This window comes from Lolium perenne, chromosome 4 (genome assembly GCF_019359855.2).
Source record: "Lolium perenne isolate Kyuss_39 chromosome 4, Kyuss_2.0, whole genome shotgun sequence".
NCBI classification, from domain to species: Eukaryota; Viridiplantae; Streptophyta; class Magnoliopsida; order Poales; family Poaceae; genus Lolium; species Lolium perenne.
The window spans coordinates 62117918-62262096 of record NC_067247.2 but is presented as its reverse complement, the minus strand read 5'-3'; the positions used below and the strand labels follow the sequence as shown (position 1 = coordinate 62262096).

The window sequence follows — 144179 nt, the reverse complement described above, 5'->3', positions numbered from 1 at the left end:
TCTCTCCTATGTACTTCAATACAATGATCTCATGAGCTGCTTTACATGATTGAGATTCATATGAGCTTTGTATCGCTACTAGTTGTGTGCTACTCATGTGATGTTATTAAAGTAGTCTATTCCTCCTGCATGGTGTAAAGGTGACTAGTGTGTGCACCATGTGGTTCTTGTCGTAGGCTATGATCATGATCTCTTGTAGATTGTGGAGTTAATTATCATTATGATAGTATTGATGTGATCTATTCCTCCTTCATAGTGTAATGTGGACAGTGCGTGCACTATGTTAGTTCTTGGTTTATTTTGCAATGATCTATTATGCTCTAAGGTTATTTAAATATGAACATTATTGTGGAGCTTGTTAACTCCGGCATTGAGGGTTCGTGTAATCCTACGCAATGTGTTCATCATCCAACAAAAGAGTGTATGTAGCACATATGAGAAAGAGTTATTTATTATGCGATCAATGTTGAGAGTGTCCACTAGTGAAAGTATGATCCCTAGGCCTTGTTCCTAAATATCGCTATCGCTGCTTGTTTATCGTTTTACCGCATTACTACTGCTGCAATACTACCACCATCAACTACACGCCGCAAGCTATTTTCTCGGCACCGTTGCTACCGCTCATATATATTCATACCACCTGTATTTCACTATCTCTTCGCCGAACTAGTGCACCTATTTGGTGTGTTGGGGACACAAGAGACTTCTTGCTTTGTGGTTGCAGGGTTGCATGAGAGGGATATCTTTGACCTCTTCCTCCCTGAGTTCCATAAACCTTGGGTGATCCACTTAAGGGAAAACTTGCTGCTGTTCTACAAACCTCTGCTCTTGGAGGCCCAACACTGTCTACAGGAAAAGGAGGGGGCGTAGACATCAAGCTATTTTCTGGCGCCGTTGCCGGGGAGGAAAGGTAAAAGGTACTCACACTCCGGATCTCGGCTACTAAGCTATTTTCCGGCTCCGTAAGTACTCAAAGCTATTTCCTTTAGATCCTGCAATTGCATCTTTTTGTTTCTTGTTTACACTAGTAAGGCATAATGGACAACAATGAGCTTTTTACTCTATTTCCTGATTTAAGACATGGATGGTTTGATCCGAAAATTAAAAAACCCATGGAACATATTAATATGAACACTTGGAACACCATTGTTGCTAATGATATGGAAAATTCTAAGCTTGGGGAAGCTGGTTTTGATGAGCATGATCTTTTTAGTCCCCCAAGAATTGAGGAGAAAATTTTCTTTGATGATACTTTGCCTCCTATTTATGATGATTATAATGATAGTAGTCTTTTGGTACCACCTGTTATGGAGGATAAATTTGATTATGATTACAATATGCCTCCTATATTTGATGATAGCTACTTTGTTGAATTTGCTCCCACTATTACTAATAAAATTGATAATGCTTATGTGGAGAGTAATAATTTTATGCATGAGACTCATGATAAGAATGCTTTATGTGATAGTTATATTGTTGAGTTTGCTCATGTTGCTACTGAAAGTTATTATGAGAGAGAAAAATATGGTTGTAGAAATTTTCATGTTACTAAAACACCTCTCTATGTGCTGAAATTTTTCAAGCTACACTTGTTTTATCTTTCTATGCTTGTTGCATTATGCTTCATGAATTTGTTTATTTACAAGATTCCTATGCATAGGAAGCATGTTAGGCTTAAATTTGTTTTGAACTTGCTTCTTGATGCTCTCTTTCGCTTCAACTACTATTTCTTATGAGTGCATCATTAAAACTGCTGAGCCCATCTTAATGGCTATAAAGAAAGAACTTCTTGGGAGATAACCCATGTGTTATTTTGCTACAGTACTTTGTTTTATATTTGTGTCTTGGAAGTTGTTTACTACTGTAGCAACCTCTCCTTATCTTATTTTTGTGTTTTGTTGTGCCAAGTGAAGCCTCCAATCGAAGGTTGATACTAGATTTGGATTTCTGCGCAGAAACAGATTTCTATCTGTCACGAATCTGGGCTGTTTTCTCTGTAGAAAAATCAGAAAAATATGCCAATTTACGTGCGTGTTCCTCAGATATGTACGCAACTTTCATTAGTTTTGAGTTTTCTGATCTGAGCAACGGAAGTATTTATTAAAAATTCGTCTTTACGGACTGTTCTGTTTTGATAGATTCTGCCTTTTATTTCACATTGCTTCTTTCGCTGTGTTGGGTGGATTTCTTTGTTCCATTACCTTCCAGTAGCTTTGAGCAATGTCCAGAAGTGTTAAGAATGATTGTGTCACCTCTGAACATGGGAGTTTTTGATTATGTACTAACCCCTCTAATGAAGTTTATGAGAAGTTTGGTGTGAAGGAAGTTTTCAAGGGTCAAGAGAGGAGGATGATATACTATGATTAAGAAGAGTGAAAGCTCTAAGCTTGGGGATGCCCCGGTGGTTCACCCCTGCATATTTCAAGAAGACTCAAGCATCTAAGCTTGGGGATGCCCAAGGCATCCCCTTCTTCATCGACAAATTATCAGGTTCCTTCTCTTGAAACTATATTTTTATTCGGTCACATCTTATGTGCTTTACTTGGAGCGTCTGTGTGCTTTTGTTTTTGTTTTTGTTTGAATAAATGCTTGTGTGGGAGAGAGACACGCTCCGCTGGTTCATATGAACACATGTGTTCTTAGCTTTTAGTATTCATGGCGAAGTTTCTTCTTCGTTCAATTGTTATATGGTTGGAATTGGAAAATGATACATGTAGTAATTTGCTATAATGTCTTGGATAATGTGATACTTGGCAATTGTTGTGATCATGTTTAAGCTCTTGCATCATATGCTTTGCACCTATTAATGAAGAAATACATAGAGCATGCTAAAATTTGGTTTGCATATTTGGTCTCTCTAAGGTCTAGATAATTTCTAGTATTGAGTTTGAACAACAAGGAAGACGGTGTAGAGTCTTATAATGTTTTCAATATGTCTTTTATGTGAGTTTTGCTGCACCGGTTCATCCTTGTGTTTGTTTCAAATAACCCTGCTAGCCTAAACCTTGTATCGAGAGGGATTACTTCTCATGCATCCAAAATACTTGAGCCAACCACTATGCCATTTGTGTCCACCATACCTACCTACTACATGGTATTTCTCCGCCATTCCAAAGTAAATTGCTTGAGTGCTACCTTTAAAATTCCATCATTCACCTTTGCAATATATAGCTCATTGGACAAATAGCTTAAAAACTATTGTGGTATTGAATATGTACTTATGCACTTTATCTCTTATTAAGTTGCTTGTTGTGCGATAACCATGTTCACTGGGGGACGCCATCAACTACTCTTTGTTGAATATCATGTGAGTTGCTATGCATGTTCGTCTTGTCTGAAGTAAGAGAGATCTACCACCTTATGGTTAAGCATGCATATTGTTAGAGAAGAACATTGGGCCGCTAACTAAAGCCATGATCCATGGTGGAAGTTTCAGTTTTGGACAATATCCTCAATCTCATATGAGAAAATTATTAATTGTTGTTACATGCTTATGCATAAAAGAGGAGTCCATTATCTGTTGTCTATGTTGTCCCGGTATGGATGTCTAAGTTGAGAATAATCAATAGCGAGAAATCCAATGCGAGCTTTCTCCTTAGACCTTTGTACAGGCGGCATAGAGGTACCCCTTTGTGACACTTGGTTAAAACATGTGCATTGCGATGATCCGGTAGTCCAAGCTAATTAGGACAAGGTGCGGGCACTATTAGTATACTATGCATGAGGCTTGCAACTTGTAAGATATAATTTACATGATACATATGCTTTATTACTACCGTTGACAAAATTGTTTCATGTTTTCAAAATCAAAGCTCTAGCACAAATATAGCAATCGATGCTTTTCCTCTATGGAGGACCATTCTTTTACTTTTATTGTTGAGTTAGTTCACCTATTTCTCTCCACCTCAAGAAGCAAACACTTGTGTGAACTGTGCATTGATTCCTACATATTTGCATATTGCACTTGTTATATTACTCTATGTTGACAATTATCCATGAGATATGCATGTTATAAGTTGAAAGCAACCGCTGAAACTTAATCTTCCATTGTGTTGCTTCAATACCTTTACTAAGAATTTATTGCTTTATGAGTAACTCTTATGCAAGACTTATTGATGCTTGTCTTGAAAGTACTATTCATGAAAAGTCTTTGCTATATGATTCAATTGTTTACTCATTGCATATACATTGTTTTGATCGCTGCATTCATTACATATGTTTACAATATGATCAAGTTTATGATGGCATGTCACTCCAGAAATTATCTTTGTTATCGTTTTACCTGCTCGGGACGAGTAGAACTAAGCTTGGGGATGCTGATACGTCTCCGACGTATCGATAATTTCTTATGTTCCATGCCACATTATTGATGATATCTACATGTTTTATGCACACTTTATGTCATATTCGTGCATTTTCTGGAACTAACCTATTAACAAGATGCCGAAGTGCCGCTTGTCAAGTTTCTGCTGTTTTTGGTTTCAGAAATCCTAGTAACGAAATATTCTCGGAATCGACGAAATCAACGCCCAGGTTCCTATTTGGCCCGGAAGCATCCAGAACACCCGAGAGCCGCCAGAGGGAAGCCCTGGGGGCCCCACACCACACCCTGGCGCGGCCAGAGGGGGGGCCGCGCCGCCCTATGGTGTGGTGGCCCCAGGCCCCCTCCAAGGCTGCCCTTCCGCCTATTTAAAGCCTCCGTCGCGAAAACCCTAGGACGTTTGACGAAACCAGAGAAAACCTTCCAGAGCCACCGCCACCGCGACGCCAAGATCTGGGGGACAGGAGTCTCTATTCCGGCACGCTGCCGGAACGGGGAAGTGCCCCCGGAAGGCTTCTCCATCGACACCGCTGCCATCTCCACCGCCATCTTCATCACCGCTGCTGCTCCCATGAGGAGGGAGTAGTTCTCCATCGAGGCTCGGGGCTGTACCGGTAGCTATGTGGTTAATCTCTCTCCTATGTACTTCAATACAATGATCTCATGAGCTGCTTTACATGATTGAGATTCATATGAGCTTTGTATCGCTACTAGTTGTGTGCTACTCATGTGATGTTATTAAAGTAGTCTATTCCTCCTGCATGGTGTAAAGGTGACTAGTGTGTGCACCATGTGGTTCTTGTCGTAGGCTATGATCATGATCTCTTGTAGATTGTGGAGTTAATTATCATTATGATAGTATTGATGTGATCTATTCCTCCTTCATAGTGTAATGTGGACAGTGCGTGCACTATGTTAGTTCTTGGTTTATTTTGCAATGATCTATTATGCTCTAAGGTTATTTAAATATGAACATTATTGTGGAGCTTGTTAACTCCGGCATTGAGGGTTCGTGTAATCCTACGCAATGTGTTCATCATCCAACAAAAGAGTGTATGTAGCACATATGAGAAAGAGTTATTTATTATGCGATCAATGTTGAGAGTGTCCACTAGTGAAAGTATGATCCCTAGGCCTTGTTCCTAAATACTGCTATCGCTGCTTGTTTACTGTTTTACTGCGTTACTACTGCTGCAATACTACCACCATCAACTACACGCCAGCAAGCTATTTTCTGGCACCGTTGCTACTGCTCATATATATTCATACCACCTGTATTTCACTATCTCTTCGCCGAACTAGTGCACCTATTTGGTGTGTTGGGGACACAAGAGACTTCTTGCTTTGTGGTTGCAGGGTTGCATGAGAGGGATATCTTTGACCTCTTCCTCCCTGAGTTCGATAAACCTTGGGTGATCCACTTAAGGGAAAACTTGCTGCTGTTCTACAAACCTCTACTCTTGGAGGCCCAACACTGTCTACAGGAAAAGGAGGGGGCGTAGACATCAATGTCCAAAACTGAAACTTCCACCATGGATCATGGCTTTAGTTAGCGGCCCAATGTTCTTCTCTAACAATATGCATGCTTAACCATAAGGTGGTAGATCTCTCTTACTTCAGACAAGACGAACATGCATAGCAACTCACATGATATTCAACAAAGAATAGTTGATGGCGTCCCCAGTGAACATGGTTATCGCACAACGAGCAACTTAATAAGAGATAAAGTGCATAAGTACATATTCAATACCACAATAGTTTTTAAGCTATTTGTCCCATGAGCTATATATTGCAAAGGTGAATGATGGAATTTTAAAGGTAGCACTCAAGCAATTTACTTTGGAATGGCGGAGAAATACCATGTAGTAGGTAGGTATGGTGGACACAAATGGTATAGTGGTTGGCTCAAGTATTTTGGATGCATGAGAAGTATTCCCTTTCGATACAAGGTTTAGGCTAGCAAGGTTATTTGAAACAAACACAAGGATGAACCGGTGCAGCAAAACTCACATAAAAGACACATTGTAAACATTATAAGACTCTACACCGTCTTCCTTGTTGTTCAAACTCAATACTAGAAATTATCTAGACCTTAGAGAGACTAATTATGCAAACCAAATTTTAGCATGCTCTATGTATTTTTTCATTAATAGGTGCAAAGTATATGATGCAAGAGCTTAAACATGAGCACAACAATTGCCAAGTATCACATTATCTAAGACATTATAGCAATTACTACATGTATCATTTTCCAATTCCAACCATATAACAATTTAATGAAGAAGAAACTTTGCCATGAATACTAAAAGCTAAGAACACATGTGTTCATATGCAACAGCGGAGCGTGTCTCTCTCCCACACAAGCATGATGTAATCCAATTTATTCAAACACAAACAAAAATAAAAGAATACAGACGCTCCAATGAAAGCACATAAGATGTGATGGAATAAAAATATAGTTTCAGGGGAGGAACCTGATAATTTGTCGATGAAGAAGGGGATGCCTTGGGCATCCCCAAGCTTAGACGCTTGAGTCTTCTTGAAATATGCAGGGGTGAACCACCGGGGCATCCCCAAGCTTAGACTTTTCACTCTTCTTGATCATAGTATATCATCCTCCTCTCTTGACCCTTGAAAACTTCCTTCACACCAAACTTCTCATAAACTTCACTAAAGGGGTTAGTACATAATCAAAAACTTACATGTTCAGAGGTGACACAATCATTCTTAACACTTCTGGACATTGCTCAAAGCTACTGGAAGGTAATGGAACAAAGAAATCCACCCAACACAGCGAAAGAAGCAATGCGAAATAAAAGGCAGAATCTGTCAAAACAGAACAGTCCGTAAAGACGAATTTTTAATAAATACTTCCGTTGCTCAGATCAGAAAACTCAAAACTAATTAAAGTTGCGTACATATCTGAGGAACACGCACGTAAATTGGCATATTTTTCTGATTTTTCTACAGAGAAAACAGCCCAGATTCGTGACAGATAGAAATCTGTTTCTGCGCAGAAATCCAAATCTAGTATCAACCTTCGATTAGAGGCTTCACTTGGCACAACAAAATACAAAACTAAGATAAGGAGAGGTTGCTACAGTAGTAAACAACTTCCAAGACACAAATATAAAACAAAGTACTGTAGCAAAATAACACATGGGTTATCTCCCAAGAAGTTCTTTTCTTTATAGCCATTAAGATGGGCTCAGCAGTTTTAATGATGCAGTCGCAAAAATTGTATTTGAAGCAAAAGAGAGCATCAAGAGGCAAATTCAAAACACATTTAAGTCTAACATGCTTCCTATGCAAAGGAATCTTGTAAATAAACAAGTTCATGAAGAGCAAAGTAACAAGCATAGGAAGATAAAACAAGTGTAGCTTCAAAAATTTCAGCACATAGAGAGGTGTTTTAGTAACATGAAAATTTCTACAACCATATTTTCCTCTCTCATAATAACTTTCAGTAGCAACATGAGCAAACTCAACAATATAACTATCACATAAAGCATTCTTATCATGAGTCTCATGCATAAAATTATTATTCTCCACATAGGCATAATCAATTTTATTAGTTGTAGTGGGAGCAAATTCAACAAAGTAGCTATCCTTATTATTTTCATTATCAAATATAGGAGGCATGTTGTAATCATAATCAAATTTATCCTCCATAGCAGGCGGTACTAAAAGACCAATATCATTACAATCATCATAAATAGGAGGCAAAGTATCATCAAAGTAAATTTTCTCCTCAATGCTTGGGGGACTAAAAATATCATGCTCATCAAAGCCAGCTTCCCCAAGCTTAGAATTTTCTATATCATTAGCAACAATGGTGTTCAAAGCATTCACATTAATAACATTCCCATTAGCATGCATATAAAGTTCCATGGGTTTTTTAATTTTCGCATCAAACAATCCATGTTTTAAATCAGGAAATAGAATAAGAAGCTCATTCTTGTCCATTATGCCAAACTAGTGTAATCAAGAAACAAAAAGATGCAATTGCAGGATCTAAAGGAAATAGCTTTGAGTACTTACAACGGCGAAAATAGCTTAGTAGCCGAGATCCGGAGTGTGAGTACCTTTTACCTTTCCTCCCCGGCAACGGCGCCAGAAAATAGCTTGATGTCTACGGGAGCTTCTATTCTTGTAGACAGTGTTGGGCCTCCAAGAGCAGAGGTTTGTAGAACAGCAGCAAGTTTCCCTTAAGTGGATCACCCAAGGTTTATCGATCTCAGGGAGGAAGAGGTCAAAGATATCCCTCTCAAGCAACCCTGCAACCACAAAGCAAGAAGTCTCTTGTGTCCCCAACACACCTAATACAATAGGTGCACTAGTTCGGCGAAGAGATAGTGAGGTACAAGTAATATGGATGAGTATGAGTGATAATAGCAATCTGAATGAAATATGGCAGCGAGTAAACATTCAACAAAACAGTAAACAAACGGTGATTCGATGCTTGGAAGCAAGGCCCAGGGATCCTGCTTTCACTAGTGGACACTCTCAACAATGATCACATAATAGGACTACTCTACACCCTCTTGTTGGATGATGAACATCATTGTGTAGGATTACATGAACCCTCAATGCCGGAGTTAACAAGCTCCACAATATTCAATGTTCATATTTAAATAACCTTAGAGTGCAAGATAGATCAACACAACCAAACCAAGTACTAACATAGCATGCACACCGTAACCTTCACACTATGAAAGGAGGAATAGATCGCATCAATACCATCATAGTAATAGTTAACTTCATAATCTACAAGAGATCACAATCATAGCATAAACCAAGTACTTCATGATGCACACACTGCCAACATTACATCATGGAGGAGTAAACTACTTTAATAACATCACTAGAGTAGCACATAGATAATATTCAACTTGATCACAAAGAGAGAGAGATGAACCACATAGCTACAGCGGAGCCCTCAGCCCCGGGGGTGAATTACTCCCTCCTCATCATGGAGGCAGCGATGGCGGTGAAGATGGCGGTGGAGACGGCGGTGGAGATGGCTCCGGGGGCAATTCCCCGTCCCGGCAGGGTGCCGGAACAGCGACTTATGTCCCCCGAATTGGAGTTTCGCGATGTGGCGGCGCCCCTGGAGTCTTTCTGGAGTTTCGTCAATCGGTGTCGAAGTTTTAGGTCAGGACGGCTTAAATAGGCAAAGAGTCGGAGTCGGAAGAGTCCCGAGGCGACGACACCATAGGGTGGGGTGACCACCCTCCAGGCCGCGCCGGCCTATGGTGAGGAGGCCCTGGGCCTCCCCCTGGCTTGCCCTTCTGGCTCCGTGAGTCTTCCAGCGAAATAGAATTTCTGTAATTTTTCTGGATTTTTCCGAGCACTTTGGTTTTTGGGCCTTTTCTGCAATAAACAGACATAATAAACAGAAACTGGCACTGTGGCATCTTGTTAATAGGTTAGTCCAATAAATGCCATAATATGATATAAAGTGCAAGCAAAACATGTAGGTATTGTCATAAAACAAGCATGGAACATCAGAAATAATATATACGTTGGAGACGTATCACCACCCAAATATCGGCTCCCTGATTTCTCCAAGTTTAATGGATCAGATGGTTCCAGCTCCATCGAGCATGTGAGCCGATATTTGGCACAGCTGGGCACGATCTCAGCATCAGATGAGCTGCGTGTGAGGTTTTTCGCACAGTCCCTCACAGGATCGGCTTTCGGATGGTACACATCGCTGCCACCAGACTCAATCCGGACTTGGAAGCAGTTGGAAGAGCAGTTCCACATGCAGTATCACTCAGAGGCTTCCGAGGCTGGCATTGCCGATTTAGCACAAGTACGTCAGAAGCGCGGAGAAACAGTGTCGGAGTACATCCAGCGCTTCAGGACCATGAGGAACCGATGTTATTCGGCTCGTTTGACTGAAAAGGAGGCAGTCGAGTTGGCGGTGGTGGGTCTCGCATCACCGATCAAGGATATGGCTTCCCAAGCAGACTACCCTTCACTGGCGCACATGGTTCAGAAACTGTCATTATATGAGCAGCGCCACCCAGAGCTGTACCAGGACAAATTCAAGCGTGCAGCAGATCCTGGTTGAGACAGAAGAAGATGAAGGGTCTCATGCGGAGATCAAGAGGTAGCAGTGGCTGAATGGACTCGGGGGGCAACCCCCGTATCCTGCAAATGGGTTAAGCCACCAGGTCCGCCCAGAGGGTTTGATTTTGACGTAACTAAAACTGAGCAAATTTTTGACCTCTTACTTAAGGAGAAGCAGCTGAAGTTACCCGAAGGCCTCAAAATCCCCACGGTACAGGAGCTGAATGGAAAGCCATACTGCAAATGGCATAACTCGTTCTCCGATACCACCAACGACTGCAGGGTGTGGCGTCAGCAGGTCCAAATGGCGATAGAACAAGGACGTCTAATTTTCAACCAGTACGCCATGAAAGTCGACACTCACCCCTTCCCCGCCGTTAACATGGTGGAGTGCACTTACCCTGGAGGGTGCCAGCCAGGATTCTCGTTCAACATCAACATGGTAGGACCTGGACACCACTCTGGTAAGGACGGAGACGAGGGCAGCTGCTCTCGTAGCAAGGACACAGAGGAAGCTGCTCCACGCGATCGGCTCCGTCACGATGGCAAGCGCTACATCACAGAGGGAGAAGTGAGGAACGTGAGATATCAGCGACCTCTCTCTGATCACCTCCTCAACAAGTATGTGAGTCAATATGACCAACGCCGACGACCCAACGACGATGATGAAAGAGATCGTCTGGCTAGGGACGCCAGGAGACGTCGTCGGCATGATCGCGACGAGGAGAGATATGAGCGCCACGCCAAGGAAAAGTCAAGGGAGCAAGACGACGAGGATAGGCACTGGGACTGTCCCTTCTTCAGACACTGCTGGGATTCAGGAATGAGCCGATTGCCTACAATTGGCAACTGCCCAGAATGTAGACAGAAGAGGAAGGATGCAGCTAACGTGTCCGTGTTCAAACGTCTAGGGCCTCTCCCGCCTCGGAACAAGCACGCTGAGTCCTCTCGGGTGGAAGATCTCGAGGAATTGGAAGATGACGAAGAAGAAGAAGATAAGTACCACCGACCAAGGTGGTGCCCTGATGGACTCAGCCGTTCCCAAAAGCGTAGGGTTCAGCGACTACGTGGTTTGGAGGAAGCCGAAAGGTTATACCTGCACACGTTGAGGAAGGCGCGGCCTGATCTGGCCGCTAAAATTCAGCGAACCCTGGACGAAGAAGGACGGCCACAAAGGAAAGAGTGGTGCCCCAGACAAAAGAAAGCCGATGATGAAACATCGGCTGGCACAAACATGGTGTTCATCCTTCCGACGGAGTTTAGTGCTCCAGGATTAGACGAAGCACCTGTGGCACAACTTGACTGCGGCCCACGGCCAGTTATCTTTGAGAAGCCACGAGAAAGAAGCTACAGACATCTGAAGGCCCTGTACTTGCGAGGTTATATCAATGGACAGCCTGTCAACAAGATGCTGGTGGACACCGGAGCGGCAGTCAACATTATGCCATACTCCATGCTACGTCGGTTGGGACGCTCTAGCTCGGATCTGATCAAGACCAACGTGACATTAAGCGATTTCAACGGCCAAGCGTCTGACGCACAAGGTGTTCTGAACGTGGATCTGACCGTAGGAAGGAAAACCATCCCTACGACGTTCTTTATTGTCGATAGCAAGAGCACCTATGCTGTCCTGCTAGGAAGAGATTGGATCCACGCCAACTGTTGCATTCCATCCACGATGCACCAATGCGTAATACAGTGGGATGGAGATGAAGTAGAGGTCGTCCATGCAGATGACTCAGCCGAGATTTCAACGGCTGGCATGAACGCTTGGGAGACAACAGGCCAAGAGCCACTCTCAGGCATCAATTTGGACGACTACGAGCACATCGACGTGACGAAGGACGGGGTTAGGCTGGTCTTATCCACCGGCCTGACCGTCTAGCAAGAACAAACCTATGGACAAACGTGGCAAGGCCGATCCTTGGGATCGGCCCCAAAGATCTATGAAGAAACATTGCAAAAAACCTTCATGAGCGATTCAATTAACGTGGAGGCCGATTCCAGCAATCGGCCAAAATTATCCTCACCACACATTCTGCCTGTGTTCAACGTCGATCTAATGGGCAGCGGTTTTACGTCGGCTGATGAGCTAAAAAATCAGCATTGGTTCTACCGGAGCCGACGTTCAAATATAGTGCCTTGGCTAACTACAGAGCCGATATCCGCAGTTACCTGGCAGATTCGGCTCGGGGGGCACCTAATCAGATGAACATGTGCAGATGAACATGTGTGCAGTGAAATATTGGGGGCCGATAGAAAAATCGGCCAGTAAAAAATTTTCATGGTATACAGCCGATGCACGGACATCGACTTTAGAGCTAAGAAACAAAGCCGATGCACAGCCTTCGACTCTAGTACAATTACACAAGGTCTACCAGCTGCGTGTTCAGGGCACGAATTTCGACCAAGTCGGTTTTCAGTTCAGCCTCAAGGCCAACCTCCAACCTTTTACCTGAGTTCAAGGCCCTTGGATTGAACTGTGTGTCCTCGCCACTGTTCTCACCTTAACTGAGGCTCGGGGGGCAGCTGATTTGGTAGACACTCTGTTTTTGGAAGCCGATTGGAGTGTCATCGGCTGACCCTGCATCGTAACCTTCTTCGAAAGCGATGAATTGTTGCAGAAGAAGACTACTAGAGCTGCGGAAAGGAGCCTGAAAGGGAAGCCATCGTCATCTATAGGGTCTGGTGGATTCTCAAAACAGCCGATGAACAGCCATCGGCTATAGGATTGCAAAGTATTATGGTCGGACATCAAATTACAGTCTGAATTTGAGAAGTGCTTGACTGACGGTCTAATTGGTATCTGAGTCTGGCTTCATGGGCGTCGGAGGCGAAAAGTCCGATACGTTATTATCGGTCTTGGTGCGGCAAACGGAAGACTTGAAATTGGATTAATTGAGAGACAAATTAGAAGAACAATTCTTATTGATTCAAAGGAACGGCTTTACAAGAAAGAGCCGATGGCTCTCAAAAGGGTCATCCGATGCCTAGTGCACTGCTACTACTAGTCCTACACTAGTTGGCCCCTGTTCTAGGGGTCGTCGCTGTCCTCATCGTCGCCATCGTAGCTGCCGCCGGCGCTGCTTCCAGAGAGTTCCTCGTCGCTGCTGCCCTAGCCCTCGGCCGGAGCCTCTTCTTCCTCGTCATCATCATCATCCTCGCTGTCCGCCCAAGCGCGGAAGCGCTTCGCCGGCGGATACCCAGCGGAGGAGGAGGAATCATCCTCCTCCTCTTCCTCTTCTTCCTCTGCTTCTTCTTCTTCCTCCTCCTCGTCGGAGGAGGTGGAGTTCGCCCAGGAGTGGAGGTCGTCTTCGCTCTCGCTCTTCAGTTCCCCTTCCATGAGGAACTCGAGGTCGTCTTCCCCATCGGTCAGGGGTAAGTCACCATCTGACCCGACGAGTGCTTCGGGTGGGCCATCTGGCACGGGATCAAAGTTCCACTCCTGCTTGCTCGAGGAGGAAGATTGGAGAGAGAGGCCTGAGGAGATGGAGGAAGAAGAAGACATTGCTACAGGGAAAGAGGGTTTTTTAGGTGCCGATGGCCTGAGCAGATAAAGGGGATATAGTGGAAATTCAATGCCATAGGAGTTTCCGAGGAAGTGGTGCCCAACGAAAAAAAAATTGCCAGGGCACGCAGAAGTGGAAGAGGCAAGGCATCATGATGAAGGATACTGCGACGGTTCTGCCACGACATGACCCGACGAAGAAAAAGCAGAGTGATTTTGGAATTATCAATTCCAAAACCAGGGGGGCATGTGTTATCACCAGAATTTGACCGAGTCAGAGGTGGGCCGCGATCAAGATGGGCTTGAAGAATATACATGGAAGGAATACATGAATCGGCCTTATATGCAAAGTTTGGGCTAGTTCGCCCGTGTATCTGTAATATAGTAGGATACGTGTCGGTTAGTTAGAGTTTGGCTCGTGCACGGTTGGGATTATTCCCACGTTAGAAAGTCTACGGACTATAAATATGTATCTAGGGTTTATGAAATAAACAACAATCACGTTCAGCACAAACCAATCTAGGCGCATCGCCAACTCCCTTGTCTCGAGGGTTTCTTGCGATCTAGGCAGTACACGTTTATTCGCTGTTCATGCGTTGCTCGTACTGAAGCCTTTTTGATGGCGAGCAACGTAGTTATCTTAGACGTGTTAGGGTTAGCATTGTTCTTCGTATCATATGTTGTCGTCGTGCAACCCTGAGACGTCTAGCCGCCCTTACGCCTACCTTAGGTGTAAGGGCGGCACCCCGCTTGATCATTATTTAGTAGATCCGATCCGTTATGATTGCTCCTTGTTCTTCAAGGATTAGTTTGATATCTGCATAGTTAGGCCTTACAAACGGGTTGAAGGATCCAGTGGCGCGTAGGGTGTAGTTTGCTAGCCCTAGACAGGATGTTCCGGAGATCAACTTCGTGTTGGTTTTTAGGCCTTGCCTAGGGTCGGTTTACGATCACCGTGCGTGGCCGCCAGGCTCAATCACGAGTAGGATGTTCCGATTATGTGGTGAAAACCCTAAATCGTAGTAGGTCGTTTTAGCTTTATTTTGATCAAGCAGGACCACCATATATTCGTACACCTCGTACGGATCATGGGTGGATCGGCTCTTTGAGCCGATTCACAGGACAACCTGAGAGCCGATCGAGGCTCGTATTTAATGTTTACGTGGATGCCATGCAGGAAACTAAGCGAGGCACATCCATCACCTTCCTGACCAGGTATAGGTCAGGTGGCACGCCCTTGCACCAGCATCGGACGTGCGTGCCGAGTCTTTGCGGGCCGTCGCTCGGAGGGACCAGGGCCAGCCGCAGTCCTGGGAGCCTCCCGGCTCTACTGTGTTGCCCGTCGCTGCTCGCCGGTGGGTTTCTGACCGCAACAGCTATGTATTAGGTAACTCCTACCAATCTGCTGGTCCGCGTCGTCTTTGATAGAATATGTATATCCTATATATTAGCTAATCCTAACCAACCGACATCTGTTATAACTGTATTGATATCTTGTGATCTTTATATATAAAGGCTAGGATATCACGCATTGCCGCATTGTGTATCTGATGCATGTAAATGCATACATGAACTTTGTCCTTTATTAGAATGAGTTCCCACATATTTGCAACATATATGATGAAATACCATGTTTACATTGATTATGGGGATTTACCAATGATCCCCTTTATTTGGTTTATAACTATGCAGAACAGGAATTCCCTATTTTGTGTATTTTTCACTTTCAGAGACCTATACGGAGTCAAATTGAGCTAGGATTTCATCGGTAGAAGCAACATGGGCCCTATAAGCAAAACTGGAAAGGCCTGAGGCCCAAAAGAGCCCAGGTGGCCCACCTAGACATGTTGGGTGCACCACCCCCTCTCTTTTGGCCATAGATCGTCCAAATCTCTTGATTCTTTCGCCTACCGACGTATTTTAACCTAAAAACCACTATATATATATGGCCCACAAGGGTTCTCGGGAAGAGAGCGCCACCGAAACGCAGAAACACGAAAACAGAGGTTGCAGCAGCGAAAATTGGAGGGGGAAACTCCGCCTGAACCACCGCCGAAGGGATCTCCACCTTCGCCAACGTCTTCCTCATAATCATATTGATCAAGATATATTTATCTCATGTTCTTCATAGTTCTTAGTACCATATGAGCTGAACAACTTGATTATGGTCATATTTATAATATCTATGTGGTGGATCTTTATTCTATGATATGATACTATGAGATTTTGCTATACTTTGTGTAATATGTAATTGTAGACGCATATTATATACCCCGTTCTTAAGTATTGGTTCTGACCCAACTTGTATGCAAGAACACGTGTGGGGTGATGTGTGTATTAGATGGAACAGTGACAAAAAATCATGATTTATTATGGCTTTGACTTTTCTTTTGCTATCTGGATAGAGATAAAGTGAATGCATGTGCTATGTTCATTATGTGCCAAAAGTAATGATCTTGTTTGTTCAAGGTACCATATTTGATATCTAAACATCATGTCAAAGTTCTTATAGCTATAATATGTTAGTTCTTAATACAAGATTACTTGAAGTTATTCTTATCTTCTGGAGTGTAAGAGAGATGTGTTGCATCATCTGTATGTTAGGACGTGATGCACATATGCATGCTTATCCTATACATGTTTGATGCATGTAAAATGCATACATGAACTTTGCACTTTATTGCAACATATTAAAACATATTTGCATCTTATATAATGTTATTCTCATGTTTTATGATGTTTTAGGGGATTTTCTAAACAATCCCCTATTCTCTGGTTCTAATTATCTTTAGCCGAAAATGCCTCTTTTTAGTGTTTTTGACATTACAAGACCTACGGGACTCCAAAAATGGCACGGTCAGGGGCCACGCTTCGGTATTTTTGATACTAACAAGATGGTCTGAAGAGCGACACCAGGAGGTCAACATGCTTGGAAAGAGGCCTGATGGCACACCCACCCCCTTTGGGCGCGCCACCGACACTCTTTTCCATCTCGAGCATCTATTTCGCTTCATCTTTAAGAGAACCGACATCTTATGCCCTAGTAACAACTATATATACGACCCCCGGGGGTTTCGTCGAGGCAACAATGGCTGAGATAAAAAAACACAAAAACGGAGAGTCAGCAGGCCACCACCGCCGAAGATTGAACTCCATCCCGCTCCGGTGTGGGCATCATCGGCATCTTCATCATCTTCATCACCATCTACAGCAGCACCATCTTCATCTACCCATTGTAATATCTTGGAAAACATGATGTGTGAGGCAATCTATCATTTTCCTATGATGTATTATACCTCTATGTCTTGGTTTTAGTAGTGACTTGTTCTTGGCAATTGTGAGATACTTTGTGATGGTTGCGTATAAGTATTTGTTATCTTCTATGATGATCTTTTGTACTGATATATGAGTGCACACATATGTTGGGGGATGCATAAGGTTGTCACCGTTGCATGATGATGGGAGAGGGACAGTGGGAGCTGACTGAAACCTTGTCCTAATTCTTAAATATGCATGTTGTATTAATCGTGATTAATCAAACGGGGGGTTTCACTATGAGGACCTTTAAACTTACAATGGTGGTTGGACTTTATGTCTTAATAATTCCCTTGTTTGCTCTTAACTGGCCTTGGGATCAATCACTAAGGTTGTATTTTTTTCATATCCATTGCTACACCTATCTATGGCTCCTCTCTAGAAGAAACAATAAAAATACTATCTTTCTGCTTCACTAATTATGAAAACCACACAAATGAATTAGTGATACGTCTCCGACGTATCGATAATTTCTTATGTTCCATGCCACATTATTGATGATATCTACATGTTTTATGCATAATTTATGTCATATTTATGCATTTTCCGGCACTAACCTATTAACGAGATGCCGAAGAGCCAGTTGCTGTTTTCTGCTGTTTTTGGTTTCAGAAATCCTAGTAAGGAAATATTCTCGGAATTGGACGAAATCAACGCCCAGGGGCTTATTTTCACACGAAGCTTCCAGAAGACCGAAGGGAAGACGAAGTGGGGCCACGGGGCGCCGCCACACTAGGGCGGCGTGGCCCAAGGGGGGCCCGCGCGGCCCTAGCATGTGGGGCCCCCGTGATGCCCCCTGACCTATCTCCTCCGCCTACTTAAAGCCTTCGTCGCGAAACCCCCAGTACCGAGAGCCACGATACGGAAAACCTTCCAGAGACGCCGCCGCCGCCAATCCCATCTCGGGGGATTCAGGAGATCGCCTCCGGCACCCTGCCGGAGAGGGGAATCATCTCCCGGAGGACTCTTCACCGCCATGGTCGCCTCCAGAGTGATGAGTGAGTAGTTCACCCCTGGACTATGGGTCCATAGCAGTAGCTAGATGGTTATCTTCTCCTCATTATGCTTCATTGTCGGGTCTTGTGAGCTGCCTAACATGATCAAGATCATCTATCTGTAATGCTATATGTTGTGTTTGTTGGGATCCGATGGATAGAGAATACTATGTTATGTTGATTATCAATCTATTACCTATGTGTTGTTTATGATCTTGCATGCTCTCCGTTATTAGTAGAGGCTCTAGCCAAGTTTTTTCTCTTAACTCCAAGAGGGAGTATTTATGCTCGATAGTGGGTTCATGCCTCCATTAAATCTGGGACAGTGACAGAAAGTTCTAAGGTTGTGTATGTGCTGTTGCCACTAGGGATAAAACATCGATGCTATGTCCGAGGATGTAGTTAATGATTACATTATGCACCATACTTAATGCAATTGTCTGTTGTTTGCAACTTAATACTGGAAGGGGTTCGGATGATAACCTGAAGGTGGACTTTTTAGGCATAGATGCATGCTGGATAGCGGTCTATGTACTTTGTCGTAATGCCCAATTAAATCTCACTATACTCATCATATCATGTATGTGCATTGTCATGCCCTCTCTATTTGTCAATTGCCCAACTGTAATTTGTTCACCCAACATGCTATTTATCTTATGGGAGAGACACATCTAGTGAACTGTGGACCCCGGTCCATTCTTTACATCGAATACAATCTACTGCAATACTTGTTCTACTGTTCTCTGCAAACAATCCTCATCCACACTATACATCTAATCCTTTGTTACAGCAAGCCGGTGAGATTGACAACCTCACTGTTTCGTTGGGGCAAAGTACTTTGGTTGTGTTGTGCAGGTTCCACGTTGGCGCCGGAATCCCTGGTGTTGCGCCGCACTACATCTCGCCGCCATCAACCTTCAACGTGGTTCTTGGCTCCTACTGGTTCGATAAACCTTGGTTTCTTACTGAGGGAAAACTTGCCGATGTACGCATCACACCTTCCTCTTGGGGTTCCCAACGGTCGCGTGCTGTACGCGTATCAAGACTGTTTTCTGGCGCCGTTGCCGGGGAGATCAAGACACGCTGCAAGGGAGTCTCCACATCCCAATCTCTTTACTTTGTTTTTGTCTTGCTTTATTTTATTTACTACTTTGTTTGCTGCACTAAATCAAAATACAAAAAAATTAGTTGTTAGTTTTACTTTACTTGCTATCTTGTTTGCTATATTAAAAACACAAAAAAATAGTTACTTGCATTTACTTTATTTACTATTGCTAAAATGGGTACTCCTGAAAATACTAAGTTGTGTGACTTCACAACCACAAATAATAATGATTTCTTATGCACACCTATTGCTCCACCTGCTAGTATAGCAGAATTCTTTGAAATTAAACCTGCTTTACTGAATCTTGTTATGCGAGAGCAATTTTCTGGTGTTAGTTCTGATGATGCTGCTGCCCATCTTAATAATTTTGTTGAATTATGTGAAATGCAAAAGTATAAGGATGTAGATGGTGATATTATAAAATTAAAATTGTTTCCTTTCTCATTAAGAAGAAGAGCTAAATATTGGTTGCTATCTCTGCCTAAGAATAGTATTGATTCATGGACTAAATGCAAGGATGCTTTTATTGGTAGATATTATCCCCCTGCTAAAATTATATCTTTGAGGAGTAGCATAATGAATTTTAAACAATTGGATAATGAGCATGTTGCACAAGCTTGGGAAAGAATGAAATCTTTGGTTAAAAATTGCACAACCCATGGACTGACTACTTGGATGATCATCCAAACCTTTTATGCAGGACTGAATTTTTCTTCGCGTAACCTACTGGATTCAGCTGCTGGAGGTACCTTTATGTCCATCACTCTTGGTGAAGCAACAAAGCTTCTTGATAATATAATGATTAATTACTCTGAATGGCACACGGAAAGAGCTCCACAAGGTAAGAAGGTAAATTCTGTCGAAGAAACCTCTTCCTTGAGTGATAAGATTGATGCTATTATGTCTATGCTTGTGAATGATAGGACTGATGTTGATCCTAATAATGTTCCGTTAGCTTCATTGGTTGCCCAAGAAGAACATGTTGATGTAAACTTCATTAAAAATAATAATTTCAACAACAATGCTTATCGGAACAATTCTAGTAACAACTATAGGCCATATCCTTATAATAATGGCAACGGCTATGGTAATTCTTATGGGAATTCTTACAACAATAATAGGAACACATCCCCTGGACTTGAAGCTATGCTTAAAGAATTTATTAGTACACAAACTGCTTTTAACAAATCTGTTGAAGAAAAGCTTGGGAAAATTGATATACTTGCTTCTAAAGTCGATAGTCTTGCTGCTGATGTTGATCTTTTGAAATCGAAAGTTATGCCTAATGAAAATCACAATAATAAGATTGTTACTACAGCAAATGCCATCCAAGTTAGAATTAATGAGAATATAAGATTGATGGCCGAATTGCGTGCTAGGTGGGAAAGAGAAGAAAATGAAAAAGAAGATAATATAGCTAAAGTTTGGACTATTACCACCACTAGTAATGCTAATGCTTCACATGTTGCTGAACCTCCTACTATTAATGGTAAAAGAATTGGTGTTGGCAATGCTTCCACTTCTAATGCAAAGCGCGAAAAACTGCCTGAAACTGTTAAAACTGCTGAAATTGCCTGTGATAAAACTGCTGAAATTTTTTCCAACATTGGGGATGATGATCCCATTGCTTTAGATTATAATGGTTTGGATTTTGATGATTGCCACATCTCTGAAGTTATAAAGTTCTTACAAAAACTTGCTAAGAGTCCTAATGCTAGTGCTATAAATTTGGCTTTCACGAAACATATTACAAATGCTCTCATAAAAGCCAGAGAAGAGAAACTAGAACACGAAACTTCTATTCCTAGGAAGCTAGAGGATGGTTGGGAGCCCATCATTAAGATGAAGGTCAATGACTTTGATTGTAATGCTTTATGTGATCTTGGTGCAAGTATTTCCGTTATGCCTAAGAAAATCTATAATATGCTTGACTTGCCACCATTGAAAAATTGTTATTTGGATGTTAATCTTGCTGATAATTCTACAAAGAAACCTTTGGGGAGAGTTGATAATGTTCGCATTACCGTTAACAATAATCTTGTCCCCGTTGATTTTGTTGTCTTGGATATTGAATGCAATGCATCTTGTCCCATTATATTGGGAAGACCTTTTCTTCGAACTGTTGGTGCTATCATTGATATGAAGGAAGGTAATATTAAATATCAATTTCCTCTCAAGAAAGGTAAGGAACACTTCGCTAGAAAGAGAATGAAGTTACCTTTTGATTCTATTATTAGAACAAATTATGATGTCGACACTCCGTCTCTTGATAATACTTGATATACACTTTCTGCGCCTAGCTGAAAGGCGTTAAAGAAAAGCGCTTATGGGAGACAACCCATGTTTTTACTACAGTACTTTTATTTTATATTTGAGTCTTGAAAGTTGTTAATACTGTAGCAACCTCTCCTTATCTTAGTTTTGTGCATTGTTGTGCCAAGTAAAGTCGTTGATAGTAAGGTTCATACTAGATTTGGATTACTGCGCAGAAACAGATTTCTTTGCTGTCACGAATCTGGGCCAAATTCTCTGTAGGTAACTCAGAAAATTATGCCAATTTACGTGAGTGATCCTCAGATATGTACGCAACTTTCATTCAATTTGAGCATTTTCATTTGAGCAAGTCTGGTGCCTCAATAAAATTCGTCTTTACGAACTGTTCTGTTTTGACAGATTCTGCCTTTTATTTCGCATTGCCTGTTTTGCTATGCTTGATGGATTTTTCGATTCCATTAACTTTCAGTAGCTTTGTGGAATGTCCAGAAGTGTTAAGAATGTTTGTGTCACCTCTGAACATGTAAGTTTTGATTGTACACTAACCCTCTAATGAGTTGTTTTGAGTTTGGTGTGGAGGAAGTTTTCAAGGATCAAGAGAGGGAGATGATACAATATGATCAAGGAGAGTGAAAGCTCTAAGCTTGGGGATGCCCCAGTGGTTCACCCCTGCATATATCAAGAAGACTCAAGCATCTAAGCTTGGGGATGCCCAAGGCATCCCCTTCTTCATCGACAACATTATCAGGTTCCTCTAGTGAAACTGTATTTTTATTCCATCACATCTTATGCACTTTGCTTGGAGCGTCGGTTTGTTTTTGTTTTTGTTTTGTTTGAATAAAATGGATCCTATCATTCTTTGTGTGGGAGAGAGACATGCTCCGCTGTTGCATATGGACAAATATGTCCTTAGGCTTTACTCATAATACTCATGGCGAAAGTTTCTTCTTCGTTAAAATTGTTATATGGTTGGAATTAGGAAATGCTACATGTAGTAATTGCTATAATGTCTCGAATAATGTGAGACTTGGCAATTGTTGTGCTCATGTTTAAACTCTTGCATCATATACTTTGCACCCATTAATGAAGAAATACATAGAGCTTGCTAAAATTTGGTTTGCATAATTGGTCTCTCTAAGGTCTAGATAATTTCTAGTATTGAGTTTGAACAACAAGGAAGACGGTGTGGAGTTTTATAATGTTTACAATATGTCTTTTATGTGAGTTTTGCTGCACCGCTTCATCCTTGTGTTTGTTTCAAATAACCTTGCTAGCCTAAACCTTGTATCGAGAGGGAATACTTCTCATGCATCCAAAATCCTTGAGCCAACCACTATGCCATTTGTGTCCACCATACCTACCTACTACATGGTATTTCTCCGCCATTCCAAAGCAAATTGCTTGAGTGCTACCTTTAAAATTTCTATCCTCTACCTTTGCAATATATAGCTCATGGGACAAATAGCCTAAAAACTATTGTGGTATTGAATATGTACTTATGCACTTTATCTCTTATTAAGTTGCTTGTTGTGCGATAACCATGTTCCTGGGGACGCCATCAACTACTCTTTGTTGAATATCATGTGAGTTGCTATGCATGTTCGTCTTGTCTGAAGTAAGAGAGATCTACCACCTTATGGTTAGAATGGTTAGAGCATGCATAATGTTAGAGAAGAACATTGGGCCGCTAACTAAAGCCATGACCCATGGTGGAAGTTTCAGTTTTGGACAAATATCCTCAATCTCACATGAGAAAATTAATTGTTGTTGAATGCTTATGCATAAAAGAGGAGTCCATTATCTGTTGTCTATGTTGTCCCGGTATGGATGTCTAAGTTGAGAATAATCAATAGCGAGAAATCCGATGCAAGCTTTCTCCTTAGACCTTTGTACAGGCGGCATAGAGGTACCCCTTTGTGACACTTGGTTAAACCATATGTATTGCAATGATAATCCAGGTAATCCGAGCTAATTAGGACAAGGTGCGGGCACTATTAGTATACTATGCATGAGGCTTGCAACTTGTAAGATATAATTTACATAACACATATGCTTTATTACTACCATTGACAAAATTGTTTCTTGTTTTCAAAATCAAAGCTCTAGCACAAATATAGCAATCAATGCTTCCCTCTGCGAAGGGCCTTTCTTTTACTTTTATGTTGAGTCAGTTCACCTATTTCTCTCCACCTCAAGAAGCAAACACTTGTGTGAACTGTGCATTGATTCCTACATACTTGCATATTGCACTTGTTATATTACTTTACATTGACAATATCTATGAGATATACATGTTACAAGTTGAAAGCAACCGCTGAAACTTAATCTTCTTTTGTGTTGCTTCAATACCTTTACTTTGAATTATTGCTTTATGAGTTAACTCTTATGCAAGACTTATTGATGCTTGTCTTGAAAGTACTATTCATGAAAAGTCTTTGCTTTATGATTCAGTTGTTTACTCATGTCATTTACCATTGTTTTGATCACTGCATTCATTACATATGCTTACAATAGTATGATCAAGGTTATGATGGCATGTCACTCCAGAAATTATCTTTGTTATCGTTTACCTGCTCGGGACGAGCAGAAACTAAGCTTGGGGATGCTGATATGTCTCCGACGTATCGATAATTTCTTATGTTCCATGCCACATTATTGATGATATCTACATGTTTTATGCATACTTTATGTCATATTTATGCATTTTCTGGCACTAACCTATTAACGAGATGCCGAAGAGCTAGTTGATGTTTTCTGCTGTTTTTGGTTTCAGAAATCCTAGTAAGGAAATATTCTCGGAATTGGACGAAATCAACGCCCAGGGGCTTATTTTCACACGAAGCTTCCAGAAGACCGAAGGGAAGACGAAGTGGGGCCACGAGGCGCCGCCACACTAGGGCGGCGCGGCCCAAGGGGGGCCCGCGCGGCCCTAGCGTGTGGGGCCCCCGTGACGCCCCCTGACCTATCTCCTCCGCCTACTTAAAGCCTTCGTCGCGAAACCCCCAGTACCGAGAGCCACGATACGAAAAACCTTCCAGAGACGCCGCCGCCGCCAATCCCATCTCGGGGGATTCAGGAGATCGCCTCCGGCACCCTGCCGGAGAGGGGAATCATCTCCCGGAGGACTCTTCACCGCCATGGTCGCCTCCGGAGTGATGAGTGAGTAGTTCACCCCTGGACTATGGGTCCATAGCAGTAGCTAGATGGTTGTCTTCTCCTCATTATGCTTCATTGTCGGGTCTTGTGAGCTGCCTAACATGATCAAGATCATCTATCTGTAATGCTATATGTTGTGTTTGTTGGGATCCGATGGATAGAGAATACTATGTTATGTTGATTATCAATATATTACCTATGTGTTGTTTATGATCTTGCATGCTCTCCGTTATTAGTAGAGGCTCTGGCCAAGTTTTTACTCTTAACTCCAAGAGGGAGTATTTATGCTCGATAGTGGGTTCATGCCTCCATTAAATCTGGGACAGTGACAGAAAGTTCTAAGGTTGTGGATGTGTTGTTGCCACTAGGGATAAAACATCGATGCTATGTCCGAGGATGTAGTTATTGATTACATTACGCACCATACTTAATGCAATTGTCTGTTGTTTGCAACTTAATACTGGAAGGGGTTCGGATGATAACCTGAAGGTGGACTTTTTAGGCATAGATGCATGCTGGATAGCGGTCTATGTACTTTGTCATAATGCCCAATTAAATCTCACTATACTCATCATATCATGTATGTGCATTTTCATGCCCTCTCTATTTGTCAATTGCCCAACTGTAATTTGTTCACCCAACATGCTATTTATCTTATGGGAGAGACACCTCTAGTGAACTGTGGACCCCGGTCCATTCTTTACATCGAATACAATCTACTGCAATACTTGTTCTACTGTTCTCTGCAAACAATCCTCATCCACACTATACATCTAATCCTTCGTTACAGCAAGCCGGTGAGATTGACAACCTCACTGTTTCGTTGGGGCAAAGTACTTTGGTTGTGTTGTGCAGGTTCCACGTTGGCGTCGGAATCCCTGGTGTTGCGCCGCACTACATCTCGCCGCCATCAACCTTCAACGTGCTTCTTGGCTCCTACTGGTTCGATAAACCTTGGTTTCTTACTGAGGGAAAACTTGCCGCTGTACGCATCACACCTTCCTCTTGGGGTTCCCAACAGTCGCGTGATGTACGCGTATCAAGACTGTTTTCTGGCGCCGTTGCCGGGGACCTGAAGAAAAGTTACACCACAGGGATCTCTAACTCCCACGTCAACTTTGCGCCAGCAATTAGCAATTTGCTAGAACACTTAGTCCCTCGAGTTACTCCACTTCACTTCTATTCATCTCATTGTATTTTACTTTACTGCACTTTACTTTTTCTTGCACTAGTTTTACTTCTTGCATTTTAATTTCAGCACTTGTAGTTTATAGTAAAAACCTCTTCACACACACATCCCATTTCTCCTAGCTTTTCATAGAAGGCCATATAAGTGGGTTATAGGGCTTTAGAGAATAGATAGTTTACCTTCAGATCCTCATGGGTTTGACACTCAAATACTTATCGTATTGTACTACGGTGATCCCTTGCACTTGGGGGTTATTAAGACACTTTTCTGGCGCCGTTGCCAGGGAGCCTAGCGTTAAGCTTCTATTCTTGCTTGCATTGATACTTTACTTTTAGTACCTTTATTTTAGAAAATGGAAAAAACCAGAAATACTCCGGTAATGAGCACATGTATGAATATCAATGACACTTTGCTTATGTACTTGAACGTTGCTGAGATTGCTAAGAAACATATAGAATCAAAAGAATGCATGGGATTAGAATTTGTCTTGGAAATTCTAAATTTTATTGCTATTGAATTGCTTGACTACTATGATGATAAAAACTGTTGCTCTGAACAAAATTTTAGACACTTTAAATTTCAATATAGATCCCACAAAGAATATGTTATTGCATCTTATCATAGTTGAAATTGTGCTCATTTAGGGATGGAACAAGTTGACCAATTTGTTACTTATGTGGAAGCATGTGAATTATACACCTTCCTATGTGAACATGAAACTTTCCCTTTATCTTCAAACTCTAAAAAATTGCTCATTCTTGTCCTTGATTATTGTATAACCAACTGACATGAAAATATATATGTTGTTGACCTTAAAAATAGGGGCATGGCTACCCAAGGGAGCACTAATATGTTACATGAAGAAGAATAGGAAAACATAAGATTGTGGATGTCCATGCAGCTCCAAGAGAACAAAGAAGAACAAAAGAAGGAGGATTACAAAAGCATAAGCTTGGGGATGACCATGCAACCGCAAGAAGATCATGAAGAAGAACAAGAGGAGGAAGAATGGAGTAGCTACCCATCTCTAACTCCCAACAATGGTAACACATAAACTCCTATGAACACCCCTTCTTATAATATTGATGATAATACTCCATGTGGAATAAGTTTTTCTAATTTATGGGAGGATCATGATGACTCAAAAGATTTAGAAGATACCATAGGATCATTAGATGATCTGTCTTTATGTGGTGATTCTATTCGCAATTATGTGGTTGAGTCTACTCTTGATGCTTATAAATTTTATGAAAAGGGAAGAGATAAGATCCCTCCGTTTATTTCTATGTTATTTCAAATGCAAGATACTGATTATTATATGCATTGGCTACCGTTAATTTAATGTTATTTATTCATATATAAAATACCAATGCATAGGAAGAGAGTGATGCTTAAAAGTTAATGGTTTCAAATCTTGTGGTGTGCTCCATATGCTTTCAAGAAAATTTAATTTGAGCACACCTTTATGTCCTTGTTAAATAGTTTTACTTCTTATTACATATTAGTGAGTTTATAAGTTTTAGTAAAAGAAAAAATAAAGTATGGAAGAGTAAATGAGAAGGATGAGCAATGAAGAAATTGGGGTCGACCTTGAGCATGCGTTGTTCATGCCAATGGAACCATTGCAAAGTCTATATCATTAAAACTATTCCTACAGTAAAACAAAATAAAAAGAGTGTTTCCTATCTTTATATATGTTAGCTTCTTTAATAAAATGGTTTCCCAATGATTCATATAGTTCCCATCTTGGTAGAAATTACCATATCATTTGTTTCGAGAACTAACAATTTTGTAGGCACTTGAGTAGCTGGAGATGAAAATATTTCTTTGTTTGAGATGAGTAACATGATATGATGAGGAAGAATTAGAGGACCAGAAATATAAACATCATAAACTTGGGGATATCCATGCATCCGCTCTTCTTTCAAATATCTTAAGGAAATTATTTCAAACTCATGATCTAGTTTTATCTTATTGATCCCTTTGAATGTTTGCGGGGACCATGTTTTTATTTATCTTTGTTTTTTTTTGGTTTTTCCTATGCATGCTTGATGTAGCATGTTATTTTATTTTATTTGTTTACTCTCTGGTTTCTAAATAAAGTACCAAGTTTTTACCCGTTTGGATGTTAAAAGTTGCAAAACAAAAGTGGGAGTAGTTCTTTTCTGCGCTGCACTTTTTAGTGCACGATTTTTATGATTTGTTTCGTAACTCCTAAAATCACGAAAAAATCACTGTAGTCACAACTTTTCATCCTCTATATGTGCAATAATCGGCAAAAGTTTCTGACATGTCTAAGTGGTCAAGAAATTTCAGTTTTGTTGCTGTCAAAGTTTTTGACAGATTCTGTCTTATTATGTTTTGCTCTATTATTTTGAGTTCCAAAATGAATTTTCTTTTGAATATAATGGTATAAAACATATTGTTCTTGTACCACTAATGTCACCCCATAGAAAAGAATGGGAAGAAACTTTGGTGTTGAAGTTTTTTCACAGGGAATGGAAAAACATCACACCAAGAGCAATCCAGGAATGGTGAAGACCATAATCTTGGAGATGCCCAAGGCAACCCGCTAGACTCATATTAAATCTCTCGGTTTGTACACTTCTAAACTTTGTATTTTGAGCAACATAGAATTCTCGCTAAAACTTGGAGCGTCCTTTATTAGTTTTGTGTCTAGTTTTGCTTTGAAATAAATATTATCATCATGACAAATGCCTTGAATGATTATGAAGGAGATACTGAAGTAAATTATCCTATATTTAAATATCTTAATGAAAATAATTTGCATGCTTATGTGACAATTGATAAAAGAAAGTATGACACCTTTGCTATATTTATGTGTGCACTTTAACCATAGCAAATACTTGTGCATAGTTTCATCAGTATTTGGGGAATTGATATTAGATGTTTACTATCTTTGTGTTCTCCTCTCTATATTTGATGGAAATGATATTTTATTAAGGAACATTACTTATACTTTATTAAGAGATAGTAGCTTCGAATAAAATTCTATGCACCCCATTATGTTTGTTATTGCGAACTTGGCACATGATCAATGAGAAGTAATTATTATATCAATAAATTAATGGGATAAAACTAATAAGTGCCTCGAGGAATAAAACATATTCTTATCTCCCTTTAAAATATGAAGGTTGATGTCTTTGTGTTAGTCCGGTCTTTTAAATGGTGAACCTCATCGTTGAAGAATATGTAAGTCAGTTGATAGTATCTTTGGTTGACCAACCTAACCTTTGAACCAATGAGCCACCATTTATAAATAAAAGAGAAATAAAATAAAATAAAAAGAGAGAGAGAAGAAAAGAAAAAAAAAAGAGAGAAAAAAGAGAAGGAGAGTTATAACCCAATGAGTTTGTTCCCAAAGGAAAATCAAAGGGGAAGCACCCCGTCCACTCATATAAGGTGAAAAGTTAAGAAGAGAACACCTGACCCATTTTCATTCCACTTTATGGTCAACTAAAGATACTAGCTACTTACTCATGTATGATTCTTCTATGAGAGTTTGAATGTTAAAATACTGGAGGGATATATCATCCTCCCATTATTTGGTTTTCAAAGCAAGCATGATGAATTTCTTGTCAAAAATTGAAGGAATCAAAGGTCTCAAAAATATTGCTCACGATTCAATCAAATGCGATCAATTAATTTTGTCCAACTAGTGTTGATGTCTACGCCCCCTCCTTTTCCTGTAGACAGTGTTGGGCCTCCAAGAGCAGAGGTTTGTAGAACAGCAGCAAGTTTTCCCTTAAGTGGATCACCCAAGGTTTATCGAACTCAGGGAGGAAGAGGTCAAAGATATCCCTCTCATGCAACCCTGCAACCACAAAGCAAGAAGTCTCTTGTGTCCCCAACACACCTAATAGGTGTACTAGTTTGGCGAAGAGATAGTGAAATACAGGTGGTATGAATATATATGAGCAGTAGCAACGGTGCCAGAAAATAGCTTGCTGGCGTGTAGTTGATGGTGGTAGTACTGCAGCAGTAGTAACGCAGTAAAACAGTAAACAAGCAGCGATAGCAGTATTTAGGAACAAGGCCTAGGGATTACACTTTCACTAGTGGACACTCTCAACATTGATCACATAACAGAATAGATAAATGCATACTCTACACTCTTGTTGGGTGATGAACACATTGCGTAGGATTACACGAACCCTCAATGCCGGAGTTAACAAGCTCCACAATTCAATGTTCATATTTAAATAACCTTAGAGTGCATGAAAGATCAATTCGACTAAACCAAGTACTAGCATAGCATGCACACTGTCACCTTCATGCTATGTAGGAGGAATAATACACATCAATACTATCATAGCAATAGTTAACTTCATAATCTACAAGAGATCATAATCATAGCATAAACCAAGTACTAACACGGATGCACACACTGTCACCATTACACCGTGCAGGAGGAATAAAACTACTTTAATAACATTACTAGAGAAGCACATAGATAAATTGTGATACAAAATACATTGCAATCATAAAGAGATATAAATAAGCACTTCACTATGCCATTCATAACAGTGAATAAGTATTCTGTGAAATATAGCCTAAGAGACCCACACGGTGCACACACTGTCACCTTTACACACGTGGGACAAGGAGTCTCCGGAGATCACATAAGTAAAATTCACTTGACTAGCATAACGACATCTAGATTACAAGCATCATCATATGAATCTCAGTCATGTAAGGCAGCTCATGAGATTATTGTATTGAAGTACATAGGAGAGAGATGAACCACATAGCTACTGGTACAGCCCCGAGCCTCGATGGAGAACTACTCCCTCCTCATGGGAGACAGCAGCGTTGATGGAGATGGCGGTGGTGTCGATGAAGGAGCCTTCCGGGGGCACTTCCCCGTTCCGGCGGCGTGCCGGAACAGAGACTCCTGTACCCAGATCTTGGCTTCGCGATGGCGGCGGCTCTGGAAGGTTTCTATGGGTTTCGTCGAACGTATCAGGGTTTTCACGACGGAGGCTTTAAATAGGCGGAAGAGGCGGCGTCAGGAGGTCGAAGGGGTGCCCACACTATAGGGGGGCGCGGGCCCCCCTGGCCACGCCGGCCTAGGGTTTGGTGGGCCTGTGCCCCCTCTCTAGCGGTTCTCGTGTGTTCTGGATGCTTCCGGGCAAAATAGGAACCTGGGCGTTGATTTCGTCCGATTCCGAGAATATTTCGTTACTAGGATTTCTGAAACCAAAAACAGCAGAAAACAGGAACTGGCACTTCGGCATCTAGTTAATAGGTTAGTTCCAGAAAATGCACGAATATGACATAAAGTGTGCATAAAACATGTAGATATCATCAATAATGTGGCATGGAACATAAGAAATTATCGATACGTCGGAGACGTATCAGCATCCCCAAGCTTAGTTTCTGCTCGTCCCGAGCAGGTAAACGATAACAAAGATAATTTCTGGAGTGACATGCCATCATAAACTTGATCATATTGTAAACATATGTAATGAATGCAGCAATCCAAGACAATGGTAATGACATGAGTAAACAACTGAATCATAAAGCAAAGACTTTTCATGAATAGTACTTTCAAGACAAGCATCAATAAGTCTTGCATAAGAGTTAACTCATAAAGCAATAATTCATAGTAGAGACATTGAAGCAACACAATGGAAGATTAAGTTTCAGCGGTTGCTTTCAACTTGTAACATGCATATCTCATGGATAATTGTCAATGCAAAGTAATATAACAAGTGCAATATGCAAATATGTAGGAATCAATGCATAGTTCACACAAGTGTTTGCTTCTTGAGGTGGAGAGAAATAGGTGAACTGACTCAACAATAAAAGTAAAAGAAAGGTCCTTCAAAGAGGAAAGCATCGATTGCTATATTTGTGCTAGAGCTTTGATTTTGAAAACAAGAAACAATTTTGTCAACGGTAGTAATAAAGCATATGTATCATGTAAATTATATCTTACAAGTTGCAAGCCTCATGCATAGTATACTAATAGTGCCCGCACCTTGTCCTAATTAGCTTGGACTACCGGATCATCGCAATGCACATGTTTTAACCAAGTGTCACAAAGGGGTACCTCTATGCCGCCTGTACAAAGGTCTAAGGAGAAAGCTCGCATTGGATTTCTCGCTATTGATTATTCTCAACTTAGACATCCATACCGGGACAACATAGACAACAGATAATGGACTCCTCTTTTATGCATAAGCATGTAACAACAATTAATAATTTTCTCATATGAGATTGAGGATATATGTCCAAAACTGAAACTTCCACCATGGATCATGGCTTTAGTTAGCGGCCCAATGTTCTTCTCTAACAATATGCATGCTTAACCATAAGGTGGTAGATCTCTCTTACTTCAGACAAGACGAACATGCATAGCAACTCACATGAAATTCAACAAAGAGTAGTTGATGGCGTCCCCAGTGAACATGGTTATCGCACAACAAGCAACTTAATAAGAGATAAAGTGCATAAGTACATATTCAATACCACAATAGTTTTTAAGCTATTTGTCCCATGAGCTATATATTGCAAAGGTAGAGGATAGAAATTTAAAGGTAGCACCTCAAGCAATTTAATTTGGAATGGCGGAGAAATACCATGTAGTAGGTAGATATGGTGGACTCGAATGGCATAGTGGTTGGATCAAGTATTTCGGATGCATGAGAAGTATTCCCTCTCGATGCAAGGCTTAGGCTAGCAAGGTTGTTTGAAACAAACACAAGGATAAACCGGTGCAGCAAAACTCACATAAAAGACATATTGTAAACATTATAAGACTCTACACCGTCTTCCTTGTTGTTCAAACTCAATACTAGAAATTATCTAGACCTTAGAGAAACCAAATATGCAAACCAAATTTTAGCATGCTCTATGTATTTTTTCATTAATGGGTGCAAAGTATATGATGCAAGAGCTTAAACATGAGCACAACAATTGCCAAGTATCACATTATCCAAGACATTTTAGCAAATTACTACATGTAGCATTTTCCAATTCCAACCATATAACAATTTAACGAAGAAGAAACTTCGCTATGAATACTATGAGTAAAGCCTAAGGACATACTTGTCCATATGCTACAGAGGAGCGTGTCTCTCTCCCACACAGGCATTTATTCAAAAAAAAACAAAAACAAAAGCACACAGACACTCCAAGTAAAGTACATAAGATGTGACCGAATAAAAATATAGTTTCAAGAGAAGGAACCTGATAATTTTGTCGATGAAGAAGGGGATGCCCAAGGCATCCCCAAGCTTAGATGCTTGAGTCTTCTTGAAATATGCAGGGGTGAACCACCGGGGCATCCCCAAGCTTAGAGCTTTCACTCTTCTTGATCATAGTATATCATTCTCCTCTCTTGACCCTTGAAAACTTCCTTCACACCAAACTTCTCATAAACTTCATTAGAGGGGTTAGTACATAATCAAAAACTCACATGTTCAGAGGTGACACAATCATTCTTAACACTTCTGGACATTGCTCAAAGCTACTGGAAGGTAATGGAACAAAGAAATCCACCCAACACAGCGAAAGAAGCAATGCTAAATAAAAGGCAGAATCTGTCAAAACAGAACAGTCCGTAAAGACGAATTTTTAATAAATACTTCCGTTACTCAGATCAGAAAACTCAAAACTAATGAAAGTTGCGTCCATATCTGAGGAACACGCACGTAAATTGGCATATTTTTCTGATTTTTCTACAGAGAAAACATCCCAGATTCGTGACAGATAGAAATCTGTTTCTGCGCAGAAATCCAAATCTAGTATCAACCTTCGATTAGAGGCTTCACTTGGCACAACAAAACACAAAACTAAGATAAGGAGAGGTTGCTACAGTAGTAAACAACTTCCAAGACACAAATATAAAACAAAATACTGTAGCAAAATAACACATGGGTTATCTTCCAAGAAGTTCTTTCTTTATAGCCATTAAGATGGGCTCAGCAGTTTTGATGATGCACTCGCGAGAAATAGTATTTGAAGCGAAAGAGAGCATCAAGAAGCAAGTTCAAAACACATTTAAGTCTAACATGCTTCCTATGCATAGGAATCTTGTAAATAAACAAGTTCATGAAGAGCAAAGTAACAAGCATAGGAAGATAAAACAAGTGTAGCTTCAAAAATTTCAGCACATAGAGAAGTATTTTAGTAACATGAAAATTTCTACAACCATATTTTCCTCTCTCATAATAACTTTCAGTAGCAACATGAGCAAACTCAACAATATAACTATCACATAAAGCATTCTTATCATGAGTCTCATGCATAAAATTATTACTCTCCACACAAGCATAATCAATTTTATTAGTTGTAGTGGGAGCAAATTCAACAAAGTAGCTATCAAATATAGGAGGCATATTGTAATCATAATCAAATTTACTCTCCATAGTAGGCGGCACCAAAAGGCTACTATCATTATAATCATCATAAATAGGAGGCAAAGTATCATCAAAGTAAATTTTCTCCTCAATGCTTGGGGGACTAAAAATATCATGCTCATCAAAGCCAGCTTCCCCAAGCTTAGAATTTTCCATATCATTAGCAACAATGGTGTTCAAAGCGTTCATACTAATATTACTACCAGCATGCAAATAAGATTCCATAGGTTTTTTAATTTTCGCAACAAACAATCCATGTTTTAAATCAGGAAATAGCATAAGAAGCTCATTCTTGTCCATTATGCCAAACTAGTGTAAACAAGAAACAAAAAGATGCAATTGCAGGATCTAAAGGAAATAGCTTCGAGTACTTACAATGCGCCGGAAAATAGCTTAGTAGCCGAGATCCAGAGTGTGAGTACCTTTTACCTTTCCTCCCCGGCAACGGCGCCAGAAAATAGCTTGATGTCTACGCCCCCTCCTTTTCCTGTAGACAGTGTTGGGCCTCCAAGAGCAGAGGTTTGTAGAACAGCAGCAAGTTTTCCCTTAAGTGGATCACCCAAGGTTTATCGAACTCAGGGAGGAAGAGGTCAAAGATATCCCTCTCATGCAACCCTGCAACCACAAAGCAAGAAGTCTCTTGTGTCCCCAACACACCTAATAGGTGTACTAGTTCGGCGAAGAGATAGTGAAATACAGGTGGTATGAATATATATGAGCAGTAGCAACGGTGCCAGAAAATAGCTTGCTGGCGTGTAGTTGATGGTGGTAGTATTGCAGTAGTAGTAACGCAAAGAAACAAGAAACAAGCAGCGATAGCAGTATTTAGGAACAAGGCCTAGGGATTACACTTTCACTAGTGGACACTCTCAACATTGATCACATAACAGAATAGATAAATGCATACTCTACACTCTTGTTGGGTGATGAACACATTGCGTAGGATTACACGAACCCTCAATGCCGGAGTTAACAAGCTCCACAATTCAATGTTCATATTTAAATAACCTTAGAGTGCATGAAAGATCAATTCGACTAAACCAAGTACTAGCATAGCATGCACACTATCACCTTCATGCTATGTAGGAGGAATAATACACATCAATACTATCATAGCAATAGTTAACTTCATAATCTACAAGAGATCATAATCATAGCATAAACCAAGTACTAACACGGATGCACACACTGTCACCATTACACCGTGCAGGAGGAATAAAACTACTTTAATAACATTACTAGAGTAGCACATAGATAAATTGTGATACAAAATACATTGCAATCATAAAGAGATATAAATAAGCACTTCACTATGCCATTCATAACAGTGAATAAGTATTCTGTGAAATATAGCCTAAGAGACCCACACGGTGCACACACTGTCACCTTTACACACGTGGGACAAGGAGTCTCCGGAGATCACATAAGTAAAATTCACTTGACTAGCATAATGACATCTAGATTACAAGCATCATCATATGAATCTCAGTCATGTAAGGCAGCTCATGAGATTATTGTATTGAAGTACATAGGAGAGAGATGAACCACATAGCTACCGGTACAGCCCCGAGCCTCGATGGAGAACTACTCCCTCCTCATGGGAGACAGCAGCGTTGATGGAGATGGCGGTGGTGTCGATGAAGGAGCCTTCCGGGGGCACTTCCCCATTCCGGCGGCGTGCCGGAATAGAGACTCCTGTCCCCCAGATCTTGGCTTCGCGATGGCGGCGGCTCTGGAAGGTTTCTGTGGGTTTCGTCGAACGTATCAGGGTTTTCACGACGGAGGCTTTAAATAGGCGGAAGAGGCGGCGTCAGGAGGTCGAAGGGGTGCCCACACTATAGGGGGGCGCGGGCCCCCCCTGGCCGCGCCGGCCTAGGGTTTGGTGGGCCTGTGCCCCCTCTCTGGCGGTTCTCGTGTGTTCTGGATGCTTCCGGGCAAAATAGGAACCTGGGCGTTGATTTCGTCCGATTCCGAGAATATTTCGTTACTAGGATTTCTGAAACCAAAAACAGCGTAAAACAGAACTGGCACTTCGGCATCTTGTTAATAGGTTAGTTCCAGAAAATGCACGAATATGACATAAAGTGTGCATAAAACATGTAGATATCATCAATAATGTGGCATGGAACATAAGAAATTATCGATACGTCGGAGACGTATCAAGTGTTGCCATATATTATCTCTTTTACACCATGTATAGATATCAACACACCAACATAGTGGATCTTCATTAGCACTTTGCGATTTCATTAATAAGCTATATTTCAGATATTTGCCATGTTAAATTTTTATGCACATGCATAGATCAAAGTTCTTGTCAAAATATTTTAGAAGTATTGCAATAAACTCCAAAGTCCATTTTAGCCTTATCACCTTTATGCTCGAGGACGAGCATAGATTAAGCTTGGGGATGTTGATGCATGTAAAATGCATACATGAACTTTCACTTTATTGCATCATATAACCACATATTTTCATCTTATATAATGTTATTCCCATGGTTTATGATGTTTTAGGGGATTTTATAAACAATCCTCTCTCCTCCGGTTCTAATTCTGTTTGGCAGAAAACACCTCTTTTTAGTGTTTTTGACATTACAGGAGCTACATGACTCCAAAAAGGGCAAGGTCAGGGGCCACGCTTCGTAATTTTTGAGACGAACAAAATGGGATGAAGAGGAACACCAGGAGATAAACATGATGGGAAAGAGGACTAGTGGCGCGCCCACCCCCTTTGGGCTTGTCACCGACACTCTTTTCCATCTCGATCATCCATTTCATCTTTTTGCGAACCTACTTATTTTGCCTAAAAACCACTATATATACGACCCCCATGGGTTTCGTCGAAGCAACGGCAGTGGAGATCAAAAACACATAAATAGAGAGTCAGCATGCCGCCACCAGTGAAGATCGAAGCGGGGAAAACGCTTCCGGAATCGCCTCCGGTGGACTCCACCCCCTCCGATGTGGGCATCATCAACATCTTTATCATCTTCATCACCATCGTCTAGAGCAGCAACATCTTCATCTACCCCTTGTAATCTCTTGGCAAACAAGATATGTGAGGCAATCTATCATTTTCCCATGATGGTTCTTGGCAATTGTGAGATACTTTGTGATGGTTTCATGTAAGTATTTGTTATCTTCTATGATGATCTTTTGTACTGATGTATTAGTGCACACATATGTCAGGGGATGCATAAGGTTGTCACCGTTGCATGATGATAGGGAGAGGGACAACGGGAGCTGACAGAAACCTTGTCCTAATTTTTAAATATGCATGTTGTATTAATCATGATTAATCAAACGGGGGGTTTCACTATGGGGACCTTTAAACTTACAGTGGTGGTTGGACTTTATGTCTTAATAATTCCCTTGTTTGCTCTTAACTGGCCTTGGGATCAATCACTAAGGGTGTATTTTGTCATTTCCATGGCTACACCTATCTATGGCTCCTCTCTAGAAGAAACAATAAAAAGACTATCTTTGTGCTTCACTAATTATGACAACCACACAAATGAAGTAGAAATTTGCTAGAACACTTACTCCCTCGAGTTACTCCACTTCACTTCCCTTCATCTCATTGCATTTTACTTTATTGCACTTTAATTTTCGTGCACTAGTTTTACTTCTTGCATTTTAATTTCAGCACTTGCAGTTCATAGTAAAAACCTCCTCACACACACACACACACACAAAGTGCTTTAGAAAATAGATAGTTTACCTTCAGCTCCTCGTGGGTTCGACACTCAAATACTTATCGAATTGTACTGCATTGATCCCCTGCACTTGGGGGTTATCAAGACACTTTTATGGAACCTTGGTATCATAGCCTCATTATTATATCTCTGAATATTTTATTTAATGACATAGTTAGCAATATAGGAACCAAAACCAGCTTGATTGACATTAATACTGGGATCTTTCGAAAATTTCTCAAGTATGGCAATCAATTCATGCAAGCTACATTTATCAAGATCCAAAAGTGGTTCACTGTCTTCACTAAGCATTTTTAACTTCTTCAATTGGCATTTAAAACAACATTTTCCTGTTTTTCTATTTCTAGTTGCTTAAAGTAAAGCATAAGTTTTTGTTGCTCAGTTGTGCACTCCCCATATGCTTTAAAAAATGAAGCCCTCATATTAAACCAATGTTTATCTTTCGGAGACAAACTTTCATACGATAGAGCAGCTTCTCCAGTCAAGGAGTGTGGGAACAACTTAGATCTTAAAACTCCAGGGTCTATGTTGGGAGTAACAATTTTAGCACAAAGTTCATCAAAAAAATTAACATGAAGTTCAGCTGCTAAGGCATTCCGTTTTATAAAATATTGACTCATAGATATTGATCATTATTTGGGAATCAATGTGGTAACTAATAACCTTTGTGGTTGTAATATGTCTGCAACCCCGTGTCGCCTCTCTTAACTTTTTATGTTGTTTAAACATACCTGATACTAATTTTTATGAGATTTTGAATTTTTATGAAAAAGAACTAACAAGAAAAAACTAAAAACAAGCTAACAAAGACTAAAAACAAGACAAATAAAATACGATCCAAAATCTAAAAGAGATACGAGAACTCACAGTGGAGTTACCTCCCAAGCTTTGGTGAGACGCAGTTGTAAGAAGATTCTTCTAGAAAATACCTCTTAAGCACCAACCACTATGATGTAACACTTTTCAGCTGGCCCGCAACTGCGCCAAAAAATACTCTTGGTGATGGTCGATGGGCTTGATGAAGTGTCTTGATTACGCCCCAGCAACAACGCCAAAAGATCGTCATATGCTGGGACTCCAAGTGCAGAGTGTTGTGTTAGTAGCATATTTCCCCACAAGGGTGACTCGAGGGTTTAAATCGAACTCTTGGGTAACTGAGAAAAGAGTATTCTCTTCTCTCTTTTTCTAGCAATCCTACAAGTAAAAAAAGTCTTGTGTCCCTAACTCCACCGTGTAATTGTCAAGCACAATGTTTAGCGTAAGTAAATAAAACACAAGTAAAAAAAAGCGAGTAAAACTAGATAGAATATAGTAACTAAATAAAAATTGTAAAGGGGTTGATTGTTTTTGGTGTTTTGGATGAATATGATAAAAGTAATATTTTTGTATTTTCGGATTAAAATAGTGCAGCAAATAGATTAAAGCAATATAAAGGTGTTTCTTATGATAAAAAGTGGACCGGGGTTCATGGGTTCACTTTACTATTCTCTATTTTAAGCTGTAGGGATAAATAGTAATTCATCAGTGAGATATGAGGATGCAAAATAATAACATGAGTAAGATACGCATTCATATGGGCATCACGTCCCAATATAGAGATGATGCAACACATATCGCTTATATTCCACAAGAAATGGAAAACTCCATGCAATCTTGTATTAAGAATTAACAGAGCATAGTCATAAGTACTTTGACATGATGTTTGAATATCAAATATGCTACCTTCACCAAACAAAATCATCACTTCTGTCACGTGACGAACATAGCACATGCATTCACTTCATCCCTAGTGAGGTAGCAAAAGAAAAGGCAAAGCCATAATAGATCATGAATTTGTTGTCTCTATTTAACCACTAAAACCATGCTACTCCATCTAATACACACATCACCCCACACACGCTCTTGCATAGATGTTGGATCAGAACAAATACTTAAAATAGGGTACATAATATGCATCTATGAATACATCTTACACATAATACGATTAGATCTTATAACATAATATCATAAAATAAGGATCCACCACATAGGTACTACAAATATGACCATAATCATGTAGGGTATCTCATATGGCACTAAGAACTATGAAGAACATGAGAGAAATATATCAAGTTACTACCACAAACCCGTAGTACAGAGGTGGACTACTCTCCCTTGATCATGGTGATGTTGATGAAGACGTTGGGGAAGGTGGAGATCCCTCCGGTGGTGATCCCGGTGGAGTTTCCCCCTCCAATCTTCTCTGTTGTAGCCTCCATTTTAGTGTTTCTATCTTCTGCGGTGCTCTCCTCCTGAGAACTCTTCAGGGCCATATATATAGTGATTTTTAGGTCAAAATACGTCGGTGGGAGAAATAATCAGGTCAATTGGACGATCGACGACCGAAAGAGTATGGGTGGCGCGCCCTACATGCTTGGGTGTGCCACCTGTGCTCTTTATGGCCTCAGGACTATCCAGGCCTCCTCCAAAGCTCCAGGGTGCTTCTCCCGATGAAAAAGTGACGCTCCAAAAATCGCAGGTCAATTTGACTCCATATAGATCTCTGAAAGTGAAAAGTACACAAAACAGGGTTTGCCGTTCTGCAGAGTTATAAACCAAATAAAGGGGACCATTGGTAAATCCCCATAAATCAATGTAAAACATGGTATTATCATCATATATGTTGCAAATATTTGGGAGTTCAATATGATAAAGGACAAAGTTCATGTATGCATTTTACATGCATCATCTAGTCCCGCTTATGGACCTGTCTCACTAGGTGACGTAACCGCTGGATTGGTGCAACAATACACCGGATTGGATTAGGCCAAGCCCTCCTATAACATCATCATCATCGCTCGTGACACCTATTGCCTCGCCTCTGGGTTCAGTTCCAAAGCCATATTCCTTGCCATGCATTATTCCAGAATCGTTGGAGCCTCTTCCTTCGGGTTCTCTGCGACCAGTAACGTTTGGCCTGCATGTATGGGTGCAAACGGATAGGATAATTTCTGCACCAAAACCGGCGCCGAATCCGTTTTAAGGTATCCATATCCGATTTCAAAGGATCCGACGGATAAGGATATCCGATTCTGAAGTGGTGCTCCGGATATGGTATAGCAAATAGCATGCAAATATGGATTATCCGAAATTTAATTAAGATAATCCAAAGGTTTAAAACCAAATAATCTGATTTTTGAGTCAAGAGCAAAGGCCAATTTTAGAAGGTTAGTAGTTATTAAATTACCAAAATCATTTGGCGAGCATGTTTATCTAAATTTCTAACAATGCTTGAGTTTTAGCGCATTATGTCTCTTTCTTCTTAACTGCACAAGACTAAAAGTTTAAATCTCTCTCAAGATTTCCAACAACTATAACTATTTATCGAGAGAGCAGATATCCGACTATTTTTGTTTCTAGTCTGAGTCCACTCCATTTCCGATTCAAATCCGCACAGCGATCTATCCGCATCCGTATCTGAAATCGATCAATATCCGCTCCGATCCGAATTCAAGAAAAATATATGGTAGAGGATATGGTATGAGCAAAATCCGATCCGAACCGTTTACACCCCTATCTGCATGGTGTGTGCTTGCCTAAACAATGCCCCGATGGCCACTATTGCCTGGTAGGCTGCATGCGTACCCCTAGGTTGTATCTGATCCAATTGTTGATCCCTGCCATTTTCATGTTGCACTTGGTATTCCTAATTGGTGTGCTGCAATGGAACATGAATTTTATGCCTTGATGAAGAACAACACTTGGTATCTTGTTGCACCTCGTGCATGTATTAATGTCATTGATTCAAATGGGTATTTAAAGTCAAGCGTCATGCTAATGTTACGGTTGAGAAATTTAAAACATGTCTTGTTGCCAAGGGATTCAAGCAACGTTATGGATTGGATTATCAGAACACCTTCAGTCCTATTGTTAAACCCACCATTTTTTGTCTTTTGATATTATTGGATGTCACTCTTGGTTGGTTTCTTTGTTAACTTGATATACTTTTTAATGCTTTTCTGAATGGGTTTTTTGAAGAAGAGTCTTTTATGGGGAAACATCCTAGTTTTGAGGATCCTGGTTGTCCTCATCACCCGTGTCACATGGTTAGGTTTATCTATGGACTTAAACAAGCGCCTCGATATTGGTATGCTCTGTTAGCTTATGTGCTTTGCCTACTTGGTTTTCTTGCCTCTACAACTGTCGAGGGTACTCTGATACGTCCCCGACGTATCGATAATTTCTTATGTTCCATGCCACATTATTGATGATATCTACATGTTTTATGCATACTTTATGTCATATTTATGCATTTTCTGGCACTAACCTATTAACGAGATGCCGAAGAGCCAGTTGCTGTTTTCTGCTGTTTTTGGTTTCAGAAATCCTAGTAAGGAAATATTCTCGGAATTGGACGAAATCAACGCCCAGGGGCCTATTTTCACACGAAGCTTCCAGAAGACCGAAGATGATACGAAGTGGGGCCACGAGCTGGCGGCACAGTAGGGCGGCGCGGCCCAGCCCTTGGCCGCGCCGGCCTAGTGTGTGGGGCCCTCGTGTGGCCCCCTGGCCTATCTCCTCCGCCTACTTAAAGCCTTCATCGCGAAACCCCCAGTACCGAGAGCCACGATACGGAAAACCTTCCAGAGATGCCGCCGCCGCCAATCCCATCTCGGGGGATTCAGGAGATCGCCTCCGGCACCCTGCCGGAGAGGGGAATCATCTCCCGGAGGACTCTTCACTGCCATGGTCGCCTCCGGAGTGATGTGTGAGTAGTTCACCCCTGGACTATGGGTCCATAGCAGTAGCTAGATGGTTGTCTTCTCCTCATTATGCTTCATTGTCGGGTCTTGTGAGCTGCCTAACATGATCAAGATCATCTATCTGTAATGCTATATGTTGTGTTTGTTGGGATCCGATGGATAGAGAATACTATGTTATGTTGATTATCAATCTATTACCTATGTGTTGTTTATGATCTTGCATGCTCTCTGTTATTAGTAGAGGCTCTGGCCAAGTTTTTACTCTTAACTCCAAGAGGGAGTATTTATGCTCGATAGTGGGTTCATGCCTCCATTAAACTGGGACAAAGGACGTAAAGTTCTAAGGTTGTGGATGTGCTGTTGCCACTAGGGATAAAACATCGATGCTATGTCCGAGGATGTAGTTATTGATTACATTACGCACCATACTTAATGCAATTGTCTGTTGTTTGCAACTTAATACTGGAAGGGGTTCGGATGATAACCTGAAGGTGGACTTTTTAGGCATAGATGCATGCTGGATAGCGGTCTATGTACTTTGTCGTAATGCCCAATTAAATCTCACTATACTCATCATATCATGTATGTGCATTGTCATGCCCTCTCTATTTGTCAATTGCCCAACTGTAATTTGTTCACCCAACATGCTATTTATCTTATGGGAGAGACACCTCTAGTGAACTGTGGACCCCGGTCCATTCTTTTAATCGAATACACCCATCGCAATACTTGTTCTACTGTTCTCTGCAAACAATCATCATCCACACTATACATCTAATCCTTTGTTACAGCAAGCCGATGAGATTGACAACCTCACTGTTTCGTTGGGGCAAAGTACTTTGGTTGTGTTGTGCAGGTTCCACGTTGGCACCGGAATCCCTGGTGTTGCGCCGCACTACATCTCGCCGCCATCAACCTTCAACGTGCTTCTTGGCTCCTACTGGTTCGATAAACCTTGGTTTCTTACTGAGGGAAAACTTGCCGCTGTACGCATCACACCTTCCTCTTGGAGTTCCCAACGGTCGCGTGCTGTACGCGTATCAAGACTGTTTTCTGGCGCCGTTGCCGGGGAGATCAAGACACGCTGCAAGGGGAGTCTCCACATCCCAATCTCTTTACTTTGTTTTTGTCTTGCTTTATTTTATTTACTACTTTGTTTGCCGCACTAAATCAAAATACAAAAAAAAATTAGTTGTTAGTTTTACTTTACTTGCTATCTTGTTTGCTATATTAAAAACACAAAAAAATTTAGTTACTTGCATTTTACTTTTGTTACCATGTCTAGTTCTGCACCTGTTACTTTTTCACCCGAGGAATTAGTCTTCACTTTTAAACAAGGGGATGAGGAGAGTTTTAAAGATGCTTTGGTCCAGAATTTTTGATTCTTATCGTAAAGCTGAACCTCAAATGACTCTAAGTTTGCTTCTTAGTAACTTTTATTTTGGTCTTATGATTCGCTATAGATATGCCTTGGATACTTTAGTGGGAGGAGATTTCCTTCATTGCAATGGGGATCAAGCTTTTAATGCCATAAAGAAGTTGGTTGCATCACATGATTCAGCTAATAACTTTGATTCAGCCCTTATTAGCATTTATAATAGATTAAACACTCTTGAGACACGTGCATCTCGCTTGAACGAAAATTATAGATATGTTCGTAACCGTCTTGATCAAGTTTTAGTGAACTCCGAACCTTCATTATGGGATCCTACTGTTAAAATTGTTATCGGTGATCAAACTCTTCATGCTAATTGTGATATTATGTCTGAATTTTGCCTTATGCCTAAGAGTATTGATGAATCTTTGGCACTTTGGGGATTCGTTGAAGGGGGAGAAGGAATAACTCTCATTGATAACTCTGTTATAACTCCTAAGGGAATAGCTGCGGGTGTGCATACAACCATTCTTGGAAGAACAATATCCATTGATTATCTTGTTATTGAATGTGTAGGAACAGGACAAATCACACTCGGAAGATCCATGCTGAAACTATTGGGAGCAGTCATAGATATGGGAGAAGGCACCCTAAAATTCACCTCTACACCGGGGGGTAGACATGTATTCCCTAAATCAAAGAGTAAGAAAAAGAACAAGAAAGGTCGGTGCAAAACCCAAGGTAATGTTGGTGCACCGTCTCTTGATAATACTTGATATACACTTTCTGCGCCTAGCTGAAAGGCTTTAAAGAAAAGCGCTTATGGGAGACAACCCATGTTTTTACTACAATACTTTTATTTTATATTTGAGTCTTGGAAGTTGTTACTACTGTAGCAACCTCTCCTTATCTTAATTTTGTGCATTTTTGTGCCAAGTAAAGTTGTTGATAGTAAGGTTCATACTAGATTTGGATTACTGCGCAGAAACAGATTTCTTTGCTGTCACGAATCTGGGCCAAATTCTCTGTAGGTAACTCAGAAAATTATGTAAATTTACGTGAATGATCCTCAGATATGTACGCAACTTTCATTCAATTTGAGCATTTTCATTTGAGCAAGTCTGGTGCCTCAATAAAATTCGTATTTACGAACTGTTCTGTTTTGACAGATTCTGCCTTTTATTTCGCATTGCCTGTTTTGCTATGCTTGATGGATTTTTCGATTCCATTAACTTTCAGTAGCTTTGTGCAATGTCCAGAAGTGTTAAGAATGTTTGTGTCACCTCTGAACATGTAAGTTTTGATTGTGCACTAACCCTCTAATGAGTTGTTTTGAGTTTGGTGTGGAGGAAGTTTTCAAGGATCAAGAGAGGGAGATGATACAATATGATCAAGGAGAGTGAAAGCTCTAAGCTTGGGGATGCCCCGGTGGTTCACCCCTGCATATATCAAGAAGACTCAAGCGTCTAAGCTTGGGGATGCCCAAGGCATCCCCTTCTTCATCGACAACCTTATCAGGTTCCTCTAGTGAAACTATATTTTTATTCTATCACATCTTATGCACTTTGCTTGGAGCGTCGGTTTGTTTTTGTTTTTGTTTGAATAAAATGGATCCTAGCATTCTTTGTGTGGGAGAGAGACACGCTCCGCTGTTGCATATGGACAAATATGTCCTTAGACTTTACTCATAATACTCATGGCGAAAGTTTCTTCTTCGTTAAAATTGTTATATGGTTGGAATCAGGAAATGATATATGTAGTAATTGCTAAAATGTCTTGGATAATGTGATACTTGGCAATTGTTGTGCTCATGTTTAAGCTCTTGCATCATATACTTTGCACCTATTAATGAATAAATACATAGAGCTTGCTAAAAATTTGGTTTGCATAATTGGTCTCTCTAAGGTCTAGATAATTTCTAGTATTGAGTTTGAACAACAAGGAAGACGGTGTAGAGTCTTATAATGTTTACAATATGTCTTTTATGTGAGTTTTGCTGCACCGCTTCATCCTTGTGTTTGTTTCAAATAACCTTGCTAGCCTAAACCTTGTATCGAGAGGGAATACTTCTCATGCATCCAAAATCCTTGAGCCAACCACTATGCCATTTGTGTCCACCATACCTACCTACTACATGGTATTTCTCCGCCATTCCAAAGTAAATTGCTTGAGTGCTACCTTTAAAATTTCTATCCTCTACCTTTGCAATATATAGCTCATGGGACAAATAGCCTAAAAACTATTGTGGTATTGAATATGTACTTATGCACTTTATCTCTTATTAAGTTGCTTGTTGTGCGATAACCATGTTCCTGGGGACGCCATCAACTACTCTTTGTTGAATATCATGTGAGTTGCTATGCATGTCCGTCTTGTCTGAAGTAAGGGAGATTTACCGCTAGAATGGTTAGAGCATGCATAATGTTAGAGAAGAACATTGGACCGCTAACTAAAGCCATGACCCATGGTGGAAGTTTCAGTTTTGGACAAATATCCTCAATCTCACATGAGAAAATTAATTGTTGTTGAATGCTTATGCATAAAAGAGGAGTCCATTATCTGTTGTCTATGTTGTCCCGGTATGGATGTCTAAGTTGAGAATAATCAATAGCGAGAAATCCGATGCGAGCTTTCTCCATAGACCTTTGTACAGGCGGCATAGAGGTACCCCTTTGTGACACTTGGTTAAAACATATGCATTGCGATGATAATCCAGGTAATCCGAGCTAATTAGGACAAGGTGCGGGCACTATTAGTATACTATGCATGAGGCTTGCAACTTGTAAGATATAATTTACATAACACATATGCTTTATTACTACCGTTGACAAAATTGTTTCTTGTTTTCAAAACCAAAGCTCTAGCACAAATATAGCAATCAATGCTTCCCTCTGCGAAGGGCCATTCTTTTACTTTTATGTTGAGTCAGTTCACCTATTTCTCTCCACCTCAAGAAGCAAACACTTGTGTGAACTGTGCATTGATTCCTACATACTTGCATATTGCATTTGTTATATTACTCTACATTGACAACTATCCATGAGATATACATGCTACAAGTTGAAAGCAACTCTTATGCAAGACTTATTGATGCTTGTCTTGAAGTACTATTCATGAAAAGTCTTTGCTTTATGATTCATTTGTTTACTCATGTCATTTACATTGTTTGGATCGCTGCATTCATTACATATGCTTACAATAGTATGATCAAGGTTATGATGGCATGTCACTCCAGAAATTATCTTTGTTATCGTTTACCTGCTCGGGACGAGCAGAAACTAAGCTTGGGGATGCTGATACGTCTCCGACGTATCGAAAACTTCTTATGTTCCATGCCACATTATTGATAATATCTACATGTTTTATGCATACTTTATGTCATATTTATGCATTTTCCAGCACTAACCTATTAACGAGATGCCGAAGAGCCAGTTGCTGTTTTCTGCTGTTTTTGGTTTCAGAAATCCTAGTAAGGAAATATTCTCGGAATTGGACAAAATCAACGCCCAGGGGCCTATTTTCACATGAAGCTTCCAGAAGACCGAAGATGATACGAAGTGGGGCCACGAGCTGGCGGCACAGTAGGGCGGCGCGGCCCAGCCCTTGGCTGCGCCGGCCTAGTGTGTGGGGCCCTCGTGTGGCCCCCTGACCTATCTCCTCCGCCTACTTAAAGCCTTCGTCGCGAAACCCCCAGTACCGAGAGCCACGATACAGAGAACCTTCCAGAGACGCCGCCGCCGCCAATCCCATCTCGGGGGATTCAGGAGATCGCCTCCGGCACCCTGCCGGAGAGGGGAATCATCTCCTGGAGGACTCTTCACCACCATGGTCGCCTCCGGAGTGATGTGTGAGTAGTTCACCCCTGGACTATGGGTCCATAGCAGTAGCTAGATGGTTGTCTTCTCCTCATTATGCTTCATTGTCGGGTCTTGTGAGCTGCCTAACATGATCAAGATCATCTATCTGTAATGCTATATGTTGTGTTTGTTGGGATCCGATGGATAGAGAATACTATGTTATGTTGATTATCAATCTATTACCTATGTGTTGTTTATGATCTTGCATGCTCTCCATTATTAGTAGAGGCTCTGGCCAAGTTTTTACTCTTAACTCCAAGAGGGAGTATTTATGCTCGATAGTGGGTTCATGCCTCCATTAAATCTGGGACAGTGACAGAAAGTTCTAAGGTTGTGGATGTGATGTTGCCACTAGGGATAAAACATCGATGCTATGTCCGAGGATGTAGTTATTGATTACATTACGCACCATACTTAATGCAATTGTCTGTTGTTTGCAACTTAATACTGGAAGGGGTTCGGATGATAACCTGAAGGTGAACTTTTTAGGCATAGATGCATGCTGGATAGCGGTCTATGTACTTTGTCGTAATGCCCAATTAAATCTCACTATACTCATCATATCATGTATGTGCATTGTCATGCCCTCTCTATTTTTCAATTGCCCAACTGTAATTTGTTCACCCAACATGCTATTTATCTTATGGGAGAGACACCTCTAGTGAACTGTGGACCCCGGTCCATTCCTTACATCGAATACAATCTACTGCAATACTTGTTCTACTGTTCTCTGCAAACAATCCTCATCCACACTATACATCTAATCCTTTGTTACAGCAAACCGGTGAGATTGACAACCTCACTGTTTCGTTGGGGCAAAGTACTTTGGTTGTGTTGTCCAGGTTCCACGTTGGCGCCGGAATCCCTGGTGTTGCGCCGCACTACATCTCGCCGCCATCAACCTTCAACGTGCTTCTTGGCTCCTACTGGTTCGATAAACCTTGGTTTCTTACTGAGGGAAAACTTGCCGCTGTACGCATCACACCTTCCTCTTGGGGTTCCCAACGGTCGCGTGCTGTACGCGTATCATACTCCTCGTTAATGCTCACCTTGAGGGGCTTAGGTTTGACGGAATCCTGCAGGCTAACACGAGAAATCAGATACGAAACAAACGAGGAGAAAGATTTACCCAGGTTCAAGGCCCTCGTCGAGGTAAAACCCTTACTTCCTGCTTGTCTGATCTTGATTATTGTGGATATCGGGTTACAATGGGGTAGCCGAAGGCTTTGACTAAGAACTCGACAAGAAGCTAGATTTGCGTATGACCTAACTCTCGACTTGCGGTTGTTATGGCTAGATTGATTGTCTGTCCATCGGCAACATGTCTCCTGGCTCTTATATTGTGAGCCAGGTCTCGAGAGGTCTGTCCGGGTACGTCTAGGTTACAATGAGTGCTACATCCAAACTTTCCTTGTTTCTTCGTCTCATTGCCTTGTTCTTCAAGAATCCTTCACGGGATCCGACATGGCGGACAATCTTGGTTGTAGATGATCTTCATGGGCCCCTGGTTGGGCCGTAGGAGGTAACGCAATATTATTTACCCGAAGGGTAATGCCCACATCAGTAGCCCCCGAGTGACTGACCGAAGCATAGCTTCGGGTAGGGACTAAAGTTGTCCTCTGTCGAACATCTATTGATCTTGAAAGCTTCATTTTTATCGGGTTCGTGACAAGCGCTCCCGATGGGAGTAGCCCCCGAGTCTAGGCACGGGTGCTTGCAACCGCGCGTAGACTCAAGTTGTACTACTCGAATGTTTTACGTATGTCGATGTTTTCTTCGAACTTTCATGGTCATCCGATAACTTCCGCATATCGAGTCTTCAATATCCTCGAGTTAGACCATGCTTGTTGATAGTACGCAAGTGATGTCGAGCAACGTGCCCAGCTTCAATCGATGTTGGTTAACTACCGAATAGAAAAACAACGCTATTCTACTCAGGCTCAAGTCCCCAGGCATGATCCTGGTTCTCGTAATTCCTTCGGGTCCACAATTTCCATCGGGTCCGCAACAAGCGCTCCCGATGGGAGTAGCCCCCGAGTCTAGGCACGGATGCTTGCAACCGCGCGTAGACTCAAGTTGCATTACTTGAATGTTGTAGCCTTCTTCGGATGCTTCCTTCAAATGTTTTTGTTCGGGTACTTGATATACCTTACGACGTCATTAGTGACATCACCGCTACGGCGGTTTGATTGATAAGATGTGACCATGAGAGGCCCACTCTACTTCTTCGCGGTCAGTTAGGAAGTGACCAGTCCTTGCGATTTGACCAATACGCCTCCTCGATTTCCGCGCGTAGTGGAGAAAATGTTCCTTAGTAAGATGAATATAATGACACGTGGTGACCTAATTCCAGATCCCATTTGTCTAACTTTTACATTATAACCGTGGGGGACGAGACCCATCCTTTTCATCCTCCCTTTCCCACAGCCTTTCTTCCCCGTTCGCCCTTCTTCCTCAAAGTCGCTACTCCGCCACCATTATTCTTAGATTCTTCCTTGATTAATCCTCTCCGACGATGGTGAAGAAGAGGAACCTCACGCTTGCCGCCGACGCCGTGACCAGCGGTGCAGCTGCCAAGGCGGCATCGGGTGCATCGAGAAAGGGCGCATCTGAAGTTTCTGCTTCAGCTTCTGCGCCGCCTGCGCTGCCCGCTCCGACGGCTTCCACCGCGGGGCCTGTGCCTGGTGATTGGCCTGCTTCCACAATAACCAGGAGCGGTGAGAAAAAAGCTCACAGCCTCGGTCTGATTTCAGCCGACGATGGAAATGTCATCCTTCCAGGTTCGGCTTCGCGCCCTAACTCTCCTGCCGGTTTTACTGTGATGTTCATGTCCTTCATGTATCGTGGGCTTTCTCTCTCATGCTCATGAATTCCTCCGGCGTCTCCTTCATGTTTACGATTCAAATTTGGCAACTGACTCCTAATTCAAGCCTTCATCTTGCCATTTTCATCACTCTATGTGAGGCCTTTCTGGGCATCGAGCCCCACTTTGGTTTATGGAATAAAATCTTCTTTGTGAAACGCTATAACTGTAGTAATGGTTCCTTCGACATTGGTGGAGTTGGGTTTGTTGTCCGCAAAGAAGTGAACTACTTCAACTTCCCAATGCGAGAATCTGTTCAAGGATGGATGTTGAAGTGGTTCTAAATCAAAGATTCACCAGTAGATGAAATGCGTCTGCCAAGATTTATCGATGTTCCTAAAGCCATGCCCAAAAGATCTTGGAAGAATATCTTGTCACCCGAAGAAAAGCCGGCAGTCGACAAGTTGTTCGATAGAGTTCTTCGAATCAAAGTGACTAATGGTCAAACCATGATGGGTACTGAGATAGCAGCCGTTTTCTTAAAACGTAGAGTCCAACCAGTCATGTCTAGAGCTCAACCGATGTGGTTATATTCGGGCCCCATGGACGAAACCAGAGTGAATGTCGCTGAATTGTCAGAGAAAGAATTATTAGATGAAGTTAGGCGCCTAACTCATTTCAGCTAGGAGGATTCAATCCCTCTTCTGTCTCCCCAAATGCCATTCGATTCCGATCATCCGCCGAGCAAGGTAACTTTTCTTACAATAACCGATGAATTTGAGATGCATCCCTTTTTTCCCTTTTCTTCTTTATCAAGACCTTTATTTTCTTCGACAGGTTTTATCAGCTCCTGAACATCTCCCGAATATATCGAGTGACAATCTCGAACACAGAGATTCTTCCATCCCTGTAGAGTCCCGTACTGAGGAAAAAACAGACTTCGAAGATGAATACAATGAACCTCCAAATCCTAAAGCTATTTCTATAGACCTTAGATCTTTTGCTGATGATGTAGGATAACGTTGCATAGAAAACAAAAATTTTCCTACCGCGAACACGCAATCCAAGCCAAGATGCAATCTAGAAGACGGTAGCAACGAGGGGGTATCGAGTCTCACCCTTGAAGAGATTCCAAAGCCTACAAGATGAGGCTCTTGTTGCTGCGGTAGACGATCACTTGCCGCTTGCAAAAGCGCGTAGAAGATCTTGATCACGATCGGTTCCGGCGCCACGAACGGGCAGCACCTCCGTACTCGGTCACACGTTCGGTTGTTGATGAAGACGACGTCCACCTCCCCGTTCCAGCGGGCAGCGGAAGTAATAGCTCCTCTTGAATCCGACAGCACGACGGCGTGGTGTCGGTGGCGGTGAAGAAGTCCGGCGGAGCTTCGCTAAGCTACGCGGGCAATATGGAGGAGAGGGGGCGGCTAGGGTTTGGGAGGGGTGGCCGGCCACTCTATGGGGGGCGGCCAGCTTGTGGTCTTGGGGTGGTCGGCCCCCTCCCTTGGCCCCTCATTATATAGGTGGATCCCCAAGTGTTGGTGTCCAAGTCTTCGAATAAGACCCGAACCAAAAACCTTCCATAAGAGGGGAAACCTAGCCCAACTAGGACTCCCACCAAAAGGTGGGATTTCCACCTCCCATATGGGGGTGGTCGGCCCCTATGGAGGAGTCCACTTGGGACTCCTCCCCATCTAGGGCTGGCCGGCCATGGAGGTGGAGTCCCATGTGGACTCCACCTTCCTTGGTGGTTTCTTCCGGACTTTTCTAGAACCTTCTAGAACCTTCCATAGAACCTTCCGCGACATTTTATTTCACATAAAATGACATCCTATATATGAATCTTATTCTCCCACCATTCCTAACTCCTCGTGATGTCCGGATCTCATCCGGGACTCCGAACAAATATTCGAACTCCATTCCATATTCAAGTACTACCATTTCAACATCCAACTTTAAGTGTGTCACCCTACGGTTCGAGAACTATGCGGACATGGTTGAGTACTCACTCCGACCAATAACCAATAGCGGGATCTGGAGATCCATAATGGCTCCCACATATTCAACGATGACTTTAGTGATCGAATGAACCATTCACATATATTACCAATTCCCTTTGTCTCGCGATATTTTACTTGTCCGAGGTTTGATCTTCGGTATCACTCTATACCTTGTTCAACCTCGTCTCCTGACAAGTACTCTTTACTCGTACCGTGGTATGTGGTCTCTTATGAACTCATTCATATGCTTGCAAGACATTAGACGACATTCCACCGAGAGGGCCCAGAGTATATCTATCCGTCATCGGGATGGACAAATCCAACTGTTGACCCATATGCCTCAACTCATACTTTCCGGATACTTAATCCCACCTTTATAGCCACCCATTTACGCAGTGGTGTTTGGTGTAATCAAAGTACCTTTCCGGTATAAGTGATTTACATGATCTCATGGTCATAAGGACTAGGTAACTATGTATCAAAAGCTTATAGCAAATAACTTAATGACGAGATCTTATGCTACGCTTAATTGGGTGTGTCCATTACATCATTCACACAATGACATAACCTTGTTATTAATAACATCCAATGTTCATGATTATGAAACTAATCATCCATTAATCAACAAGCTAGTTTAAGAGGCATACTAGGGACTTCTTGTTTGTCTACATATCACACATGTACTAATGTTTCGGTTAATACAATTCTAGCATGATATATAAACATTTATCATAAACATAAAGATATAAATAATAACCACTTTATTATTGCCTCTAGGGCATATCTCCTTCGCCTCCCACTTGCACTAGAGTCAATAATCTAGTTTACATTTGTAAAGATATAACACCTTGGCCTTCCGGTGCTTTATCATGTTTTGCTCACGGGAGAGGTTTTAGTCAACAGATCTGACATGCTCAGAACCGTATGTATTTTGTAATTCATTTGCGTCTCAACGCGTCACTCATTTCCAAATGAGTCGGCATTTAATATGTTTGGTCTTCTGGTGGAACCTTAATTCCGCGGTCTGAAATATGTCACTAACATTGTCACACACAATATAGCTTCAAAGTTCGACTCTGTTAACTACACCAAGTTCTCAAAGAACCTCTTGACTTAACATCCTTTGTCATTGTCAAAACAATGACATACTCGCCTTCTTTTGTAGAATCCGTCACAATATTTAGAACTCTTCTAAATCTAGCATAGACTACTTCTAGCTCATTGTGCTACCTTTTAAACAATACTTAGTCTAATTTGAAATTGAAATTATATTTTATATGTGACAAAACCAATATCGGTGTAACACCTTACATGATTTGTTTGTCATTTCTTCATACAAATATATATATATATCCTTAGTTCTTCTAAAGTACTCAAGGATATTCTTACCGTTGTCCAATGATCATCATATGAATCATTCGGTATATGCTCATAACACTTTATAGCACATGATATCTGATTATGTACATATTATTCGTGATCTAAAATCACTCATGTGTTTTTACTCATCGAGTGTCGTACACACTCAAGTCTTGTTAATCCTTCACATGACAAGAACATTTTCTTAATATTTCTATATTGAACTACTTCAATATCCATTCTATGTACTTTGACTTAAACTTATTATGTGTTTCAATCTATCTTCATAGATCTTGACACTAGATATGTTTCAGTCCATATCCTTTCATTGAAATTAATTTCTCAATGAAACCTTTTAATCAAGTATATAATTACATCATTTATAACCAACTATATGTCACCTACATAAAGTATTATAAATATGTCTTAGCGCTCCCACTTAATTTCTTGCAAATGCAAGCCTCTTCATCGTTTCGATGAAATCAAAAAACTCTTTGACTATTTCATCTGGTGAAGATTCTAACTCCGTGATACTTACTTCATCCAATTGAAGTTCGTATACTTATCTAGTATTCCACGGACCAGCAAAACTCTTGGTTGGATCTTGTATACACCTTTAATACACACTTCTGATAAGTAATGTATTTTGCCATCCTACTAACATATCTCATAAAAGAAATATGTAGTGATTACTAGAATAATCCACATAGACTATAAGCATTGCTACGGAAGATCTAATCTTGTTGTAGTCAACTATTTGAACTTTGTCGTAAACAACTTTTCGACAGGTCAAGCTTCTTCAAGGATATTTCATCCAAGTCCATCAATTTTATAGATCCATTTACTTTCAAAAAGTATTCATCTATCTTGGATTTCATGGCGTATAGCCATTTTAACGGAGTCAGGGCCCATCATAGCTTCTTTGTTTGTAGTTGGTTTATCATTGTTCATAATCAATCCTTTGTCCACAAATCATTTATTTGATCACAAAGTAAACCATACCTACAAGGTTCAATATGTACTTCGATTTCCATGGCTAAAACACTTTGTAGTCATGGGAGCCATGATCGCCGTGGTCGCTCCTAATCAATTTCCGATGCTGCGCTACTCTGATCATTATGCTCAGGTTCATAAACCTTATCAAATTATATTGTCCTCCCACTCAAATACTTCATTAGAAACAATTTCTCGGAAATAAGAAACATTGACAAACACTTTTGTCTTTGTCTCGTGGGAAGAATTCCCAATTAAATTCTCTGGGATAACCAACAAAGACATTCATCCGATTTTGGTTGTAAACTCTTAGACCAAAATTTAAAGAAAGGACTATTAGGGTTTATACCCATGCCATAACTTGTATGGTGTCATTTCATCGGATCATGATGATGCTCTATTCAGTGTAAAAGCGGTAGTCACTAAAGCATAATCCACAAAAATATAATGACATCAATATTTTATCTCATCATTGACCCAACAAGTATTGGATACATCTCTTGGATACTTCTTCATCACTATGATACTCCAAGAAACGTGAGTTGTAGAACAATTTCATAACTCTCTTAGATGTTCGCTAAAACTCGTAATTCAAATATTTCCACCATGATCCAATCATAGATATTTGTCTTTTCTATTACGATGATTTCCACTTCATGCTGAAATTTATTTGAATCCATTCAAATGTTTCAAACTTTTCCTTATTGAATATATCCACATATATACTCAATTCATTGTTTGAAAGTTTTCATGAAGTAGAAGAATCTCCCGCACACAACTATGCTCAGTGAACCACATACATCATTATGTATTTTTTCACTAAGTTTGTTGCCCGTTCAACTCTTGGCCTATGAATGGTATTTTAATCATTCTCTTTAGAAAAGATTTTGCAAGCGCCAAATGATTCAAAAATCAAATGACTCCAAAAATCCATTTGCATGGAGTTCCTTCATGCGTTCCTTTCTAACATGACCTAAATGGCGGTTCCACTAATAAGTGGAATTCAAATCATTTGCCGTATGGCATTTTAGCGTCAGTGTTATGTATGTGTGTTTCACCATTAAGATTTATAATAACTTATCCATCATATATGGAGTAATGTCATAATTTGAACAACTCATTGTTTTCATTTGACCAGAGCAAAATAACAATTATTAAGTTCTTTATTATAAATTCTAAGGGCTAGATAGAATGCCAACGACGGACATAATAACACTTTATTTTGTTCCAGAGGCGTGCATTTCTATCATATTCTTTGTCATCACTTAGGCCATTGTATTCTTGTATTGCGTTGTTTTGTATGACACTTCATACCAACCAATATGGTACAAATACCCAAGAATTTCATTGTGAGACCTAACTAGGAATACAACCATAACATGTATATCATTTATATACACCTGAGCTAGACATTCTAGTCTTTTCTTTCTTTCTCGCCAATAATCTTTTGTAGTTTCTCTTTTAGCTTTCCTCATTATTCGAAAAACACATCAACATCATTAACTTCTAGGTTTGTTGGTCAAATACCAATAACCTTGAGGTTCTTACTTTGAAGTTGATCATCATATGACAAGTGTTCCAGATTTCACTATTAGTAACTTTGTAATATGATGAACAGTTTCACTCATAATTTTATCCATCATATCATGACGACTTTCCGAGACCATGTCTGTACATGCTAGGCTCGTAAAGTTTTAACCTTGGTATTTGCATGTGCAAATCTAGCTTGCACCCGTTTTATGCACACGTAGAATCTATCACACCCGATCATCACGTGATGCTTCAAAACGACGAGTCTTAGTAACGGTGCATATTTAAGGATGGTCACTTCATGGATGTGCGAATATCGTTAGTGCCCCAATAGTTGGAGGATTGTGACGCCTTGCGTCTTCAACCTTCGTACATTCCCATAAAACTTATGAGTTTATGTAGTCTCACCAAACTTTATTCTATCATCTTGCAATAAGATCTTAGATATCACATATATCTCATACCTTGATTATTTCTGAAAACTAAATTTTCAGCTCCTTACTTTTCAAACAGATTTGAACTTCAAGTTTCACGGAGACAAGATAACTTTAGGTACTAATTGAAACCATAGCTCTTTGAATCAACAATGTGAGGTTTACTAAAAGTTTGCAATAGGACTTAATCAATTCTTGATTCTTTAACAATACGGTACCAATCCGTAAAGTTTCTTGTCAGATTTTAACAGGATTTCTATCTCAATTACAAGACTAGCGCATGGTAGAAAACGGATGCCAATACTACAAAATTAATTCAAAATACTACTCAGACTATGTTTATGATAATTAGTTCATGTTTTAATCTAATTACTAATGAACTCCCACTTAATACAACATCCCTCATAGTTGTTAAGTGGTACACGATCCAAATTCACTACACCAAAAACCGATCATCACGTGAGATGATGTAGCTTCAATGGTGAACATCAACATGTTGATCATATCATCCATATGACTCGTGTTCAACCTTTCGGTTTCCGTTGTCCCGAGGCCATGTCTGTACATGCTAGGCTCGTCAAGCAAACCCAAGTATTCCGCGTGTGCAACATGGCTTACACCCGTTGTATGTGAATCGTTGAATCTATCACATCCGATCATCACGAGATGCTTCGAAACGACGAACTGTTACAACGGTGCATACGAGGGAAGAACACTTTATTATCTTGATATTAATGTGAGGGATCATCTTATAATGCTACCGTCGCGATCTAAGCAAAATAAGATGCATAAAAGGATTAACATCACATGCAGTTCATATGTGATATGATATGGCCCTTTTGTCTTTGCGCCTTCGATCTTCATCTCCAAAGCACGGACATGATCTCCATCATCAACGAGCATGATCTCCATCATCGTCGGCGTAGCGTCAAGGTTCATGGCGCCGTCTTCATGGTTGTTCACCTCATGTATCAACTATTACAACTACTTTGAAATACTACTCAACATGAAAATTAAAGACAACCATAAGGCTCCTGCCGGTTGCCACAATACAATAATGATCATCTCATACATATTCATCATCATATTATGGCCATATCACATCACCAAACCCTGCAAAAACAAGTTAGACGTCTCTAATTTGGTTTGCATATTTTACGTGGTTTAGGGTTTTCGAGAGAGATCTAATCTACCTACGAACATGAACCACAACGGTGATACTAATGTTTTCAATAGAAGAGTAAGTTGAATCTTCACTATAGTAGGAGAGACAGACACCCGCAAAGCCTCTTATGCAATACAAGTTGCATGTCGAACGAGGAACAAGTCTCATGAACGCGGTCATGTAAAGTTAGTCCGAGCCGCTTCATCCCACTATGCCACAAAGATGCAAAGTACTCAAACTAAAGATAACAAGAGCATCAACGCCCACAAAACCATTGTGTTCTACTCGTGCAACCATCTATGCATAGACACGGCTCTGATACCACTGTAGGATAACGTTGCATAGAAAACAAAAATTTTCCTACCGCGAACACGCAATCCAAGCCAAGATGCAATCTAGAAGACGGTAGCAACGAGGGGGTATCGAGTCTCACCCTTGAAGAGATTCCAAAGCCTACAAGATGAGGCTCTTGTTGCTGCGGTAGACGATCACTTGCCGCTTGCAAAAGCGCGTAGAAGATCTTGATCACGATCGGTTCCGGCGCCACGAACGGGCAGCACCTCCGTACTTGGTCACACGTTCGGTTGTTGATGAAGACGACGTCCACCTCCCCGTTCCAGCGGGCAGCGGAAGTAATAGCTCCTCTTGAATCCGACAGCACGACGGCGTGGTGTCGGTGGCGGTGAAGAAGTCCGGCGGAGCTTCGCTAAGCTACGCGGGCAATATGGAGGAGAGGGGGCGGCTAGGGTTTGGGAGGGGTGGCCGGCCACTCTATGGGGGGCGGCCAGCTTGTGGTCTTGGGGTGGTCGGCCCCCTCCCTTGGCCCCTCATTATATAGGTGGATCCCCAAGTGTTGGTGTCCAAGTCTTCGAATAAGACCCGAACCAAAAACCTTCCATAAGAGGGGAAACCTAGCCCAACTAGGACTCCCACCAAAAGGTGGGATTTCCACCTCCCATATGGGGGTCGTCGGCCCCCTATGGAGGAGTCCACTTGGGACTCCTCCCCATCTAGGGCTGGCCGGCCATGGAGGTGGAGTCCCATGTGGACTCCACCTTCCTTGGTGGTTTCTTCCGGACTTTTCTAGAACCTTCTAGAACCTTCCATAGAACCTTCCGCGACATTTTATTTCACATAAAATGACATCCTATATATGAATCTTATTCTCCGGACCATTCCGGAACTCCTCGTGATGTCCGGGATCTCATCCGGGACTCCGAACAAATATTCGAACTCCATTCCATATTCAAGTACTACCATTTCAACATCCAACTTTAAGTGTGTCACCCTACGGTTCGAGAACTATGCGGACATGGTTGAGTACTCACTCCGACCAATAACCAATAGCGGGATCTGGAGATCCATAATGGCTCCCACATATTCAACGATGACTTTAGTGATCGAATGAACCATTCACATATATTACCAATTCCCTTTGTCTCGCGATATTTTACTTGTCCGAGGTTTGATCTTCGGTATCACTCTATACCTTGTTCAACCTCGTCTCCTGACAAGTACTCTTTACTCGTACCGTGGTATGTGGTCTCTTATGAACTCATTCATATGCTTGCAAGACATTAGACGACATTCCACCGAGAGGGCCCAGAGTATATCTATCCGTCATCGGGATGGACAAATCCCACTGTTGATCCATATGCCTCAACTCATACTTTCCGGATACTTAATCCCACCTTTATAGCCACCCATTTACGCAGTGGTGTTTGGTGTAATCAAAGTACCTTTCCGGTATAAGTGATTTACATGATCTCATGGTCATAAGGACTAGGTAACTATGTATCAAAAGCTTATAGCAAATAACTTAATGACGAGATCTTATGCTACGCTTAATTGGGTGTGTCCATTACATCATTCACACAATGACATAACCTTGTTATTAATAACATCCAATGTTCATGATTATGAAACTAATCATCCATTAATCAACAAGCTAGTTTAAGAGGCATACTAGGGACTTCTTGTTTGTCTACATATCACACATGTACTAATGTTTCGGTTAATACAATTCTAGCATGATATATAAACATTTATCATAAACATAAAGATATAAATAATAACCACTTTATTATTGCCTCTAGGGCATATCTCCTTCAGATGACATAAGTGATACAGCGGAGTCATCTTTGTTGATGCAGCTCCCATAGAAGGCCAACTTGCAACCTTCAAAAAGACCGTATGGTGGCTTTGCAGACGAGGATGATTTATTTGACCTATAAGTTTCTTTCATTGTTCCAAGAATTTCTTCGCAATCTAGTACTTGTTTTGATTGGTTTATATGCTTTCAGCGATGAGGGCTTCGTTGAGCCTCCTCTGAAGAAGGCTAAAGCAACCTCCAACAAGCCAGCCCCGGCATCCTCGGAAGCTTCGGCTCCAGCGACAACCCCGACAGCCCAACTTTCAACAGCTTCTTCCCTTTCTAAAGGGAAGTCGATTCCCTCGATAGTCGTCGTTGAAGCTTCTCCTCCTCTTTCAGGAAAACCTGTAAGTTTTCTCCATTTTCCTTGATGAAGTCCTGCCTCTTAGCAGCCCCCGAGTTTATGCTCGACTGACAGTAGTATACTGAGTGAATCTAAATAATTCTGCAATAGTTAATTCTCCAATAACATTTGTTGCAACTGAGATCTGATATATCATCTAGTTTTCAGTAAACTTAGAAATAGTCACACTTATTTTTTTAAGTCAGTGAGAGTTTCTTGCTTCCAAAGAAAAGATCACCTACTAGGAGAACCTAATCACGCACACGCAGGTTGCACACATCTCCAGTTCGAATATATTGTCCTTTGCAAGTCGGAAGGAAGGGATCTCGATCCAGCGCAAACCAAGCGACGCTTCCACGTAGGAACAAAATCTGTTCCGGGGAACAATAATTCCAAGAACCAATCTGACACGAGTGCTAAACTCCGAATGAATCCACCTCATCGCCATGGGGGCGTCATCCATGGCGTATGCAGAGTAAGCTGTACCACTACCGCAAGGCTAGGCCTTCTAGAAGAGGACGAACCCATCAATATATAGGCCGGCATGCATGGGTAGATGGAGTAGATCCAATCAATCTGTGAGGTGAAAGAAGACAGATCACTTCAGTCGCCACAATTAGCCATGGATAAGGCATACATTGCCATCCTCTCCTGCGCCTTCCTCTTCCTGGTCCACTACGTTCTCGGCAAGGTCAGCGATGGCAGGCGCGGCAACAAGGGCGCCGTGCAGCTGCCGCCGAGCCCCCCGGCCGTCCCGTTCCTCGGCCACCTCCACCTCTTGGAGAAGCCCATCCACGCCACGATGTGCCGCCTCGCCGCGCGCCTCGGCCCGGTCTTCTCCCTGCGCCTCGGATCCCGCCGCGCCGTCGTCGTGTCCTCGTCCGAGTGCGCCAGGGAGTGCTTCACGGAGCACGACGTGACCTTCGCCAACCGGCCCAAGTTCCCGTCTCAGCTCCTCGTGTCCTTCAACGGCACGGGGCTCATCGCGTCCAGCTATGGCTCGCACTGGCGCAACCTCCGGCGCGTCGCCACCGTGCAGCTGCTCTCCGCGCACCGCGTCGCCTGCATGTCCGGCGTCATCGCCGCCGAGATCCGCGCCATGGCGCGCCGGCTGTTCCATGCCGCCGAGGCGTCCCCCGACGGCGCCGCGCGGGTCCAGCTGAAGCGGAGGCTGTTCGAGCTCTCCCTCAGCGTGCTCATGGAGACAATCGCGCAGACCAAGGCGACCCGCTCGGAGGCCGACGCCGACACGGACATGTCCGTGGAGGCGCAGGAGTTCAAGGAGGTGGTGGACAAGCTCATCCCGCACCTCGGCGCCGCCAACATGTGGGACTACCTGCCCGTCATGCGGTGGTTCGACGTTTTCGGCGTGAGGAACAAGATCCTGCACGCTGTGAGCCGGAGGGACGCGTTCCTGCGGCGGCTGATCGATGCCGAACGCCGGAGGCTGGCCGACGGTGGCAGCGATGGCGATAAGAAGAGCATGATCGCCGTGCTGCTCACTCTGCAGAAGACGGAGCCAAAGGTCTACACCGATACCATGATCACGGCTCTCTGTGCGGTGAGTGCCTCTCTTCCGCTTTCTTATCATCTCGATCCATCTCAAAACCCAGGTTAATTTGCAGCTCTTCTTTGTCGGTTTCTTCAGTGAGGAACACACTTGAGTCAATGGTATCGTTTAAGTCATCGGCATACAGCAACGCGACCATAGTCACGCTTGAGTATTACTCTCCCAAAATCGAGAAATAGAGGCCCGCTAGTCACCTAGATAGTCTCTTGGTTGGATGAATCCGACATGTCATGTCACTAGTCACTGCACAGGCCAAGATATTTGACTGTTGTATTATCTGACAGAACATCGACGTTTTTGTCTTCAACTCCCGAATTCAATAGATTAAAACCCGTGGTCACTATCATCTTCGAATTCATGTCACGTCATCACTAACACTCGTTTTCTCAATGAATTCTCTGCAGAATTTATTTGGGGCCGGGACGGAGACAACGTCAACCACGACAGAGTGGGCGATGTCGCTCCTGCTGAACCACCCGGCGGCGCTGAAGAAGGCCCAGGCCGAGATCGACGCGTCCGTCGGGACCTCCCGCCTGGTGTCGGTCGACGACCTGCCCCGCCTCGCCTACCTGCAGTGCATCGTCAGCGAGACGCTCCGCCTCTACCCGGCGGCGCCGCTGCTGCTGCCGCACGAGTCCTCCGCCGACTGCAAGGTCGGCGGCTACAACGTGCCGGCCGACACAATGCTGATCGTGAACGCGTACGCCATCCACCGGGACCCGGCGGTGTGGGAGCACCCGCTGGTGTTCAAGCCCGAGAGGTTCGAGGACGGCAAGGCTGAGGGGCTGTTCATGATACCGTTCGGGATGGGACGGCGCAGGTGCCCCGGGGAGACGCTGGCGCTGCGGACGATCGGAATGGTCCTGGCAACGCTGGTGCAGTGCTTCGACTGGGAACCGGTGGACGACGTGAAGGTGGACATGACGGAGGGGGGAGGATTCACCATCCCAAAGGCCGTGTCGTTGGAGGCCGTGTGCAGGCCGCGCGCGGTCATGCGCGACGTGCTTCACAACCTCTAATCATCTACCTTGCATCTTGGACTTGTAACTTCGTGCTCGGTAGCATTGTATAAGGGTTGATAGCTTGTTGCGCTGTTAGTAAATATAAATAAATAAACTTCCCATATGTGAGCATAGTCACCCTAACATTTGTAAATTACTCTAGTAAAGTTTTGGCAGAAGCTACTTCTCCACCATAGTTGTTGTCAACCAACGCTTGAAGAGATTTTTTTTTTTTTTGGATGCTTGGCAATATAGGTTTCCTGTATTGGAAATGGAAGAACTATTCATTTGGTTGGCATGGGTAATACAAGGGACATGCTGGAGAGTGCACAATCAAATTTGAAGTCATGGCTTCACATGACCTATTGATTTGGTACTAGCTCGTCGTACTCGTGCCGCCTCACCCTCCGCTCTTCATCTGTTCGCGATGATGACTTCAAGCTTAGCTCATCGTAGTCATGCCCCTTTGATTTTAGGTGTCGCTTTTTCTCTTTGTGCTTGTCTTGTAAGTTGGTAACCCTACACGTGTTGCGTGGGTGTAAGTTGTCGCTCCTGGCTTGTTGAGGGTTTTGTTAATTTAAAGCTGGGCTTTTGTGAGCCTTTTGTCTAAAAAAAAACATAACCTATAGATTTGGCACTCTTTTTTCAGCATAGTTGGTTCACATAATGATAACAAAATGCTAGGAAGGGTGTGGAGTAGGCATACGGTCTGCTCCAAAGTTGTTGGGCTATTGTTTGGCACCCTGCTAGAACATGGAGCGCTGATACTATGTGAGAGGTGATGACTGCTTGTGATCATGCATAACATGACTGTGAAATCTGGGTATGTAGACCAAGATTCGGAAGGGCAGGGCGAGTTGGTTGAGCCATAGGGTCGACCGACGACGTTTCAAGACTTTATCCATGTGCAATCTGTGATCAGACAACTCATAATCAGCTCCAAAACTATTTGGTTCGCCACATGTTGAACCATGTAGGAACCAATGTAGAAATTCCTCCATGGGCCACTTGTCTTATTTTATTTAATTCTAGTTGAACTTTATATTTCATTTGTTTGGGGAACAATGTTGTTTAATTTGTAAACGAATAATATGCGCAACAATTTCATATTATTGAATTTGTAATTGTTGAATAAGGCCAAAAGGTCATGGCTAAATAGCTAAGGTTGACAACAAATACATGGCCGAGGGGTCCAAAAGGGTCATCGTCTTGTGGGCAGCTACCAGCCTAGGAAGAACACGGGCTTGACACGAGCCGGACGGCTATCCACATGGCCAAAAACAGACCAAATCAGACGTTCCATTTGGCTCTTAGCCTTTGAAGATGTGCTTATGCTCTTTAGAGGCTGTGATGCAGTTCTTCGTTTGCAGTTCCACCGATGGTTAGTTCTGTTATGGCATCTCCAGCGGAGCGATCTAAAACACTGATCCTTCGGTCTGTTTTAATCTACTAGGTCGGTTCGCGGATAGATTGCGGGTGGCTTTCCGACCTGTTAGGCCAGTGTGCATAATGACGCGGCCCATTGTGTCTGTATTGGCCATGGCTAGGCTTGGCCAGTTGCCATTGCCATTCAAGTTTGATCATCATATATTTTACCATAAAGTGAAAAGGATTGCTAAATAAATATTGTTCATAAATATAAATAGTTCACAATCATACAACCGCAAAGTTTCAAAAACAATATATTTAAATGAAACATCAAATGAGATTAGGCAGGTTGGTTTCCCATATTAGTCCACACATGCTCAATCATATCAGCTTGAAGGCGGTCATGGGTGATCCGATCCCGCAACGAATTATGCATATGAAGAAGTACTCCCAAGATCTCTTGCATTTTCAATCTTCAGCAGGTTATGTGTGTCTTCACAAAGGTGGACCAAGAATAACCATTGATCTCATAGGAAACCATAGGAGCATTGACTTCTGTAAGCCTATCAAACATTGATGAGCATTGTAGGAAGTTGATATCATTGTTAGATCCTGCCATGCCAAAGAAGAAATGCCATCATGGGACGAAATTGCCTCTAATGTTACCGTGCGCGGTGGCGGACGCACAAAAATACCTCAGGGTGGGCACACACCTCTAATTTCTATTTTTACTGCTCATGTGTGATAAACATTTGCTTAAATAACTAAATATAAAAAATTCTCTAAAATTCAGGGTGGGCCACAGCCCACCCGCCCACCCTTATGCGTACGGCCCTGACCGTGCATCCTTCCGCGTGCCCTTTGAACTGCCCTTGTCAACCAGATGGATAGTCTTCCACTGCCAATGCATGCAATTTATAATGCCTAGTATCCCAGGAAATCTCCTATTTTCGTTGATGGACAAGGGGTGGGCATTGTCTTCAGTGGTAGGCTCTCTCAGATAAATTGTGCCAAAACACCGCAATAATAGCGTTGCAAAACCTGTACATAGTCTCAATGCATATCGAGTCGCTCATGCGCAAGTACTCATCAACAAGATCACATGGTATTCCATGCGCAAGTTGCCGATTTGCTGCCAAACATTTTTGGTACGAGGACAAGCCAACCTTACCGGTATCACCGAACTTAGCCTCGAAGTAGTCATCGTATGTCCTCACGCCATCAAGAATATCTAGAAACAACTTCCTGGACATCCGACAGCAAAGACAGAATTTCTTCGCCTCATCCAACGGATCGGTTGGGTGCAAATAGTCTCACATAAGATGTGTGTCCACCATCTCGATGTCGGTCTGTGTTGGCCTTGCGCTTCACCGACGAGCCACCCTAAGCTTTGGCAGCAGATAATGGTCGTGCGCCATGCTTGCAGCGGCGAATAAGAGTTCTGTCTCACTGTCAGAGTCCTCATCTGACGATGATTCGATGACATTTTTGTAGAAAAACTCGATTGCCTTGCTACTCATCTGCACAAGTATATGCAACCCCTCAACATGGTCAATGTCTATGCCCACGCCGGTGCAACGAAAGTGAAAGAAATTTGAAGTCGCTCCCATATATACCTGAAAGTCGGTCTGACGATCAAACGAGCAGGTTGTGGGCGCACGGTCAATCGACGCGCCCAAGCGTGCGTCTGCACAAGAGTTGCTGGCGTGGCCGGTAGCGGGATGGAGGCCAGTAGGTAGCCGACTCCGACAACATGTGAGCTATGTGTCGCCCCAGAGGGCAGATGGCGGAGCTACCTGGGGTGGCGGGCGAGGGTTTGGAGCAGAGGAGTTGCTTCTATCTGTGTTATGTGCCATTGACGGGTGGGCCCAGGATAGCCAAAGGGAGGACACGGGAGGACTTCCGCGCTGACGCATCGGCGGCCCAAATTTGATGAACGGATGGGTCTTGGTCCGCGCAAGTCAGCCCATTTTGGTTGCCCCGGTGGAGTATACGTGGCCGATCCGCCTGTCCGGTGGAGCATGCGTGGCAAAACCGATTGCCTCTAATGCTCCAACGCGACATGATAAGAATTAGCTACCAGCTTTTTTGTATCACCGGAAGGAGCAGTTTTTTGGATCACAAGAACGAGCTAGTATATTGATGAACATGGAAAATGAACTGAAGCCTGCCAGTATCTTATTCGATCATGCACCAGTGCGTTGGTTTTATCTGCCGACTTCATGAGCCGAGGCTACAATGGCTTACCATGACTAGTCACAAGAATTTTGATCCTTCGAAAAGCAAAATTAACGTACAGTACATCTACAACACATGCCAGCAGAATACGGTCCTGGATGTACCGCAAGGTGAAGGTGTGCTAGCAGACTAACTTGGTACTTTCAGCTTCTGGGTCTTCTGCATCACAACCGGAAGCTTGCGAGCAACAAGACTTGGGTCTGCATATGCTGCGGAGTCGGAAGGATATCCTTCCTACATTGTACGAAAATTAGATGAAAAAACAATATATCTAAACATGCTTGACATGAAATTATTCACCGAAAAGTAGTTGGTCGACAGGTCGAGAGAGAACATACCGCAGACATGGCAGCAAATGTTGCTTCCCTCCAGCAGAGTTCACGCAGTACCACGGGTTTCGCACCCTCCTTGCTTCCAAAAGAACAATGCAAACGGGTATCCCTCAATCTCATTACTGCGCCATCAACCCTAAGCTGCCAAGTTTGGTATATGCAGGGACAATAAAAAGTCATTAGGCTCCTCTGACTTGTGTTGAAACGGAGCTTAAGAGTGCGAGGATTAATATTAAACGTTTGCATGAGATGATGTGAATGCGCATTGCAACCAAAACCACACCTGCTTGGTGGGTTCATGCTTGAATTTGAGCTTCAGAATTTGAATCCCCTTCAAAAGGGTCTTCTTTATTAGATTTCAATCAGAGCGTCAACCTTAGACCCAGTTTGTTGTGAAGAATGAACACATTGTAAATACTAACGCTAAGCTTTTGTCATTCTTTCAGGGGCAACTAGGAAAAGTAAAAATTGTAAACTAAATGTAAAGAAACTATTTGGTGATTTCCTTTTTGTGTACGATGTAACATTTCCCTTATATATTCTGTTCATATTAGAAAGACATCAGGTGTAAAATGCAAGGCAGTAGATCATACCCAAAAGCGCAAGAGCAGAAACCAACCAGACGGCATCACCCTCTGCAGACATGCAATCAAAGAATATCAAATATGTTGAACCAAAGATGATGTTACCATACAAACAGTCCAGCTAAAAATAAGGATTGTTAGAGACCACTTACCACTCGCGCTGTAAGGAATGAAATACCACTATCCGCTAACTCATCTTCATACAAGATAACCTAAAGGTGAGATGCCAAGGACTCAGGGTAAGCCAACAAACATAGAGCAATCATGGAAAAAAATCTGGTTCCATACCTCATCGTAGAAAAGAATTGGTTCTTTGGCAGAAAGGGCAACAAGGTCGATCCGGTCATCAGTGTCCTCCCAACACAGACTGCTACATTCATCTAAACCTGTTTGCATCTGGAAAAGAAACAAGCCATAAAAACCTAATGGTCAGAATGTGGAATCTAGCAGGAAGAAAAGTATACCGGCCCAAGGAGAAAAAACAGTGTCAAAACAGGTGAAACTAACATAGCAGAGATAAGGTCCATACAGTGTCTTGGTTCAGAGCTACAGCATCACTCCCACAGTACGGTGTAGTGAATGTATAGTCATAATCAAGTATCACTTGATCGGAAGGATTACTGCAAGAAAAAAGAAACTAAATGAACCTCCTCTTGGCTCTTTGCTTAATAAGCCCGCATCACATGAAATTTCAAGTTAATTGTTCTACTCCCTCTGTCAGTCTGTCCTGAATTAGATGTCTCATATTTGTTTAAATTTGCACGTGCCTGAAACGTGTGTAGATGCATGCGTATCTAAACAAATCTGCGACAAGTAATTCAGGACAGAGGGAGTACTACATTTTTCCTACAGAAATCACACTTTTGGCAGAGACTAGAGTGAACATATATACACATCAAAAAAATTAGAAATGGAAGACTGGTCGTAAAGAGTAAATTAAGCCATCTTGTCGCCATGACGCCATGTTTGTACTTGTGACCAAAGCTTGACCCTGTGAGACAAATTGGCTATACTTCCATACAGTGGTGACGCCAAACAAACCCGACACCTTTCACTAGAAACACTTCCTAGCACACTTAAGTAACAAAGTAGGGATATAGAAGAACCTTCTGAATTTCCATTTCGCTGCAGCAGGAACCTGAACAGGTGGCAATGCCTCTTGTTTCCATTGCTTGAGAGCATCAAGCGCATTGAAATGCAATCTGATGCCAGTTTGAGGGTGTTGAAGAGACACAGAACTCTCTCCAAACACCATTTCAGGTAAATGTGTTGTTTGAAGTTTATCTTCAAATCTGAAGAACATAATAGAGATAAGATTAACAAACAATCTCTCCCTATACATTAGTATAAGTTACAATTAATTCATATACAGCCATTTCTGTGCTTACAAAAAATGATACTGTGGACATACACAATATTAGTTAAGCAAGCAAAATGCACTCCTCCAAACCTAAAGATGCAGAACAAGTAATCAATTACCTAGTATTATTTGTTACTCCAGTAATTGATTGCTGGCTCATTGATGTGGAGAGAATGGAGCAAATATGATTCAGAATTTGAGAATTCTATACACATAGAAAGGCTTTGCATTCCACGAGTAACCATCAATAAAGCAAAACTAACCGTCAATAAAGCAAAACATACCTAATTTCTTTCTATACGTTATACACAAAAGAATCTACAGACTAGACAAACAGGATATCTACAATCAAATTCAATAACTGATCAAGTACCAGGTAATGTTCAGCCAATAACAAGTCAGGAACCCAAGTTTCCACAACTCTACAGTTGCCGCTAATCAGATGAAAAGGGGGCGGAAAGATTAGGGTTTACGGTTGGGGGTGGCTCGTACAGGCTCACGGAGGCGGAGTTGAGAATGGGCCCCTTGTGGGACTGAATGACCCATCCCTTCACCCGCACGCCTCCGGGGATCGACTCCGCTCCCGCCGCCTTCAGGTCGCCTGCCGTCGGGCCGTCCCACGCCGCCGCACACATGTCTGTTCCTCTGGTTCGCTGGCTGCGAGTCTCGGGGTAGGTCATTCAGAAGAACAGTCAACGCGGAACAGCTCTCTAGTACTATAAAAGTTCACCTTTGTATCCCCGCCGCTCGAAAAGAATTGAACGGATGTGATTCACTACTACTCGATCCATAAAATGCACGCGGCCTTAATCTCTCCAGACCATAAATACCCTTTAGACAAGTCTTAAGTTACACTTTTACAATTTTTGAGTGCAAATATTGTTTTGAATATTTAGATTGAGAACCTGTAAATCACAAGTATATGCTTGGCTCGATGAGTATTATTATCCCAAGGGCGAATAGATGATGCGTTACCCATGTCTTAAATAAATAAAACTGTAACTTTTTTACTCTACTTTTTTGAATATACTAGTTGGATGCCCGTGCTTCGCTACGGTTTCACTAAATTTATTTTGTTGCACTACATGCAAATACAATACAAGTGAAAATTCACGTGTATTAAAGATGTTAACATGATATTTACAAAATAATTAAGGTTTAACTTCACTTTTAAGTGCAATCTAATGAAGATGTAATTCAACACTGATTCTTGCAGGCTATGTGCTTTTCGTTGTACCGGTGACAATGATATTGATCAGTGAGATTTTTGAGATGTTTAAGATGTTCAACTAAACTATGATGGCGCAACCTCATAAAAATTATTTGAGAAAATCTGATGGCACATTGCACGTGAAAAGAAAATATTTGTGTCGCATAATTGTGCACATCAAAATAATTTTTTAAAACTATTTAGCATTTGTACTACAACCAGGTAAAGAAGATCACAAAGATGTTAGAAGAGGTAATGAAAACCAAGATCATGAATACACATGTATGCCCATCTTCGAGAGTGCAGAAGAAAGCAACTTGTCAATTTTCCACATCAAGTTCTATCATGCAAACAAGAAGTAGTTGAATCGTTGATATCCGTTCCACCAACGTTTTAATATAATACTTCATCTTTTTGCTAGAAAAAGTGATGAAATTGAAATATATCTGATATAGCATATTATGGGATCAACACCGGATGGTACATAAGATCAAATTTATGACCTCGCAAACAAGAAAAAAAAGGGAAAACATTAACATTTTGTCTAGGATAATGGCAAGCAGCTTAAGTTTTTTTTGCGTCTAAAGTAATAGCACAAGCAAGTAAATTAGCCTAAGAAAATCTTTTTTTTTCATTGTACCATAATCTTCAAAAGGAGGGAAACCATAAAATGTTTATTCAAAGTTGAGGAGCAAGAGTTATAGAGAGGTTAACCTAGGTTACGAACAACTATAATGGAGAGCTTGCATGCGCATCGACAGCTGAATGAAAAACTTGGATTACCTCTCTTTTTACCAATAGCAATTCCACCTACTTATAGACAACCAAGAGATCAATCTCTAGAAATAGCAAACCGAACAATAAAATGCTTCGAAAAGTACATACAGTGTAGCAATAACTTGCACCTCTCACAACTTATACTCACACAACAACTGAGTGCAAGGCACACCTAAATCCCTTCGCGAAAAGTGCTTTAACTATATGACTCGTCTAGCGGACGCACAGGCGCCCGCTCGTACGTTCTGGCGCACCCCCGTAAAAGGAAGGACACTGACCCGATTTCCCTCATGGACCCTAGCGAGTAGAGACCACCCCGATTTCCTTGTCTCCCTCCTGCCCCAACCTCCTCCGACTTACCAGCCCAACCATGCTCGCCGCCAGCCTCCCCCACTCTAGCATGCGCGCTCTCCGCCGTCGATTTCCCATCCAGAGCACGTGATGGCCGCCTACGAGGTTCGTCGTCTCCCGACGCACAAGCTCGACGCCACCTCCTTCTTCCCGCCCCTCCGTCGGCTTTCTCTCGCCTTGCCGCCAGCTTACCCACACGACCTTGCCTAGCCGAGAGCAGCTGTCCCGGGGGCAGCAATATCACAGGCACGTGGACGGCAAAAGGTTCCTCAGGAACCGCACCGGAGGAAGACTGGAAAACTTACCCATTCGGATGTTGTGCATTTAATCCTTCCACTTCTGTTTATGTACACAATATCTTGTTATACACACAAGAGCCATCTCTTCTTTATTCTCTGCCAATTTGTTGCCTAACACCCTAACCTCATAATGGTTTCATTTCGTAAGAGGCAATGAAAAAAATATTTAGAAATTTCAAAAAAAAAAATCACAAAAAAACATGTACATCTCCATAATATATGTGTGTTCATCAAATTTCGCGAGGAACCAATATGTTTTCTAGTCTATGCAAAAAAAAAAATTATCTTCTGAAAAGCCTTGTTTTTAGCATTGAATTTTGTCTTTCTACACACGCCACACCACAAGTCGTTTTTTCATGAAATGACTTTGTGAACGCGTAGCACGTGAAGATACACGTGCGAATCTTTTGTTTCAATCTTTTAAAAAAAATCAAAATATGCGTAACATGCATTTTAAAATAAAGGAAGCATATGCTCGCATGTGCCAAAATACCACTCTCATTACAAACTACTTCCTCTGCGGTAGCTAATATGAAAAGGAGGGAGTAACTAATCCAAACAGTCTCTGAAATGTTATTAAAAAAAACTCATTGAATGGTTACTCCATGCTGCCATACCCTTCGGTTCCGAACATGGTTCGTCGTGAAATTCCGATTGACACTCAATATTAGGACATGTAACCTGATAAATAGAAAAGGTTATCAGGACGCGAATGAAATAATCATAGGTAATCATGGAAATGATAGGGTACACCATGAAGAGTTATACCGTCCATCTAGGAAGCAAATACTATCTCCATCCCAAGGCAAAGCTTATATTTTTTTGAAAAGTCAAATTGAGTAAAGTTTGACTAAACTTTTAGAAGAATCTATCAACAAATATGATATTTTGTATTTTACATGTTAACTATTTTTGATAAAAACTTGATCAAGCTTGATATAGTATGACTTTTTGAAAAGTTATAAGCCTTAAATCTTAGGATGGAGGTAGTATCTTCATAGCATCCATTGTAGTAGCCACCACATGAAGACCATTCGCATCTGGTTCCTAATTATCACTAGAAAATAGAAGACTTACTTGACACTCTCATAACACCAGAAGTACAATAACTACAAAATAAATTCCAGATCAGTCTCGCATGGTAAATCAAGTGCCAATACTCATTTATCAAGTATTCAAGTTGGGGATGCCCCATTTCTAAAAAAAAAACAAGTATTCAAGTGCCAGAAGTTTTAAAAAAAATCCAAGAGTGAGTGTGATGTCCATCTAGAAAATAAATTAACAATACAGTTCCATTGAACCATATAGCACCAAGTTGCATCTGTTTTTAAATATCTAGCTGATCTAAGAGTTGTAAGAACAACCTATGGAACAACAAAGTAGAAAGATCACAACTGGTTGATTCATACATGACATGATTGGAGCAGGTGCATGTCTCAGCGAGCATAACAAACAGATATACCTGTACACGCGACTATGTCACATAACATTTGGTTTTCTGCCATCTTCTCCAAACGATCATTGTTTCCAGTATTTGCAAAGATTAAAAAAATACATATATTACATTGCTCATCATATTGGAGCATGAATAGTAAAATTAGAGTTGCGAACAAATTCGCCAAAAAAGGGAGTTTTAAAGAAACATGAATAATGAATTACCACAGGCAACCAAACAACTCACACGTCCTTAATTCAGTGCAGCAATAATGTACACGTAGCTAGCAAAATCTTTGCTCTGTATTTTTGTTCATGCTCTAGTTTGCTATGCATTCAATGAAAGGTGGGCCCAATTTTCTTCCTCAGCTCGTCCCTACTGTTGCTGCTAGCTTTGCAATGCTAATGCTCTATTCCTGCACAGTTTTCAGAACAAACCAGCAGGGACCAACTAAAGCAAACGGCCACAGGGAGGTCACCTCTCACCTGAAGTGACTTTGGAGAGTGGAGACGAAGATGGAGAGGAATTGGCTGGCGGAGATGCCGAGCTGTAGACCCAACCACGGAACGAGGACCCACCGCTGCACATCCGCAGGTTGCACGGAACTGACAACCGGTGGCGATGCGATGAAATGGAGGCGCCAAGAGGCAAGCGATGTTGCTCCTGGTGGGTTGCGACTTCGAGTCTTCGACCTGCTCGTTGGTTTCTCCGGCTGCATGCGGATGGATGAGGAATGTGCGGCGCGCCTTGGCACTGACCCGACGTCGCATGGACAGAAGGCGGGCGGGCGAGGCCGCAGGTCAGTGGCGCGATTCGGGCGGCCAGGTCGATCTGTGACGGTGGAAGTCAGGCGAGTAGGTGGCGCAGACGATGTCCCGGGCAGGACTGGCGGTGGCAGCCAATGGATGGAAGAGGCGGCCCCCAATGGGAAGAAAATCCTAGCTCAGTCGCGCGATGCGGAAGCGGGAAGGTAGTGCCGCTTATTTTTCTCCCCTTGGCAAACGTAAAGCGGGTTGTTACCGATATTGTTGGATCAGATAGGATATTTAATTTTAAAAATATATCTTCTTCTCTTCCGTACTTATCTAGATTGGACGTGGAGGGTATTATTGTCCATCCTGAAAATGTGACACCAGGCATTCACCAGTTTGCTCTTAATAGTAAAGATATAATAAATTATATTAATAATAATTTTATGGTTTGCTAGAAAATTATATTCATAATATAAGATAAGATCCTCTTTTTTCACTAAAATATAATTTTTTCTTGCTTTTGAAATAAAATTGTAGTAAAGTTAGCGGTCAATGATAGATTTTGAAGAGTGTGTCAATGTCCAAAACATTCTCTATTTTGTTTTGAAGGAAGTATTTGAAAACAACATGGTTATTATGATAAAATAATCAAGGTAATAAATGGGAGATTCCATGGTCCTCATATTGTTGTTTTTCCCTTTCGAAATATTGTACCCTATCAAGCTAGATGTTAAAAGCAACTTATAGGTTTTGTCCTCAAAAGGCAAATATAGTAGCGGACGAGCTAGCTAACCCGATACCGTGATGGTCATGGAAATGTTTGGCTTGGTGAGCCTCATGATTTGTTAGGCATCTATCAGCGAATCACGCCAACGTGGTTGACTACTAAAGCTTACTCCTTATCATAAAAATATTTTGAAACTTTTTGAAATGGAAATTATTTTGAATGTTGACTATATGTGTATGATTAAACACATCAATTTCCAATGTGTAATGTGATATTTTATAATATGGCAATATGAGTTTCAGTCGAGAAAGAACAAACTTACTTTATATACTCATGAACAAAGGAGCAAGTAGTTTGATTTCATAGGGCCCTCGAATGGTAATAGACCCACTAACGCCATTTGAGAATGGGGTATTTGCTATAATGCTTTTGGTTTACACCCATTTTAAATGCACTTTTAGTTTGGGCCCTATTGGTTCTTATTTATTCCCTTCCAGCCGTGTTATATTTCTCATACATCACATCACACATCTATACACTTTTGTCATATGTTCCACGAGGTGCACAAGAGCACACTATCTGACTTGAAAACAAAACTGTAATTTTGAAAGAGAAAAATTACACATCTGATAGTATTGTTTGTTTTCATCAACTCCACTTTCATTTATTGGTTTTGCGTTTTTCTTGAGCCACATATTTTCCCACCGGGACAGAAATCCCATGATAAATTTTTTGGGTATACATCATATATATGTAGTTGTCCATGGAAAAAAAAACTCATAAGGCTAGCCTGGATTTTAAAAATCAAGAATTGCATGCAAAATAGATTATGCAAAAAAGTTCGTGCGGTTTTCAATTTGAAATACCAATAGGAAAAAAACCCTAAGGAACAACATCATCTTAAATTTGTATGAAATTCCTTTTAATCAGGAGGCACTTCATTCAAGATTTATAACAATGCCAAGTTGAAAATGCATGTTGCAATGGTTTAGTTTGGCAAGGCAAAACCTGTCTTGTACAGTTGTACTATATCAACAATCCCAGACAAAAGCACAGCTAAGCATATATCTCACCCTGGCCTCAGGAACCTGTTAAAATAAACATAACACTGCATTTCGTTGTCCTGTAGACACGGCCACGCAGGAACCTGTTAAAATAAACAGTACTACAGGTATAGATTAGGCAGCAGCAAACAACAATTTGGGGGACAGACCCCCACCCCTATCCTTCTCCCTCCCTCCCGTTCTCCTAGTGCTCCACCAAATCTAGGGCCGGACGGCCCCTCCCCTCTCCTCTCCGGCGGCGGCCGGCGGCGAGCAGGGCGAGGGTCCCCTCCCTGTAAAGTAGTAGTCTAGACTAGGCTTTGTCCTGATGTTTGTGCTTGGCTTTATGCTAGTTTGGAGTGAATCGCCGGAGCTAGCAGGCCGCTTCCGGCGTTCAGTGGCCCTCCTCCTCACCGCAGTGCTCCTATGGTTGGAGCCGGAGGCGGGGAAGAGAAGAGCTGCTGACATCTCCTTCAATAAGTCTGCATCTTGTTGTGCTTCTGGCTCGGGCTGTCTGTTCCTTTCTTCTTCTTGCAACCATGGATGTGATGGAGGCGGGGAGAAGTGGGGCCATGGTCGGCGTCAGCTAGCACGGCGGGGATCTTCTGCTGCTTTTCTCTGGAGTTCATCAGTAGAGGACGCGCGACGGCATGGTCCGTCTTGCCTCTACTTCTCATGGCCGATTGGCGGCTCTCCAAGGCCACCTGCGAGTGGCTGCTCAACCTCCTGGCCGCAGGCCATCTTGGAGGCCTCTCAGCTCCAGCCGAAGATTTATCGGAGATGCTATCCCAATTGGTTCGTCCCCGGCGTTGGCATCGCTGCTCCGGCCGTGGAGTTCAAGCTGTGGTGGAGAAAGGGCCCAAGTACTCGATTGCTTTCTCTAGTTTCGTTTTGGGGTCCTTTGTGTAAAAGTGCAGGTCCTGGTTGTATTTTTCCTTCCATTTTGGATCTTTATGTAAATGTAATCCCACCGTATAATTTAAGCAGCTGGGTCCGAAACAACAATTTGGCATTCCAGGGTTCAGCTCCCCCAGACTTCGAGAGCCAAAACGGGCGGCGCACGATCAGATCAATCAGCCGCGCACGATCTCTCCCACAAACCCCCCACCCCAATCCCCATTCCACCACCCCCACCTAAATCCCCAAAGTCCTCCTAAAACCCTAGACGCGCCAGCCAACCCCCGCCGCCACCGCCGCCGCCAAAATGCAGGCCGCCGCCGCCGTCCACCGGCCCCACCTCCTCGCGGCATCCCCTCTCCGCACCCGCGCCGTCCACCGCCCCTCCACCGTCCGCATGGCGCTCCGCGCGGACGGTCCCTCCGTGGCCATCGTGGGCGCCACGGGCGCGGTGGGGGAGGAGTTCCTGCGCGTCATCACCGCGCGCGACTTCCCCTACCGCGGCCTCCGCCTGCTCGCCAGCGAGCGCTCGGCCGGCAAGCGCGTCGCCTTCGAGGGCCGCGACTACGCCGTGCAGGACCTCGCGGCGCCCGGGGCCTTCGACGGGGTCGACATCGCGCTCTTCAGCGCCGGCGGGAGCGTCAGCCGCGCCTACGCGCCTCAGGCTGTCGCCTGCGGGGCCGTCGTGGTTGATAACAGCTCCGCGTACCGGATGGACCCGGATGTGCCGCTCGTGATACCGGAGGTCAACCCCGAGGCCATGGCGGACGTCCGGCTCGGGAAGGGGGCGATTGTCGCCAACCCCAACTGCTCTACCATCATCTGCCTCATGGCCGTCACGCCGCTGCACCGCCACGCCAAGGTACCACTGCAAAACCCTTTTCTATCGATATATGCACAGAGAATGGCTCCCATTTTTCATTATTGAAACTAGAGTCATAGAGATTTAACAGGGGAAAAACTGTCAATCAAGTGCTTAAGTGCTTATCCAACCTTCCACAAAGATTTTTAGGGGAAGGATACCTGTGAATGTTTCAATCAAGTTTACAGGGATCTGACTGTTAATTGGCCTGATTTTCCGAAAACCAAACACATGCCATTCTCCTCAGACACGGTAACATCCCTGCACAGATGTTGCAACTTTCGCCACTTAAGTCCTTCTAAATATCAAGCATCCCCAACCTTGTTCAAACACTATAAACACAGTGATGAGCTGGGAGAAACTAAGATTACATAACCTAGGGCATTATATACAGAGCATCTCCAAGCCGAATATGCTCCCCCAAAACAGGTTCTAGTACCATCCTCAGTCACCTTCCTACAGTGTCTGTAGAAATATCAGTCGCACGCATTAATCCTGGCCAAAACTGACACTGCCCTGGTTTAGCCTTACTTTGCTTCGTGGCAATTCTGGATAAATATTTTGACATTAAGAGAGCCACATACCATCCTTATTTTCTTGTTTCCATGATGAGGGGCAGTAGAGAAATAGTGAGAAAATAAAATCAGAGGTTAAATTCAGTTCTGACTTCTACACACCTCTACACTATTCTACATAATCTGGCCCTCTAATCATATGTGTTGTAGTGGGTTTAAGAGTATTCTAGCTACGAGTTGCAACTAGGCTGTTTGTATTTCTTTTCCTAGCTTTAAGTAGTGTGAGTGGAGCTAAGTAGTGAAGGCTCATGCAGCCTATAAATAGAGGTCCAGCCTCTGCCTATGTAACCAGACCATGTACCATCTACCTATCAATAAAGAGAACTTTGTGTTCTTGTTTTAGATCTTGGATTAGATCTTGTGTTGAGAGTTTTGAACTAAACTCTTGACAGCTTCCGCCCCTAGAGCGATATCTAGCTTACACCCCTAGAGCGATATCTAGCGCAGCACGTTGAAGTGGTTCCTTCAACATTTCTGCTGTCCACGTTGTAGCAACACGGTAGAATTGTTCCTCCACAACATTGTGCTGCTTTATTCCAGAATCCATTTACAAAGCAAACTAGCATGATTAATCAGTTAATCTGAGATAGTCTCACCCAGCTACCATTGGTCCTTAAGTTGACAGATCACATGCCACCTGACCAAGTGGGTATTTCCTACCCCTTGGTTCGCCTGTCATAGCAGCATAGTCCCATATAAATCTGTACGTTTCACTACTCCTCTTGGAATGGTAAACACTTTAGGACAATAATAGATATATCTCCTTTAGGAAGCAGAACGGCTTTGGTTAAACAGAAGAAGTTCCATGATTTCTGCTATCCAAACCTTAAACTGATACTAAATTATTATGAAATATGGGAACCTGGGATGCTGGGACCGAAGGAAAGCCAAAATCTCCTAATATTCGAAAGATTAATCTCAACTTGGCAGTTGCAAGGACTGATGTACCAATAATCCGAGAACAGTTATCTTATGGGGAAAATGGAGCAGGGGCTTATCCTGTTAATTTAAAGAAAGGTTATTTTAAGGAAGATCAGTTGCCTGGAAGGCTCGAATTTAAGAATTTTCCATATGACTCAAGTTCTTCTAATTGGAAAAGGAGAGGAACGTATCAAGTTCCTTGAATAACTACCTTTTCAGCTCATAGTTAATAGAGAGCAGTTTGACCCAACAAAGATATCCATTAGTCATGCTTCTTCAGTGGCACATGAAAATTGAAATAGTTCTCTAAATGGAGATGTCTATGAGCTATAACCCATTAACCCATGCAATTTTTTAAAGATACTTAATATTATTTGATGAATTATGCGATGCTTGTTAGGAGTACCCATAAATTAGGCTTGGTTAGTTACTCATATTTATGTGCCCTGATCTGCTTCAGATCTTCACAGCATTTGTATTGTGTGAGTTAGAGTATTTTGTAATATGTTCACTATTGTTGAGGTGTAGTAAGAAGGATATGTATCATGTAAAAGTTTGGTTGTGGACTGACCAAATACATTGATGACAATCTTATGATCGTCAATGCGGCAGGTCTCAAGGATGGTTGTAAGCACATACCAAGCAGCAAGTGGCGCTGGTGCTGCAGCCATGAAAGAACTCGAACTTCAGACTCGAGAGGTGAACTTTTCTCCCCTAATATGTTGCTCTTCGTGCTAATTCAGTTATGTTACTGACATTGTACACTTTATTTAGGTCTTGGAAGGAAAGGCTCCAACGTGCAACATTTTTAGTCAACAGGTTGCAACTCTAATGCCCTCCTGTGCACATGCTGATTTGATTTTTTTTTGTTATCACCAGAAATGCTGAATATATATTTTTCCTTTTGCAGTATGCTTTCAATATTTTTTCACATAATGCACCTATTCTTGAAAATGGCTATAATGAAGAAGAGATGAAAATGGTGAAAGAGACCAGAAAAATCTGGGTAAGTGAAAGCCTGATCAATGCCCATAAGTTCTTTGCACTACTGTCAAACTTTCTCCTAATTTACCTGTTGAGCAAACAGAAATCTGATCCTAACTCTGTGCTCTATTTCCAGAATGACGAGGATGTAAGAGTAACCGCCACCTGCATACGGGTTCCAACGATGCGTGCTCATGCTGAAAGCATAAATCTGCAGTTTGAAAATCCACTTGATGAGGTTAGCACATGATATAGTTTTGTGTTATGTTACTTATGTATCGGTTCGTATATAGACTTCTTTTCCGAATTGAATGGTTACAATCATAGACCCCGAGCCGCCAGGTAGAAATATGTTTATTGGCTAGCATTGTTCTGGCTGTCATTGTTTTCAGTAAAGTAGAGTTGTTTACTGTTTCTGGTGAGACTTGTTTTTTGACATTGTTGGCTAGGCCAATTAATTTATTCCACATTGCACTCCAGAACTTATAACACTCTGTATTATTTTTCCTTCCTTACTCATTGCAACTGATACTACCTCCGTTCCAATGAGTAAGGCTTATATTATTTTTGAGAAGTCAAACCATGTAAAGTTTTACCAATTTTTTACAAAAAAAATCATTAACATGTAAAATACAAAATCTGAAAAGAAGTCATTAGATACATCGTGAAATATATTTTCATCTGATATCAGTAGAATATCATATTTGTTGGTATAGTTTTCTATAAATGTATGGTCAAACTTTACTTGGCTTGACTTTTCAAAACAATATAAGCCTTCTTCATTGGAACGGAGGGAGTGGCTTTTTATGGTTAGCCGGTTTATATTGCTCCATCTAATAGAATATTATTATACATCAGGAGACACCTTGTTAGATGATACCTCTATATACTTGTTCAAATTCTAAAATTGTTTGCATTTGTGTTTGAAGGACACAGCCAGACAAATCTTGAGGGCAGCCCCTGGTGTTACCATTAAAGATGACCGAGCTTCCAATCGCTTCCCTACACCTCTGGAGGTAATTGGACAGTTGATTTTCTAAGATGGATATCTTTTGACTCACCATTTCTTTGTTTTCATTCATGCACATTTTTCATCCATAATATTATTCATCTTATTCTAAAAAAAAGATAGTTCGATCTTAAAATATGTACACTGGAGTTGCACTGGTCTATTATTTGCTGGAAAAAGTAGAGCAGATGTTTTTTATTTATCCTGATACTCTCCTTTTCAGGTATCTGATAAAGATGATGTATCAGTGGGTAGAATCCGTCAGGACTTGTCTCAAGATGATAACAGAGGGTATAATCATGTTTTGCAGTTACAGTTATAATTTTGTTTCTTATGATTGTTTATACGACTTTTACACTGGATCTAATCAGCTCCTCAATGGCAGGTTGGAAATATTTGTGTGTGGAGATCAGATACGTAAAGGTGCCGCGCTGAATGCTGTGCAGATTGCTGAAATGCTACTGAAGTGATTGCCATCTGTATTTCGTCTCTTATTCATCATTGCTCTAGACATTGATGGATTGATGTACTCTGGTTAGTTTGAGCTCAGTTTTGGCCGGTCACCTTTTTGTAATCTATCATCCCAGCTAAAGTACTGGAAGACAGGTTTTTGTTATCTGTTGCACATGTAAGTGCATTCAGGAGTTAAGAAATGCAGGTTCATCACTAGTTGAAAATTTGACTTAATTTGTGTCTTGTGTCAAATGCCTAGATGTTTCTGTGGACTAAAGGGGGGCCAAGGAGGCCAACAAGTTCTAGAGTTTGCGATGTTTCTTGTTGTATAACCATGGCCTAGCTTAACCTTCTCCAGAAAGCAAGCGATGTCACAAGGCTGGAGGCATGAGGTGTACTAAAGGCAAATTGCTGCAACAAAAAATGTAATTGAATTGGATTGGTTTAGTTGGAGTAATATAAAGTTCACTGGGCCTTCGTTGGTAAGGTGGGAGGTTTTTATTTTGTTCTTATCTTTCTTCTCTCCTAAAATAGCTCAGACAAGCAATTCAGTGCATGTTGTACTTGTATCCTGTTTGGTGCACAGTGGCAAGGCTCGCGTGGTAAAAGAAACCTCCACCTTTGGCAGATTATTGATCATACAAGCGTGCATCGATTGTGCTGCCATCTCTGTTGAGTTTTTAATCATTCAGATTGAGCCGTGAAAGCATTAAGGCAGTAAATTTTGCGTGAACTGGCCCTTGTACTGGCATGAGGACAATCACACAACCGACACTGGATCCCACGTCTTCCCACTCGAGCTTGGTTCCAGTTACAGCCATGGAAACTTGCAATCAATAAGGCAACAAACTCAGCAGACTTGAAGAGTCGACAATGAATGACTCAGCGAAAGACTAGACTGCAATGAATCCCTGACGCGTCACATTCAGTCCCATCTCGTCATGCTCCCCCGGCAGGACTATACTCATACAAGATACATGCGTGCATATCTGCTACATGGATGCCTTCTTACTTTACCCAAAACAAAATTTATAACACAAAAGAACAAGAACATTGTTGGATATTATTAGGGCCAGGAACTGAAGTTTATTGCAGCACACAACATCATTAACAGGTTACCACTCATCATACTACGAATCGATCATGTACATGGGGGAGTCGCCAGAAACTTCATAAGCATAGCAGGAGAAAAAGTTCAGACACCGCGGTGGATCATGATTTAGGTGCATATATATAGTGATCCGTGTCGACTCTGCGACACAGTAGTACCCCATGATAGACAGGCATGCATGCAGTTCAGGTGGTATGTATGCGCGCGCCATGGATGGTAGATAGATACGGATGTGCCATGAGCATGCGCCGGCGGGCCATGGATGGCAGATCACCACCGATCAAGGGCACTTGGGCCTCTTGCGGGCGCCTTTTCCGGTGGTCTTGTCGCGGTAGCAGGGGCACTCGTCCTTGTTGCCGGAGGTCCCCGACGGCACGCAGTTGCAGGCGGCGCAGCATATCCCGCAGTACTTGAGGCAGTCGTCGTGGCGGCTCGCCTTGGAGCACCGGACCTGGCACTTGCCGTCGCAGAACGCTGGACAGAGATCGAGGTTAACATAGCATGGCATGCAGCAAAAACAAAGAGCAAGCAAGAGATGTGAGTGAACGGTATGTGAAGAAAGGGAAGTGGTTGTGTCTTAACAGAACTAACCTGAGCCGGCCATGGAGAGATGGAAGGATGAGGAGGCTAAGAGGAGGAGGATGAGGAGAGCGACAGTGGTGGTGGTGGTAGCTTGAAGCTTCATTGTGTTGGGCTTGAGATGCATGCTTGGCTCTGGCTGTCTTGGACGGTGCTTCTTTGTGTGAGGTTGAGACTAGAGGACCGGCGGAGAAAGCATGAGTGAGTTGGTACCAGTGTGAGTGTTGGGGCTATATATACTCAGAATTCAGTGAGCTGGCCGCACACTGGAGAAGGGTAGTTGGGAGAGGTGCCGTTGGGAGAGTCAGCTAGGTGTTCTTTGCTTTTGGGCGTCGCCAAGCCAAGTGGTAGTGCTTATCTTTATTCTTGTTTTCCTCTCTAAGACAAAACAGGCAGTTTTGTTCCTTGCTGTCTGTGCTGGTAAACCGGCAAAATTAGCACACAGAGAGTCGAGAGAACCAGGGCACGGTGGTGATGTTTTTGTTGATGGGCAGCGAGCTGTCATCCAAAACGCAGACCTTTCTACGAGAGGGAGAGCCGGAGATGGAGGACGTCGCGCTCCGGCAGCGAAACTGTTCCTCTGAAATCTGCTTCGCTCACCGCTAACAAATACAGTAATCGACAACTGTATCCTGGACTGGACCAGCGTAACTGATGGCTGGCCGGGACGCGGATGAGAGGAACGCAGCACACGCCGCTAAATTTTACATGCGCAATCCCACGGTTAGGTAGTTATCATCACGCGGCACGCATGGCCGACAGGTTACGCCGGAGCACGCCGCGCTGCTGACTGCTTGCTGCCGATGCCGGTGTGTGCACGCCGACAGGCCGCGCGCGGTGAACCAGAAACCATGGGACAATCGCGAACACGCGATCGAGCAGGCCGCGCGGATAGTCATGGTTGCACTGCATGCAGGCGTGAGAGTAACATCAAAGGAAATTACCGGGAGGATCGGGCATGCCTGTGCGAACCATGCTTGCAAGGCAAGTGACACGATCGTCCTCCTAATAACAACACGTACTGCGTCCTCCTAATAACAACACGTACTGCAGCCAGAGGTTTGTTTTGTATCGCTGCTGCGACTTGATCGATGATCAGTGAACCCGTCAGGCCGGGCCGGGTGGGGACTAGCTGGAGAGGAGAGTGAGACGAGACACGGGAGCGTAGCCTTTGCCGACCGATGATGAAGACGACGTACGTGATGGCGGTGTGCGCGCTGGCGGACGCGAGGTGCCCGGCCCCTGGCAGTCCAGTACTCGTAGCCACGCCTAGTGTACACGTACCAAGGTGCAGGTTGCCCACGCACGCATGCTGGAGACACTGTACCTAAGCTGACTTCCAAATGCCGCAGGGATTTATGCAGTGTGGTGTACAGTACAAGGAGTGGATGAATTGGCTCGAACCGTGTGCCAGAATTATAACATGCCTGTGATTGTCAACTCGTTGAGCTTCGCACATCTCCAGCGGGACCGATCCGTTCTGTTCTCGATCGTCTGAAACGGTACGCGTGGACTTGCGGACAGGTTGTACATGTTGGCGCGATCCAAACGGATCGATTCGCGTAGACCGACCTATCCATTCTTCAAATTTGGGCTGCCAATGCATCGGGTCGCACGTCCTCCCAAGAAGACCATAGTCTCTCCCGCCAGTGGCGCACATTTCCCTCCAGAAACCCTACCATAAATATTCACCCGGTGGGAAAGCCAACGGAAATGATGGATTCCGCCGCCAAGCGTATCACGGGTACCGCCCGCAAGAAGCAGACAAAGCCAAAGAAGCTCGCCAAGGATTTGATATCGGAGGAGTGTCGGGCCGAGTCAAACAAGTGTGCAGGCTGGAGAGGAGCCGCTAGAGCTCGCGTGGCCGCCGCCAAACTGGAAGAAGAGCGGCTCAAGGCGAACGACCGCATCATCGCCCGGCATGCGGAGGCCAACGACGGTTGTTGCCGAAGAAAGTGAAGCAGGAGGCGATGAACGTCGCACGAGATAGGCCATTGTTGGTGTTGCTCAAGGATAGCAAGAACTAGGAAACAAGCTACGCCCTTTGGAGGAAACTCGAGAACGCAATAAAGAAGGGAAATGGCAATTCGTCAATGGATGGTACCATCGACCTCGAATATGATGGGCAAAGCCTAGGCGCCGATACAACCTAAGAGGCATGCGGTGCTGGCCGTTCCAAATGGCCAATTGGCCACAAGGCAACCAAGATCGACATGCACCGTGAAGCTTCCTCATTGGTGCCAAGAGACCTTGAGACTTGAGAGAGTTGATTGTGAAGAAGAAAGAGGCCATCACCGAGATGGAAGAGAGACGACGCAAAGAGAAAGAGGCAACTGCTAAGAGCTTTGTTGGTTTTCAATTAAGATCTCTTGAGGTGGAAGAGGCCCGTGCGAAGTCTAGTCTCGTCGAGGCCGAAGCCAAGGCAAAGCTCATTGATGTCGATGCCAAGTCCAAGATATAGAAGGCCAAAGCCAAGATCATGTCCGAGGAGAACTGGATCATGCTCACGGACTTGGCCACCATCTGTAAGGGTACATTGCCCCTATGTGTGGTTTTGGTAACTAATGACAACCCCTATGGACTAATGTTTTCATTGAGTTTATATGAAGGAGTATTCCATAGGTACTACTTGTATTTCATGTGTTGGATTCAAGTATGGATGCCATGAAGATAAAGATACACCTTGTGTATTAGCATCAAGATCATCGATTTGAACATATATATGTGATATGATCAAGAAGAAGAAATGAAGATGGAGTTCTTATGTGGAACTCAATATTAGCCATGCTCTATCTTATGTGATAAGCAATGGATGATCAAGATCTTGAGAGCTTGATTCCAAGTGAGGAATTCTTTATATACACCTCAAGATATTATGATAGAGTATGAGAAGATACAAGATTGAGTTGGGCAAGCTCAAGATGAGCATCTCAAGTGGATCACATGCTTGAAGCTTGCCATCCATTTGGTGATAATGGACATGTGAAGATGTGCATCAATGAATCCTTCCCATCATAGTGTATGGGGGAGCATTTGTGAGTCTTCACGAAGTAACGATGATCAAGTAAGGCATTCCGGCATGTGTAGAGCTTGTAGAGTTATCATCAAAATCAAGCGGGATGCACAAGGCAAAGGTATGACCTTGATAGGTTTTCCTTTTACCGGTCTCAAGGTGGTTGATGGGAGACCGGATTATAGGATAGATAGCCGCACTATTAAGATGGGCTTTCGGTTGGGTAACTTGATCACATCGTCTTAGGGATCTCAATCCTTTGCATACTTTGCATATCCCTATTGCTTCTTGGTGTTTCTCTGTGTGAGGTTCTTGAGCTTGTTGCTAGCTTTACAACAAGCCCAAGTTCATCGAAAACGGAGTTCGTATGACTCTTCTATGGCATTTTCAAGGTTGGGTGATTTTACCGGTTATTCATGATATAAGGTTCTACCTTTTATATTCATGATAAAATACCCTCCTACAGATTCTTGTGTTTTCACTTTCCATAGGATAGCATTTGTTCTTATCTCTCAAACAAAATTTGTTTCATTCAATTCGGAATTCGGGAGCATTTGTTATTAAAGAAAAAGAGAAAAGAATAAAAAGAAAAAGAAAAGGGAAGGGGCGGCCAGCCGACCGACCGGCCTGCCGGCCACACGCCGGCCCACCCGGCCGAGACCGGCCCGGGCACTCATGCCAGCCGGGCGGCGTACTGTGGGCCGTCCAGCCCCATCCGGCCCAAGCGCCGGCAGCTAACCGGCCTGCCCGGCCTACGCCCGGCCGACCGGCGCCGCCTCCCCGGCCTATTCTGCCGCTCAGCGCGGCGCGCTGCCCCGTCCGGCTTGTGGGCCGGCCCGACCGGACGGCGCGCCAGCCTCGGCGCCCGATCCGGTCGGCCGGCTGGGCCGAATTTTCTGCCCGTTTCCTGTGCAGTTTTTCTGTCTTTTTCCCCCAACGGGTATTTTTCTCCTTTAGCTATAAATAGGCTTCTTCCACCTTGAGCTGAGCTAGTTCTTCCCCTTCTTCACCTCCATTGTTGCTATTTGAAGAACTTGCTTCCCCTCTTGATTCCTCCCATGATTCTTGCCCATTCTTGAGGATTTGAGAGAGGAGATCTAGATCTACATTCCCACCAATCAATTTCTCCTCTAAGTGAGGGAAACCCTTTGGATCTAGATCTTGGAGTCTTTTGTTGACTTTCCTCATTGTTCTTCCTCTCCAATCTCATCCTAGCATTTGTTACTTGGGTGGGATTTGAGTGTGAAGGACTTGAACACTGACATAGGCATCCCCAATGGGCCTGCCAGAAATAGTACCCGGGGTTTACTGAAGGCCCACTACTCGAAGAATAAGAAGACTCGGAAGCCCAAAGATATTATTAAGGAAAGCTAGAGTTGTAATAGGAAGTGTTGTATGAAATATCACGAGATAAGGTAGAAACCTCCCCGGACTCTGTAAACTTGTGTATTACGAATCCCTCGGCTCCAACTTGTATATAAGGGGGAGTCGAGGGACGAAGAGATCATCGAATCATTGTTGAACAAACCCTAGTTTTATTTCGTCGAGTACTTTTCGGCTGATAACCTTCGAGATCTACTTGCCCTCTACATAACACGAAACCCTAGTCTACTATTCGTAGGCATTGACAAGTTAATACCTTGTCAATTGGCGCCGTCTGTGGGAATTAGAGGAGACAAGGAGCTGATCTCGATGGCACGTTCAGAATCGTCGACTTCATCGGCAGCAAGCAACATCATGGATGGAGGTAAACAGATCGAAACTGGTCTCATTGATTTTGTGCCTCACCCGCCCTCCCGTTTGGATGCATATACATATCCGGAGGAGCCCATGGAGATGACGTTCGGAAGGTTCCACTTTCGCGTCGGGAAGGAAGGAAGTTATCGTCTCGAAGTTCCGACCTTCCCGAGGTTTCCAGTGGAGCATACTGAATCTTCGAGCTCGGCGTCATCGATCGAGTCAGGCGACGAGGAAACATCTTCGCCACGCTTCGTCGGCATCAACGCAAGCGAAACACTCGCCAAGATCTTCAGTGACATGTCTTTCGAGTCGTCTGCGGACTCTTATATAAGCAGCGATTCCGAAAGCATCGACAGCCTCGACTTCATCGACAAATCTATCACCATTGGAAAGGTCTTCACCAGTCTCTACGATGGTGTCACCAAATCTAGCAAGGCGCAGAATTCCAACTATCACCAAGTCTACGTCATCGGAGAAACAAGTCGTAACCAGGATGAAACGTCAGAAGCTTTCGATGATTTGGGAAACCCATACGTCGATCCTTCTGACTTAAGGCGAGGATTGGGCAACAAATACGTCGGGCCTACACCACGTATGAGAATTCAGTTGCCGCAAACAGCGTGGGACAGAGCCGCGAGAGCAATGGATGGCTCAGAACCAATGACGACAACCGCCACGGTCGAAGAGCTGCAGGCATACCAATATAGACTTGCTCGAGCTGGAAGGGAGTTAGAAAAACAAACAGAAGCTCTGAACAGAAGGAAGGAAGCAGCCTCTGCGTCAAGCAGGCGAAGAGCAGACCTCAGTCGACATTCAGGAACCTCGGGAGATAGTCACAGAGAAGCTCGGAACAGGGCAAGATCAAGGTTGCACAATATACCTGAAGCGGAAAGAGAAAATCTAGTCCAAAACCTCGACATGTCCTTTATGTCGATAGATACAAGAGGAAATATTATTCCTAAAACACCGGAAGCTGGGTACATGGCGACACAAGCTTATATCCTCGCATCCAGGCCACCTCCCGGAGATCCAAGGGAAGCACTGTACAACATGGCCATGGCAGGTGTTGGAGCCATGGGAACAGCGTTTGTATCAACACCTCCTGAAGGATCAGCAAGGCAAAATAGTCCACGACCTGCGGTTGCAGCAGCAGCTCCCGAAAGAACAGGCGATGCAAGGGACGCAGAAACCCAGGCAAGGGTAGACAGGGCGCGACAACAGAGAAGGGAACATCGACACTCTCCAGACTTAGCTGAGGAGGATATGTGCGGATTACCATGCTTCACCAGAAGAGTCCGAAAAACTCGGGTACCGTCAGGGTTTAAGCTACCCGATAATTTCAAAAAATTCGACGGATTGCAAGATCCCGAAGATTGGCTAGTGGATTATCTCGAGACAGTGAAACTGATAGGCGGCACGAGGGCAACAGCAATGCAGAGCATTCAGGTGCACTTGAGTGGAGCCGCAAGATCCTGGATAAAAAAGCTTCCAGCAGGTTCCATCGACAACTAGACTGACTTTGAGGAGATATTCATCAAGAATTTCCGGTCCACCTGCAAGAAACCTGCAACACTCGAGGAATTGAGATCATGTCGGCAAAAACACAATGAATCAATGAGGAAGTACATCCAAAGATGGAATATTATCAAAAACTCGGCAGAAAACATATCTGACGAGAGAGCCATAGACGCGTTCGTTGCAGGAGTTCGGCGAGGAGATTTCGTGGAGGATCTGGGAAGAACTAACCCAAGAACAGTATCAGCACTGATGGAAATAGCAAACAAGTGGGCAGATGGTGAGGACGCTGTGCACAATAAGCGACATAGGTCACCAGAGGATGACCGTAGCCGAAACTATCAAGGCAGGCGACGATTTTCTCGATTTTCGAGTTATGATTCACCTGGTCAAATTTCAGCTGGGTTCCGGTCAGGCGCTGGAGGAAGCAACAGAGACAGTTACCAAGGGAGCAATGAACAGCGAAGCGATAACAGAGATGACTCACGAAATAATAGACCAAACAATGGACCTAGAAGGCCCTTTGTGACCACTGAGGATATGATGAACGGTCCATGCCAGATGCACTTTTTCACCGACAACAATGGAGTAAGGCAGTCGGGACATTTGCAGAAGGACTGTCGAAATTTTCAAGCAATGGCGAGGTTTGCCGCGCAAGCCCATGCCCAAGCAGCAAGTCGAAACCATCAAGGACCTAGGAGCGAAATTCACCTACCACCTCCTCCCGCAGTTACAGAAGAAAATAGGCACCAGCTTAGAATTGCGGCAGCACCAGCACCACCACCATATGTCGACCCCAACTCACATGGAGCGGTCTCGATGATTCGTAAAGGAAGGCCATCCAATAGAGCTCGAAGGTAATCTCGCGACAGTGTTCATGGCGTAGAAGATGCCTCCACCAACGATCGAGTATCTCAATTGGTCAGACAGACATCGGTTTCACAATAGCGGATCACCCACAGAAGTTCCTCGGCCGGGGCAATCAAGACTTATCCTACCCGCAGTAATTGCAGGATTCGACGTATCTCGAGTCTTTATCGACGGAGGAAGCAGCCTAAACCTTATGTATGCAGATACACTAAGGAAGATGAACATATCCTTGGCAAACCTAAAACCAACGGATACACGTTTTCATGGCATCACGCCAGACAAGCCAAGTTACCCATTGGGGAAGATCAATCTCGACGTTCAGTTTGGTACCCGAGAAAATTACAGGATCGAAAGATTGGAGTTCGAAGTCGTGGATTTCCCATCACAGTACCATGCTCTGTTGGGACGCCCAGCGTATGCCAGATTCATGGCAGTACCACACTACACATATCTGTTGTGGAGGATGCCCGGACCTAAGGGGCCAATCACGATCAAAGGAAGCTTTTCACTCGCCGATAAATGCGACAAGGACTTCCATCGACTATCAGAAACCTTCGGGATGCAGGCAGAGTACATGGAGTCCAAGCTTACGACAGACTACGATGTACTACCAGATGTGGGGAGGCCTAGCAAGGACTCAACCTTCAATACAGCAAAGGATTCCAAGGAAGTGCAAATCCACCCAACGGACCCGAAGAAAACGACGTCCATCGCGAATAACATGGACCTCGCATAGGAAAGCGCGCTCGTCGAGTTCCTCCGTGAGCACTGGAAAATCTTCGCATGGTGTCCAGCTGACATGCCAGGAGTACCCAGGGAACTTGCCGAGCACCACCTACATGTGGATCCAATCGCGAAACCAATCAGACAACCTTTGCGGCGTTTCTCGGAACCAAACCGCAAAGCTATGCTGTCAGAAATCAACAGACTCAGAGAAGCAGGCTTTATCAAAGAAATACATACAGAGGCCACTTGGGTAGCTAACCCAGTGTTGGTGCCGAAGAAACACACGAAGGTCCTTCGCATGTGCGTCGACTTCACGTGTCTCAATAAACATTGTCCAAAAGATCACTTTCCCCTCCCAAGGATCGACCAAATCATCGACTCCACGGCAGGATGCGAACGTCTTTCCTTCCTGGACGCTTATTCTGGTTATAACCAGATTAGATTGAAAGAAGATGATGAAGTAAAAACAGCGTTCATCACCCCCTACGGCGTGTTCTGTTATCGAACAATGCCCTTCGGGTTGAAAAACGCGGGAGCAACATATCAACGGATGATGCAGAAGTGTCTAGCAGAGCAGATAGGGAAAAATGTACAAGTATACATTGATGATGTCGTAATAACATCCAAAAAAGGCGACACCCTAATTGAGGACCTGAAGGAAACTTTCGCCAACCTCGACAAGTTCTGCCTCAAGCTGAACCCGACAAAATGCTCTTTCGGTGTTCCTGCAGGGGAACTTCTTGGGTTCCTAGTATCAGCAAGAGGGATTGAAGCAAACCCCGAGAAAATACAGGCCATCGTAACGATGAGGAAACCAACAAAGTTAAAAGAAGTACAGCAACTGACTGGGCGAGTCGCAGCTTTAAGCAGATTCGTCGCCAGGCTAGGAGAAAAGGCGTTACCATTTTACGCCTTGATAAAACAGGGAGACAAATTCCAGTGGGACGAAGAAGCAGACAGAGCCTTTGAAGACCTCAAGCGCAAAATCTCGACACCACCTATCTTGGTGGCGCCGAAGGAGAAAGAGCCGCCGTCAGCTGTATATCGCGGCCACACCCCAAGTGGTAAGCACAAGACTTGTCGTCGAGAGGGAAGAAGAAGGAAAACTCCATGGAGTACAAAGGCCAAGATACTTCGTCACAAGTTTTATCGCCTTCAAAACAGAGGTACCCTCAGTACCAAAAGTTAGCATATGGAGTATTCACAACCGCACGAAAGTTGCGACACTATTTTTCGGCACATCCGATCATAGTGGTCAATGAGGCTCCTTTGTCAAATATACTCAACAATCCAGAAGCTACGGGCCGTGTCTCCCTTTGGGGAATAGAACTTTCCCCTCGGGACATCACGTATGAAAAAAGAAAAGCAATCAAGTCACAGATTCTGCCAGACTTCATTGCAGAGTGGATGGAACTACAAAATACAGGACCACCAGATTTATCGAGAACTTGGACCATGAACTTCGATGGATCCAAGAGACTAGAAGGAGCAGGCGCAGGCGTGATACTAATATCACCAGAAGGCGACAAGCTGAAGTACGTTCTGAGGATGACGTTCCCAAATGCGTCGAACAATGAGGCAGAATACGAAGCCCTTATACACGGGATGAAGATGGCGAAAGCTTGCGGCGCAACCCGACTAAAAATCTTTGGCGACTCGCAGTTGGTAGCTCAACAAGTCATGAACCAGTGCGATGCAGTCAACGATAGTATGATAGCATACAAGGAAGTCTACAACGAGCTTGAAAAGCTGTTCGACGGATGCGAAGTAAAACATATCAGCAGATTGAGCAATGACGAAGCCGACGTTCTTGCAAACATCGGGTCACAATGCCTCACAGTACCGCCAGGCGTATTTTGGGAAGAAATAACAGAAAGATCTACGAAGTCGACAAAACCGAGGAAGAAGGAGAAGAAACCCACGGGGGCTACCAATGAAGAGCAGGAAGAGGAAAAAGAGGATCAGGACTTGGTCATGATGATACAAGTACCATGGATGCAAACGTACATAGCATACATCATGAGGAAAGAGATACCCGAAGATCCAGTTGAAGCGAGGCGAGTTATTCGACGATCAAAAGCTTTTACTGTGGTTAAAGGGGAACTATACAAACGAAGTATCTCGGGAGTATTACAAAGGTGCGTTACACCCGAAGAAGGAAGGCTGATCCTGAAAGATGTACACGAAGGGATTTGCGGGCATCACGCGAGTAGCCGAGCTATTGCTGCAAAAGTCTTTCGAGCCGGATTTTACTGGTTGACAGCGATAGAGGACGCGAAAGAGATAGTACGAACCTGCGATGCGTGCCAGAGGTTCGCTGCAAAACCTCACTCTCCAAGAGCGTAAACTAATGCCAATACCCTTGTCGTGGCCATTTGCTCAATGGGGCCTTGATATGGTGGGTAAGTTACACAAGTCTTGGCCAGGAGGAAAAGAGTATATGCTGGTAGCTGTCGACAAATTCACAAAATGGATAGAAGCGAAGCCGATAAATTCACCAGACGGGGCATCCGCAGTTAAATTTGTGAAAAGTCTCGTTTTCCGGTTTGGAGTGCCTCACAGCATCGTCACAGACAACGGCAGTAACTTCACGTCCAATGAGTTCAAGGATTATTGCGAGGAAGTGGGTATCAAGCTAAACTTTGCATCGGTTGCACACCCGCAAACCAACGGTCAAGTCGAGAAAGCCAATGGAATAATCTGCAATGGCATCAAGAAACGTTTACTAGGGCCATTGGAAAAAGCTCGACACACCTGGCCAGAGGAGCTGCCCAGTGTACTATGGAGCATACGAACAACACCAAACACAGCGACACAAGAAACTCCGTTTTTCTTGGTTCATGGGGCAGAAGCGGTGTTACCAATTGAGATAGGGCACGATTCTCCACGTGTCGCAGAATATGATGAAGAGGCGTCAAGAAAAGCATTAGAAGATGATGTCGACGCACTTGACGAAGCCAGAGATGAAGTCCTTTCCCGAGTAACTAAATATCAGCAGGACCTCAAGAATTATCATAGTCGACGTTTGCGGCCAAGATCCTTTCAGGTGGGAGATCTAGTCCTTCGGCTCACACAAAAAAGTCATGAAAAGCTCGAGTCACCATGGCTCGGACCTTACATCGTCACAGAAGTAATTGGAGGAGGAGCGTACAAGATAAAGGACAAGAAAACAGGAGTGGAAGAGCCAAATCCCTGGAACGTGGCGCAGCTCAGGCGGTTCTATGCCTAGAGTCAAAATACAGTCCTTGTAAAAGCTTCAATGTACCGAAACGCCCGCGAGTTTTCAGACGCACTCTTTTCCTTTTTCGGGGCACCGAGTGGGGCCGGGAAAGGTTTTTAATGAGGCGGGCTCGCGGTGCTGCAATATAATAAAGATAGTTGAGACATACGCTTATTCAGCAAGCTCGGGGGCTAACGCTTCAGACTTGCAAAATATATTCCTGACAGAATCTCGCCTTGGTATAAAATACCTCGCGAAATAAACGTTCTTCATAGAATCTCGCCTTGGTATAAAATACCTCGCGAAATAAACGTTCTTCACAATTTTTGTCGCCTTGGTATAAAATACCTCGCGAAACAAAACAAAGACAAAATAGCAATCAAGCAAGGCATGGGGGCTAGTACCCGCAAAATAGTATGCTCAATACAAGTTCTGACGCTTTGGTCTAAAAACCTCGCGCATACAATAAATACAGTCGACACCACGATACTCGAAGTACCAACAAAGAAAGAACAGTTTATTCGCTGTACAATATAGAAAGTAATCTCAATACACACAAGAGCTCTGAGAAAAGAATCAAAGAAAAAATTAATGATGACCTAGTATATTATCTATGCTTGGTCGATTTGAAGAACGAGTACTATGTTCAGCATAGCTGCCGTTCACGAAGAATTCGGAGTCCATCCGAAGAAGCTCATCCATCATATCTTCGGCAACAGGAGTCACATAATCATCAATTCTTCCGACGTCCCTTTTCTTCTTCGCCATCTTGGCCAAACACTTGGAAACAATTTGGCTCATATCAAATTTAGGATGGCAGATCTTGATCATCATCATAGCAAATCTCGCGCCAGCAGAAAGTTGGGCCCGAACAAATCCATGGATTTTGGGAGCATCTCGAAATTTATCCATTAAACTAAGAAGTGTATCAGGTGCTTCGTTGCGAGGAAACATCGTCTTGTAAACAAGAGTTAAGGTCCTAGTGCAAAAGTCCAAGAAGTCGCGAATCTGGGAAGCGCGGTCTTGAAACCTGACAATTTGTCGGGTCCGTTCTGGGGTAGCCCAGAACAGAGAACCATGATCAAGGGAAAGATTAACCAGGAGGTTAGTCCTAGTATTTACCCTCTCTTCTTCAGCAGCAGAATCAAGAAAGGAACCTATCAAGAAATAGTGCATGAGCTTTAGAGACAAGAGAAACGGCGAAGGGACAGAAGGCGTCGTGAACATCTAAAATAGCGGCAAACATACCCGACATATCTGCGCTGGCTTCACTCATCAACTCTAGCATGAGATTTTCTCGAGCGGTCGCTTTTTTAACTTCAGCAAGGGCGGTCTCCTTAGCATCCAAAGCTTCTTGGGCTTGTTGAAGTGCAATTTTTTCAGCTCCTAATGCCTTACGAGATTGCTCCATCATCACAAGCATTTGTCTCTTTGTCTGCTGAAGTTGCTGCCGAAGTTCATCCAATTCTTGCGACAAGGAATCGTCGACAGGTTCGATAATAGCAAGGGTTTTTCTTGAGTGAGAAGGAGAAGACAAAACGTCGAGAGGAGCGGGAGACGGAGTATAGTTATCAAACACCAACTGAAAGTTAACAGAAAGTCGATATCAATCAACAAGAAAGACAGGATTTTCATTGATCGTTCATCATATTTACAAGGCATTACAGGCAGAGCTAGTGAAATAGGTGCCGCCAAAAAGCTACTTCGTGACAAAGCATCAAAATAATAAAGAAAAGATGAAAGAAGAAGCTTTCGACTAGACCTCCGGCCTTGATGAGCTGGGAGTCGGAGCTGGTTTGATCCCGAGATAAGCCAGAATTTTCTTCACGTTGGGCTTGGCGGCTTTGATCAACGAACGCCATGTTGCTTGTTCTATCTGTTCGGTGGCGCCAACCTTCGTCCAGTCAACAGATTGTTGGCTGTCCGCAACCAAAGCAACGGTGCTTTCAACAGCAACTTTCATATTCTCCTGGCGCATCTTCAGGCCAAGATCTTCCGATAAATCAAACTCTTTGGCGAGAGTAAGAAAAGTCGTCGGCTCCTCTTTCTTGGGGAAAAAGTAGGGGAAAAGCTTCGAGAAACCCGCGCTAGCATGCTCTATGCCTTCGCGAGCTTCAGTCCCGTGAAATTCAAGGACAGAGAGAGCGTCAAGAAGAGGATCATTATCGGGATCTTCAAGCTCAAATTCCTGGCGCGTTTTAGCTATCAAAGAAAAACATGTGTTGGTCGATAGCAGGAAGGAAAAACCAAACGCAAAACGAAAAAAATAGAAGGTTACGATGAAATTACCGACAAATCGCCGATTCTGTGCGAGTAAGCGCTTGGTGATTGCTTTTTCGCGAGCAGCTTGGGAGGCCTTGTGGTCATTTAAAGCAGTTTCAGCAACGTCAAGCTTCTTCTGCAACTCTTCGACACTAGCAGCCTTTGCCATAGCTTCTTGAGCTTCTGTTTTAGCTTGGCTAGCATCAAGCTCAGCTTTCTCGCGAGCCATTTCACTCTGCTCTAGCTTCTGAGCGAGGGTATTGGCACGATTGTTGGCTTCAGCAACTTTTTCTGCCGCAATAGGCAAGGAGTCGTTAAAAAAGCACACACAAAGCAGGAACTGGAAGTCGAGGAAAAAAGAGAGGTGTCATAAAAATTATTACCTTCAGTCTTGTTCGCATATTCACGGTACCCAACAAATTGGGCACCGATGCGAAGAAGTTCTTTGACCATAGGCTGTCGAAGCAAATCAAAGAAAGAAAAATGTCGGCACGGGAAAAATAAAGACATTGCAGAAAGAATCAAGAGGGAACATAGATGAGAAAATTCAGAACTTACGTCATCTAGAAGAGAAGTGGAGGAGCTACCCAATTCAAGGGTGGGCTCCACGGTCGTTTCTACCCTTGTCCTTTTTGGCGAAGGGACAAGGGGGCTTGACGGTGGAGTAGGAGCGTCAACATTTAGGAGAGGAGGCGAGGATTTCTCTCCCTCAGCTGGCGTCTCCGAAACAACTAATGTACGCGACGAGCTCGTTCGAGCAGCCACGTCAAGAGTTGGTGGCTGTTCCTCATCATCACTACGAAAAAAGGTCGACAGCATAAAAGACAGACAAAAAATCTTCGAGTACAAGGATAAAAGTAAAACCAACTTACGAGCTGATGAGAGATCCAAGGTATGGATCATAAGCTGCCTTCTGACGTGAAGGATCAGCTTCTTCGGCTTTGGAGGTGCCAGAATCTTCGACACTATCCCTTTTCCTTTTGTTCCTTGGAGAAACAGCATGAGGAGGAGATTGTGCCGACGTAGTACCCTCGGAGGCAACTTCTTTTTCAGAGGAACCCGCAGATTTTTGAGAATCCACGGGTTCATTTACGAGAGAGGGGGCGTCTTGGATGTCATCGGTGAAGACAGTCCTTTCCTCGACTTCTCCGCCTTCGGGAAGGGGAGGAAGCGAGATGAGGTTGGGATGGTTCTTTAAAGGGAAAAAGCATAGGAAGATGTTAAAAAGTTGACAAGAAAAAATAAAGACAGCAAAGCATTAGCAGACCAAGTAAAGAAGTTTACCTTGGGAAGCGGATTTGCGGCGTTGAATGGCTTTACGCGGCAAGAAGAAGGGACAGGATCTTTTTTGCTGAGAGACGAGATTTTTCGGACAATTTTTTCTAAATCCTTGACCTCCAAATCTGTCGACAACCGATCAGAGTCCGTGTCGCCAGAATATTTCCATAGAGGGCGTTTGCGAGCTTGGAGAGGCTGCACTCTGGTCCTTAGAAAATAAGCTGTGATTTGGATGCCTGATAATTCTTGGCCACGAGTATTTTGCAACTCGTGGATGCGAGTCATCAGGGCCTCAGTCGCAATCCTTTCTTCTTCGGTAGCCTCTGCGTCCCAGGAGCGGCGGCGCAGAATTCTCTCGGCACCATCAAAAGGAGGGATGTTGTCCTCAGCACAGCCGTTGTTTTCTTCTTGAATGTACAGCCACTTCTTGCGCCATCCTTGAACTGAATCAGGAAGCTTGACGTCGAAGTAATTGACAGTGGGGCGAACAGATATTACAACGCCACCTATATTGTAGGCGACGTTGGAAGAGCCATTGCGGCGACAAAAGAAAATGCGCTTCCATAGCGCCCAGTTAGGCTGGACGCCAAGGAAGGCTTCGCAGAGAGTGATGAAGATAGAAATATGGAGGATAGAGTTGGGGGTCAAGTGGTGCAGTTGTAGACCATATACGAAAAGCAATCCACGAAGGAAAGGATGAATGGGGGCGGCAAGTCCGCGGATGAGATGGTCAATAAAACTTACCCGATACCCCATTGGAGGGGTTGGGTAGCTCTCCTCATGGGGAAAGCGCAGTGACTCGGGCTTCTTGGTGAGCCCTAGCTTCTTGAGGAGGTTGATGTCCTGAGCGGAAAGTTTGGATCTTTCCCACTCTGAAGCTCCCAGATCCGCGGCGGCCATGGATGATTCTGGTGTGTTGTGCCTCGTCAAGCGGCGCGGACGCATTCACAATGACGGGGGGATGCAAAGCTCGGAGAATTAAGGAAATCCAGGTAGATCTGCGACGGAGAATACGGCAACGATGTGAGCAGAAGTGCTCGAGGAGGAAGAAGGATATATTATATAGAAGTGCGGTGAAGCGACGGACCATTGGATAGAAAAAGTGCGTCGCAGATGATAACCACGTGGAAGCAAGGGTAAAAAAGTATTTTAACATCGAGAAGTTACAGTACGTGCGCCAGGAAAAGCGGAGGACGTGTGTCCCCCACTTGCACAACGTGTCAACGTGGTGGAAGCACTGGACCCACATAGCAGTAAAATTACGACTATTAATAGCAATGTCATAACTTCGCATAAGGGAGAAACTTTCGACAAGAAAAGTAAGGGAAGTTTGGCGGCAGAGTAAGTTATTGAATACTTCGGGAGCCTTTGATCAAATACAAGTTTTTGCCCACATGCTCGGGGGCTACTTTGAAAAATAAATATTGAGTATGACAGTATAGAAATTGTGGGAGCCTATGATCAAACGCAAGCTTTTGTTCATAGCCTCGGGGGCTACTCCCATCGGGAGCGCTGTTCGCGCACCCGAGAGATAAAAAGAAGAAAATATTGAGAGGAAAGACAATATAGCGACAAGATGCACTAGAATGTTGAGCCTACAACCAAGCACAAGTCCTTGGCTGTAGCCTCGGGGGCTACTCCCATCGGGAACGCTGTTCGCGTGCCCGATGAAAATTATAAAGAAGAGAAAAGAAAAAGAATTCTGAGAAAAAAAAAAGAGAGAGAAAGAGGAGCATATTTCGAGTTATAAAGATAACTCTGCATATACTCCCATCGGGAGAACGATTACGTCAGAATTTGACTCGAGAAAATGTGCTATTCCAACAGTCGAATAAGCACTCGACAATATGTTCTCAGAACGCCAAAAGCTGCGAATTCTGAATGCCGCAAAACACTGCGAAGGTAAGACCCCAGATCCGTTCTGTGCGGCGTGGCATCGCCAAAGACTGCGCTCTGCTACTTTTTTCCACATCAACAGATGTGAAGAAATATCCCAGCGGACGCGCTGTGGACTCGATAAAATTGACTGGGACTCGACAGAATGGTAAGAGCTTAAGCGGCACCTGTCGAAGTTTACACCAGTATCACCGAGATCATGTCCAGGGACGTGATCTTGAAGTAGGTTTTTGCGGATTGCCACTAGAGCAGTTAACTAGTACCTGATCCGTCAGATGAACTAGCCCCAACTACCATTATCCCTGTACAAGTATAGAAATGCTTGTAAAAAATATAGACAAGTTAAAATTGTCGAGTAAAAGTAAACGGGGGAGATTTTCCCTGACTCTATGACTCAAGCAAAATCTCGGGGGCTACTGACATAGGCATCCCCAATGGGCCTGCCAGAAATAGTACCCGGGGTTTACTGAAGGCCCACTACTCGAAGAATAAGAAGACTCGGAAGCCCAAAGATATTATTAAGGAAAGCTAGAGTTGTAATAGGAAGTGTTGTATGAAATATCACGAGATAAGGTAGAAACCTCCCCGGACTCTGTAAACTTGTGTATTACGAATCCCTCGGCTCCAACTTGTATATAAGGGGGAGTCGAGGGACGAAGAGATCATCGAATCATTGTTGAACAAACCCTAGTTTTATTTCGTCGAGTACTTTTCGGCTGATAACCTTCGAGATCTACTTGCCCTCTACATAACACGAAACCCTAGTCTACTATTCGTAGGCATTGACAAGTTAATACCTTGTCAAACACCTCTAGTGTTCTTGCTTTGCATCATTGCATAGTGTTAAGCTCTCCACCATGATTAGTTCGAGTGAGAGACCGTGAGCTTGTTACTCTTGGAGGGAGACCTCCTAGTTGTCTTGGTTGGTGTCCCGGTGATCTCTTCGTGGAAGATTGTGAAGGGGCCCGGGCTTCTCCTTCGTGGAGCTTGTGAAGTGGTTGTGTAGCTTGCCATCTCCGGAGTGGAGGAAAAAGCTAACCATAAGGAAAGGGCCATTATCCTTCGTGGGTGTGGCTCGGAGAATAGGGTGAGCCTTCGTGGCGCTGGGGAATCCTTCGTGGGACCTCCACTCCTCCAAACATGACGTACCTTCTTGCAAAGGAAGGGAACACGGGAATACATCCTCGTCTCCGCGTGCCTCGGTTATTTCTATACCAGAGCTCTCTTTCCTTGTGATAGCCATCGTGCTTGAAGTACATATATCTTGCTATCACTTGTGCTACATATATCTTGTGCCTATCTTGCCTAGCTCTAGCTGTTATTGTTACACTTAGTTGAGCTTAGCATATTTAGGGTTTGTGTTTGTAATCCAAACGTTAGTTTAATTCCGCATTCTTACAAGACAAATCTGTAAGAGTTTTTAATATCCTATTCACCCCCCTCTAGGCGACATCTCGATCTTTCACCATCTCCTATCTCGTGCAAAGGGCTTGGATTAAGAACAAGCAAAAGATGATCCTTGCTCGCGATGCTTGAAGGGCATTGGCATATATGAATTTTATTTGGGTGAAAGTATCCACTTTTCGGGTGAAACTTGCCACTTTTTGGACAAATTGTAAGATATTGCCTCATTTTGCATATTTGGGAGAAACCTGCCAATAGTGGTGCTGCCTGAAGGGCAATGGCATATGTTTGCCACATTATTTGCTTGTCAATTGCTATGTTTTTGTGTCGCAAATTGAAATGAAATGGCTAACTGTTCAGGTCTAGAAAATTGCCAAGGGACCGAATGGGTCGTGCCGCTACGCGCATTGTCCTGGTAGGCTGGACAGCCACTACCAACCTGCCCGTGAGCCGACCCAAACGAACAAAAACAGATCGAATGGATCACCGTTTGGGTTGGCCCACTGGAGATGCCCTTAGCCTCTCCAGTTGCGCCTCACATACGAACCGAGCTACCGGCCCCTAGATCGAAAGCCTCTTGCCGGGAGACTGGGGTATCCGTTGCGGTACAAGCTCCACGCATTTTTTACGGTAAGCTTCCGTGGGCTGAAGTCAGTCTGCAACATTGATCTTCCTACGCTCTCGGTGATGGAGGCTATGAGCGGTGGAGGATGTGGGGGCGTCTCTGGGGCGACGGCGTGCATCGCCGCATCTATTTACACGTGTCGTGGCCAATGCCTAAGGAACCGACTAAGTCTTTAATTGGCATCTTTTTTTTTTTTGAATGACGACTGTTGTCATTATGATAGGCTAGCGCATCTGCCTTGTCTACGTGGCGTTGTTAACAACTTGTGTTTGGCGCCCCAAGCCACCCCTTAGGTCGGAGTTGGCATGTGGGTGCGCCAAACAGTATTTTGGGCCATGCCAAACCCAAAATGGCCTGAAGTGATGTGGTTGGACGGTTTTTTTTTAGTCTAGCACCCTTTGAAGGGCGTGAGTGGAGATGCTCAAATTGTTCACAAACGACCCGTCGGTCCGTTATAAATTTGGTTTCGCAAGCGAGGATTAGCTTAGACCTGTGTTGATTTTAGAACCTTTAGACTTGAATCGATATTTGTGGTCACGTGAGTTGCAAGTTTGTTCTAATTGAGTTTTTTTTCCTAGTTGCAAGTGAGTTGCAACTGAAAAAATAAATTCTGATCACTTGATTTGCCCCTTGCATGATAGCTTTGGAGTTGCAAAAGTGGTGTAACTGGTCCATAAGACCATAACCAAGTCTATTTGAAGGGCCGCCTGGTGGTTCTTTATCAGGTTCTTTATCAAGTACTCCCTTTCATAAATACGAATATATGTAAATGCAGATACCTCCATATTTAGAAAAGGTTAAATTACTTATTTTAGGATCAATGGAGTAGATACGAAGATTGCATCACGGATTAGTTGGCCCCTTTAAGAAAATTCAGCTTCGCGTTGTGTGGATACTATTTGCCTAGCCCAACTTATAGTCGACCACCTCAGCCTAACTTAGTAAATACGACTGATCGACAACGGCTTGTAGAACTAGAAGGCCCACTCGACCAGCTGCTGCTGGATCCGGATTTTTCTTTTTTATATATGGGAGCATCGCTCTAGCCTCTGTATCAATCTATGCACACAGCCCTTTATTAACTCGGTAAAAGAGCTGGATTGCTGGATTGCTGGAGTGGTGCGCTTCACACAAATAAAGCAACATAGGGCATGCCACGCTTAAGACTCCAGAACATATCGCTTGCTAATACACAAATCTGTCTACAAGCATACGAGCTGAGACCTGAGAGCTGTTAATAAGAGGTTCCAGATTACTACTGCCAGAGGTACACTAACCCTGTCTGCAGAGAGCTAAAGAACACTACCAAGTCGAGCCAACTCGGGCCAGTGGAACAAGCCTACGCGCATCCTCAAGACCACCAGAAAAGTAGAAACCATCTAAAGCTAGCATAACTTCATGGAACTGGCTTCATGGGACCTTGACAAAGTGCGGGTTCAGAAGCTTGGCAACCTCAAGGAACCCGACACGCTCTCGCCCAGCAAATAGGACTTTCAGCTTCTCGTCACACACGATGACCTTCTTGTCCGCGGGGTCCTGGAAACAAGACAACATGAGAAGTGCTGCTAGGAATGCATATTTAGACAGTTAGTTAAATCCTTATTCTACCCATATAAATGTATGGTGTGTAGTGTAGCTAAGTGTGTCTCTGAATGAGATTAGGACAAGTCATATCATCAAATCAGCCAAGCACTCGGTATCTTTACTATTATAAGCAAACAGACCACCATTCAGTCGTCACACAATGCAAGCAATGCAGCCACATTAAGTCTAGAAATTAACTCTGCTCCGCAAGACCGCAAAGAATGTGAACATGTCTAGAAATGTAACATGAGTAAAACCTGCACTTCAGACTTATCATAGGTTGGTTCATTACCTTGATGAAAACCTTAAAACTTTACCCAAATAGATGTGTGATGTGCAGCTTAGGGTATCTGAATGAGATCAGGACAAGCGATCCTCATCAACTCAACCAAGCACTCATTCACTATAATTTTGCAAACATACGACCATTCAGTCATTACACAATGAAAGCAATTCACCGCATTTGTGTCCATAAACCGACTTCATTCAGCAAAAGAATGAGAACATGTCTAGAAATGTAACATGAGAAAAACTGCACTTCAGACTTATCATTGGCCAGTGCATTACCTTGATGAGAATCTCATACTTTACCAAAATAGATGTATGATGTGCAGCTTAGGGTGTCTGAATGAGATCAGGACAAGCCATCCTCATCAACTCAACCAAGCACTCATTCACTATATATTTTTTGCAAACATAGCACCATACTGTCATTACACAATGAAAGCAAACCAACCACATTTTATGCCTAGGAACTAACTCTATTCAGCAAAGAATGTGAACATGTCTAGAAATGCAACAGGAGAAAAACATGTATTTCTCATTGGTCAGTTCACTACATTGATGCATCATGGGACTATCTCCCATACACTAACTACTAACGCTCAAGGTTCAAAAAAGCGCTAAGCGAGCAGTGAGGCTCTGCCTAGAGGAACTACTGCTTAAGCAAGCTTAAACACCGCTTAAGCGTGCATGGCAAAACAGACATATGTAAGCCTAAAATAGGAAATATTGAATAACCTCACATAGTTCTGTGTTATTTCCGGTCCAACAAAAGGCCCAGCACGATGCCTCTTGCTTCTCATGTCGTAGCCAAACACATGACCCCCTCCAAAAGGCCCAATAACCTCACGCACTGCAAATAAATCGATCCCCTCGTGCTTCCCAGCCTCCCAGATCCCAGGTCTTAGTCGCCACTCACGCACGCCCACCTCTCTCACTTTGATCCCCTCGATCTGGACGGGAAGGGGACGAGGGGAACGAGCTGCTGGAGGAAGGGGACCCTGTCTAGGCAGCCTTGAGGAAGATCTAGAGGGCGGTGTGAAAGAGGAGCTTGACCAGCGGCACGGAGGAGCTTCAGTGGTGTCGCCTCTTGCTTCTGCCTCAACACGGGAGTGGAATTGGGATGGGTACGGAATTCCTAACCCTCTTTCTTCTGCCTCGACACCGCGTGAGAGCCCGCCTCCAAAACCCCTCCTCGCTTTTCCTCTCGCTCAGGCCGAAAGATGAGCGGAAGGGCTCCACTTAGCTCTAATCTACGCTTAAGCGTACGCTCACAAACGTTTTTTTGAACCATGCTAACGCTAGCCGCTAGGTGATAGTAGTACCATCAAAATGCTGCAGGAGTTGCAGCAAAATCATCTGTCCTTACCACAAACAGTTACAAACAGACCATATAATTTGTAACTGCTATTGCCACATTCAGGTAGGAATAACACATAGATTTGTATTGAATTCAAACGAGAGCAAGCAAATTCGACATGTATCAGCAGAAACCAACCAGCCGGACAACAACATGATGGAATGTCTAATTAAGAGGAACTAAACATGTAGGTGGCGTCCTGGTTCTATACTGGCCGCGTAGATCTGGGGAACATGGGCAGCGAGGCAGCAGTACAAGAGAGAAATGCCACCTTAAGTCAACTACAAGTCTACAACGTTACCCCTATTGAGATCTCAGATGTGTTCCTGTTCGATACTAATAAGACGCGAAGTGTTTCATCTTGCACGTTCCTTCCGACCTCGCATAATCATATTTCACATCTGAATCAACTAAGCTGAACGAAGAACCCGCAATGAAGCATCTAGGGTTTTGGGGGGCTTCGCATGGTTGTACCTGGAGGTTGTTCTGCTTGATGTAGGCCCAGAGGCGCTTGATGGCCTCGGTGCGCGGGACCTCAGCGGCGCCCACGAACGCCTGCAGCGCCGGGGACACGGGCCGCGGCATCGTGATGCCGGTCGCCCTCTTCTTCTTCGGCGCCGCCGCCGTGGCCGGAGTCTTGGCCACGGCGCGCACGGCGACGGCGGCGGAGGTGCGGCGCGGAGGGGCGAGGGAGAGCGACGGGCGGAGGAGGACGGGCGGGGCGAAGGCAGCGAGCATGGAGGCGGCCGCCATTTTTGGGGTTACTTCGGTTGCTTCGGTGTGGACTACTTCTCTGTGGATAATGGCTACGGGGAACGGGGGTTTGTCTCCGGGGTTTTAGACAGGGCGTGGGTCCGACAGGTACTGTTCTGTGCAGGGTAGTACGTATTCATATGGAGAAAACGGGGTCTGGGCAACCAATTGTGCAAGGCCTGCCGCTTGGTACAAAGGCGTGTTCAGCGGTTCAGGCAGGTTAACGTTCTTGTTCAGAACTTGAACATTTGGTATCTGATGGTGAGATCAGTACACACTGATAAAGTTCTTGTTCAGAAACTAAACATTAGGTCATGGTACCCATTGGTAACCACTCGGACTTCTCAACCAAGAATCCGGTCAGTTGATAGTGAGTGGATCACCATGATAAAAGCGAGACGACACTAAACACAATTATAGAATCTGCTTTTCCCTTGAGCTCCGACAGGAGGGATAAGAGCGAGAATCTATTCCAATCGAGCTCGGAGAGGAGGGATAAGAGCGAGTGATCGATCATACGTCAAGACCGATGCAAAGTGCAACAAGCATGAGGACTGGACAGACCGATGCAAAGTGCAACAAACATGAGGACTAGACAGGCCGCTCCGACAAACCAAGTGATTCCTCACTGAGAAAACAGGAACGAATGATCCAGAAGGAGAAGAAAGATAACCGGATTTCAGAACCTGCTTTCCTCGCTGTGGAAAAGCAGGGTGTTCCAGAAGCACGCACTGAGTCCCTGGAGGAAAACAAACTTTGAAAATTCGAAATGCGTTCGGAAGTCAAATTTCAGAATGATACCACTGCTGGATTAATCTGCCCGTTCTAATTCACGGGTTAGCTGCTGGTTAAGCAGAGATAAGCAAAAAGATAGAGTGCTAAGTTCTGCAAGTACATAAGCCAACAAAAGAAATAAACTCATCTCCTCCGACAGCCAAAAATCCCACGCGTTCCCACTATTTATGTACATCGCGTATTTCCTTCTGATGCTGCCACTACAACCTGGGGTTCCAGTTTATGTTGCTGATGTTGCAACACTCTACCACTTACCCACCCGGAGATAGTCTAAGCTTGCAGACGATTCAGTCCGTTTAACCTGAGTCCCTGTAATCTTTCCGCGGCTGCACGGTTTGGATGGAGCTGGAGTAGATATCGACGGGGGAGCTGGTGCAGTTCATGCTCGAGTCCACAACCCTGGTTTGCCGGCGCCCCCGGTGCCGATCAAGATAGACCACGACAACGCTGATGTCGTCATGGAAATGGCGCCTCACTCCCCTTTCTATGGTCTTCAAGTCGTTCAGACTGACCTCTCTCCTCTTTGTTGCTTCCTTCAAGGCAGCCCGCACTAATCGGTTTGCTATACCCTGCACAGACCATATCGCAGAATTTTGGTATTATTTCAATTTGTCTAAGAGATCATTCATACACAGGCCAAAATTATGAAATGATGTTGATGTTATGTCAGAACTTACCGTTCTAGGATTCTTGAAGACAATTTGCACAGCATCATTGTCGCTGAGATGCTCCCAAAGACCGTCTGAAGCAAATATCAGAAATTGATCGGTTGGTTTCAGCTTGCGAACTTGAATCTGTGGCTCGGCGCTAAGAGCTGGCCGCTTCAGTGCAATAACAGGGCCAATTTGCCGGAACAACGGGTCCATGCTAAACTCCTGGTTCTTCAAGTAAAAATCACCAATGGATCTCGACACCTGATAAGCAATAGAATATTAGCTCGTATTATTTATCTTTGCTCTGCTTCTAATTAAACTTCAGAACGTAGGTTCTCCTAACAGGATAAGCTAACTAACGATTTGATGTAGAGAAGACAAGCATAAGGTAATCGCCAAACAATGCCAAGTTCATTAGCTCTCGAGTGATGAATATAATATCTTATCACTGAAAGAGACAAGCATAGGTTATATTCTCACGAATCCAGTATGAGAATGCCGTGCAAAGTTGCAACTGTAAGTGGATTGCTACAAAATAGTCAACACAAATTAAAGAAATAGGTTAGACTTTGCAATTTTATCATTTGTTTTAAATTGTTTGAGGAAAATTTCTTCGGTATGGCCAGCATGTCCTCAATAACACTGAATTCTTTCAGATAACAAATCTAACTAGAATGAAGGTAGCAGAAAAAGAATAGACAAGAAATGGTTGATTTCTTCTGTCCAATGGTTTACCTAGACACCCACTAAAAGTCAAGGAAGCTAGTTAGTAGGATTTGGGATCTAGTGCTTGTGCGCTAGTATAAATTAGGGAACTCTGAACCTATGACAAAATATCAGTACAATTACTTGTACTACTATACTACTATAATCTTTGGATGTGCTGGTAAACAACCACCAGAATTCTACCGCAAACACACTGACTGACAGGTGATCTGAATCCGCAGACTGAATCATCGATGAGTCATAGTATTTTGCTGCTGATCTCTGACAGAAGAATCACCAAAATTATGCAGATGTCGTAAGTGATTTTTTCCTGATCGCGCTTCTCACCTGAATGATCCCCTTGATCCTCCACGCGCCCCTGGTGTGCACGACGATCTGCTCATCGTCGGGGTTCTCCGCGGCGACCTCGTGCCGTACGTCCTCGTTGGCGACGTTGTGGTCGGTGGAGAGGCGCTCGGCGACGGCCACCCCGCCGGCCCCGACGACGCGGCGGCCGAGCACGGCGCGCGAGTCGCCGAGGTTGGCCACGTAGAGCGTGTCCCCGGAGATGGCCCCGAGCAGGCAGCATGAGCCCACGGCCGCCACCCGCGGCCGCTTGGGCCACGCCTGCCGCACCTCCCGCAGGAACTCCTCCTCCGCCGCCCCGAACGCGCGGCGGATCGCCTCCGTGCTCATGCCCCCTTGCTCCTTGGCGAAGCCTGCGAAAAAGGATCGGAAGATCAGTACGGACGACAAACAACGGCGAGAAATTCGGGAGAAATTAATGAACGGGGAGAGGGAAAGGAGCGTACGTTGGACGTGGGGGAAGAGGGTGGAGCGGAGGAAGCGGGAGGCGTCGGGCCCGCCGTGGCCGTCGTAGACGGCGACGAGCGTGGCGGCGGGGGAGGCGAGCACCTGCGCCTGGTCCTCCATGACGAGGTTGGCCTGCGCGGCGGCCATGGAGAACTCCCCGGCCGCGTGCGGGCGCAGCTCCGTCTGCCAGAGCATGCCGTCCGCCGCCGCCGCCCCCGGCGGCCAGTGGCCCCCGCAGCACCTCGCCACGGCCCTCATCATCGTCCTCCTCCTGAGCACGAAACCGTCTCTCGATCCGAGCTCTCTGACCGCTCCTCCTCCGTCGTCGTCGTCTCTCTCGCTGCTCTCGGGGACGGGAAAATGGTGAATGGTGAATGAAAATGGGAATGGAATGGGGTTGGATTGGGGGAGGGGTTAGGTTAAGTAGTGCAAGTAGCGGGGGCAAAGCGCGTCGCGTCGAGGGGAACCGGGGAGGGAGTCTACGGTGGTTATCCTGTGATGTGTCGCTGTATAGGACTGGATGGATGGTCTGACTTTCCGTTTCGCTGCTTTATCTTTTCGCTCAACTTGCATCGCGTTTTATTTTTAGACCTTTGTTGGTTTCGGACAGCTGGGTCCCGTTCGTCGGTAAACATTGGCACCACTGCTGGTGATATGTTGTTGCCGCTATCTGTACGCGTCTCGAGCGTTGTTGTGCTCATCTGTCGTCCCTGACTCTAATTATAATGGAATATCATAATCGCTGGTACTACTACTAGAAATAGCGGTGCACGACAGTTGTGGCTCCAGAGGCTTTCCACGTTTTAGTGGCCGCTCGGTGACCAGGCAGGCAGCGCACGCTACGGAGGGTGACGCGGACAAGCGGTGGCTACGATAATACGTCCAGGTGTGTATACGCTTATTTTTGAACACGAAGGTATAGTACGCTTTACTTATACTACGGGAGACGTGGTAGTGTATGGGCCGGGTTCGAAGGTAACAACGATGACGATGCGTCGTATAGCGACGAAATACAAGTGGTAGCAGTATAGAGGAAGGTGACCGGGCACAGATGAAAAGGCACGGGAACACACGGTGAGTGAGAGCTCAGGTAGTGTAAAAAAGTATATATCGTTGTGCACGAAACCTACACGCAACAGGTAAACGGTAGTACTAGCTAGGATCTTGGCCGATCTTTGTAGTGGCAGTAAAATATTGTTGCGGTTATTCCGGAGGTCGATCGGTGCTTTCGGCAGTGTGAGTGCTCGGCTAGTGCAGAGAGTAGCAACGGCGCGCTTTGGTTGCGGCACAGCTGTGACGACGATGATGATAAGTGGACTTTTGTGGCCCTAGGGCGGCCTGATAGGCGGACCGCGGACGGCGGGCGGTAGTGGTGGCAGATATTTGCGTGCCAGCACGGACAGGTGTCGCCCGATCCCGTCGGGCAACGTCACACCGGACGCGTGAAGACGAGTGACGGCCATGCGCATTACGGGACCATGAACGAACAAACGCACATCGGTGGACGCCTGGACTGAAAAAATGGCATGGTGGGTTCACATCGAATTTTCGTTGCTCGGCGCACGGGCAGCAGTAGACGAGCTAGTAGAGCACAACTTGGCCAAGTGCGGTCAAAAAGTGCTGGCCCACTATTCGAAGGTCAGGTGTGCTTGCACCTCTGCACGGGAGCCCCGGCCGGTCGGCTGCCACGTCGACGTGCAACGAACCGGGTCGCGCGCGTCGCCGGAGTGGAGCGGCACGAGGGCAGTGCTCCGGCCGGGACGATTAACCTACGACCGAACGAGCCCTTTTGGGCAGGTGGGAAAACGACGGTAGCGGAAAGTGCACGAGGTCGACGGCCAAGTTGCCTGCCCGGCCCGTGTCACGGGGAGTGCGCTGGCGCCGTGTCATGAGTCGTCTGTGCCGTGTCGCCCACAGGAAAAGACCAAGCGGGAATAGGAATCGCGTCCGTCGCTCGACACGACGCGACTCATCACGAGTCCAAAGAATATACACAGTGGGTGGTTGGATACAATGTACGTACTCTGGATACACACCGATCTCACAAGCTGGACCAATAGTCTGATTCCGAGGATTTGCGAAAAATTAGTCCCCACAACAGTACATGGACCAACGATGAATGAAACTATGCCTACATCGACGTACGGCCAGTTGCCTGCCCGTATCACGGGGATGCACCCGCTGTCCGGCGCGCGCCGTGTCATGTGTGCACTGTCGCCCACAGGAAAAGACCATGGACATGGAGCAAAACGAATCGCGTCAGTCACTCGCCGCGACTAATCACGAGTCCGAAGAATATAATCAGCGTGTGGGTGGTTGTAAACCACATACGTCTCGTCCAGAACGATCTCACAAGGTATACCAAAAGTCTAATCCCGAGGATTAGCTTGTTCTTAATATCTTTATTAGGAGGGCAGGGCGACGTCTATATTCCGAAGTCGGGATAAGATATCCTCACATCGTCGGAGGATGCATGGAGTCGTTTGCTTGGCAAATCTTCTAGTAGGTCCAGTCGGTTTTCGGGTTCTTCTCATCTACGTGTTGCCAGCATTGAAGATGGTTACTGGTCCGTTCCTTTGGGTTAGCACGACGATTTTGCTTCCGTGTATTATAATGAAATCTACTACTTATTTTTGTTAAAAAATAAGTGTCTTAATTTTTTCTATATGCAAATATTTTTTAAAACAAGGCAAAAGATTTGCCATTTTCAATAATTAAGGAGAAGGTCGTCTGGTTAATTAGAGAGGAACCAGTGAAAAACCGATACAAACACCCTCGCGCACACACCGCTGAACGAAACGCCACCCTAGCTACCACACGCAAACCGCACACACATCTAAACCGAGGATCATCGTCGAGGTTGCCGACCGGCTCATCACCCCCCCCCCCCCCCCACCCCACGACCCAGTGACTCTGACTTCACCAAAGAACGGGCACCTAGGAAGACCTCGCAGTAACGGCCTCGCGAAGCCCACGTCGGCCTAAGACAAACAGATGACCATTCACGTGGTAGACTGGCATCACCGATTTGGACGATGAGCTTCGAAGAGGGGTATGCAAAACTCGCACCTATGAAGACCATCACGAGCAGACCAGACCACTCGCAGCAGGGCGTCGTCGCCGCAGGGCCAACCACCGCCGCCGGCCGGCAAGAGCCGGGCAAAATTTTTGCTCGAAGCTCCTTGACAGCCACCTCACGCAGCCAACCTTAGCGGGGCCATGCCATTACTGAACCGCATACCCCCGGCGCGCTACCTGTCGGCACCACGCCAAGGCCACCACCAAACCTCGAAAACCAGATCTAGCCACCCAAAACCGGCTACCGCCCGCGTTCATGCAACACTTCGAGAGCCTGGAGCACTGATCGTTACCGAAGTGCGCCACCACTAGAGCAAGGTAGGAGGGCCGCCACCCCACCAAACCTCGTCGGACGAGCCGTCGGGAAGGCCCAACTCATCGCCGCCACCCTGGGATCCATACTCCCCCATCCCCTTTGGGAACGAGGTTAGCGCTGCCGCGGACCCTGCCTGCGGCAATGGCGGTAGGAGAGACGAGATCACGCCGCCTAGCGGCTAGGGTTTGGGCTCTCCTGGGTCGTGAGAGGAGACGACACGGGAGTTGTTTACTCATGTTCGTATTTTTTTATTTATACGGATATATTAATAACTAAAATGTGTTTAGATACATTTAATCTTGACAAAACTAAGACATTTATATTTGGATGGAAGTAGATTGCTACCATGATTATTAACAGAACATAGGAAATTTCGCCAAAAAAAAGGCTATTAGTACCTCATTCTTTCCGATTTGCTGCAATAATCTTCTTTCTTGAAGGTGGGTCATCTGACCGGGAAACAGGTTATGGTGGTGATAGTGTGATAGGTTCTCAGGTTGTTGGCGCCTTTTGGCCAGTCATAGGTTTTCAGCCTTTTGTATTCTTTTGACTCTAGTTATAGCGCAATATCATACTCCATGCTAGTAGGAAGAGCGGTGCATGGCAGTTTGGCTCTAGATCCTTGTCAATTTCCAGCGCTGGCCGGAGACCAGGCAACGCACGCAACGTAGACGTGGCGCGGTCACGAGTACGGTGCAACGTGGCCGTGGCCGACGATGAACGGATGAAGTGGTATGATCGAAGCTAGGATCGATGGCGACGGAAACGGCCGGTGGTGGCGCATTGAAGAGGAGCCGCCCGGCCGGCCAGCTACGTAACAAACGGAATGCACTGGAAAGAACGGCGAGCGAGAAAGCAGGTAGTAGTGTGCGGATGCTGCACGGAAACAAGTGGATAGCTTGCCTTGTAGTACTGCCGTAGTATTTTACAGCTATAATTTGAGCTCACGCTCCCCTTTACCGCTTTACGTGACCTATCTGCGAGTGGAGTGGAGCACCGTAGTGCTACGCGAGAGATAATCAACGACGGCTGCGATCGTCCGTTGCGCGGAGACGCGGGCCAGCGGGGCCGCTGTGATGATAAGCTGACTTTTAAGCCGCCTCCGCCTGATAGGCGGGTAGCGGGGGCAGATCTTTATTGACGTGGCGGAGCCTGACGCAGCAGCTGCCGACCGCGCGCCGATCGTTCCAGAAGAAAAGGCGAGCCAGGACGGCAACGTCACGGCGGACGCGTGACGACGGTGTTCCGTATCGGCGTCGGTGCAAAGGAGACCGAGCAACACGGACGCCTCGGCAAACTGGGAAGGTGGCATGGTCCCATCGTATGTGATTGGTCTTGGACCGGCATACACAGTAACACGTGAGAAACGGAACAGTTCCAAGGCGTATGTATGTATGCCCAGTTTCCGCCCACGGGATGGGACTGCGGTCGGTCGGTAGGTCCATCCGTCGCTGCGTTCGGCGAACCGGACCGGCACTGCGGCACGCATGCTCCCTGCCTCTCAGTCAGTCAGTCTCGAGCAAAGTTTCAGAACAGGAAAAGGAGAGGCGCTTTTTCTTTTTCTTTCTTGAGATAACGAAAGGCACAACCCCACAAGGACGTTTGCTGATGCAGGTCGTCGTCGTCGAGGTCGGGCGGTCGACCGTGCCATGCCTGCCGGTCTCGCACGGGCGGGGAGGGGAGGCGCTATCCGGTCCGGTGGCCGTGTCTGTGTCGCGCGCAGCATGGCCGCGACTCGCGAGGCCGGTGGTAGACTGCAGTGGCACTGGGCTGACTGACTACTCGCCGCCGGGCAAGCAGGAAACTCGCGTCCTAAACGTCGGAAAAGCCGCGTCCCGAGGCTGGGCCACGGAAAAACCACCGATACTGCGGCTACGCTGCTTGCTATCTGAAGCCAGGAATTTTTCCACACAAACCACATTCTAACTTCGTTTGTAAGCGTCCATGCGCCAACTGATGTGGCAAGGACGCGATTGGTAGGTCGCAGCTTTTTAAGGGCTCCTGGGATAGGCGCTAGCTAGGAGGCATGATCGTAGCGTGCGGCTCAAAAATAATGTTATGCATTTCGTTTGATCGTCTACATGGGAGTTCGTTGCATTCTTGGAGCAACTTTGGCTCATTTGTTTGGTTGTGTCTACTCAAGTTAAGTCTCAACACTTGTATACGTGGCGAGCTTAACTCACGCCACCACGCTTGAACTGAGTAACGATGACCAACATTGGGAGTAGCCGCTGATGCATTAGTTTCACCAGCGAGCTCGCCGTGAGGTGTGTTGGCATGCTCGTCACCTTTCGTTGCACCCGCCACACCTCGTCGGCGGCATACGTCGATCTTGGTCTTGAAAAGGTGTACAAGGTTTGCGCAGGTCGGCAGTGAGCATACATTGCGGGTCGTAAGGAAGCATGCCAACCACCTACCACGACGGGAGGCCCAGCGAGCGCCGCTGGCGCAACAAGTCGGAAAGACCACTATGCCACTGTAACAAACGGTGGCCAAGGCGGCTACACTGCCTATATGTAAGACCTCTCACAACCAGCACCATGATGCCGTATACGAAGCCGCGCACAAGGCCTACCATGATGGCGCGCATAAAGACCACCATGTAACCGCACACATGTACACAAGTTACATTATACTAGTGAGCTCCAGATATATTCGGCTAAGTCCATAGAAAAGAAAATTTTAGAACACGAGAAGTGTGTGGAACGACGAGGTGAAGCTACTCGTCAAAGGGGTTTTGAAAGAGCGAACCGTGTGCTATAAACTTGATGAAATTAGGTAAAAACGATTTAAACAAGAACACGAAATTGGTGATCTACAGCAAACAAAACTCGAAACCGATAGTCAGAATAGAATCACCTATTCTACGTACATATTTTTTATGTACAACTTATTTTGATTTGAAATATAGTTGTGTTGATTAGAAGTGAGGAGGGATTAAGGAGGGTGAGGGGAAGCAAGAGCACGTGCAAGGTTGCATCTAGCGAGCGCTCGAGTGCAGCCAGCCAGCCTGAATCCAGGGAAACGACCGACTCGGGCGTACCCACTGGGCCTGGACGAAAGTTGCTTTGACGCGCGGAGGAGTTTAGCCATCCAATCAGCTCACTTTATGCTCTCTAGGGCATGTTTCGAGGTCATGTGACCTACCAATCGCGCCCCAAAGTTTGGACAGAGGTCTTTCGTTGTCCATGACCCATAGGCAAAAAACACATTGCCTTCTGCTGAACTCGGACTACAAGAGCGTGTTTGGTCCGGTGAGGCCCATATCCGTGAAGATGAAAATGGATGGTTTGATTTCCTGGGCTTTGCCGCATTGTTGCATAGCTTGATTCTTAAAGCAGTGTTGGGCATGTCCCTTACTCGCTCACACTCACACCGACCCACCTCTCGCTCCCTCACTTTCTATCATTAACACCAAACCGCACGTCTCATCAACGCCTTTCGATGGCCACCCCGCCTGCTCTGCCCCCTTCGCGGCGAAGCTCACGCCCCGGCGGGTCTCCAACCGCGTGCGGGATCATCCGCAAGTACGAGGAAGGCGGCCTCCACGATGTGGCGGTTGACCCGACAATAATTTAAATCGGCTCTCTCCCATCTCTGTGTACGACCGATGGGAACGAGGAGCGCAGCGGTGACGGCCTTGGCCGCCACCGGGATTCACGTGACCATCGGATCCCACGATGGGGGCAAAAAAAACCCACCTATGGTTTGCAACGGTGAGAGCGGCAACCATGGCGGCGGGTCTAGCAGGCTCCAACCGGGAGATGGACATGCGGCCGGAATCGTCTCATTCATGTGGCACGTTACACCACGAGTGAGGCAACCCGCACCAGTTCCACCTTCTTTAGCACGTAGCAATTCAAGCACTGTCTCTGCCCGTATGGGGCACGGGACATCTTCAAGCATCTGCAGGAGCGACGCAGCCTCCACCGCCTACAAGGCCACTTTTTTCCTTTTCCTCAGACCGACAGTACATGCATGGTGGTGATTGTGTGATAGGTTATTAGGTTGTTGGCGCCTTTCGCTAGTCATAGGTACTACCTTCATTAGGTCTATTTTTTCAGAAAGTGTAACGAAGTAAAGTTTGATCAAACTTTTAGAAAAAATTATAAATAAATATGATATTTTGTAGGTACCATATGTAAATATATTTCATTATCTATCTAATGATATTGATTTTGTATTTTTCATGTTAATGTTTTTTGATAAAAACGTACTCAAACTTAACATAGTTTAACTCTCTGAAAAAAATATAGGTCTTAAATTTTGGGATGGAGGTAGTATAGGTTGTGAGGTTGTTGTATTCTTCTAACTCTAATTATATAGTATAACGCACTATCGTAATCCATGCTACTACTACTCCAAGAGCGGTGCATGGCAGTCTGGCCCTAGATCTTTTCGAGTTTCCATCGCTGGTCGGAGACCAGGTAGCGCACGCAACGGAGACGTGGCGCGGTGTCGACTACGGTGCGACGTGGTTGCATGTCGACGATGAAAGTGTATGATCGAAGCTAGGATCGATGGCGACGGAAACGGCCGGTGGTGGCGCATTGAAGAGGAACCGGCCGGCCGGCCAGGTACAGAACAAACGTGGTTACGACGGAATGCACTGAAAGAACGGTGGGCGAGAAAGCAGGTGGTGTGCAGATCGATGCTGAGATGCCGCGCACGGAAACAAGGGGATATGTAGCTTGTACTAACCATCTTTTACCGAAAAATTTGAGCTTTTTTTTTTTTGACAAGGGGAAAATTTGAGCTCGCACTCCCCTTTTACGTGCTCTGTCTCCAAGTGTATATTACAAGAGTGTGTGGAGTGCTCCTAGTAGTAGCTTAGATTGCGGGACGGACAGCTGATGATAAGCTGACTTTTAAGCGGCCTTGTCCTGATAGGCGGGTAGTGGCGGCAGATCTTTATTCAGGTGGCGGAGCCCGATGCAAACAGCTCCCGGTCGACCGCTCGCCGATGGTTCCAGACGCGTGACGAGTGTGGGGGCGGCCGTACGTGCCGCGTGACGCCAGCCGAGCAAACGACCATCGGTGGACGGTGGATGATCCATATCGGAGGGAGACCGAGCAACACGGACGCCTCGCCTCGGCGACGCCGGGAAGGTGGCATGGTCCTATCGTATGTGATCAGTCTTCGATCGGCGTACACAGTAACACGTGAGAACGGAACAGTTCCAAGGCGTATGCCTGCCCGGTTTCCGCCCACGGGATGGGACTGCGGTCGGTCGGTCTTTTTTTTTTTTTTTTTTTTTGCACACAAGGAGGGGTCAAGAAGACCCAGAGAACAATATATTAAAGTGGCAGGAAAACATTTTGTAGTAAGCCCCTTGCAACAACTCGCTCTAAGAACCTAATATTTGAAGAAAGGAACACCCTGAAAAGAACTAGATCGAATCAATCAAGGACAAGAGTGTCTCTGCCACTCGCCGCCGGCGTCCTCCAGGCGTCGCCGCCGAGGAACAAGGGCCAACTGCTCGAGAGCCCCCTTCTGACGAGAACACGCAGCCGCGGTCCACCACCATCCTGCGGGAACGAATCACTTTGCAGGAGAGCAGCTTCGACCACCCACGACGGAGTTGATCCATGGCCTCCTCACCGGAGGTTGTAGAGATGTCGTCCTCGCGGCCTTGGATAGCAACGGCGAGATCGCCATATGCTTGGTTGATCTCAGACGAATAACACCACGCAGGTAGTGGTCGTCGATGTTGGCCATGGAAGGTAGCTGGTCCGCCGCACCTTTCCTCCTCGCCACCACGGCAGGCTAGGAGAGCGTGCAGCTGGAACATCCACCACCGCGAACAGCTCCGGTGACAAGAACCTCCACCTCCCAGATCCAAAAACAGCAGATCTTGCTCCCACTCCGCCAGGCCACCATGGCCAGCAAGAGGAGGAACAGAAGACCGCTTCACCGCATCAGATCAGCGCTCCCCCTCACCACCACCGGTCGGACAGGAGGGCCTCACCGACACCGAGAAATCGAGGATGAGCAGGGCAAGGAGCCACCATATTATTGGGGAAGGCGGCGTTGCCGACGCTCCGTCTTCCCTCCAGCCGCAGGAGCAGAAGAACCAATAGCAGCAACCCTAGAAGCTTCATGAATCCGGTGGCCGAGACCTGGAGCTCCGCCTTCAACTACGGGCAGATCGCCCAAAACGCCGGCAGAGGCCGGAAAATACCAAGAAACCTACAGATCTAAGGATCTAGACTACTCCGGCGCCAACCTAAACCAACTCCGGCCAGCTACTCTGGCGGAGTGGCCATCGGCGGCCCGGTCAACGGATCGAGGTGGCCTCTTAAGAGAACTGTAGATGGAGGAGAGCGGTACCATCGGTCGGTCCATCCGTCGCTGCATGCGTTCGGTGAACGGGCCGGAGCGGCGCCGGCCGCACACACACATGTTCTCTGCCTCTTGGTCGTGGCCAAAGTTTCAGCACAAGCACAACAAGAAAACGAAAGGCGCCTACATGGGGCTGGCCTTCAACGAACGGACCAACCAACGGAAAGAGCCCTTCTGGACCACAGCACAGGGAGAACCGGAGAAGGACGTTTGCACATGAAAAAGTCGCCGAGGTCGACGGTAGGCAAAGAGGTCTTGACGCATTTGCTGCCGGTGATTATTACTCCATAATACATTGGTGGTATTTTCGCAAAAATAACACACCACAACTATGATGCGTCAACGCATAGGGAGCGCCGGCCACGTACAAGGGACGCTTCTGCCCAGTCGTGCGCCGGCCACGGGATGGACACGAAGGGAGCGCCGGCGGCCAAGAGAAATAAAAGGCGGGAGAAATAAAATGGGAGGAGAGAAGAAAACGAAATGTGAAACAAATTTCAGGTGTGCCACTCACAGGGTTAACTTACCTTGTTGCCGCTTGTCTCCGGTGCTAGACAGTAGGCACCCTTTGCCGGTCGGGGTTCTCCTAGGGATGCAAGATTGGGTTTTTTAGGCCGCACGCAACACAAATCATGTAAACTAGGTGTGTTTTTCGATCTGTCCGGTACGTACATGAGAGAGAGAGGAGGCGTTCCAGGAAAAATCAATCTAGATTTTTATCACCCTCGCTGGAGGCGCCACCTATCTGCCTCGTCTTCGTTGGCCTTGAACCCTTGGAGGTGCGGTGGACTACGACCGCTCGCCGGCGGGAGGTTTCAGTTTTTTTCTTTTAGGTATTTGCAAATGTCTTCTTCAAGATGGTGAGACAGCGGCTACATCCTAAAGGCAAAATAAGGTCCCCGCCGCTCTATCCCCGTTCCGGCAGTGCGTCTAGCGTTAGCGGAGGGCATGTGGAATTCTCTTCCCGATAGATCTCCTAGGATCCGGTCGTTTTTGGGCTCTTCCTCTCTGCGGTTCTCATCTTTGGTGATGGTTGTTGTTCTAGTGCGTTCGTCCTTTGGGATCTTAGCACGATGACTTCATATCTATCTGCTATAACAAGTTGTACTACGATAAGTTTTACCTGGCTCTAGTGAGAGAGAGACGAGAACGGCGGCACGTCTTTGGCTCGTTCTAGTGCTTGGAGTCTTCGCTACGTGGTCCAAAAATCTATTCGTAATTTGTTTTACTTATAGAGCGCTTTGTACTATGATTACTATCAATAGATCGGTCTATTTTTTTCATAAAGAAAGAGAAAAGACTTGGAAACACGACTAGAGATGATCTAAATGACTAAATCTAAGTCGCTATCCGGTCCGGTGGCCGTACCTGCTTGTGCCCGCGCACACGGCAGCGAATCGAGAGTCCATGGAACTGTAGGCGCCCGGTAGACTGTGCACAGGAACAGTATACTGACTGACTGATTACTTGGCTGCCAAGCAGGTCGTTACTGCCGCGGGAAACTCGCGTCCAGAACGTTGGAAAAGCCCGCGTTCCCAGCTCCGAACATGGAAAAAAACACCGCCGATGCTTGGCCCATATTCGTCTACCAATTTGAACGCTGCGTGCTAGCCAAGAATGCTCCAGGACGACGACATCCTATCCTAACTTCACCTGTAAGCGTCCATGCGCAAACTGATGCTTGTAGCAGACAAGCAATACTCCAGTATCTATCGCTGGTCAGCGCCACGCACTGCAACTTGCGAGCCACACATCCAAAGATCACCGTCAGAAACACAGTGTTTCCATGCGTATTTCTTCCGTCGCCCACGGCCCACAAGCAGAAACCATCGCCTGCTCAGACCACAAAGTTTCCATGGGTGTTGTTTCACTGAAATGTCGCCTGCAACTTCGGAAGAATTATTGCTTCAGCTGCGAGCGAAGAACGTTTCGTGGCTCATATTCGCTTCACCAATATCAGATGCCACGTGGCTGCTCGCACCGCACCGACCGCACATGCTGTAACTGCAAGTGAAGAATGTTTCAAGACCATGACATCCTGTCACCCTGGCTTGCTCATCCATCCGGAAGCGTCAGTGCGATAACTGATGCTACCAGCACTATCGTTGGTCAGCAGTAGGCATTGCAACTTCTGAACCATACATGGAAATATCACTGTCAGAAACACAAAGTTTTTCACGGGACTACTTCCGCTGAACGAGCGAAACCGTCGCGAGCTGAAAGAAAAGTTTCGGCTAATGAGATGTTGTCTGTATCTCGGGACAGGGATTCTACTCAGGTTCCGATTCTGCCTGGCAGACCGGGAGATGGTACGTGTCCAGCTGCCAGTACTTCTGCCTCACGCCCTCCCACACATGCTCCGAGAGGCAGTCCTTCACAGGGAGAGGGATGAACTGGGTCGAGTAGCCCAGGCTCGCCAGCTCCAGCGCCACCAGCTGGCAGTACACCACGTGGAAGAAGGCGTTGTCGCCGCACAGGCCATTGAAGTAGGAGTAGACCCCGTCGGGCTTCAGCAGCTTTGGGAGGTGGTCGTGGAACTCCCTCATGTCCTCGTAGTATTCTCCGTAGGTGTCGAAGAATATACCTGCACACACCAAAAATAGATGCCCGTTAAGAGGATTCAGCAACAACAACCATTGTCTGGATTTTCGAGGTTTACTAGCCAATCGAGTAAAGCAATTTTAAAATACGGCTGACTAGAATATTGTTTCCAAAGTCTATACTTTATCAAACATGGAATCAGCAGCTTGGAGTGTGTCAATGAGAAAGATCACTGATTGGAATATTCCTTTCTTTGCATACTTGTTAGTGACCATGAAATGCTGAGAGAATCTAGTTGGACAAACCAGAGGGTGGTTGCTATCTAGTTGGTTCTCCTCCCTCGTATATCAAACACAAACTTTCAGTTCCTTACAGGTTGCTTTATCAATATTCCTTTGATCATGTCAAAAGATAATGGAATGAAAGCTCAGTGTGTGTAGATAAAAAAGACAAACAACACATGATTTGACATATTCAACACTGGATTCAACAGCGATAAAGTCGTTACTTCTAGTGCTCACAATTCAGCATGCTTTCCACAAAATACAGCAACCATGTTTTGAATTGTCTCGACTAGTACTCAAATCACTGAACAGATAGTTGGTAAGCATGATTTATAACCTTCACCATATATAACTACTTCCGCTGATGAAAAAGGAATTATGAAAAGATAGTGTAGAAAAGATGCATCCACACCATCCTGATAGATACTTCTATAGCAATGAACCATAAGATCCAAATCAACAACTTTCAACAGGGTTGATGCACCTAAAATATACACCACATGCATATTTTCCTAATACTTGGTGGCGACCATGAATAGCTCATAATGACCAACTCTGATACTATGAAACTGGAGTGCTAAAACAAGGTTATTCTGGCACTAATTTTGTTTTAGTAATTTTATATGCAGCAAGAAAGTAGAGAACATATTTACTCTTTACATGGTATTGCAAAACTATTTAAGTGGACAGGGCTTACTCGTGCCGTGAACAATTTATTTCTACCATAATCAGCAACAACAATTTTCTAGGTTTGCAGGTTTATTACACAATCGAGTAAAACAAATTTAAAATAAGGCTAACTAAAATACTGTTTGGAAAGTTTATTTGCTTTGCCAAACATGGAATCAACATCTTGGACTGAATGAGCAAGATCTCTGATTGGAATATTCCATTCTCTGCGCAGATTCGTACTTGTTAGTGACAATGAAATGCTGAGAGACTCTAGTTGGACAAACCAGAGAGAGGTTGCTATCTAGTTGGTTTGTCGGATAATACTTTCCTCCCTCATACGTACCAAGCACCAATTTTCAGTTCCTTACAGATTGCTTTGTCAATATTCCTTTGATTATGTCAAAAGATAAAGGAATGAAAGCTGAGTGTGTGTAGGTAAATGGACAAACAACACATGGTTTGACATATCCAACACTTGACTTTTAAGACATAAAAATATTTAAGTTTAGTGCTCACAATTGAGCAAGTTATCAGGAAATATAGCGACCATGGTTTGAATTATCTCACACTAATATTTAATTCCATTACATATTCAACACTCAAATCAACTGAACAGATAATTGGCAAATACTATGATTGACAACCACAACAACTTCCTCTGGTGAAGAAGGAAGTACACGAAGACAAAGTGCAGAAAGATGCTTCCCCGTCATCTTGGTAGATACCTCTCTTGCAAGCAACCATAAGATCCAAAATCACCACTTTCAACAGGTTTAACTAAAAAAACACTTCCCAGATACTTCTCATTATGACTAACAAACTAAAGTATTATAGCAAGGTTCCATTATAACACTAATTTTGTTGCAGTAATTTTATTCAGTAACAACAAAGTAGAGAAAATAATAATTACTCTTTACATGGTACTGTAAAATCATTCAAAACAGATAGGGCTTCTTGTGCCACAAATAATTTAATTATCAGGACAAGTACTCCCTCAGTTAAATGCAAGACATATTTTTGGCTGTCCAATTCTTTGACCAACAATTAATCCAAAAATGTGTGTTCTGTTACACAAAATCGATACAATCGTATTGATATTCAAACACACTTTCTGATGACATATTTTTTACCTAAAAATATTGCACAAGGATTTCACGGTCAAAGTAAAAAATTGCAGATTCAAAATTCAGCCCACATTTTGAAATGAATGGAGTACCAGGGAGGATGTACCATACAGCTTAGCAACAGACCATCTAGATACATGCTCTACTTCTAGAAACCATAAGATGGATGTTTACATGCATTGAGTTACTTTATAATCTTCAGACCGAAGCTTGAATGAGAACATGTCTTCACACAGTGGAAGCAAAGAGTCACACAGTCTAACTAAAATATTGTTTGGAAAGTTTATTTGCTTTGCCAAACATGGAATCAACATCTTGTGAATGAGCAAGATCTCTGATTGGAATATTCCTTTCTCTGCGCAGATTCATACTTGTTGGTGACAATGAAATGCTGAGAGACTCTAGTTGAACAAACCAGAGAGAGGTTGCTATTTAGTTGGTTTGTCGGATAATACTTTCCTCCCTCATACGTACCAAAAACCAATTTTCAGTTCCTTACAGATTGCTTTGTCAATATTCCTTTGATTATGTCAAAAGATAAAGGAATGAAAGCTGAGTGTGTGTAGGTAAAAGGACAAACAACACATAGTTTGACATATCCAAAACTTGACTTTAAAGAAATAAAAAATATTTAAGTTTAGTGCTCACAATTGAGCAAGTTATCAGGAAATATAGCGACCGTAGTTTGAATTATCTCACACTAATATTTAATGGAATTAAATATTCAACACTCCAAACAACTGAACGGATAATTGGAAGTACTAGGATTGACAACAACAACTACTTCCTCTGGTGAAAAAGGAAGTACGCGAAGATAAAGTGTAGAAAGATTCTTCCACGTCATCCTGGTGGATACTTCTCTTGCAAGCAACCATAAGATCCAAAATCACCACTTTCAACAGGTTTAACTAAAAAAAAAATCCCAAATACTTCTCATTATGACTAACAAACTAAAGTATTATAACAACGTTCCATTATAACACTAATTTTGTTGCAGTAATTTTATTCAGTAACAACAAATTAGAGAAAATAATAATTACTCTTTATACATGGCATTGTAAAATCGTTCAACGCAGATAGGGCTTCTTGTGCCACGAATAGTTTAGTTCCATCAAGATAAGTACTCCCTCAGTTACAAAATGTAAGACATATATTTGGTTGTCCAATTCTTTGACCAACAATTAATCAAAAAATGTGTGTTCTGTTACACAAAATCGATACAATCGTAATGATATTCAAACACACTTTCTTATGATGTATTTTTTACCTACAAAATATCGTGCAAGGATTTGGTGGTCAAAGTAAAAAAAAAATTGCAGATTCAAAATTCAGCCCACATTTGGAAATGGATGGAGTACTCGGGAAGATGTGCCATACAGTCATTTATACATTTAACAACAGAACATCTACAATTCTAGACAAATGCTCCAATTCTAGAAACCATAAGGTGAAGAGTTACATGCATTGACTTACTTTTACTTTATAATCTTTAGACAGAAGTTTCCACCATATACAATATACTTGCAAATCGCATTTTGTTCTAATGCCAAACCAAGCACGAGCACTATATACAATATATAATATACCCTTTACATGGTATTGCAAAAATATTTAATATAGATAGGCCTTCTTGTACAATGAACGATTTAGTTCTATCAGGATAAGTACTCCCTCAGTTTCAAATGTAAGACGTATTTTTGGCTGTCTAATTCTTGGACCAACAAATAATCCAGCAATGCGTGTGTTCTGTCACACAAAGTTGATACAATCGGATTCACATACAAACACATTCTTAAGATTGTGTTTTCTTACCTATTAACAAAATGATGAACAAGAGTTTCATGGTCAAAGTAAAAAAAAAACTGGGGATTCAATATTCAGCCCATTTTGAAATGGATGAAGCACCCGGGAAGATGTACCATACAGCTTAGCAACAGACCATCTAGATACATGCTCTACTTCTAGAAACCATAAGATGGAGGTTTACATGCATTAACTTACTTAATAATCTTTAGACAGAAGCTTGAAGCTTCCACTATACACAATATAGTTCGCATTTTGTTCTAATCATGTATGCCAAAGTAAGCTCGAGCACAAAATAAGCTCTAACACACAAAAACAGTTTTAGCACCCCACATGCAACCTTAACATAAATAGTCCCTATAGATTTCCATAGTGCATCACCACAAGATGAGAGGAACTATCATATAGAGTACAAAATGAAGACCGGGGATACTGGTGTTAGCCTGAAGGTAATCTTGTCATGGTGTGATAGTGTGAATAGCACACATAGTTTGTGCGCTTTCTGTGTGTGAACAAGGCACATGAGCTGTGTCTTGTGTGAGTGATCAGTGCACATAGGTTGTGTACTGAATAGATAGGCATGCATGCAGTTCTAGAATTAGTGCACATAGATTGTGTAGGCATGTCTAGGAGTATCCAAGGTATGTAGGGAACTCTAAAATTAGGAATGTTCTAGATTAAGATATATAGGAGTAGTATGAAATATCTAGAGTTTGTAGAGTACTCTAGAAGCATGGTGTAGGGTTTGAACTGTGCCATATGGCACCAATCTAAAGGGTCATGTACAAGTATAAATAGGGGTACCGCCCCTCCAATGTAAGCAAGGAACGAATCATAGGTTGCTAAGTTCTGTAGGCATCCGTTGCCGAGTAGTGTAGCATCCGTTGCTAAAAAAGCTAACAAAAGAAGAAGGCATCCGTTGCCTGAAAGTGAAACTACCGTCTGTTCTCCCCTGTAGTTCTAGTCCTTCACTCTTTGCTTCTACTCAAGAGAGAGAACAAAGAAGGGAAGAGAGAGAGAGAGAGAGATAGATAGCAGAGAGAGAACAGTAACAACTGGTGCCATTTGCATAATTTCAATCAGAGAAATCAGAGAAATGAGACTTATACCAACTGACCTAATGTTAATGAAATCGGGAACTGCGACCTCCTCTGTTATGTGGCTGCTAGGGTTTGGGAGGGAGAGAGAGGGCTGTGAGGGCGCGAGAAGGCCGGCCGGGGGTATTGCCCACGGCCGGTGGCAAGAGGGAAGGGATTTCCTTCTTAATTCGTGCTTGATTAGATTGATACATCTCCTCTCCATATATAGAGAGGTTTACTTGACTCCCAAGCAAGGCTTACTTGACCCCTAAGCAAACCCTAAGACTAACGGGCCCAGGCCCATGACGTATTCTAACACTACACCCCACCTGGACATGCAGCTCGTCCTCGAGCTGCAACCTAAACAAACCATGACTCGACGCAACACAGACCTAACACCTAAAATCGAGCCTTTTACATCTCGGCTTGTTTTATTACTCTCAGAAATGGACTGGGACGCTTTATTGTTGACCCCTGAACATAAAGTGGACACCATCCGCTCGTCGGACGTGCACCTGTACAGCCACCTGGATCCCATGGAAACCAGCGGGACAAAAGGAGCCCGCGCGGCGGCCGGCGGCGGAATGTAGTGGTGCTACGCGGTGCGCTCCTGTCGGTGACACCATGCCTTCTCCCCGCCGGATGACTATCGATGGCGCAGACTTGGAGGTCGCTGCCCGCGGGAAAAATAGCATGTCCGTCGCCCGTGGGGGAAACCGCACGCCCAAGATCCCCGACGCAGCGAACGAGAGCGAGGTCATGTGCGCAGCGAAGGGCAACTTGGAGGAGTGGCAGCCGCAGACCACGCATCTCCCACACACGCCGACGCGCTAGGAGGCCGCGCGCGGCAGCCTGCAGCCTCACTGCCGCCGACACGTGGCGGATAGCGATCCAAGCCGGAAGCGGTGACGGCGACGGAGGGAAACGGACCTGGTGGAAGGGCATCCCGGGCGGTGTCGATGTAGACCCCGGGGCCAAGGTCGCTCCCACACCGCCGAAAGGCAGGGGCGGCGTCGGTGGCGGCAGCAGCCGCTGCTGCGGTGTTGGTGGCGACGGTAGCTGCCGCTGCTGTTGCAGCTGCCCACCGAACGGCAGGGACAGCGTCGGTGAGAACAGCAGCTGCAGCGGCAGCGTTGGTGGCGGCGGCAGCAGCTGCTGTTGCTGTAGCGTCCCGGTGGGGAAGAAGGCGGCCGGCTGCTGGAGAAAAGGGACCCTCGGCGCCGAGGTAGGGCCAGGCCCGAAGATGGTGGACAGCGGCAGCGGGGACTGCATCAGCCTGGCATCGGGTGGCGGCGACGACAGCAACAGCGTCGGCTGCAGCGGCCCGGCGATCGCGGCGGAGGCCGCCTGGTGCGTCGGCTGCTACGGCAGCAGCGCCGGCGGCGGCGGCCCGTAGGGACCGGCCAGGAAGAGGCGGATCTCCTGGACAGCAGTGGTGAGATCGCGGAGGGCTGCGGTGATCTCCGCCGGGGAGAGAACGGCGGGGACGTCGGAGTGCGGCGGCGGGTGGGAATAACTCGGTGGAGGGCTGGACATGATCGAACCCGGGAAAGCTGATACCAAGTGTTATGGTGCTGCTAGAGGGATGGCGCGAGAGGGCCGGCCGGGGGCTTTGCCCACGGCCGGTGGCAAGAGGGAAGGGATTTCCTTCTTAATTCTTGCTTGATTAGATTGATACATCTCCTCTCCATATATAGAGAGGTTTACTTGACTCCCAAGCAAGGCTTACTTGACCCCTAAGCAAACCCTAAGACTAACGGGCCCAGGCCCATGACGTATTCTAACATCCTCAATTAAAAAAAAAAGACCTGGCATCTCCAACACTAGTCATTTTTTTGTGAGCATCAATCAAAAAGACAAAGTCCATAGAAATACTATCAAGTACTCCCTCCGTTCATAAAAGGATGTATCGAATTTGTCTAAATTTGAATGTATCTATACACTAAATAGTGTCTACATACATCCAACTTTAGACAAATATAAGACTTACTTTTATGGAGAGAGGAAGTAGTAGATTAACCTTTGAACATTTATATTTTGAGCAGGGCAGGTGCTCTGTGCAATTCTTAAGATTGGTAAAAGTGAAACATTTAACAATACAAAAATTTGTGATGATTTAATAGTAGACATAATTCTCCTTTGGAGGCTTGGGGGAAACGAGATACAAAGGCCGGAATTGGAAAGAGACTTGAAGTAACTTTCTTTTAGTATCAGGGATCTTTGTTATTTGTGCTTGTATTTGTATTTTTGGAAAGAGACTTGAAGTAACATCAACATTTTGCAGACTGGCATCTATCCCCAAAACAAGCAAGCAAGGCAATGCTTCAAAGCTCAAAATGACAGCACTGTACTTCAGAAATGATGAGTGATTTTTGTTATTACCGTCATAAGAGCCGAGCTGTGGGAGCACATCTTGCCACCGGCCGAAGAGGATCCTGACGTTCTTCTTGTCGCCCCAACCTAGCTTGAGCATCCGGGCGTACACCTCCGGATGGGCCTCAATGATGGTGTGCTCCTCGGGCTCGTACCTCTGTATGGCCTGGTCCACGAGCCCCATCCCGAAGCCCACGTTGAGCACCTTGCCGCCGCCGCCGGAGCACACCGCCCGCGCGTGCGCCTCCATCAGCGGGCGCTCCCACTCCATCATCACCGCCTTGCTGTCCGCATCCATCACCCGGTCCTCGCTGAACGACACCCTCGAGTCCAGGTAGCTCTCGGCCGGGACCCCTTGGGAGGAGTTCGCTTGGCGGCGGGCGACGGTGCCGAGGATGAGCTCGGACCGCAGGGCGTGGTCGAGGAGGAGGTCGTACGTGGGTGGGTCGGAGGTAAGGTCGCCCGCGGAGAGACCCGAAGGGGAGAGTGCGTTCCAGGGCGCACCGGCGTCGAGGAGGAGCCGCGTGGCGGCGGCGTGGCCACCGGTGGCCGCGTGCATGAGTGGCGTCATGCCGGAAGCGTCGAAGTAGGTGGGGTCAGCGCCAGAGGAGATGAGCTCAGCAATATCATCCTTGTTGCCTGCCGACGCCGCCGCGCATAGGAGCTCCTCCGGGGACTTATCAGCCGCCGCCGCCGCCGCCGCCATGTCTCTCGGTGGCGAACTTCTCTTGTCTTGCTGAGTTTTGGGCAAGGACGGCTACACGGGCTTTACCCTTTTCGGCCTTATAAGAGCTCATAGTCCAGTGAGCCCATTCGATTGGATTAGCCGAAGCATTTCAGCTTACGTGTTGGCCTAAATGGGCTTGGCCGAAGCATTCCAGTTCACCAGATATTCTCCTGCACCGGTGATTGCCCAGTCGCCGCCGGCCGCCAGCCGCCGGGGAGCACTTCGCCTCTTGGTCTTGGATATCTGACCTTGGTGAGCCAGTGGACTAGTGGAGTACGAGGATTATCTCGGAGCTGGACCATAGCTGCTTGTGAAAGTGCCGATAGCGGCATGGGCGGATTCAGCCACACCTGTTCGGAGGCACGCAAGGTGTTTACCAGAATGCTTAGCAGCGGGGTTGGAGGAAACGACCTCGCCGTGGAGGCTTTTGACCCGGCCAAGCGCCTCTTCAAGCTCATCATCTCCTGTCGGCATGCCTCTGGGCTCGAGATCGAGCTCGATCACTGTGACCTCCGTGTCACCCCCGATGTCGCCGAGCGTGTCCTGGAGCGCCTTGACAACGCTGGCATGCTCGCATACAGGTTCTTCGAGTGGACGCGCAAGCAGAAGCGTGGGGGCTGTGCCCATACTGTCCGCTCCTACCACACAGTGGTCACGTCCCTTGCCAAGATCCGTCAGTACCAGCTCATGTGGGATGTTGTTGCCATCATGCGCAGGGAGGGTGTGGTCAATGTCGAGACGTTTGGCATCATCATGCGCAAGTATGCCCGGGCTCAGAAGGTTGATGAAGCTGTTTACACGTTCAATGTCATGGAGAAGTATGGTGTGGTACCCAACCTTGCCGCTTTCAATAGCCTGCTTGGTGCGCTCTGCAAGTCTAAGAATGTGCGCAAGGCGCAGGAGATCTTTGACAAGATGAACGGCCGGTTCAGCCCTGATGCCAAGACATATAGCATCTTGCTTGAGGGCTGGGGGAGAGCGCCTAATCTCCCAAAGATGCGAGAGGTCTACAGTGAGATGCTTGATGCAGGTTGCCAACCTGACATAGTCACGTATGGCATCATGGTTGATTCTCTCTGTAAGACGGGCCGTGTTGAAGAAGCCGTCCTTGTGGTGCAGGACATGAGCACCAGGGGCTGCCAACCAACAACCTTCATATATAGTGTGCTAGTGCACACCTATGGTGTGGAATACAGGATTGAGGATGCTGTTGCAACATTTTTGGATATGGAGAAGGATGGGATTGTACCAGATGTTGTGGTTTATAACGCACTCGTCACTGCATTCTGCAGAGTGAAAAAATTTGAGAATGCATTCAGAGTCATGGATGACATGGAAGGCCATGGAATAACTCCGAACTCAAGGACCTGGAACATCATCCTTAACAAGCTGATTAGCCTTGGAAAGGATGACGAAGCATACAGGGTCTTTCGCCGTATGATAAAGCGTTGCCAACCAGACTCTGATACATATACCATGATGATAAAGATGTTTTGTGACAATGACAGGGTAGAGATGGCACTGAAGGTGTGGAAGTATATGAGGTTGAAGCAGTTTCTGCCTAGCATGCACACATTCTCTGTGCTGATCAATGGGCTGTGTGACAAGGGTGAGGTTAGCCAGGCTTGTGTTCTTCTTGAAGATATGATAGAGAAGGGCATTAGACCTCCAGGTTCGACATTTGGCAAGCTAAGACAGCTGCTTCTAAAGGAAGGAAGGAAGGATGTGCTTGACTTTCTCGTTGACAAAATGAAGATTCTGATACAGGAACCTTTGTTTGATTGACCACTCATTACGTTCCAATGGTACGACTGTTCGATCTTATCTTATATATTCTGATATACCTTGTTGCCATCGAATCTTTTTTTGTTTTAAGAAAATACAAAAAAATGTGTCTCGATGCATTTATGGCTAAGGTCCATCATCTAAGTGATACAGTAATATGCACCTATTCATTTTGCTAAATTCTGTGAATTACGTATTAAATCAACCTTCGGTCCTGCTTCCAATTCTTTCTGTTTCTGATATGCTTCAGTGTTGATGCATTTTAATTTGCCGCGCCAGTACATGCAGCATCCATTTGGTTTTACTAGTGAACGTTCCCAATTGGAGGATGGCAGGCGGGCGTTCTCCAAATCAAAAGGATGGCAGGCGCCCCAACCCAACTAAACCATGGGCTAGCATCTTCTTTTTACTATTGAAGGGGAGTTGGTGCCTGTGGAATGTCATCCCAGTGGTACATCGCCTCCCGCTCACGCTCCTTCTGTTGATCTCACCTGAATCGCAGGGCCGACAGGTGGGTCCAAATGCCTTGGCATGATTTTTCTGCTTTTTTCTCTGCTTCCCTAGAATTTGTAACAAACTCCGTTCACATCCTCTGCCCTCTCTCCCGCACTCTCACCACTTACCATCAATCCCTCTTCTCCTTTCTCCCGTGACAGCTGCAATGGCAGCAGAACAATCGTGGTCGTAGAGCCACCCAACATACCCCTCTCTTGAATCCAGTGCCACCTCCTCGCTCCCAACACCAACCGAATTCTTCTCATCCCTCCAAAAAATATGGCTACATTGCGCGCCACATCTGTTATCTAACAGTAATTTCCTGACTGAAGAGGCCATCTCACTTAGTACTAATGTTGAGCAAGCACCGCAATGCTATGATATCTAACAGTAACCCGCTGACTGCATATACCATTTTGATAGTAGTAACATTGAGCAAGCAATGCCCTTTTGTAAGATATTTAGTACTGCAATCACTATAATGCCGTTTTATGATAGTTCTCTCTTCCAGATTACATGTTCAGCTGAATATATTCTGAATCAAATGAACCTTGTCCAGCAAGAAAAATTTCTGCAAATCAAAACAAAGAGCTAGAGAAGTATCTATGCCTACAAGATGACATGATAAATGCTAGTATCTCTCACACACATTTATTTGAGCTTTGATGCAATCATGCTGGTAAAAAGCTAGCACTCCGCAATACTCCTCCATTCTCTTTTAATCTACATTCTACAAATTCTAAGACGAATTAGCAAGTCATTAATAGTACTAGTTTGGTGTGGGAATAACCAATCCAAGCTACACTAATTTTAATGATATCAAATAGAGAGAGGAGGACTGCTTCATTTAATTTGTTGTTGTTGATTACAAAGTTAAAATGTAGACTAATTCAGAACAAATTTTAGACCTAGAATGTAGACTATTTCAGAATGGAGGGAGTACATGCTATTTTAAAAAATTCCGCTAATATTCTCATTATGTGAAATCATATGAATTAGATTGCTTTAAGTATCGGGACATGATGTCTATCTTGTCGTGCATATCAGAATAAACTAAGCTATGATGTTTACATTAGAGGTCACCAAAAAGCACCAGAGTTTATCTTGGAATGATGTAAATGAACGGTTACATGATGAAGGTGTTTTTTAATGAAAACTTTCTTTTGCAATGTTGACAGTTTGTCAACGTCCAACTTGGGCATTAGAGTAAGCCTGCCATGCTCCATATGGAAAAGAAGTGGCAGAGCAAGATGCTCGAAGAAACTCAGGTGCAGTGGCAGTAACAATGTGGTGTTGGCCAAGTGCGGTGGCGGAACCAACCATGCCGTGTGGGCTGAGCATGATGACAAAGGTTTGTAATGTGCATGGTATGCTTGACAAAAATCCTACGAGTAATGTTATTAATCTATGATATCAGTGTATACCATGGATAGTTGCTTCTGTTTTGATGAATGATGCTAGCTAGCTAGTTTTATTTGGAACCCATGTAACTGTCTATTGCCGGGATCTCTTTTACCAGTGAGATCCCCTTTGATTATCCTCAAATAAATTTATGTTTTGGTGTTCTTCTCATTTTCCTGTTCATGTAGACCTTGATTGTAGCTGCAAATTTCTTCGGGAATTAGTGTGCTCACAACTGACTCAAACTATATATGTCCATTTTATATCCTCCAGCTATCATACTAATTTTGAGGTCTTTTATATGAAATGTTCCTTTCATCAGATTAGGCTATTATCACAGATTCAGTATAGATGAGCTATCCTCCAGCTATCATATAACCATGTAAGATGTGCATACAATGTTTTTCATTGGTGAATTTCCCTATGATCTAAGTCTATTAATAGTGCATATTTCTTGTTCATAATCTTTGCGTGCTTCTTATTCACAAATTCAGTATAAAACAGTAATTAGGGCATATACCTTGATATAGTTAACTTCTTAAAGTATGTATTGCTTACTTGGGTACACACAAACTTTTATTGCGTCCTGCAGGTTTGGAGTTAACCTATACTAAAACTGGAATTGTCTTCTCACATCACTCTTTTGTGGTTAATCAAGGAGCATCCTACATCTAAAAAGAAAAGGAACACACTATTTTTTATCATAACTCCATTTATGTAATTCTAGAGAGAGAGAAAAGGATAAATAGTTGTGCCTGCTACTCTACATTAGGTTTAAAATGTGCCTGGTTATATCAGCAAGATGTTTTGGTTAAAGAAACAATAGTCAACAATCAGTTTGGTTTGTAATTAGATCCCTAAGACCATGTTGTTTTGCACTTCAGAGTTTATCTTTCTGTAATAATGAACTAATGATGAATGGACACATAAATACATTGTTACAACCTCGTTCCTTTTTCTGGCAATAATTGCAGCATATGGTCTGGCTATCCGTTCTCACAACTATAGCTCAGAGGTGGACTTAGATTGTGCATAAACAACTTGGCATGCAGTACGCACTTTGGTTTTCCTTCCTGGAGCAACAACCTCTTGTCCACTGTTGATGCATTAACCATTGCCAGTTGTTATGTTATTCTCTGCTTGAACCAAAGCAAAAGCGAGAGGAAACAACTGTCTGTTGGCATCATAAGCCATTGCAACCATCGATTGCATGGCCGAGAGTATCTTCAAACAATTCAGGTCGCCAAAGGGTGTGGCTCCACTGCATGGTACATTCCCAAATTTCTTGCCACCATCGCCTCCCAGCAACTTGGATAGGCGGTCATATGCTTCTCCCAATTGCCATACAACAGTGTAAATGCGGTTTCTCGGGCCTTCCCATGCCCGTACTTCACTAAGTTCGCACATCGCGTGTATGACCTCTTATCAATCCCCTGAATGTTAGCGTCGGCTGCTACTTTACAATATCCGACAAGCACTGTCAGCTGACCTCCGCTTGCATAGCCTAGAGAGGTTTCTCACATCTTCCTATGAGTCACAATCATGGAATGGCTATCGTCAGGGGTGAGAGATTGAAAGTATGGTGTTTATTTTAAAAAAAAAAAAAGACGGAAGGCTTGAAATAAGTCTAGCTTTGAATACCCGCCAGGAATACATGACAAACCACAAACTGGGGATACCAGTTAGAGATACAATCACAAAGCTGAACAACTCAAAGACCTCAAAGTACCATAATGAGCGCAAGTTTAGCTGAACAGGAACTGCGGCAGCAAACACCAAGCGTGTCTGTTTAATTTGCGAGTTGGATGATTCACATTGGATAAACTCTTTAACCACTTCCTGATATTACAAGAAAGAGGTGTCTTCTTCAAAACAATAATTGTAGCCCATCCACTACTTGATTCAACTGAAGATAAAGCCCTTCAGATGACTCATCTATTTTCATCACGAACATATCATACTTGCCCTTAGCATCTCGAAGTTATTCATGCATTCGATCAAGAACATCACACACACCTTTGCTGGCCTCGGATAACATTGTTCGCTGATATAACTTTTTTGACAGAGAATTTTGGAGAACTGAAAGTGCTTCAAAGTTGAGCTCATGAGTCATGATCCAGTTTCCTCAGCAACATAACAACTATAGTTTTCTGCTCGTGTCCTAACTCATCCTCTCTCCTCTAAAATCAATAATATAACACCACCTTCCAAGTACGGAGAGCTAACCTCTAAATGAGAACAAAACACAGGCACAAGAACACATCTTGGAAAATTGATATGTTCAGTAGCTGCGTTTGTGCTTCCTGACGTGGCCTGGTGAACACCAACCAGACAAGATCAAGGTACATACATGTAGGAAAAAGATCAAACCGCTAGCTGGCTACAGTTCCTCTCAATCTGTTAGCGATATGGAGGAGGTGATCAATGTTAGTTTGTGGGTAGTGTTGCAGCAGCTGGATATTGGCCGTGAAATCTCCAACAAGGAGGCGCTTCCGGACAAGGATGAGCATAGCACAGCATATCCTCAGCAACGTGTCCTGTACAAGAACATGTGAGGCATTAGGTAAGATCACAATTTTTGTTTGGAGGTTTAGTCACGAGATACATACTGGAGGACCTTCTGGGTCGCCCAAGATAGCATCCCAGATGTGAATACACACATTGAAGCTGAACTCCATTGTCAACAGTAATGTGATCCATCTAAACGCATAATATTGTGGGTACACCTGTATTTTCAAGATTCAACTGTCAATATCAAACTACATCAAGAATAAAGGTAGGTGACATACCAGAGAAAAGTACTCCCTCGGTCCATAAAAGAATGCCGAAGATTTATTTAAATTCGGATGTATCTATACACTAGAGAGTGTCTAGATACATCTAATTTAGATAAACTTGTGACATCCTTTTATGGACAGAGGTAGTAATATTAACTCCAAGTTCATATTTGGAAGAGACAGGGAAGGTAGATCATGCTTCAAGACTTCGGTGTGCTGTGCACATAGCCATCAATGTGGGCACCATAAGATGTACATATATGGAGGCCAGTGCAGCTTATGATTGTTAGCTTCTCTTCCAGCATAACACTATCCTCGTCTTCTATTAGTTTCTTAATTGTTTGTTTAAACAGTAGGGTATAGTTTTAAATTTCTTCATATTTCAACCAATTACTGGATTAAAACTATGAATAGCTTTGTTGGGATGGTGTTCCCGTTTCAATGGGAGAAGACATATGTGTATTCATTTATTTTCCAAATTACATAACAATCTCGGTTGCAGCCATCTCTTTGTTTTCCTTAAGTTTTAGAATTAGCATGCTTATGACTTCATAAAAGAGAAACCATTCTTAATCTTCTAAGCTAGCTATACAAAGTATGTTATCTAAAATAAGTTATCTGGATCAATTAATGGCTACTCTAACCAGTATGATTCAACAAATCATTAATGGTACCTAAGGTGGGCTTATCTGTTGATGTTTTAACTATTGGTACCAGTAACTCTATGATCACGATAATACGAGGTGGGCTTATCTGTTGACGTTTTTATTCTTGCTACCACTAACTCTATGACTACGATAATAGGATTAGTAGATTACTAACTATGTCTCCCCGGTCCACAAAATATAAGGAAGGCCTGTCAGTTGCCAAATAGCAATGGCATGCAGCTACATAATCGCTCATTTTCAGTGCTGCATGTCAGCCTCATTTATAAGTTATAACTATTCTACAACACAAAATAAACTTTGTCACATGTATTACGTAAGTGCTCATTGGAATGGTTGTGTTGTTTTACTCAAAAGAAGATGAGAAGTACAAAACATGGATAAGATGTGGTGGCATAGATAGTGATACATCCAGATTCAGCTCCTGATGTAAACAACGGAATATGACTAACATGACAGACGTTACCCTAGTGCAGTTACAGTCTTACAGGTGCACTTCATCAGCATGGTACACCAGATTTTTCCAGCCACTCAAGACAGCAGTGTTGTATTACTTGTCAACATAATTAAATATCGAATATGACATACCTTTGTAATGACCTCCATATGACGCCAAAGCTCTTCATCATGTTTCTTTAAGAGCTGAGACAACTTTGAAAGTGTAGACCGAATACCCACCCTGCTGTTGTCAAGATGCTTACAGTAGTTGTTTTTAAAACCACTAATCAATTCAACGAAGCAAAAGAAAGTGTCTGCTTCCGCTGAAGCCTGCATTTCCAGTAATGGGGTAATTCGGTTAATGAACACTATGTGAAAGTGAAACCATTGATCGAATGTGAACAGTATGGAGCACCATAGTATACACATTGCTAACTTAAGTCTATACCATGTCTTCACTCTGGTTGAAAAATTATGGAGCACCATAGTATACACATTGCCAAAGACACAGAGGACGTAGCTTTACAGCTTTAGGCTGGGTGTGGAAGAAGAACCTTACCGAGTTACTTGCATCAGGGTCATTGCTCAATACATAAAATAGGGGTGCCAAAACTTCATTCATCCCTTGCACATATCTTACACTAGGATTTAATCTTGAATATATAATGAGAATACGCCTTAGTGATTCCTGAAAGGAGTATGAATGGAAGGTTGAAGCGATAAACTTAAATTTGTACATCAGACTAGCTAAATACTCGTATATTGCTAAAAAAAAAAAGACGTACCCAGTGCTAAGAGCTCCCGCGTTGTGCGGGGTCTGGGGAAGGTGTTAGTGCCAAGCCTTACCCTCATGAAGTGCAATGTGAGGAGACCGCGACTCGAAATACTCGTATATTGCTATGGAAGTTAAATGCTCATGCTGTTATGCAGGAGTTGTTTAAACGCTTGCGCTATCTTAGTCCCAATTTTGGGCAAATAAGAAGGATATCTCAAAACATACATCAACTGAATCAACTAATCAAAATATCGTGATACATCTTCTACAGCATAGAATGTCGGATAAAATGATAATTGCAGTAACTAATTTTTTGGCAACTTAAGAGATAATCTCTGGGGGTGAATGATCCGCCATCAACTCAGTTCAGAGTAAAGATAACAATAAGGACATTTTATAAGCTGAGTGTGAGTAAACCTGATTAGACTTGACAGAAAAAAATGATATATCTGGATGTGTTCGCTTTACGTCTCGATCTATCTGCTCAAGGATCTCTGATTCCTGGAAAGTATATTCATCAGAATAATTATTCAATTATGAGATAATAACCATATTGTGCAAGTCACATTTAGGTCAGCCATAACTGTTAACTGGATTTCAAATGTACAAGCAACTAAACAACCTCGAGGGGAGTATGAGCAGTTTAAATCACTCGACACATGCATCAGAAGGATCTATTTGGGAAAAGAGTATTCCCCGCATGGGGTCCTGCCTAGTCCTCTGTTGCATCTACATGGCGGATTGTCAAAAGCCTGCGGCGAGTCAACGAAAGTTCACACAACTAGTCATGGTCAACAAGTCAACTGGAGAAGTGGAGAGGAGACATAAGAAAACAAAGTCAAGAGGAATGCCTATGAAGAAAGAAGCATGCAATGGTGGAGGGATGAGGGTGCTAGTCCACCATGGACCATGCACCCCCCTCCATCCCTGATTCACCTCTCTTGTCCTTACTTTCTCTCTCCCCCAAGGGTTAATCATAGCCAAATCTGTCAATGATCCCTACCCATATAACCCTCCCATGGGCATTTACATGCATCACTGTCACTATTCACTCTCACTTGAGTTAATTCAAGGGGAGACCCCTGAGGGACCTGTAAAGCTTGGAGCTCATTTTCAGGATAGGGACCTACTAAGGTTCCGAGATGCCCCACTAGTCTAGCACTTCTCACATCGCTTCTCCAAACATAGGAAGGCGACTGAACCTATTTAAAACATTAACGTGTCAACTTTGTCGGTGTACGAACATTAGGATAAGGCCCCTTACGCACCCACTAACATTGTGCCGTACTCGCTAGGTATTTAACACCCCCCTACTCTAGTGTTGTCTCGATAACGACAACATCTACTTTTCTCTCATCATGCAAGAAATTTAAGTTTTGCAAGAGCACAAAAGCCAAAATCATCTACGTGTCTAACATGTAACTCCACGTTGCTAGAGAACACATGCAGCATGGGAGTTTAATCCAAGCCCTAAACTGACTGAAATTACCATCAGTGAAAATAATAATAGGATCAAGTTGGGTGAAAAATGAGGATGTGTCAGTGTCTATGTCTTATCAAATATCTAGGGACTAAAGCACGTGGATCACAAACAAACCATATGAGCTACTAGCAGCATATTACATCTCACGGTCATGGCAGGGAATCACCAAAAGTTCCTATCAGTCTTAGGCTACTTTCAAGTTCCAATAAGTGGACCTTGAAGATGGCAAGCACCCCTACTGAAATTTGGACACCAGCTAATGACTCTTATGAGAACAGACAAGCTCACAAATGCAAACACCAAGTAACATCTTGGTGATATTTCAGCTAAATCAGCGCGATCCCTGACCTAAAGGAAATCTCAGGTTACCACCGGTTTCCCAAACCAAGCAATATTAACTCTATTTTTCGTCTGCATAGCATAAGATGATAAGTCTAACAGAACAAGCCAATGATAAGATGTAGTAATACCTGGAAGTACTTGTTCCACAAGCTAGATTTACCCGAGCTCAAAGGGTGCTCTTCATTAGTAACTTCCAACCTCGGGAGCAAGCCATTTCTCTCAACATTTAATTCTTTCTTTCTTGACAGCTTTGATTCCTCAATTCTACGTAGTTTTTCTGACTGCACACAGGAAGACACAATCAGCACTTTCATACAAAACAAATTAAAGTGCTTAAAAAGGGAAATCACTCAACTATTACCCTGTTATTCAAAATAGGAACTCTTAAGGGAACTATAAACGATGGTATTAAGGATGGAAAGAGTTACAGGAGTTTCTCGGCATATCAGTTTTCCTGAAACTGAAACTATATGTAAATTTAAGTAGCTGTCATTAACAGATTTTCTACTTCTGGGTTGGTTTGTGGATGTGTACTTGTAGGCAAAGAGCTACACAATATTGCATGTCTACTGTCTTATTCACTCAAAAATAAAGTAATGTTTGTAATCACCACCTAAGTGAAGCTGTTTCCTACCTTGGTAGAAATCATGATAACTGGTACCAGAGATACCCTAGGGTAAATATATCTTTAAAACTGATAACTGAGACGGGCAATCTGAACTTACAGGATTTAGAAGAAACTCGTCTTTATATGCACTGTACTGGCTCCGCTTCTTTTCCAATTCATAAGGCCATAAAGATCGTTCAGTTGGCAAATATCCCAAGAGAAGCTGCACGCTATAAAGATAATCAGATAAGTTTCTTGTACAAAAAGGCAGCTGGATAACAGAATTATTAGAAGTCTATCAGCAGGCCCTACATTACATACTTAATAATAACCTGTGAACCATAAAACAGTAACTTTGCAAAATACCCAGGAAATTATATTGATACAGCATGAGAAAGTGGGGCCAGTTATGACTGCTATGGCGTATGCGCATCACAAAGGGGTTGGTGCACATCTGCGGTGGATTTCCAACTGCAGCATGAAAGTTGTCTAATAGTTTCAGGACGTTAATAAACTTCAAGGCACAGTTGAACAATAGTGTGCCACAACATCTACCTGCATTTTCGTAAGACTGTAAAGCAGGGCAAACCCAGATTTCATGTACTGTAGTTTTCTGGCTAATCATACACACTAACTATAGCATGGTTCTTCTCCTCATTTCTAAGTTCTTCTATGGTACTAGCAAACTTTATTGTGTAACCTTGCAATAGTTCTTCCATTTCTAACTCTATGCCATTCGAAATTTGCTCATAAACCTCCAAAATCGCTACAAAAAAACAGCTCCAGACATAAACTGAAATAAAACGAAGCGGCAAGCAGCAGCAGCAGCAGAGAAGACGAGTGGGGACCTTCCACACGGGAGGCCGCACGTCGCCGCCGCCGTCGGGCACGCCAAGGCACGCGAGCCTCCGCAGCTCCCCCATGTTCACCGTCTTCTTCGACAGCTGCACACACGAAAAAGGCGGAACGATCAGGCAAACGCGGATCAGACCACACGGGAGGTCGGCCCCGAAACAGAGGCTCACCCACCGCGGACTTGAAGTCGGCGAGCAGGTGCGCCCGGAGAGCGGCGCCAGCGCCCTCCTCTTCCCTCTCGCGGGCGGCGTAGGAGCCCACCGCCTGCTCGTACGTGGGCGGCGGCGGGACGGAGGGCGGCGGGTCGGGGGGCGGCGCCACTGGCCGCGCGAAGTCGGCGCCGAAGGGGTCCGCGGGGGCCGGCGCCGGCGGCGGGGTCGACCAGATGGGGCTGTTGAGCCACTCCGGCACCGCCTTCACCTTCTTCCCCATCGCTTCTGGAGTGATCTGGAAACCGCGAGGTGGAGAAAGGGGTTTGGGGTGTGCGAGTGCGAGGTGCTTGGCGGCCTCCAGAAGAAGAGAAGAGAAGGTGCAGATCTGGAACTGGAACTGCAGGTGGCCAGAACCCAGAAGAGACTCGTCTGGAGACTGGCGTTCGGGCCCAGGTGTCAGTGTGCGCGCTCGAGCTCCAAATGGCCTACGAGCTTGAGGAAATGGCAGTCAACACGAATTGTTGGGGAAGATTTTGCACAAAACCACAACAATGGTTTGTTGTTGCGCACATTTTGTTGTAACCAATTGCACAGAACATAAAGCAGATGATTAACAGTGTTGATATCCATTTAGTCAATTTGGGCCCACTCTTATGAGTTATCTAGTGTCCAGCGTGGCAGTCAAGAACTAGTCGTGTTCCTCGTGAGATGAGGCCTCAACTAGCGATGAGCTAGGCCGATGGGGAAATTTCCGATCGTCGGGTGTGGGAGAGATAAACGGTGGCACGGCGTGCGGTGGAGCAGGGGGTTGGGAGCGAAGCTCATACTTAGTGGAGGCCGGGCCAGGCGGAGCGGGATCCCATCAGACCTACGATGCTGGTGGTTTAGGATCAAGGAGCTGGTCTCTGTCTTGGTGGCGGTGCCGGACGTGGCCATTTGGTTTGCATCCTCGCGGCGCGGCGGTGCCCGCGACCACGGTCTTGGGCCGATCGGCATCGGTGCGGCGACACATGTGCCGTCGACCATGGCCATGGTGCGGGATGCTTAGAGGCCATTGGCCCCAACGATGCTTCTCCCGGCCTATAGGTAGCGGCGGCGGCGCTCTCTGCCCAGGCGACCACTACTCCTTGTCGGCGTTGGCGTGAGCGTATGGAACGAAAGGAACAACAGAATATTCAGACAAGTTGCCGCGCCGGCTACAACATTGTTCCAATCCATCTTGATGGAGGCCAGGGCTTGGGCCGACGCTGGCAGGGGGAGGGCAAGCGCCCTGCTGACAGACCACGTGAACCAGATTGAGCGAATGTGAAGGTTTTGCGGCAGTTTGCAAAGCTCCTCTAGCTTTTATCCCGTTATTTCTCCTAGGTTTCTTTCTTTCCTTTTCCAGTTTTGTTGTACCCAGGAAGATCTGTACTTTCTCCTTTCTAATCGCAAATTCGCAATGAAATCAGTCACGCTGCCTTTCGTCAAAAAAAATTTTTTGTTTTGCAAAGTTCACTACGAGCTTCAGAAAATCAAATGAAGGGGACATCAAGAGAATGCACCCTCCCACAAGAAAGAAACCTGCTGCGATTGTTTCGACATCCAAACACCTACTATAGGATAAAAAAGAAAGTGCTAGCACTAAGCTAGACTCCCGAATATCTACAAGTACACAACCTCAGAAACATCCAACCATAGACCAACAACTGCTAAACAAAAGAGTTTAAACTGTAGCCACCAAAAACCAAACCTTGTGCATCATCGGTCGCTAGAATCTACATGATCACGGGCCAGCAATCTAGAGTACATCCCTCATGTAGTCATGTTCTCGTGAGAAAATTCACCGTCAACGTAATCACTTAAGGCGCTCTGTTCTTGAGCTGCTCACCATCGACTTCCGTGTGTAGACCTGCCAAGTACATAATGAAAGAGCATATGGTAAACACTATCACACAGAGGGCAAAGGCGACCTCATCACATAACCATCAGACGGTACTTTGTTCCTAATTGTCCAAATGCATCAATAAACAGGCCCAATGTAAAATCGTACTTCCTCGGGTCCAAAATATTTTCCAAAAAATGGGTACACCTCTAGAATTGAATGAGATATAGAAAGTAACCCGCTCCAAACACGTCTAGCAACACTCGCGAGTGTTCTACTCCCTTCGTTTAGATATGTAAGACGTTTAAGCATTTTTTAGTTCATATATTTTAGTTTGTATCTAATCTAATATTTTTTTAGTATGTAAGTTCACCGAAAAGTGTCTTTGGCTCATGGACACCAGTGCTCCTGCTGTTTAAAAAAATTCGAAAATCATACATATTTGTTTCAAAAAAAATCTGAAAATCAATCTTGACATAATAAATGACATAACCTACAAGCTTGTAAAATTTTAATATGAAATTCTTTATATTGTAGACTACATAAAAAGACAAAATCTGTTGAAATTTGGAGATTTGAAATATGCATACCCAGATCCACACGTTTTTTTTTTTTTTGTGTAGCCTACAATTTTTTATATTTGAAATTGAAATTTCGCACGTTTATGTGACAATTCATTGGTTACACCATGATTTTTTTAAATTTTATTGAAACAAATAAATGTGATTTTTATTTTTTCTAAAATAGCAGGAGCACCAAATCTCTGTCTGTAAGTTCACTCACTATAGTTTATATCTCGTCTACTTAAAAAATATCTAAAACTAGACCATAAAAGCGCGCGTTGCCGCGCCCGTCTATATTGAGGCAAGTATCAAAATTATAACGGTTGAAACAACTGATTAAGGATTAAGAAACATACATATTAGCACGATCCTTAACAATCTAGGATAACAACATTAGTTCAAAGTAACAAGGAAGCATGTGTTCCTGGTGAAATATGGTGTTATTACTGTTGAAACATCTGGAAAAAAATACACAGGTTCATGTTATGTTCCATCTGCTCATCTAAATTTTCCTGAAATCTAAGACAATATAAGCACTAAAAAATTTGTCCAAACATTTAGAGAGTTGTGATTTGTTTTTTTAGATGATTTTGGGTTTGCTTATTTTTCCTAGAGCACGCCATGTTTTTTTTTCATGAAACTTACATGCATGCAAAATAAAAACATTTATCTTATAAAACTTCATATTTTTTATTGAACTGTTTCCAACATCTAAACATTTATCCTTGGATGGCAGTCCCTACTCTCAATTTGGTCAGCATACTACTTTAACATTGGAGAAGGTAAGACCTCATATTTGATTGAAAAGCAAGCACTTCGACTGTGTTACAAAAAATTACAGTCATATATCATGCAAAGACAGAAATAGAGACTTGAAACTTCATGTGTACGAAATCTTCACAAAAC

At 44.2% G+C, this 144179-nt stretch overlaps 9 protein-coding genes across 12 annotated transcripts; 3 read left to right on the top strand and 6 right to left on the bottom strand.

The window, feature by feature from the left end:
• The first annotated feature begins 61348 nt into the window (after positions 1-61348).
• Positions 61349-63494, top strand: LOC127292736 (cytochrome P450 81Q32). The gene is made up of 2 exons (XM_051322188.2): positions 61349-62360; positions 62774-63494. The coding sequence occupies exons 1-2, from the start codon at positions 61422-61424 to the stop codon at positions 63386-63388; spliced, it is 1554 nt and encodes a 517-aa protein (XP_051178148.1). The 5' UTR covers positions 61349-61421; the 3' UTR covers positions 63389-63494.
• Positions 63495-66894: 3400 nt separating this feature from the next.
• On the bottom strand, positions 66895-69938 carry LOC127292735 (TIP41-like protein). Its single transcript, XM_051322187.2, has 8 exons — positions 69745-69938; positions 68999-69184; positions 68422-68512; positions 68181-68288; positions 68045-68104; positions 67902-67943; positions 67315-67449; positions 66895-67210 (listed from the first exon to the last, which is right to left on the bottom strand). The coding sequence occupies exons 1-8, from the start codon at positions 69930-69932 to the stop codon at positions 67106-67108; spliced, it is 915 nt and encodes a 304-aa protein (XP_051178147.1). The 5' UTR covers positions 69933-69938; the 3' UTR covers positions 66895-67105.
• A 7005-nt stretch (positions 69939-76943) lies between these two features.
• Positions 76944-81781, top strand: LOC127292734 (uncharacterized). The gene is made up of 8 exons (XM_051322186.2): positions 76944-77605; positions 79714-79800; positions 79876-79920; positions 80012-80107; positions 80222-80323; positions 81015-81101; positions 81318-81385; positions 81480-81781. Exons 1-8 carry the CDS (start codon positions 77051-77053, stop codon positions 81562-81564), a joined length of 1125 nt encoding a protein of 374 aa, XP_051178146.1. The 5' UTR covers positions 76944-77050; the 3' UTR covers positions 81565-81781.
• An 829-nt stretch (positions 81782-82610) lies between these two features.
• On the bottom strand, positions 82611-83463 carry LOC127292733 (peamaclein). Its single transcript, XM_051322185.2, has 2 exons — positions 83250-83463; positions 82611-83132 (listed from the first exon to the last, which is right to left on the bottom strand). Exons 1-2 carry the CDS (start codon positions 83362-83364, stop codon positions 82939-82941), a joined length of 309 nt encoding a protein of 102 aa, XP_051178145.1. The 5' UTR covers positions 83365-83463; the 3' UTR covers positions 82611-82938.
• Positions 83464-102946: 19483 nt separating this feature from the next.
• On the bottom strand, positions 102947-105848 carry LOC127292732 (protein TRI1). The gene is made up of 2 exons (XM_051322184.1): positions 105487-105848; positions 102947-103322 (listed from the first exon to the last, which is right to left on the bottom strand). Exons 1-2 carry the CDS (start codon positions 105763-105765, stop codon positions 103197-103199), a joined length of 405 nt encoding a protein of 134 aa, XP_051178144.1. The 5' UTR covers positions 105766-105848; the 3' UTR covers positions 102947-103196.
• A 704-nt stretch (positions 105849-106552) lies between these two features.
• Positions 106553-109122, bottom strand: LOC127292731 (probable protein phosphatase 2C 34). Its single transcript, XM_051322183.2, has 4 exons — positions 108731-109122; positions 108267-108637; positions 107238-107474; positions 106553-107129 (listed from the first exon to the last, which is right to left on the bottom strand). Exons 1-4 carry the CDS (start codon positions 108990-108992, stop codon positions 106857-106859), a joined length of 1143 nt encoding a protein of 380 aa, XP_051178143.1. The 5' UTR covers positions 108993-109122; the 3' UTR covers positions 106553-106856.
• An 11462-nt stretch (positions 109123-120584) lies between these two features.
• LOC127292729 (protein arginine N-methyltransferase 2) lies at positions 120585-129103 on the bottom strand. Its single transcript, XM_051322181.2, has 2 exons — positions 128354-129103; positions 120585-121052 (listed from the first exon to the last, which is right to left on the bottom strand). Exons 1-2 carry the CDS (start codon positions 129048-129050, stop codon positions 120739-120741), a joined length of 1011 nt encoding a protein of 336 aa, XP_051178141.1. The 5' UTR covers positions 129051-129103; the 3' UTR covers positions 120585-120738.
• A 113-nt stretch (positions 129104-129216) lies between these two features.
• Positions 129217-133687, top strand: LOC127292728 (pentatricopeptide repeat-containing protein At1g77360, mitochondrial). Of its 4 annotated transcripts, none has more exons than XR_007845349.2 (3): positions 129217-130876; positions 132530-132702; positions 133345-133687. XR_007845349.2 is itself a non-coding variant. In XM_051322179.2 (2 exons), the coding sequence occupies exon 1, from the start codon at positions 129402-129404 to the stop codon at positions 130854-130856; it is 1455 nt and encodes a 484-aa protein (XP_051178139.1). In that variant the 5' UTR covers positions 129217-129401; the 3' UTR covers positions 130857-130876; positions 132530-133687. The 4 variants fall into 4 exon arrangements, 2 of the variants coding, with proteins under 2 accessions (XP_051178139.1, XP_051178140.1); XR_007845348.2 differs by having other exon boundaries at positions 132530-132718; XM_051322179.2 differs by having other exon boundaries at positions 132530-133687.
• Positions 133688-134368: 681 nt separating this feature from the next.
• LOC127292730 (uncharacterized) lies at positions 134369-141228 on the bottom strand. Its single transcript, XM_051322182.2, has 9 exons — positions 140869-141228; positions 140688-140783; positions 139958-140062; positions 139361-139513; positions 137825-137908; positions 137192-137320; positions 136783-136962; positions 135362-135478; positions 134369-135289 (listed from the first exon to the last, which is right to left on the bottom strand). The coding sequence occupies exons 1-9, from the start codon at positions 141124-141126 to the stop codon at positions 135125-135127; spliced, it is 1287 nt and encodes a 428-aa protein (XP_051178142.1). The 5' UTR covers positions 141127-141228; the 3' UTR covers positions 134369-135124.
• Positions 141229-144179: the final 2951 nt, after the last annotated feature.

Bases quoted from the DNA above. Each gene is read 5' to 3' on its own strand.
- LOC127292730 (XM_051322182.2), bottom strand. From the start codon at position 141,126: ATGGGGAAGAAGGTGAAGGCGGTGCCGGAGTGGCTCAACAGCCCCATC. The intron at 140,784-140,868 runs GTGGGTGAGCCT...TCGTGTGTGCAG, and splicing joins TCGCCGACTTCAAGTCCGCG to CTGTCGAAGAAGACGGTGAA. The intron at 139,514-139,957 runs GTAAGTTCAGAT...TCCTGTGTGCAG, and splicing joins ACGAGTTTCTTCTAAATCCT to TCAGAAAAACTACGTAGAAT.
- LOC127292731 (XM_051322183.2), bottom strand. From the start codon at position 108,992: ATGATGAGGGCCGTGGCGAGGTGCTGCGGGGGCCACTGGCCGCCGGGG. The intron at 108,638-108,730 runs GTACGCTCCTTT...CCTTTTTCGCAG, and splicing joins CCTCTTCCCCCACGTCCAAC to GCTTCGCCAAGGAGCAAGGG. The intron at 107,130-107,237 runs GTAAGTTCTGAC...TGGTCTGTGCAG, and splicing joins TCTTCAAGAATCCTAGAACG to GGTATAGCAAACCGATTAGT.
- LOC127292736 (XM_051322188.2), top strand. From the start codon at position 61,422: ATGGATAAGGCATACATTGCCATCCTCTCCTGCGCCTTCCTCTTCCTG. The intron at 62,361-62,773 runs GTGAGTGCCTCT...AATTCTCTGCAG, and splicing joins TGATCACGGCTCTCTGTGCG to AATTTATTTGGGGCCGGGAC.
- LOC127292734 (XM_051322186.2), top strand. From the start codon at position 77,051: ATGCAGGCCGCCGCCGCCGTCCACCGGCCCCACCTCCTCGCGGCATCC. The intron at 77,606-79,713 runs GTACCACTGCAA...TCAATGCGGCAG, and splicing joins CGCTGCACCGCCACGCCAAG to GTCTCAAGGATGGTTGTAAG. The intron at 80,324-81,014 runs GTTAGCACATGA...TTGTGTTTGAAG, and splicing joins TTGAAAATCCACTTGATGAG to GACACAGCCAGACAAATCTT.
- LOC127292732 (XM_051322184.1), bottom strand. From the start codon at position 105,765: ATGGCGGCCGCCTCCATGCTCGCTGCCTTCGCCCCGCCCGTCCTCCTC. The intron at 103,323-105,486 runs GTACAACCATGC...TCTTGTTTCCAG, and splicing joins TCAAGCAGAACAACCTCCAG to GACCCCGCGGACAAGAAGGT.
- LOC127292728 (XM_051322179.2), top strand. From the start codon at position 129,402: ATGGGCGGATTCAGCCACACCTGTTCGGAGGCACGCAAGGTGTTTACC.
- LOC127292735 (XM_051322187.2), bottom strand. From the start codon at position 69,932: ATGACCTACCCCGAGACTCGCAGCCAGCGAACCAGAGGAACAGACATG. The intron at 68,289-68,421 runs GTATGGACCTTA...TTTCTTTTCCAG, and splicing joins TAGCTCTGAACCAAGACACT to ATGCAAACAGGTTTAGATGA. The intron at 68,105-68,180 runs GTATGGAACCAG...TCTCACCTTTAG, and splicing joins CAATTCTTTTCTACGATGAG to GTTATCTTGTATGAAGATGA.
- LOC127292733 (XM_051322185.2), bottom strand. From the start codon at position 83,364: ATGCATCTCAAGCCCAACACAATGAAGCTTCAAGCTACCACCACCACC. The intron at 83,133-83,249 runs GTTAGTTCTGTT...ATCTCTGTCCAG, and splicing joins TCTCTCCATGGCCGGCTCAG to CGTTCTGCGACGGCAAGTGC.
- LOC127292729 (XM_051322181.2), bottom strand. From the start codon at position 129,050: ATGGCGGCGGCGGCGGCGGCGGCTGATAAGTCCCCGGAGGAGCTCCTA. The intron at 121,053-128,353 runs GTAATAACAAAA...TGGTGTGTGCAG, and splicing joins ACAGCTCGGCTCTTATGACG to GTATATTCTTCGACACCTAC.